The sequence below is a fragment of the Amblyomma mixtum genome, chromosome 8 (assembly GCF_055824585.1).
Source record: "Amblyomma mixtum isolate Tamu chromosome 8, ASM5582458v1, whole genome shotgun sequence".
In the NCBI taxonomy this organism is placed as follows: domain Eukaryota; kingdom Metazoa; phylum Arthropoda; class Arachnida; order Ixodida; family Ixodidae; genus Amblyomma; species Amblyomma mixtum.
This window is the reverse complement of record NC_143019.1, coordinates 86,161,987-86,283,882: the sequence shown is the minus strand read 5'-3', so window position 1 is coordinate 86,283,882 and position 121,896 is coordinate 86,161,987. Positions and strand designations below refer to the sequence as shown.

General features: G+C 47.9%; 5 protein-coding genes, 18 non-coding genes and 1 pseudogene across 23 annotated transcripts; 23 read left to right on the top strand and 1 right to left on the bottom strand.

The window, feature by feature from the left end:
- Window positions 1–2,494: 2,494 nt before the first annotated feature.
- Window positions 2,495–3,197, bottom strand: LOC149333311 (uncharacterized; annotated as a pseudogene).
- A 3,036-nt stretch (window positions 3,198–6,233) lies between these two features.
- On the top strand, window positions 6,234–6,306 carry TRNAR-UCG (transfer RNA arginine (anticodon UCG)). Its single transcript has one exon. It is a non-coding gene; the product is annotated as a tRNA-Arg (tRNA).
- Window positions 6,307–11,374: 5,068 nt separating this feature from the next.
- TRNAR-UCG (transfer RNA arginine (anticodon UCG)) lies at window positions 11,375–11,447 on the top strand. Its single transcript has one exon. It is a non-coding gene; the product is annotated as a tRNA-Arg (tRNA).
- Window positions 11,448–11,669: 222 nt separating this feature from the next.
- On the top strand, window positions 11,670–11,742 carry TRNAR-UCG (transfer RNA arginine (anticodon UCG)). The gene has a single exon. It is a non-coding gene; the product is annotated as a tRNA-Arg (tRNA).
- Window positions 11,743–16,917: 5,175 nt separating this feature from the next.
- On the top strand, window positions 16,918–16,990 carry TRNAR-UCG (transfer RNA arginine (anticodon UCG)). Its single transcript has one exon. It is a non-coding gene; the product is annotated as a tRNA-Arg (tRNA).
- Window positions 16,991–17,212: 222 nt separating this feature from the next.
- TRNAQ-UUG (transfer RNA glutamine (anticodon UUG)) lies at window positions 17,213–17,285 on the top strand. The gene has a single exon. It is a non-coding gene; the product is annotated as a tRNA-Gln (tRNA).
- A 755-nt stretch (window positions 17,286–18,040) lies between these two features.
- On the top strand, window positions 18,041–18,113 carry TRNAR-UCG (transfer RNA arginine (anticodon UCG)). The gene has a single exon. It is a non-coding gene; the product is annotated as a tRNA-Arg (tRNA).
- A 271-nt stretch (window positions 18,114–18,384) lies between these two features.
- Window positions 18,385–32,996, top strand: LOC149333300 (uncharacterized). The gene is made up of 3 exons (XM_089557702.1): window positions 18,385–18,913; window positions 29,719–30,204; window positions 32,926–32,996. Exons 1-3 carry the CDS (start codon window positions 18,385–18,387, stop codon window positions 32,994–32,996), a joined length of 1,086 nt encoding a protein of 361 aa, XP_089413828.1.
- TRNAR-UCG (transfer RNA arginine (anticodon UCG)) lies at window positions 27,530–27,602 on the top strand. The gene has a single exon. It is a non-coding gene; the product is annotated as a tRNA-Arg (tRNA).
- TRNAR-UCG (transfer RNA arginine (anticodon UCG)) lies at window positions 28,253–28,325 on the top strand. Its single transcript has one exon. It is a non-coding gene; the product is annotated as a tRNA-Arg (tRNA).
- TRNAR-UCG (transfer RNA arginine (anticodon UCG)) lies at window positions 28,548–28,620 on the top strand. The gene has a single exon. It is a non-coding gene; the product is annotated as a tRNA-Arg (tRNA).
- On the top strand, window positions 28,843–28,915 carry TRNAR-UCG (transfer RNA arginine (anticodon UCG)). The gene has a single exon. It is a non-coding gene; the product is annotated as a tRNA-Arg (tRNA).
- A 1,558-nt stretch (window positions 32,997–34,554) lies between the features above and the next one.
- On the top strand, window positions 34,555–34,627 carry TRNAR-UCG (transfer RNA arginine (anticodon UCG)). Its single transcript has one exon. It is a non-coding gene; the product is annotated as a tRNA-Arg (tRNA).
- Window positions 34,628–34,752: 125 nt separating this feature from the next.
- On the top strand, window positions 34,753–36,064 carry LOC149333298 (uncharacterized). Its single transcript, XM_089557701.1, has one exon. The coding sequence runs from the start codon at window positions 34,753–34,755 to the stop codon at window positions 35,989–35,991; it is 1,239 nt and encodes a 412-aa protein (XP_089413827.1). The 3' UTR covers window positions 35,992–36,064.
- A 3,677-nt stretch (window positions 36,065–39,741) lies between these two features.
- Window positions 39,742–40,960, top strand: LOC149333297 (uncharacterized). Its single transcript, XM_089556030.1, has one exon. The coding sequence runs from the start codon at window positions 39,742–39,744 to the stop codon at window positions 40,933–40,935; it is 1,194 nt and encodes a 397-aa protein (XP_089412156.1). The 3' UTR covers window positions 40,936–40,960.
- A 3,854-nt stretch (window positions 40,961–44,814) lies between these two features.
- On the top strand, window positions 44,815–44,887 carry TRNAR-UCG (transfer RNA arginine (anticodon UCG)). Its single transcript has one exon. It is a non-coding gene; the product is annotated as a tRNA-Arg (tRNA).
- Window positions 44,888–45,108: 221 nt separating this feature from the next.
- Window positions 45,109–45,181, top strand: TRNAR-UCG (transfer RNA arginine (anticodon UCG)). Its single transcript has one exon. It is a non-coding gene; the product is annotated as a tRNA-Arg (tRNA).
- Window positions 45,182–49,313: 4,132 nt separating this feature from the next.
- Window positions 49,314–51,582, top strand: LOC149333294 (uncharacterized). Its single transcript, XM_089557700.1, has 3 exons — window positions 49,314–50,273; window positions 51,127–51,152; window positions 51,369–51,582. Exons 1-3 carry the CDS (start codon window positions 49,314–49,316, stop codon window positions 51,580–51,582), a joined length of 1,200 nt encoding a protein of 399 aa, XP_089413826.1.
- Window positions 51,583–58,222: 6,640 nt separating this feature from the next.
- On the top strand, window positions 58,223–58,295 carry TRNAR-UCG (transfer RNA arginine (anticodon UCG)). The gene has a single exon. It is a non-coding gene; the product is annotated as a tRNA-Arg (tRNA).
- A 1,111-nt stretch (window positions 58,296–59,406) lies between these two features.
- TRNAR-UCG (transfer RNA arginine (anticodon UCG)) lies at window positions 59,407–59,479 on the top strand. The gene has a single exon. It is a non-coding gene; the product is annotated as a tRNA-Arg (tRNA).
- Window positions 59,480–59,786: 307 nt separating this feature from the next.
- On the top strand, window positions 59,787–59,859 carry TRNAR-UCG (transfer RNA arginine (anticodon UCG)). Its single transcript has one exon. It is a non-coding gene; the product is annotated as a tRNA-Arg (tRNA).
- A 5,176-nt stretch (window positions 59,860–65,035) lies between these two features.
- Window positions 65,036–65,108, top strand: TRNAR-UCG (transfer RNA arginine (anticodon UCG)). Its single transcript has one exon. It is a non-coding gene; the product is annotated as a tRNA-Arg (tRNA).
- Window positions 65,109–65,330: 222 nt separating this feature from the next.
- Window positions 65,331–65,403, top strand: TRNAR-UCG (transfer RNA arginine (anticodon UCG)). Its single transcript has one exon. It is a non-coding gene; the product is annotated as a tRNA-Arg (tRNA).
- A 55,669-nt stretch (window positions 65,404–121,072) lies between these two features.
- Window positions 121,073–121,426, top strand: LOC149333288 (uncharacterized). Its single transcript, XM_089557699.1, has one exon. It carries the CDS (start codon window positions 121,073–121,075, stop codon window positions 121,424–121,426), a length of 354 nt encoding a protein of 117 aa, XP_089413825.1.
- The last annotated feature ends 470 nt before the right edge of the window (window positions 121,427–121,896 follow it).

Here is a 121,896-nt window from a genome sequence, read left to right as displayed (position 1 = left end):
GACCCATAGCACTTACGAACGTTGAATATAAAATTTTTATGAAGGTTTTGGCTCGGAGGTTGCAGACGGTGATCAAGGATATAGTTGGGCCACACCAGACGTGTGGGATAAAAGGGAGGCCAATAATGTCCAATATTCACAAGATGCGAAGTGTGCTTGAGTGTTGTGATGACTCGAATGGTCGGGTGGCCATTCTCCAGGTCGACCTCGAGAAAGCTTTTGACTGTGTCGATCACGAAATTTTGTTTTCTATTTTGGACCATGCGAATGTTGGGTCAGTTATCCGCAAGGGCGTGGCCCTGGCGTACCGAAACTGCACGACGAGATTGACCGTAAATAAGAGTCTGGGGGCCCCCATTAGCGTGCAGCGTTCGGTGCGACAGGGCTGCCCTCTCAGCCCTCTTTTGTTTTGTATATATATTGAGACATTGTGTATTAAAATATTGAACAATGATAACGTAAATGGGTTTAAGTTACAAACAGCCGAGGTGAAGCTGCTGGCGTACGCGGACGATGTTGCAGTTTGTACGGTTGACCATGAGAGTATAACCGAGGCTGTCAAATGTGTCTGTGAGTTCTCTCAGGTTGCCGGAAGCGGGGTGAACTGGGCCAAGTGCTTTGGGCTCTGGTATGGACGATGGCCATCGAAGCCTGAGCACTTTGCAAATGTGTCGTGGGCGAAAACCCCAACCAAGTACTTAGGCATCGAGCTTGATGGTAACCGCCAAAGCGAGCAATATTGGCAAGAGCAGAGGAAAGCGATACGGGAGAAAGTGGAAAGGTTTCAACTTATCGATCTTCGCCAGGGCTACTGTATGTAACCTGTTTTTTATCAGTAAACGTAGGTTTGTTATGCAAGTTTTGCATTGTTCGCGTGTAAACGTTCAGAAGCTACACAGGATTTTCGCTGTGTTTGGGCTGCAGCATGGGAACGCTGCAGCAGAACAAATTTATTCCGTCGGGTAAAAGATGGCGGCTTGGGACTTGGACACCTCTTTTTGCGGCAAGTGGTCAAACGGTTTTTGTTTTTTCGCGACGTTTCTGACCCTTTCTTCGGCACTGTCTGCCAAGTTAGGCTGCGGCGCCTACTGCCGGAGTTTGTTGTCTCCACCGAAGAAGTTACGTGTGGTATCTTCGGCTATTACAGAGAGGTCGTCGCAAGTGTTAGATTTCTTTCAGTGCGTTTTTCTAATGAATATTTGGCCTGTATAAAACGGAAAAAGCTGTACCACAATTTATGCGACACTGTTTTGCCACAACCTTTGTATAGAGCCTTATACAGTGGAGGCCCAAGCTCAGACGTCTTAAAGAGGGTAAAGAAAATGCAGGTGCCGCCAGGAGCTAAGACCTTTTTCTTTAAATTACACACCGGAACGTTGCCAGTAAAGAAATTTTTCGAGGGAAGGGATTTATTTTTACCTTGGAGTTCGCATTGTTTAGTCTGTAAGCAGCCGGAAACAATAGACCATGTTTTTTTACATTGTTGGGAAGGGGTTTATTTTTGGGATGTTTTGCAACAGACTATGAAGAAATATTTCCCCCTAGATTCGCATGGCATTCGATATTTAAGCATTGATAATGACGACGGGGTTCCATTTGATTTACTTATGCTCCTGGGTCTCCACTGTATATGGCGCTCAAGAATGGCAGGCTATCACTGTGACAGGGAAGCACGCCCTGCCCGAATTTATTTCCGAGAGTGTATGGACTGGTTTGTCGCTGTACAAAAAGCGGCTGCGGAACCTCCCGACTGGCTCTCAAGGGTAGAGCCTTTGTTGTCTTTGCGGGAGTTTTAATGTGACGAAGCCAGCCTGACGCTGGCTGAGTATGACTTTCAGTGTGTTCATTGTCTTGTACTATTGCTTTTGTGATTTGTCTGTTCTTTTTTCGTGAAGTGTTGTTTTCCAAAGTCAGGAAATAAAGAAAAAAATGGCTGAGGCTTAGCTAAGGTTAAGCTTAGTCAGATGCGAAGCATATTGATGGCTAGGCTTGGTAATACATGGCTTTCCTTGGTTGAATACTTGGTTAATTTAGTACAACCACTAGAAGCCTTCGTCGTGGGGGAAGACAACGGCATGGCTACAGCGGAACGCCGACTAACCCCGAGACGCGCGTTTGGTGAGCGCCTGGACTGCCACGGAAGCCGCGTCCGCCTGCCCGGTGGAGCGAGCGTTTCACCTACACCCAAGGAGGATATATAAAACTTGCTGGAGTGGAAGCCGCCTATACGCACCTATGCGGGAGAGTGAAGCCTTGGCGGCCATCTTGCCAGTGGCAAAAAGCAGCAGTGCGCAACTGCGCTCGTGCTTCCTCGCGCTGCCTATGAAGTTGCTCGCGTTTACAAAACAATGAAAGCAAGCGGTTGGGGTTGTAAACGTTTATTTTTCATCCATCAGCAGCCAACTGGCATGTAGAAAGCAGTTAACCTGAACAAATATTAAGGAAAAAAAGCTTAATAATTAGACGCACAGTAAAAATAATGGTGAGAGGCAACCTACTGGTGATTGAAGATAATCACCCTTGACAGAACTGGTCTGACTTTATTCTTGATCAATTCCCGATTTCGTTCCTTTGTCATGTGGTGTATCCTCACTTTCACGCACTCTTCAGCGATTTTTTTGCACAAATTGTAGATATGATTGTCAAGCGGATCGAAGTCAAGGATGTGCTCCTCCAGTTTCTGGAACCACTTTTTCTCTGAGGACACACCCAGGACTTCCAAGATAAGGTGTTTTGCCCTTGCCAGCACCGTTGTAATGGCATCACATTCAGCCTGCAGCCGTCGCAGCCCCTTCTCAACTGCTTCACACAGGCCAATGAATGTCTTGCGAAGGCGAAACAAGTCCACCCCGGCTCTTCTGCTTAATTAAAGGCGCAAGCGCATCAGAGTGCAGGGCTGTGATGCACTGATCGCATGTTGTCGTTGCACTAACTTTTCGCACAATGAAGCCTGCTATATATGGCACCACGGCACCGACAAAAGCAGAAAGACTTTCGGGCCAGTCAATGCGATGTGTGTAGTCGTGGTCATCGGGCTGCAGGACTGATGACCTGCGCATGTCAGTGACCGTGCTATTTGCATCTACCATGGCTACAGTAGTGGTTGAATTCAAGATGGAGACGATGTCTTGGGAGCAGTTTCCAGAATTGGAAGACGTCACTTCCGTCTGAACCAACAGACGCTTGTATGCAGCCATGAACTGCGCAGCTGTTGGATTGTTGTTGTGTCCCCCTCGTCCACGTATGGACCCGAAGAAGTTCTCGGCGTGATCTTGACTGAGTTTGTGGGTCAGCAAGTATTTCAGCTGATCCTGGCCGACAAGCTCGTCGAACATTCTTTCGGTGCTTGCCATGCATATCAAAAAGCCAACAAATCCAGTTTTTTTTAGTCCTTCTGTAACTGGACGTCCTGCCGGATTCTCTCAGCCCGTTTATGTACGCCCGGGTCTCCAAAAAGAATTGCTTCCAGCAGGATTCATTCTGCTTACGAAGAGGTGCCTTATAAGACCTTGCTAATGGGTTCCTGGAGTTCATGATGTCGAACAAGTGATCGAAAATTCTAATAAACTTTAATGTTGCGCTGGCACCCTTGAATTGTGGCAGCTTGAGCACTTGTTCGCAGAAGTCCAAGGCATCGGCAACTGAGGCACTGAGTGCTTGTACAGCATATCGGACCTTCATTTTTTGCTTTTCCCACTGAACGTGGACCTTTGTGAGCTTGTTGTCAAGACGCAAACCCTCTCCACGTTGCAAAGCCTCCAATGCTACTACATAAGCCCACTTCACATGCTTTCCTTCAGCGTCGATGAGGTGGCTTACGGTTGCCAATGAGTTGCGGATGAGCTTAATCATATGGCAGGCATCTAAAATAACGTGAACATTTTTAGTGCAATCAGCTGGGTTGACAAAGCTTGTAATAAACCCATCAGAGTCCGGTCGAAGCTGAGCACCTAAGCACTTAGCCATAGTGAAGTTCGATGAGGCACCGTCAAATGTAAGAGAGACAACTTCAGCCTGAACTGATGCAAGCTTCTCAATACATTGTTTGGTCAGCTCCGCCCTCTCCGCTCCAGTTAGTGTGTCAATTAAAAAGTATGCGACTGGCATCTTGAGTCTGATGTTTATACCAACAATCATGAAGACACACACATTTCTGGCTTCGGGGAGACTATCATCATCTAACCCCGTTCCAAAGTCTACGTACCCGACAACTTTGTCTCCAACGAGTTCTACGTGTTTCCTTATGGCCATGTCATCTACGACCAGAGCGCAGTAGAACGGTTCACTCCGTGCTTGTGCAAACTTTTCGAGGAAACAAAATGCCTCACTCGTGAACCCAGGAGCTCCGTGGATTGATCGATACCAATCCCGAAGTGTTCGCTGTGACGGAAGGGCACCATTGAATTTGGATCGGACGTACTCGTATGCGGCTGGAGAATAAAAATGTAATGTCAGCGCGAACGCACGGAGCTCAGGTGGGTACTTGCCCTTTTGTTCGTTGCTTGCCCTGCACAGAAGTTGTTGAATGTCACTTGAAAAGGCAGATGCAAACACGTGCGAGCCTTCCTCGGACAGGAGTTTTCGTTCTCTGATTTCTTTTATGATTTCTTGTGCTGTCTCATTTCTCTTCGCAAGCCTTCGCTTCGTTTGCTGCAACATCTTAATTTTCCTCTTCAACTGTGTTATCTCTTCTTCAGAGGCACTGACTTTGTCCTTGTACCATTGTTTGCTCGGCGAAAACGCAGTTGATGGCTCTCCAACTTCAGGCATTTCGCAGTCTTGATGCTTGCGCTCTGAACGCTTCCTTTTTACCTGAAATGGACACCGCATATTTTTGTTCAGTCTCAAGTAAGATAAAAGTGTAGCTGCGAAAGCAAATGGGTTTCATTTCTTACCATGAACTTAGTGCTTCATAAGACGATTTTACAGAAGGGTGAAGGGCGCTTCCATATTACCACGCAATCACAATAACTTTTTTTCAACAACGAAGCAAAAAAATAGCGCGCACGGCACTCCTTTTTTCCACGAACACAATTTTTCAGCACGATACTAAAGAAAAAAAACCACTAGCGACAAGAAGCTCAGACGTTTCCTTCCATTTCCTTCCATCCACTATCCGACAAGAACCTTCGTCGAATCTCGACTTCGGCAGCCGTATTAATGCCACGAACACTTCTCAGGTGAGAAAGGCGAATAATTCTGCCTAGCGTGTCATGGTTTAACATTCTCCAGTAATACTCACGGGCTTCTGTAGGTGCTGCGGAAAAGCAGGAAACACAGAAGGCACACTTCCCGCGCGCAGCCGCGTCGTCTGTCCGGTGCGGTCAAAGCACTCGGGCGCGAAGTGTACGGAGCACAGGCGATCTCCATCTTTTGCATGCCATCTTTCACGGCGAACGGCCCGCTCCCACAGGCTCCGCAGGTCGGGATCTTTTGGAAACCTGCCAGTAATTTAGGCACTATTATTTGTTGCACACATCTACCACATCAGTTTCCGCCGCTCGACAACGCGCGCGTAGGGCTCAATTGAACACGTTTTCGTGTACTTACAGGTGGAATGTGAGGCCACAACCCTTCTTCAGCCTGTTTGCACATCCGTAGGCAACGCAAGAGGCAACCATTATCAAACCGTTGGTGTTTGCATGCCCGTCGCGTCAGCTTGCACTCAAACAGCGCGCCAAACCAGCAGCGCGAGCCGGCGTCAAGCGCGCTTTCTGCCACTGGCAAGATGGCGGCGGCCGGCTTCACTTGACAAGCGCCCCCTCCACTCCAGCAAGTTTTATATATCCTCCTTGCCTACACCGAGTGTGAACGCGCGTTCGAAATGCGCGGGAGTGTGACGTCACCATACCACGTGATTCATACGGCGTGCAACCGCAGCGACGGCTCAAGTTGGAGCCCCGTCTCTCATCTGTCGTGACGTCATTGTGTCACGTGGTGTGACGTCATGTGTCACGTGATTTGGAGGCGCACAACCACAGCGACAGCGCGAGGTGCGCCCCCGTTTCTCTACTGCCGTGACGTCAGCGTGTCACGTGGTGTGGCATCATCGTGTCACGTGATTTGGAGGCGCACAACCACAGCGACGGCGCGAGGTGGGCCCCCGTTTCTCTACTGCCGTGACGTCATCGTGTCACGTGGTGTGACGTCATGTATCACGTGATTTGGAGGCGCATAACCACGGTGAAGGGCTGAAGTGGTAGCTAAAGTAGTATGCTTCGGATAAAAAAAAAGTCCGCGTGGCGTAATGGATAAGGCGTCTGACTTCGGATCAGAAGTTTGCAGGTTCGAGTCCTGTCGCGGACGTGTTTGTTTTTATTTTTAGACAGTGGTCACGTGGCCTACGGTGATCGAGATGAACAGCGCGCACTTTTCTCGACACAGCGTAGGGACCACTAAGGTCGGGGAGAGCTTTGAACTGGCTGCGTGGGATGAACGGGGCACGCTCGTTCCCGCGTTTTCGTTTCCAATGAAAACTACGAAATTGCGCAGCTTTTATACTTTTGGAAACGAATATAGGGCGAATTCGTCCGCGTGGCCTCATTCTACTTCCGGCCACCGAGCGTGACGGACGCTTGTAGAATGGGCTCCATTGTAGCAGCGATTGCGGCCCGTGCCGGCCGCGGAAACAGGATTGCTGAAACTGCTGATAACGAGTATCAGGTTCTTTTGCCAACTTTGCCTACCGGACGGCTGGTGTTAAATACTGGTTTTCTTCATGGCGATGTGCGACGGCGGCCTTTCAAAGTCGAAGACTTCCGTGATGCCCTGGTCAAGAACGGAACTCTCCCTGACGTGATAGCGGTGGTGGCGTACCAGGTTAACCACGTATGGGCGGTGACCCTCAGCACTCCCGAGGCAACCAAGCGGCTGCTCGCCGTGAAGGAAATGCAAGTGAAAGGGGGCCGGTGCATGATCATCGGCCCTGAGGACCAGCACGTCAAACTACGGCTACATTGGATGCTGCCCGGCGTCGATGACGAGGACATCAGAACGGCATTTGCAGCGTTCGGAAAGATCACCGCAGTGACCCGCGAACGGTGGCGAGTTCAAGGAATGACTGAAAAGGCCTCTACTACAAGGACTGTTTTATTGAAGATGAAGCCAGGCGTAACAGTCGAAGACATTCCTCATCAGCTGAGGGTGGCGGGAGAGCTTGCGCTTGTGTTTGTGCCTGGTAGGCCAATGCAACGTCTGCGCTGTCGCGGCACTGGACACGTACGGCGGGAATGTAAAATTCCTCGCTGTCAGAAATGTAAGCGATTCGGTCATGGTGAGGCTGATTGCATTCGCACCTACGCATCGGCCACGGGAGCTGCAAATGGATGCCGCTGAAGCTGAGGAGGCGGCTAAGTGGGCAGGGGGAGCGGAGAAGGTAGCGGCAGCACCGTCTCCTCACCTGCTTCCGCGGAGGACACCGAGACGCCCAGCGACCGAGGGAAGGAGCCTGAACTTCCAGGCGCCGCGGCGACCGAAACGTCAGGGGACGGCGGATCTGCAGGTGCTTCAAAAACCGAGGAGCCCGTACCTATGTGCAGCGACGAGGGCAGGGATGACGGCGACAGCCGAATGGCGACCGTTAGTGCTCCCGTCAAGCGCCCTCACAATCTGACTCTCAACGAAGGGACCAGCGAGACTAGCACCAGTGCAGAGGAGCCCCCAATGAAAGCTGCGCAGGCCCGGAGGCCTGCATTTAAACCGCGCCCCAACATTTCATCTGAAAGACGAGTCGCCGCAGGTTCACCTTTGCGGCAAGGCCACGGCGACCGACCTGAGGACCCTGGCGTCAAACAAAGCGTCTAGCGATACGCTGGACGTGAGAGGTAATCGCCATGCTCTCGGTCTCTACACCTTTTTGTCGAAATGGCTCCGCTATGTTGTCTGAAAATAGCCACACTTAATGCAAGTGGGTTGGCGGGGAAAAGAAAACAGAGTCAAGTATATCGACTTATAACATACTGTGACATTGACCTGTTGGCTGTACAAGAAACTAAAGTAGACGGGGAGGAAGAGACCGGGAGCATGGTGCAGCGTTTCACGTCTAGGTATTACGCAGTAGTGGCTCATGCAGTTGGAACGTCGGCTGGGTGTGTGCTCTTCGTCAAAAAGCTGCCGGGCCTGGTTGTTCAGGCTTATGCAACTTGCTCTCATGGACGATTTATTGTGCTTGATTATTGTTTCATGAATGTGGAGTGGAGAATAATCTGCCTTTACGCACCTAACAAAGTTGACGAGAGGGCAGCCTTTTTTTGGAAAAGTTGAGTACTTCACTGTCCAAAGGCAAATGATCGTCATGGGTGATTTCAACTGTGTCTTGGCTGCGCGTGACAAAACAAGTGATAGAATATTCAGAGACAGAAGCACCGAAAGATTGTCCGAGTTAGTGGAAAAATGGAATATTGAAGATGTGGCTGACTGTTTAGAGGGTGAGCGGGACGTGAAATTCACGCACTTTCAGCGGACGAGTCACGCACGTCTAGACCGTATTTATATGACGGTATACCTGCTGCCAAAATGCAACAATTACAAGGTTGAACCTGTATCCTTCTCGACTGTTTGGTTCAGTGTAGGATAGGAACAGCAAAACGGGGCACTGCTTTTAATTAGAACTTGTGGAAATTTACTGATAAGCTGTTAAAGTGTGAACGTTTTCGTGACAATATAAAAGAAGAAATTGGCAAAGTAGAGCCAAATTCAAGACAAAAGTTATGGGAGCAGTGGGAACTATGTAAGCAGCAAATTAAAATATACGCAATTGAAAAGGCTAGCTGCTTGAAAAAAGAGGAAAAAATAGAGGAAAATGATTTAAGAGAACTGCTGCAGAAACTAATTGAGCAGGAGAGTAAAGCTCCTGGTAAGTGGATTGATGACGTAAAGAAAATTAAACAAAAGCTTGAAGTTATGGAACAAGAGCGTTATCGCGGTGCTCTGGTGCGTGCGAGAGCCGAAGAGGAGGTTTTCGGTGAAACACCAACAAAACGAGCATTGGGCATGGAAAAAGCACGGGCTGAGCGCAATAGGATTGATAAAATTGAATGGGGAGGTGTCGTAGCAGATGACGAAACGCATATAAAGCAAGCTTTTGCGGAATACTATCAGGCGCTTTTCGCAAAACACGACGTAGACATCGACACATTAGAGGGAAGGTTTCTAGGAACGATGCCAAGATTAGATGACGAACAGAAACAGAGATTAGAGGCACCAATTACTGAATCCGAAGTGCAAACAGCAATAGAAAATTTAAACTCGGGTAAGTCGCCTGGACCAGACGGTTTAAGTGCGGCTTTCTATAAAGCCTTTAAGCAAGACATTTCCCCTTTGCTAACGGTACTCTTTAATGACGCATATGAATTAAAAGCACTACCTCCTTTCTTTGGCGTATCTTGCACTGTGCTAATTCCGAAAACAGAAGATAGTGAAAAGTTAAAGCATGTTACAGCCTATAGGCCGATTTCACTTACGAACGTGGACTACAAGATATTCATGAAGGTGCTAGCAAGGCGGTTACAAAGAGTGATGAATGTGATAGTAGGTTGTCATCGGACGTGCGGCATCAAAGGTCGTTCTATTGTGTCTAATATTCATAAAGCAAGAAGTGTTCTTGAGTGTTGTCATATTACGAACAGTCCTGTTGCTACCCTTCAGTTAGACCTGGAAAAAGCGTTTGATTGCGTGGCACATGAACTTTTGTTTCTAAGTTTGGATTACGTGAATGTCGGGTCAGTCATCAGGAAGGGAGTGGCCATGGCGTACCGAAACTGCACAACGAGACTAATAGTAAATAAGAGTTTGGGGGCCCCCATAAGCGTGAAGCGTTCGGTGCGCCAAGGCTGCCCCGTCAGCCCTCTTTTGTTTGGTGTATACATAGAATCCCTGTGTTTGAGCATAATACAGAATGACGGTATTCAAGGTTTTAAGTTACAAGCGACAGAAATTAAGTTGCTGGCTTATGCGGATGACGTAGCTGTTTTCGCTGCTGATTATGAGAGCATAAGGAAGGCCATTGATTGTGTTCGGCAATTTAGTCAATCGACAGGAAGTCGAGTCAACTGGGCCAAATGTATTGGCTTCTGGCATGGTGAGTGGTCAACTACTCCTGTTAACTTTGCGAATGTGTCCCGGGTGACGACCTCAGTGAAGTATTTAGGTGTCCCACTGGAATGTTATCGAGATAGCGAACCGCATTCGAAAAGGCAGCTGGAAGCCACCCGTGCAAAAACTGACAAGTGGAAAGGGGCTAGGTTATCTACATTTGCCAGAGCTACAGTGTGCAATTTATTCTTCATCAGCAAGTGGTGGTAGGTGATGCAAGTATTGCACTGTTCGCGAGTTAACGTGCAGAAACTGCACCGCATCTTTGCAGTGTTTGTCTGGGCCTCGAGCTGGGAACGATGCAGCCGGACAAATTTGTTCAGAAGTGTAAAATACGGAGGACTAGAGCTAGGCCATCTGTTTTTGCGCCAAATCGTCAGCAGATTTCTATTCTTTCGAGACGCGAGTGACCCGTTCTTGCGCCCAATCTGTCAAGTAAGGCTGGGCCATGCATTACCGGAATGGATTGTTGGAACAGCTAACATTGAAGGTCGTATTTTTGGCTACACCAGAGAAGTGGTTATGAGTGTTAGATTTCTAGCTGCTCGTTTTTCGCAGCAGTACCTCTCTACTGTAAAAAAGAAAACACTCTATCGGGATTTACGAGATGTTGTTCTGCCTGAACCACTGTACAGGGCCATATACCGTGGAGGCCGGGGCGGTAATGTGTTGAAGAGGCTGAAGAAAATGCAGGTACCAGCGGCAGCCAAAAGCTTCTCTTTCAAATTACACACAGAAACTCTGGCCGTGAAAACATTTATGGAGAAAAGGGGAATGTTTCTCCCTTGGGGTACATATTGTCTGATATGCAAGAAGCCAGAGACAATCGATCATGTATTCTTGCACTGCGGGGAAGGCGTCTACTTCTGGGACGTCTTGCAGAGAACGCTTAAGCAAGACCTACCTCTAGATACTTATGGAATAAGGTATCTCCCCCTACAGAACGAAGAGGGAGTGCCTTATGATGCAATACTGCTGCTGGGCCTCCACGCTGTTTGGCGCTCACGAATGGCTGGATACCACTTTGAACCGAATGCGAGGCCTGCGCGAATTTACTTCCGTGAGAGTGCCCACTGGTTTCTTGAAGTACAAAAAACGGCTGTTCACGTTCCTGAGTGGCTCTCGAGGGTAGAGCCCTTGGTGTCCCTAAAGGAGTTTTAACATGACGATGCCAGCAGCGGATGGTTGAGTGTGAGAGTCCCACCCGAAAGGGGTACAATGTAAATTTCCGTTTGTGTTTGTATACTGTGTCGGAGCCCGGCAATAAAGAAAAAAAAAAAACGCCCGCGTGACCTAATGGATAAGGCGTCTGACTTCGGATCAGAAGATTGCAGGTTCGAGTCCTGTCGCGGACGTGTTTGTTTTTATTTTTAGACAGTGGTCAGGTGGCCTACGGTGATCGAGATGAACAGCGCGCACTTTTCTCGACACAGCGTAGGGACCACTAAGGGCGAGGAGAGCATTGAACTGGCCGCGTGGGATGAACGGGGCACGTTCATTCCCTCATTTTCCTTTCCAATGAAAACTACGAAATTGCGCAGCTTTTATACTTTGGGAAGCGAATATAGGGCGAATCCGTCCGCGTGGCCTAATGGATAAGGCGTCTGACTTCGGATCAGAAGATTGCAGGTTCGAGTCCTGTCGCGGACGTGTTTGTTTTTATTTTTAGACAGTGGTCACGTGGCCTGCGGTGATCGAGATGAACAGCGCGCACTTTTCTCGACACAGCGTATGGACCACTCAGGTCGAGAAGAGCTTTGAACTGGCTGCGTGGGATGAACGGGGCACGTTCGTTCCCGCGTTTTCCTTTCCAATGAGGACTACGAAATTGCGCAGCTTTTATACTTTGGGAAGCGAATATAGGGCCAATCTGTCGATTCTGCTTCTGGCCACGCCAGTGAACGGACGCAGGATGCAGGGCTCCGTTGGAGCGGCTTCAGCGGCCGTGTCTGGCCGCGGTAATAGGTCTGCTGAACAAGAAAGTACGTATCAGGTTGTTTTTCCAGGGCTGCCTACAGGGCGTTACGTTTTGAATACAATTTTTTTTTGCACGCGGATATCTCGGCCCGCCCGTATCGGGTGGAAGATTTCCGGGACGCGTTGGCTCAGCATTCTTTGCTCCCGGGCGTTATCGCCCTGGGGCGTATCGCATGAGCGATGTCTGGGCCGTCACATTCAAAGATGCCGAAACAGTGAAGAAGATTGCCAGCATAGGTGAACTTCGTGTGAAAGAACGGCGCTGCCTAGTGATTGACCCTGCGAACCAGGACGTGGGTTTGAAGCTGCACTGACTGCTCTACAACGTGCCTGATGAGGACCTGCGTGTCGCCTTCGCGCCGTACGGAAAAGTCTCTGAAGTGGCCCGAGAGCGCTGGCGAGTACAAGGCGTGTCGGAGAAGGGCTCAACCACCAGACTCATCACACTGAAGTTAAAAGCTGGCGTGAAGCTTGACGACTTGCCGCATCAGCTCAACGTCGGCGGGGAGCTAGCGCTGGTTGTCGTCCCGGGCAGGCCTCCGTTGTGCCTCCGCTCTCGAGGTACAGGCCATATCCGCACAGAGTGTCGGGTCCCTCGGTGCGGTGCCTCCCGACGGTTCGGGCATGAAGACGCCCAGTGTGCTCGCAGTTACGCGAGCATTGCCGGTCCCGGGAACAGTGAAGACTCATCTGAGTTGCTGATGGACGAGGCGGATGCAAAAGAGGCAGCCAGGGCAACTGGCCAAGTTTTAGCTCAAAAGGCACCTTCGCTGACGCCTCTATCGAAAAAGAGTTCGACGACGAGCAGTGCTGTAAAGCCTAGTGGAGATTTGGGTCTTGAACCGAAGCAAGGAAGTGTTGACAAGGCGGAAGACGTAACGAAAGCCGCGGCCGAATCTCCGGAGAATGTGGAGGCCATCAGCACCTATGCCATGGACTTCAACCAGGAAGCTGCCGGTCTTCGAGCCGGGAAACGTTCCCATGATGAGAGCTTCGGAGAGAAGCCGCAGCCTTGTGTGGGTGGTGATGAGCCGCCGCCTGAAACATCGGGGATTCGACGCTCCACGTTGAAGCTCCCGCCGAACATCTCGGCCGAACGCCGGCAGGCGGGGAAACCGCCTCCGTAGCTGTTCAATGAGGTTTCGTGTTTTGTTTTTGTTTTTTCTTTTGTTGTGGTGGGAAGTACCCAGCAGACAGTGTGCCTTGGTCCGGAAAGTCTGGCGAGGGACATTCGTGTGGTTTCCCGACGTCAGCACTCGGATTCCTGGATCAACGACCATGTACACTGCACACTGTGTTAGAAAATGTTGCACAATTTTGTAGAGTGGGCGCTGTACCTCAATGGCATTCTATTCCAAGTGCATGGCGATGAAAATAGATACAGCTCTGCGCGTAGCAACTTTGAACGTCAGAGGCCTTTGTGCAAGGAGGCGCCAATGTCAGCTGAATCGTCTACTTGCTGACAACGCGCTTGATATAGTAGCTGTACAGGAGACGAAAATAGAAAGTGAGGAAGCTACTGATCGTATGGTGTCCCACTTTCGTCCAGTCTTCAATGTTTGTGTTTGTCATTCTGTTGGCACCTCGGGCGGGTGCGTTATTTTTATGCGCAACAATCTAGGCATTATTGTAGAGTCTGTTTTCGCTTGTACCAGTGGACGTCTTCTTGTCGTTGATTTTACTTTTTCTAATGTGTGTTGGTGAGTTATCTGTGTGTATGCACCAAACGTTGAAGCCGAACACCAAGAGTTTTTCAATCGCCTTCAATATTATTTTGTTTGTGGCAGAACCCTGCTGGTGTTGGATGATTTCAACTGTGTTTGTGTAGCGGCGGACCGTATGAAGCGCCTGCCGGTGCGCGAAAAAAGTGCTCAATTATTGAATAGTATTGTACGTGACCATTGTTTAGAAGACATCGGCGAAATGTTTACTTACGGTAATAGCCCTCAATATACACATTTTCAGCGTGACAGCCATGCTAGGTTGGATAGGCTGTATGCGTCTGCGGAACTCGTGCATCTCTGCATGGACTATGATGTTCAGCCTGTTGCATTCAGCGACCACTGCCTCGTAATCGCAACCTTTGGTGAAAAAAAGAAACATACGTCGTTTAACTGGCACTTGTGGAAATTTAATGCTAAGCTGTTGGAAGACAAAGATTTCATAAATGAAACTACAAATGAACTGCACAGCTTACTAGAGACGCAGACTGACAGCTTGGCTGTTCAGTGGGAAGATTTCAAAGAATGGGTGAAACGTAAAGCAATAGAAAAGATTTGTCTTAAAAAGCATAAAGAGAAAGAAAAGCAAACTGAATTGAATGAGCAGTTAAAATTCCTGACCTGCATGGAAAGTTCTGAGCCCGGCCTTTTTTTGAAAGAATTCAGAGGAGTAAAAAGCCAGCTTGAACAAATAGACAGACAGGTACAAAGCAGCCGTCATTCGCTCTAGGTCTGAGAAATTGTGGACTGGTGAAACGCCGACTAAACGGGCTTTGTCCGACGAAAAGCGTTACATTCGCCAGAAAGAAATCGCGCAGATAAGACACGGGGCTGAAGTTTCTAGCGACACGAAAGTTATCCAGAAGGTTATAATGGACCACTTTAGCGGCCTTCTCGGAAATAAGCGGAGATGGATGAAGCATTTCTGGTTCATTTTTTGCCCCTATTGCCAAGGCTTGAGGATGAAGTAAAGGTGCGCCTTGAGATGCCAATTAGTGTCGGAGAAATTGAATCCGCGATAGATGAATTGCAAAGCGGAAAAGCACCTGGCCCAGATGGACTAAGCGCCGATTTCTACATAGAATTCAAATGCATGATAGCTCCGTTTCTGCTCAATGTGCTCTCTGAGGCGTACGAGCGCAAAAAAGTTCCACTATCTTTTACTACATCACACATTGTCCTAATTCCCAAAACAGATGACCCGGAGAAGCGCTTGTTGGTGGGCTCTTATCGGCCGATAAGCCTCACCAACGTAGATTACAAGATATATATGAAAGTTCTAGCAAAAAGATTACAGGGCTTAATCAAAACATTGGTTGGACCACACCAGATTTGTGGCATCAAAGGACGGAGCATCGCGACAAACATACACGTTGCACGTAGCATACTGGAATGCTGTGACGCCCTTGGGGTGCGCATTGCAATGATTCAGTTGGATCTTGCGAAGGCCTTCGATCGGGTTTCACATGACGTTCTTTTTTGCATTCTTGACCATTTGAACGTAGGGCACGTTGTAGCGGAAGGCGTGAGAATGGCTTATGCAAACTGCTGCACGCGAGTAATCGTAAATAGGGAGTTGACAGACCGAATATAAGTTAATTCTTCAGTGAGGCAGGGTTGCCCTCTTTCGCCCCTACTGTTCGCGACTTACATAGAGGCACTCTGCTTGGCCATAATTAACAGTAACCGTATTTTCGGCTTTCAACTGAAGTCATCCCATATGAAAGTCCTCGCCTATGCAGATGATATTGCCATTTTTTGCTCAAACAAGGACAGTGTTACTGAAGTTACCAGCCTAGTCGAAAAGTACTGTCAACAAACTGGCTGCCTGATAAACTAGGACAAGCGCTGTGGGTTTTGGCACGGTAATTGGGATGATGCACCGGAACACTTCTGTCGGTTGCAGTGGTCAAAACTGCCAACGCGGTATCTTGGCGTGCCTCTGAATGTTATCGGGATCCCAATGACTGCTGGAACGATGAAGCGTCAAGGGCGAAGGAGAAGGCCGACTCGTGGCAAGGGAGGCAGCTATCGATGTTTTCGCGCGCCTCTGTCTGTAACATTTTCCTTGTGTCAAAGATACGGTACCTAATGAATGTATTGAGTGCATCCCGAGCCAATATTCAAAGAATTCACCGTGTCTTTGCTATTTTTGTCTGGGCGTCGACATGGGAGCGAACCAGTCGCACCAATTTGTTTATTCCTGTCAAAGGTGGTGGCCTTGGTCTTGTTCATTTGTTTTTACGCCAGGTTGTATCGCGATTTATGTTCCTCCGTGACCAGTCGGACAGTTTTTTGCGGTCTGTTATTCAGCTGCGATTGCAGAGACTGCTCCCTGAAATTGTGGTGTCTTCGAGTGAGAATATGCGTGGTTCCGTCGTGGGGTACATGAGAGAGGTTGTACTCTCGTTCAAGCTTCTACAAGTGCGGTTTTCTCGTTTCAAAGAAAAAGCTGTATAAGGAATTAGTGGATGTAATGATGCTAATTCCTCTTTACCGAAGCCTGCACCGTGGGAGTCCAGGGCAGGATGTTTTAAAAAGAGTTAAAAGCATGCCAGTTAACCCATCTATGAAAACGTTTTTCTACCAGTTACATTCAAATACGCTCCCTGTTAAAACATGGCTGAACGAAAAGGGGATTTTCGTCCCCTGGACAACTAATTGTATCCTATGCAAGAAGCCCGAGACAATAGAACACGTATTCCTGGAGTGTTGGGACCCCATCTTTCACTGGGACGTCCTTCAAAGAACTATCAAGAAAGATCTACCCCTGGACCCCTACGGTATTAGATTTTTGCCCATTCAAAATGAAACAGGAGTGCCCTATGACTTACTCATGCTGCTCAGCCGCCACAGCTTGTGGAAAACCAGAATGCAGGTGCGGCATGCAGATGTAAACGTGTGTTCTGTGCGAGAAAACTTCATTGCAAGTGTCGTGTGCCTGAGAGAAGTATACCGGGCACGAGCTGAACAGCCTGTCTGGCTCTCTGTACTAGATGACTTGGCTGTATTGAAAAGATTTTAATCACCCTTGTATCAGCCGCATTGGGCTGAGGTGCTTTACATTTTTTTGTAATTTTGGTTCTGTGTCAAAATCGGCAATAAAGGAAAAAAAAAGGGCGAATCCGTCCGCGTGGCCTAATGGATAAGGCGTCTGACTTCGGATCAGAAGATTGCAGGTTCGAGTCCTGTCGCGGACGTGTTTATTTTTATTTTTAGACAGTGGTCACATGGCCTGCGGTGATCGAGATGAACAGCGCGCACTTTTCTCGACACAGCGTATGGAACACTCAGGTCGAGAAGAGCTTTGAACTGGCTGCGTGGGATGAACGAGGCACGTCCGTTCCCGCGTTTTCCTTTCCAATGAAGACTACGAAATTGCGCAGCTTTTTTACTTTGGGAAGCGAATATAGGGCGAACCCGTCCGCGTGGCCTAATGGATAAGGCGTCTGACTTTGGATCAGAAGATTGCAGGTTCGAGTCCTGTCGAGGACGTGTTTGTTTTTATTTTAGAAGCGCAGCTCTTTGGCGTCCGTTCCTGGGTTTCGCGTCGTCGTCGGCGTTGTCGTCGGCCTCGTAACCAGCTCCGCCCCCCTTTCATCCCCCCAGTGCTATCGGCGTCAGCGGCATCAGTCAGTCGCTGCTATCTCTTCCCTCCTCCCTTTATCGTGTTGTCCGCTTGCTGCGCACGCTTCTGCCCCCATCGTTTGCCGCTGGGTGTACACGCCGCCCCCCTCCCCCCTCTTCCTGCGAGTCTCCGGTTATCAAAGCGCCGGCTCGAACTTAATTCCTTTCTTCGCTCCTCCTCCAATGCAACCCCTGTGCGGTGGCAATCAGAGAGCCAGATCGGTGGCGGCGGATCTGTATATGTGCAGCGCCCGAGCCGAAATTGCGAATACGTGTGAAAAATAAAAAAAAAAATTCTGTGATAGCGCATACATGTGTTGCTCGATTTCTTTGCCTCAATCTATCGAAAAGGTGAAACAGCTTATTTGCTGCGCTCAAATTTCGCATTAGGAAGTAACGTAATCGTCGGTAATTTTTTAGACAGTGGTCACGTAGCCTGCGGTGATCGAGATGAACAGCGCGCACTTTTCTCGACACAGAGTATGGACTACTCAGGTCGAGAAGAGCTTTGAACTGGCTGCGTGGGATTAACGGGGCACGTTCGTTCCCGCGTTTTCCTTTCCAATGAAGACTACGAAATTGCGCAGCTTTTATACTTTGAGAAGCGAATATAGGGCGAATCCGACCGCGTGGCCTAATGGATAAGGCGTCTGACTTCGGTTCAGAAGATTGCAGGTTCGAGTCCTGTCGCGGACGTGTTTGTTTTTTATTTTTAGACAGTGGTCACGTGGCCTACAGTGATCGAGATAAACAGCGCGCTCTTTTCTCGACACAGCGTAGGGACCACTAAGGTCGAGGAGAGCTTTGAACTGGCCGCGTGGGATGAACGGGGCACGTTCGTTCCCGCGTTTTCCTTTCCAATGAAAACTACGAAATTGCGCAGCTTTTATACTTTGGGAAGCGAATATAGGGCGAATCCGTCCGCGTGGCTATTCCACTTGCGGCTTTCGAGCGATACGGTCGCGGGATGTCTGGCTCGTCACGAGCGGTATCAGCGGCCCAGCCGGGCCGCGGGAACAGGTTTTTTGATGCCTCGGCCGACGAGTGTCAGGTTATTCTACCAAGTTTGCCAACCGGGCGTATCGCGCTGAATACTGTTTTCATGCATGGCGATGTGAGGGCTCGGCCGTACCGAGTCGAAGATTTCAGGGACGCTTTGGTGCAGCTTGGTGTGCTCCAAGATGTGGTTGCGCTGGGGGCGTACCAAATGAATCACGTTTGGGCGGTGACGTTGAAGGACACCGAGACGACACGGAAGCTACTGGCCTTCAACGAGGCGAAGGTAAAGGATCGCCGGTGCCTAATCGTCGACCCGAATAACCAGGCTATCCGTTTGAAGATGCACTGGTTGCTTTATGGCGTGGAAGATGAAGATATACGTGCAGCGCTGTTGCCGTTCGGGAAAGTGACGAACATCACCAGAGAAAGGTGGCGTGCACCAGGCGTAAGTGAAAAGGGCTCGACCACACGCACCGTGTCCCTGAATCTTAAGGCCGGTTTGAAGCTTGACGATATCCCTCATCAGCTAAAGGTAGCAGGTGAGCTTGCTCTTCTCGTCGTGCCTGGGCACGGCGAGACCACTGGGCACATCCGTAAGGATTGCCAGGTGCCACGTTGCACTCTTTGCCGCAGGTACGGTCACGACGAGACGCAGTGCGTCAAGACGTACGCGAATCCAGAATCAGCGACGCAGCTGCAGGCGCAGGTGACACCCTCAACACGTCGGCAGCCTCTGAGGTAGCAGCCATGGAGGACGTCGAGGCAGCGAGCAGCGGTGCTGCATCAAAGCGTGCTCATGAGGACAGTGCGGACGGAACTGAGGCTCCCGAGACAGTGGCCGACGAGGAACCACCCACAAAAGCGGCTTTTCCGACGCGGCGGGCGCCCTTTCGGCCTCGGCCGAACGTGCTCTCAGAGAACCGGGTGGCGGGGGCGCCACCCCCTTCTCAGTCCTGAGGCGGCTGTGGCGGCGTGGTGCCAAGCCACTGCCTCGGCTAAAGGTATGACCATGCTCCCGGGTTTTCTGCCCTAAGCGATGATACGGCTCGAAAGAGCAGTTCGATTCGCGACTATTAATGTTCGAGGGCTGGCTGCCAAATGGAAGCAAAATCAGTTGTTTCGTTTGTTTAGCGAGCAGGAGTTAGACATAGTCGCAGTACAGGAAACAAAAGTTGATGGTGAGGAGGAAGCCGGGAGAATGGTTAGTCAGTTTACAGCGAGGTACAATGCTGTTGTTAGCCACGCTGTCGGAGCGTCAGCAGGATGTGTTCTCTTTGTGCGCCAGTGTCTTGATGCCGTGATTCAGTCCGTCATGACATGTGGGTCGGGTCGTCTTGTGGTTTGCGATGTATCGCTGGGATCTTGTGAATGGCGTGTAATCTGTGGGTACGCGCCAAATAACATGAATGATAGACGCGAGTTTTTTGAAAGCCTTCGCAAATGTTGCAACTGCCAGAGGCTTGTTGTTATGATTGGAGATTTCAAGTTTGTGCTTTCAGCGGATGACAAAACAAGTAGCCGATCGTTCAGTGATGCTAGCACAACTGTTCTTGCTGATCTGATAAATGAGTGTGGTCTGGAATACGTGGCCGAATGCTTGGGGGCTGCACGAACTGTTCAGTTCACACATTTCCAGGCATCTCGTCATGCTCGCTTAGATAGGGCATATGTATCCCTTGACCTTGTACCTTTGTGTCTGGAGTATCAGGCACGCCCAATGTCATTTAGTGATCACTGTTTGGTCACGTACACGATCGGTAATAAGGAAAACAATGGAAAGAAATTCAACTGGCAAATGTGGAAAATAAACTCGAAATTATTGGAGGATGACGGCTTCATGACTGATGAAGAAAGACTTGTTGCGAATATTTATTTATTTATTTATTTATTCATTTTTTAGGCAATACAAGTATTGCCCACGAGGCAAGACAAAAGGAGACTATTGGTCTCCTGACTAGGTCTTGGCCTCGCCGGGCGCAGCAGAGGCAGTAGTACATAGCATATCGCCATAATCATACATCCTAATCACGATCAGATCAGATGATTATATAATTCTACATGCAATATACATATGCACAAGCTGCGAGAAATAAATGGAACTTTGCTTAATAGCGACATGAAGAAACATAGGAATATTTAACAAAAACAAAACAAAGACAAACCAGAACATCAATGACACAATAAGGCACGTGCTCTTTGCCTAAACTGATGTACAGATGTAACATTTTTTGCAGTAGCTATTATATCTGGATAGGAATTGCATAACTTTGAAATTTGATGTTCGATAGTTTGAGTACCATAATTTGTTCTTGGCCTTTCTGTCAGTAAGGTAGTATGGCGCAATGAATAACCGGTATCTCTATCAAGGTACTGACTACAAAACGACGCAGAATTTGTTGTCATCTCTTTATATATATACAGACTCAGTTTCAGGTGATATGAATACATGAAAGACGGTAGATTGTGGCGGATCATAAGCTCAGAAGCACTAGCTTGTCCATTTGCTGGCTGAAATAAACGTGCAGCTTTCCGAATGAGCACACATAGTCTTTCGCGATCAGTTTTTGTGGTAGTTCCCCATACCAACAGACAATAATTTATATGAGATTGAACAAGAGAAAAATACAGTCTCTTCTTGAGCCAAACGGGCAACAGATTACGAAGCCTGTATAGAATGCCAACTGATTTTGCAACCTTGATGCGGACATTATTAACATGATATGACCAACTAAGCTTCCTGTCAAAAGTAACTCCTAAAAACGAAAGATTTTCAACCTGTTCAATCTCAGAAGTTCGAAACGACAGTCGCATAACATGGGATATGGGCTTATTTTTTGCACAAAACAACATAAACTTCGTTTTATTTGTATTTACCTCAAGTTCATTTAGGAAAAGCCATGCGCTAAGTTCCAGTAGCCAAGTATTAGAAATAATTTCAAGTTGTTTAAGATTTTCACCATGAAAGAAAACGTTAGTATCATCGGCATATAAAATTATATCATTGGTTAAAGGAATGTTTACTATATAATTAATGTAAATAATGAAAAGTAAAGGCCCTAGTATAGATCCCTGTGGAACTCCATATTTTATAACACTCATTGCGGATGAAACACCGTGCACTGATGTATACTGCAGTCTCGACTGTAGATAACTACGCATTAGTTGGTGTGCAATACCTCTTATTCCATATAACTCAAGTTTTCGTAATAAAATGTTGTGTTTAATAGAATCAAATGCTTTTCGAAAGTCTAAAAAAATTCCTACAGTAAAAAGCTTGCTCTCTATATTGCTAAGAATTCTATTTTTAACTCGTAGTAATGCGGATTCAGTCGACTTGGCTTTTTGGAACCCATATTGACAGTTCGTAATTACATGCAGTGACGAAAGAAAGCTAGTCAAACGGACATATATAACACGTTCTGCGACTTTCGAAAAAAGCGGAAGAACCGAAATAGGCCTATAATTACTTAGATCATTATATGGTCCTTTTTTGTGAATTACAGCAACCCGAGCGATTTTCATTTTTTCTGGAAAACAACCGGTCTCGAACATACGATTGCAGATGTGTGTTAAAGGTCCTGCTATAAATTCAGCAACTGCTTTGATTGGTGTCACTCTTATTTCATCTTCGCCAGCTGCCGAACTGTTGTTTAAGGAATTAATAATAGAAATAATCTCATCCTCTGACGTGGGTTGGAAGAATAAAGAGTCGCTGATTGTTTGCTTAATATACCGTTCACAGCTGAGTTGTGAAGAAACATGAAAAGTGGAAGTCGATGCCCCCGCGTCTAAGAAGTGGTTATTAAATGCGTCCGCAAGCGCTGCACCTTTATAAGCCTTTCCATTAAGAATCAATTAAGCTGGTAGGCCAGTCGCGTTGCTGGCGGTTAGTTCGCGATATGTTTTCCATATTTTACTGCAGTCATTTTTGCAAGCTTCAAATTTACGAGCATAGAATTCTGATCTCGCCTTCTTTAGGTCACTGCTCAGTTTGTTTCTGATTTGTTTAAATTCCTGTAGTAGTACTGCATCACGTGCACGCAAAAACAATTTAAATAATCTGTCCTTGTGTTTAATGCGCTTGTAAAGTTCGCCAGTCACCCATTCTTTTCGAGCCTTTTTGTGCTTAATCAGAGGTTTATAAGGAAATGCATCATTATAGCATTTTTTCAGTCTAGTAATAAATACATCGTAGGCTTTAGAAGGATCCATAATATCGTATATATCTTCCCACTTCTCCTTCTCAACCATAGACATAAAGGCTTCAACCTTCTGCGTGTTTATGAACCGTATATGAACAGTTTCATGTACAACACTCTGTCGTATTGGAAAAGCCGCAAATATTGGTAAGTGGTCACTAATGCCAGAGCTTAAAACAGCAGATCTAGTGGCATTCGTTGAAAAGGTACTAAAACATAGATCAATTAGTGTACTAGAACTTAGGATTACTCTTGTGGGCGCATCAATTACATTCTCACAACCATTTGCTAGCATACATTCTAATAACTGGGTCTTCGCTTGTGAATTTGAAAGCAAGTCAATATTAAAGTCCCCCACAATTACCGCGTGCCCTTTTGAATTATTTACAAATTCAAAAAGAGAGTCTAAAAAATTAAACAACGCTTGAGGAGCGCCTTGGGGTGGTCGGTAAATGGCAATGACAACAACATTGTACATCGTGATTGCTACCGATTCAAAGTCTTCACAGATATACGTGTAGTTTGAGAGTACATCAAAACGGTGTTGGTTTCGCACATATATAGAAACGCCCCCACCTCTTTTGTTTTCACGATATACAGAGATGTGCCTATAACTCTGAAAGCAGATGGCATCAGAATCATCAACAAACCATGTTTCGGAAAAGGGCATAAGATCAAATGCGTACTGGAGCACAGATAGATATGCCTCGACATCATTTTGTTTGTTTCTTAAGCTCCTGGCATTTAAATGAAATAACGAAAGACATTGCGCTTTGAAGTGGTTGTCTGTGCGCATTAAATTATTGAATGAAGTGGTAGTATGATAAGCCATCTTATCATTAAAAAAATAAACAAAAAAAGTCCCATCAAAAGATTATGCTATCTTGTCAAGGTCATCTTCGGCTGAGATCCGTAAGGCGCGTGTGCCGGTTTGCTTCCGCGCAAATAGCTTGCCCTCGGTCACCCAAACAAACTGATAGCCCTGTTCTTTCGCCTTGTTTTTCGTCAGCCAGTGCAGTCGCCGATTTGTCGCGGTAAGGTTCTCCAGAAACCAAATTCCCGATACTGCGTCTTTCACGTCTTTCCGTTTTCCGAACCATTTGGATCTCATGTTTTTGGTTGCAAACCTGACCAGGACTGCCGGAATTTTCCCTTCTTTATGCGGCAAGCGATGCAGTGCCTCAATGTCATCGTCGGATAGCTGTGGCAGGTCGAGTTTGGTAGCAATCTTATTAAGCTCATCCATCAGGTTTTCGTTGTCGGAAGGTTTCAGTCCATGGATTTCAATGTTGTGTTGACGCATACGCTGCTCTAAATCATTCATTTCTTGTTTCATTGCGCGAATTTCTGCTGTATCCGATGACTGCTCAAGTGTTTCCACCCGTTGGCGCAAGTCGTTGATGTCTTTATCCTGCTTTTCGAGCTTGACGTTCAGATTATCGTATGTATCAGACAGATGCTGAACCGATGTCTCAATACTGTTTACAGTGTCCTGTAAGCTGAGCAGTTGGTTGAGCTTAGACTCCAGCACCTGTATTTGGGACAGCTTTCTGTTTATCTGTGTTAACTGGTCTGTCAGATCACTGGGCTGTTTGGATAAATCACTACTTGTCGCAGTGTCTTTGCAGCTTGCACATTTTAGGGCTTTCTGCGTCACTTTCTTCATCTGCTTAAAAGATTTTGCACTTACACCGCAGCACTTTCCCAAGTGAAATTTTTCACAACACTCTGCGCAGGTCATAAATTCATCACCAATCTGGAGGCTGCATGATGCGCAGGCAATCTCGTCATCTGAAGACATCACAAAACAGTACTAATACAATGCACTAGCAGAACGGAATTACAGCATTTAAGCTACAAGTGGGAGCATAGCAGTGGCGGTGACAATAAGGGACAGAAGCGTGCGTAACGCAAAGGTTCTGTAACCAACCTGAAACGATCGAAGAAACGTTCAGGATACGCCCTGTTGTCTTGCCGCCGCCACTGCTGCAACCCGAATGTGACGGCGATGATCGGTGGTGGTCCTTTTGTAGCTGCCTTGATGATAACCGGGCCACGTGACAAAGAGGATAGCCAGGTCAGCAGCAGGCTTTACGTTGGTCGTCCTGGTGTCGGCTTTAGCGGACAAGAATTTTCCACGGTGAAGCGGCTCTGAAACGATCGAAGAAACGTTCAGGATACGCCCTGTTGTCTTGCCGCCGCCACTGCTGCAACCCGAATATGAATCAGGACAGGGTAACAAAACTTGCAGCGAAGTGTGAGGGTTTTAAACAAGAATTTAAACTAATGGCAGTGGAACGAGGCAGCGCAGTGGCAAGAGAAAAACGAGCTGAAGAAAGTGCATTGCGCGCAAACCTGCAACGCCTAATGCAAGAGTGCAAGAGACCGGGTTTGTTCATCACAGATATTCGAGCGCTCAAACACAATCTTGAGATGTTAGATGCGGAGCGATATCGTGGTGCACTTGTAAGAGCGAGATCTGAACACCTGATAAGGGGAGAAGCGCCTACAAAAAGAGCGTTAAGCACAGAAAAGTGGCACGCTCGTAGAAATCACATTGCAGAAGTGGAATGGAAAGGGCGTGTCACGAGCGACTCGAAGGAAATAGAACAGGCTTTTTTTGAATATTATGCAGAGCTGTTCTCTCGAAGTACAGTAGACGTTGAGCGCTTCAAAGCAGAGTATATGCCCTTACTGCCGCGGCTCGATGAGACGACCAAAGAATTGTTGGAACAGCCTATTACGCTGCAAGAAGTGAACAGTGCAATCGAAAACCTAAATCCCGGGAAGTCGCCGTGGCCAGACGGGATCAGCGCAGCCTTTTACAGAGCGTGTAAAGGACTGCTGTCGCCACTTCTCCAAGTGGTCTCTAACGGAGCGTATGATCTGAAAACGCTGCCTCCATCATTTGCTTCATCCCACACAGTTTTAATTCCAAAGACAGATGACATAAATAAGTTACGTAGTGTCAAATCGTACCGACCAATAAGTCTCACCAATGTTGATTAATAGATTTTGATGAAAGTACTAGCTAAAAGACTACAAACCGTGACAAAGGATATTGTGGGAGACCACCAACCATGTGGAATTAAAAGCAGATCTATTTTCACCAACATTCACGTCGCCCGTAGTATTCTAGAATGTTGCGATGCTGCAGGAGATGGAGTAGCAATGCTCCAGATTGATTTTGAGAAGGCATTCGATAAAGTGCCCCATGATGATGTTCTCTGTGTACTAGACCATGCTAATGTCGGGAACGTTACTAAAGAGGGAGTGGCCATGGCTTACGAGGCCTGCACAACCAGGCTAATAGTAAACAAGTCCGTGGGGGAGAGAATTGCAGTACAGCGCTCAGTACGCCAGGGCTGCCCCCTCTCTCCCCTCCTATTTTGTTTGTTTTTAGAATCGTTTTGTCTGAGCATCATAAATCACGAGCAAATACGAGGTTTCAAACTACAGCAAGCAGTAGTGAAAGTGCTTGCTTATGCAGATGATGTCGCGGTTTTTTGTACTGATTACAACAGCATCAGACAAGTTGTAAAAACTGCAAGAGATTTTTGTGCTGCAAGCGGGAGCTCAGTTAACTGGGCAAAGTGCTTGGGTTTCTGGCATGGCGACTGGTCTGTGACCCCCGGTACTTTCGCCAGTATTAGCTTTGTGACGACCCCCGTCAGTTACCTCGGAGCTCCACTTCGATTCTACCGAGACAGTGACCCATACTGGAGAAGTCAATAGACTGAACTTCAGGAGAAAGTGGGGAAATGGAAAGGTTGGAACTGGTCAATATTTTCTAGAGCAACTACGTGCAACTTATTTTTAATCAGCAAAATTTAGTACGTACTGCAAGTACTACACTGCTCGAGCGTCAATGCTCAGAAGTTGCACCGTGTGTTCGCTGTTTATGTGTGGGGGTCCTCTTGGGAGAGGAAAAGTAGCACAAACCTTTTTCGGCGAGTCAGTTCAGGAGGCCTTGGGCTTGCTCACATTATTCTGCGCCAAATCGTCCATCGTTTTACGTTTCTCAGAGAAACAAAGGACCCGTTTCCCCGTACCGTCTGTCAGTTGCGCTTGGGACGAGCTCTACCGAATCTCGTTGTCTCGACTGACTACATACCAGGAGGCATTTATGGCTTCCTAAAGGAAGTTGTTTTGGCTGGCAGATTTTTGACTGCCCGTTTTTCGTTAGAATATTTGTGTGGTGTCAGTCGGAAAAAGCTGTACAAAGATTTGTGTGATGTTGTGCTTCCTGAGCCATTGTATAGGACGGTGTTTTCTTTCCAAAAAGGGAAAAATGTTTTGAAAAGAGTGAAGAGGATGCCGGTGCCGGCTGGGGCTAAGACGTTCTTTTTTAAGCTCCACACCAGTACGCTAACGGTCAAAAAGTGGATGGACCAGAAAAGACTTTTTGTGCCTTGGGGGGTGCACTGAACCATATGCCGAAAGGACGAAACCATCGAGCATGTGTTTCTGGAGTGCTGGGACGCCATTTTTCTTTGGGATGTTCTCCAGCGGACACTCAAAAAAGAACTCCCCCTGAACCCACATGGCATCCGGTTCCTCCCTGTGGAGAGTGATGATGGCACACCTTTCGATCTTATCATGTTATTTGCCTTGCATAGCATATGGAAAAGCAGAATGTCTGTTGAGAGTGGTGACATTGATGCTCGTTCAGCACGACAGTTCTTTAGGGAAAGTATTACAAGCTATGTAAATGCGCAAGAAGTGCAGAAATGTGTACCTGAATGCCTGGAACGCGTGGAAGTCCTGATAAATCTCAGAGACTTTTATTCGCACAAATTCAGCCGAAGGAGGGCTGAAGAATATTATGATTGTGATATGAAAGCTTGTCCTTCCTTTCTGTGATCTTGTTTGGTGTTTGGATGAACAATCCAGGCAATAAAGAAAAAAAAAACCGTCCGCGTGGCCTAATGGATAAGGCGTCTGACATCGGATCAGAAGATTGCAGGTTCCAGTCCTGTCGCGGACGTGTTTGTTTTTATGCGAAGCATACTACTTTAGCTACCACTTCAGCCCTTCACCGTGGTTATGCGCCTCCAAATCACGTGATAAAGGACGTCACACCACCTGACACGATGACGTCACGACAGTAGAGAAACGGGGGCCCACCTCGCGCCGTCGCTGTGGTTGTGCGCCTCCAAATCACGTGATACATGACGTCACACCACGTGACACGATGACGTCACGACAGTGGAGAAACGGGGGCCCACCTCGCGCCGTCGCTGTGGTTGTGCGCCTCCAAATCACGTGATACATGACGTCACACCACGTGAAACGATGATGTCACGACTGTGGTGACACGGGTGCCCACCTCGCGCCGTCGCTGTGGTTGTGCGCCTCAAAATTACGCGACACGATGACGCTTCGCATTCTCCAGGCTTAACCAAGTTAAGCCTCAGCCATTTTTTATTTTTAGACAGTGGTCACGTGGCCTACGGTGATCGAGATGAACAGCGCGCACTTTTCTGGACACAGCGTAGGGACCACTGAGGTCGAGAAGAGCTTTGAACTGGCTGGGTGGAATGAACGGGGCACGCTCGTTCCCGCGTTTTCCTTTCCAATGAAAACTACGAAATTGCGCAGCTTTTATACTTTTGGAAGCGAATATAGGACGAATTCGTCCGCGTGGCCTAATGGATAAGGCGTCTGACTTCGGATCAGAAGATTGTAGGTTCGAGTCCTGTCGCGGACGTGTTTGTTTTTATTTTTAGACAGTGGTCACGTGGCCTACGGTGATCGAGATGAACAGCGCGCACTTTTCTGGACACAGCGTAGGGACCACTGAGGTCGAGAAGAGCTTTGAACTGGCTGGGTGGAATGAACGGGGCACGCTCGTTCCCGCGTTTTCCTTTCCAATGAAAACTACGAAATTGCGCAGCTTTTATACTTTTGGAAGCGAATATAGGACGAATTCGTCCGCGTGGCCTAATGGATAAGGCGTCTGACTTCGGATCAGAAGATTGTAGGTTCGAGTCCTGTCGCGGACGTGTTTGTTTTTATTTTTAGACAGTGGTCACGTGGCCTACGGTGATCGAGATGAACAGCGCGCACTTTTCTCGACACAGCGTATGGACCACTAAGGTCGAGGAGAGCATTGAACTGGCCGCGTGGGATGAACGGGGCACGTTCGTTCCCGCGTTTTCCTTTCCAATGAAGACTACGAAATTGCGCAGCTTTTATACTTTGGGAAGAGAATATAGGGCGAATCCGTCCGCGTGGCCTAATGGATAAGGCGTCTGACTTCGGATCAGAAGATTGCAGGTTCGAGTCCTGTCGCGGACGAGTTTGTTTTTATTTTTAGACAGTGGTCACGTGGCCTACGGTGATCGAGATGAACAGCGCGCACTTTTCTCGACACAGCGTAGTGACCACTAAGGTCGAGAAGAGCTTTGAACTGGCTGCGTGGGATGAACGGGGCACGTTCGTTCCCGCGTTTTCCTTTCCAATGAAGACTGCGAAATTGCGGAGCTCTTATACTCTGGGAAACGTACGAAGGACGAATCAATCCGCGTGGCCTAATGGATCATTCTACTTCCGGCCACTGGGGTGTACGGTCGCAGGATCATGAGGTCCCACGGAGCGGCGACGGCGGCAATCGATGGCCGCGGAAACAGGTTCAGCGCCGAAGACAAGGATTATGAGATCCTTTTGCCTACCCTGCCCACCGAACGTGTTGTTCTAAACACAGTTTTTTTGCACGGAGATGAGCGTGTGAGACCTTACAGGGTCGAAGACTTCTGGGACGCCCCCGCCAACACTGGTGCGCTCCCCGATGTCGTGGCGTTGGGGGCGTACCAGGTAAACCACGTGTGGGCGGTAACCTTCAGCAGCCCAGAAGCCGCCAAGCAATGCCGCCTTGAAGGAGCTTGAGGTAAGGGGACGCCGGTGCATCGTTTTCGACCCGGAGGATCAGCAGGTAAAGCTGTGCCTGCATTGGATGCTGCACGGCGTCGCTGACGACGACATCCGGACTGCTTTCGCGGCGTTCGGAAATGTGGCCGAGGTGACGCGGGATCGTTGGCGCGTTCAAGGAATGAAAGGGAAGGGATCCACCACGAGAACAGTGCTGCTCAAGTTGAAGCCAGGTATGAAGGTGGACGACCTGCCCCACCAGGTTCGAGTCGCCGGCGAGTTGGCTCTCGTGGTGGTGCCCGGGCGGCCGATGCAGTGCCTGCGTTGGCACGGCGCGGGCCACGTTCGTCGCGACTGCAAGGTTCCCAGGTGCTCCAAGTGCAGGCGCTACGGACATGCGGACGAGGACTGCGTCCGTACCTGCGCGTCTGCGACCGGGCTCGGAGGGAAAGGAGACAGCGGGGAGCTGATGGATGTCGCGGAGGCTGAGGACGCAGCGAGGGGTACCGACGAGTTGGGCAACCTCCCTGTGTCGCTGGACACGTCGACGACTTCAAGCGGCGACGCCTTCCTTGCCAGTGGACCAGGACTCCAGCCACCAACGGGAGACTCGCCTCAGTCAAAGGAGGCGACTTCGGGGGATGCAAAAAGCCTACCAGTACCCATGGACTTTGTAGCGAAGGAGCCTACCGAGGGTCATCGGCAGAACACCGGTGGCCGTGCGACCACTGCGGCTACGCCTGGGAAGCGTCCCCATGCAGACACAAGCCCCGACGGCGACAAGGAGGCGGCGCCCAGCGTAGAGGAACCACCAGCAAAGACGCCTCAAGCAAGGCGGGCTAGTTTTCGGCCGCGCCCTAACCTTGCGAGCAAGAAGCGCGCCGGCGACAAGGCGCCTTCCGAGCTGGGCCAGGTGCACGCTAAGGATGACGCCGGCGGCGGCGGTGGCGTCTAGCCATGTGCTAGACGCGAGAGGTAAGCACCACGCTTTCGGTCTCTTCTTCTTATGTAGAAATGGCTCCTGCATCTCCGCTCAAAGTCGCCTCCCTGAATGTTAGAGGTCTGGCAGGAAAGAGAAAGCAAGGCCAGCTCTTTCGGCTTTTAACGGAGCACGGCATAGATGTACTGGCTGTGCAGGAGACGAAAGTAGACGGCGAAGAAGAGACCAGGAGCATGGTGCAACGTTTCACGTCCTCGTTTTTTGCTGTAGTTAGCCACGCTGTAGGCACATCGGCTGGCTGTGTTCTTTTTCTAAAGAAGTTGCCGGGGCTAGAAGTGCAAGCTCATTACTCTTGTGTGTCGGGCCGGTGTGTCTTCCTTGACTTTCGATTGAATAATGTCGAGTGGCGGATTATTTGTCTGTACGCGCCTAATGAAGCAGAAGAAAGGGCGCAGTTTTTTTATAGCATCGAAGAGCGCCTTCGTAGTGACAGACAGCTGATCGTCCTGGGCGATTTTAATTGTGTTCTTAGTGCGCGAGATACGACAAGCCCTCGACCGTTTAGAGATGCCAGCACACAAGTGTTATCGCGAATGGTTGAGAAATGGAACATGGAAGATGTGGCAGAGTGTCTTGAGGGAGCGCGTGCAGTAAAGCTCACACATTTTCAGGGTTCTAGCCATGCACGGCTGGACCGCATTTATGCATCCGTCGATGTCTTACCTGAATGTTATAGTTACGATGTTGTGCCAGTATCTTTTTCAGACCATTGTTTAGTTAAATGTTGTTTTGGGATATTAAAGAGAGGGAATTCTTTTTCGTGGGAAATGTGGAAAATCAATAATAAACTCCAGCAGGACGAACTGTATACCAGCATAGTAAAAGATGGTTTGGTTTGGTTTATTGGGGTTTAACGTCCCAAAGCAACTTAGGCTATGAGGGACGCCGTAGTGAAGGGCTCTGGAAATTTCGACCACCTGGGGTTCTTTAACGTGCACTGAAATCGCACAGCACACGGGCCTCTAGAATTTCGCCTTCATCGAAATTCAGCCGCCGCGGCCGGGATCGAACCCGCGTCTTTCGGGTCAGCAGCCGAGCGCCGTAGCCACTTAGCCCCCGCGGCGGGGCCATAGTAAAAGATGAAATGGCAAAAATAGGCCCCGGTAAAAATATGCACATATGGCAACAGTGGGAGCTGTGTAAAGAAACTATAAAAATTAAAGCAATAGAGAGGGCTGCCTGTATACGATTTCAAGAAAAACAGAAAGAGACAGAGTTAAAGAAGCTACTCCATAGGCTGCTTCAACAGGAATCTCTAGCGCCGGGGAAATGTACTGAAGATGTAAGGAAAACAAAGCAAAAACTAGAATTGATGGAAGAAGAACGGTATCGGGGAGCGTTAGTGAGGGCAAGGGCAGAAGACATAGCTGCAGGGGAGACGCCATCAATACGAGCGCTAGGGTTGGAAAAAGCAAACGCTGAAAGAAACCACATCGACAAAATAGAATGGGGCGGTGTCTTGTCGGCGGACAACGACCACATAAAAGCAGCTTTCAACGAGCATTACCAAGCGCTCTTCGCTTCCCACGTGGTAGACACTATCACGTTTAAAGATTAATTTCTGGCGGCGATGCCGTGTCTCGGTGATGACATAAAAGAGAGATTAGAAATGGCTATCGCTGAAGCCGAAGTGGAGCATGCAATCGCCAGTTTAAACCCCGGTAAATCGCCGGGACCAGATGGGCTCAGCGCGCGTTTTTACAAAGAATTCAAGCACGAAATTGCCCCTATTTTGAACGTGATCTTTAACGCAGCCTACACAGTAAATGCACTGCCTCCATCATATGGGTCATCCCACGCGGTGCTCATTCCTAAAACGGATCAAATAGATCAATTGCGACTGGTTACAGCCTAAAGACCCATAGCACTTACGAACGTTGAATATAAAATTTTTATGAAGGGTTTGACTCGGAGGTTGCAGACGGTGATCAAGGATATAGTTGGGCCACACCAGACGTGTGGGATAAAAGGGAGGTCAATAATGTCCAATATTCATAAGATGCGAAGTGTGCTTGAGTGTTGTGATGACTCGAATGGTCGGGTGGCCATTCTCCAGGTCGACCTCGAGAAAGCTTTTGACTGCGTCGATCACGAAATTTTGTTTTCTATTTTGGACCATGCGAATGTTGGGTCAGTTATCCGCAAGGGCGTGGCCCTGGCGTACCGAAACTGCACGACGAGATTGATCGTAAATAAGAGTCTGGGGGCCCCCATTAGCGTGCAGCGTTCGGTGCAACAGGGCTGCCCTCTCAGCCCTCTTTTGTTTTGTATATATATTGAGACATTGTGTATTAAAATATTGAACAATGATAACATAAATGGGTTTAAGTTACAAGCAGCCGAGGTGAAGCTGCTGGCGTACGCGGACGATGTTGCAGTTTGTACGCTTGACCATGAGAGTATAACCGAGGCTGTCAAATGTGTCCGTGAGTTGTCTCAGGTTACCGGAAACGGGGTCAACTGAGCCAAGTGCCTTGGGTTCTGGCATGGACGGTGGCCATCGAAGCCTGACCACTTTGCAAATGTGACGTGGGCGAGAACCCCAACCAAGTACTTAGGCGTCGAGCGTGATGGTTACCGCCAAAGCGAGCAATATTGGCAAGAGCATAGGAAAGCGATACGGGAGAAAGCGGAGAAGTGGAAAGGTTTCAACTTATCGATCTTCGCCAGGGCTACTGTATGTAACCTGTTTTTTATCAGTAAACTTAGGTTTGTTATGCAAGTTTTGCATTGTTCGCGTGTAAACGTTCAGAAGCTACACAGGATTTTCGCTGTCTTTGGGCTTCAGATTGGGAACCCTGCAGCAGAACAAATTTATTCCGTCGGGTAAAAGATGGCGGCTTGGGACTTGGACACCTCTTTTTGCGGCAAGTGGTCAAACGGTTTTTGTTTTTTCGCGACGTTTCTTACCCTTTCTTCCGCACTGTCTGCCAAGTTAGGCTGCGGCGCCTACTGCCGGAGTTTGTTGTCTCCACCGAAGAAGTTACGTGTGGTATTTTCGGATATTACAGAGAGGTCGTCGCAAGTGTTAGATTTCTTTCAGTGCGTTTTTCTAATGAATATTTGGCCTGTGTAAAACGGAAAAAGCTGTACCACGATTTATGCGACACTGTTTTGCCACAACCTTTGTATAGAGCCTTATACAGTGGAGGCCCAGGCTCAGACGTCTTAAAGAGGGTAAAGAAAATGCAGGTGCCGCCAGGAGCTAAGACCTTTTTCTTTAAATTACACACCGGAACGTTGCCAGTAAAGAAATTTTTTGAGGAAAAGGATTTATTTTTACCTTGGTGTTCGCATTGTTTAATCTGTACGCAGCCGGAAACAGTAGACCATGTTTTTTTTACATTGTTGGAAGTGGTTTATTTTTGGGATGTTTTGCAACGGACTATGAAGAAAGTTTTCCCCCTAGATTCGCATGCCATTCGATATTTAAGCATTGATAATGACGACGGGGTTCCATTTGATTTAATTATGCTCCTGGGTCTCCACTGTATATGGCGCTCAAGAATGGCAGGCTATCACTGTGACAGGGAAGCACGCCCTGCCCGAATTTATTTCCGAGAGTGTATGGACTGGTTTGTCGCTGTACAAAAAGCGGCTGCGGAACCTCCCGTCTGGCCTTTGTTGTCTTTGCGGGAGTTTTAATGTGACGAAACCAGCCTGACGCTGGCTGAGTATGACTTTCAGTGTGTTCATTGTCTTGTATTATTGCTTTTGTGATTTGTCTGTTCTTTTTCGTGCAGTGTTGTTTTCCAAAGCCAGGAAATAAAGGAAGAAAGCGTGGCCTAATGGATAAGGCGTCTGACTTCGGATCAGAAGATTGCAGGTTCGAGTCCTGTCGCGGACGTGTTTGTTTTTATTTTTAGACAGTGGTCACGTGGCCTACGGTGATCGAGATGGACAACGCGCACTTTTCTGGACACAGCGTAGGGACCACTGAGGTCGAGAAGAGCATTGAACTGGCTGCGTGGGATGAACGGGCCACGTTCGTTCCCGCATTTTCCTTTGCAATGAAGACTACGAAATTGCGCAGCTTTTATACTTTTGGAAGCGAAAATAGGGCGAATCCGTCCGCGTGGCCTAATGGATAAGGCGTCTGACTTCGGATCAGAAGATTGCAGGTTCGAGTCCTGTCGCCGACGTGTTTGTTTTTATTTTTAGACAGTGGTCACGTGGCCTGCGGTGATCGAGATGAACAACGCGCACTTTTCTGGACACAGCATATGGACCACTCAGGTCGAGAAGAGCTTTGAACTGGCTGCGTGGGATGAACGGGATTCTGCTTCCGGCCACGCTAGTGAACGGACGCAGGATGCAGGGCTCCGTAGGAGCGGCTTCAGCGGCCCAGCAGGGCCGCGGTAACAGGATTTTTGATACTGAAGACCCGGAATATCAAGTGTTGCTGCCTCAACTGCCGACAGGCCGTATTGTTTTAAATACGTTGTTTTTGCATGCTGATGTGCGGGCCAGGCCGTATCGCGTGGAGCACTTCCGCGATGCGCTGGCGGGCTTAGGCCTACAGCCCGATGTTATCGCCCTTGGGGCGTATCAGATGAGCCACATTTGGGCAATCACCTTCAAGAGCGACGAAGGCGTCAAGAGGCTCGCAAGCGTCGAGAACATGAATGTGAAGGAGCATCGCTGTATTGTGGTCGACCCAGCCAACCAGGCGGTGCAATTGAAGCTGCATTGGATGCTGTACAACATGCCTGACGACGACATACGGACAGCCCTCTCACCTTACGGAAAGGTGATTGACGTTTGCCGGGAGAAATGGCGTGTTCACGGCGTGCAAGAAAAATCATCGTCAACGCGAGTGGTGTCCTTGGTTCTGCGGACGGGTCTCACCGTGGAAGACCTGCCCCATCAACTTCGTATCGCCGGTGAGCAGACCTTGGTTGTTGTCCCTGGCAGAGCACCGTTGTGCTTGAAATGCCGAAACACCGGTCATGTTCGACGTGACTGCCGCGTCCCGAAATGTACGCTTTGTCGTCGCTACGGCCATGACGAAGCGCAGTGTGAAAGGACGTACGCGTCGGTAACAGGACCGGCGCCCAAGGAAGACGTGGCGGACCTTTTCATGGACGAGGCTGACGTCGCTGAGGCCTCCCGCACGGAGAGTCGGCCGTCGGACACGGCCGTAATGCCGTCTGAGCATAGCGCTGGCCTACCGAACGCGGCTACAGTGCAACTTACTCAGCAGAAAACTGAAGAGGAAAAGCCAAGCGATGAAAATGTGAAGGAGTTGGCCACCGAACCAGCTGCTACCGAGGTGGATGCAGCAAAACACGCACCTGGAAGCGATTTGATGGACGTCGCAGAATCGGGTGTAAGCAACGCGGCGACAAAAAGGTCACGGGACTCAGCCAACAACCAGCACGAGAACCTTGGCAACGAGAGCAACGATGAACCCCCGCCGAAAGCACCGGTGGGCCGTCGGGCGCCCTTCCGTCCGAAACCGAACATTCCGCCGGACAGACGGCCGGCGGCAACACCGCCTCCGTAGGACGTGGCGCCTACTGGGGCGTCCAGGCCAGCGTCGTCAAAAGATGGACGCCTTTTCAGAAGTAGCCGCTGCGTACACCGCAAAGGTACGCGTGGGAATTGTGCTGCCAATTGCTTACTTGTTGCAAAGCGCTAATATCAGTAGTTACCCAGAGGTACTGAGCGAACGGTGTGCTCTATAAGATAAATGGCTCTGAGACTAGAGACAGCATTAAGAGTTGCCACCTTGAATGTTCGTGGCCTTGGAGCACGTAGGCGACAGTATCAACTTAGTCGCCTCTGTATGGAGAAGGAACTCGATGTCATCGCGATACAAGAATCTAAGGTCGAGACTCAAGAGCAGACCGATCGCATGGTGAGGCCTTTTACCGCGCATTATAATGTGTGTGTATGCCATGCTAATGGCATGTCAGGCGGGTGCGCACTGATGATACGGAAGAGTGCTGGCATTATTGAAGAGAGTATGACTGTTTGCCAAACTGGCCGCATGCTTATTGTAGATTTTTCTTTTTCTGAATCCTTGTGGCGGATCATATGCGTTTATGCTCCTAACAATGTGAATGACCGAATGGTATTTTTTGAGTACATTGAGCAGTACTTAAAGTGTGATCGCTTTGTCATAATTCTCGGTGATTTTAACTGTGTGTGTTTTGCGGAGGATCGATTCAGAGGTGCACATGTTCGTGACAAAAGTGCTCTCCTTTTGAGCTCACTAATTGAGGAGCACAACCTAGAAGATGTGGGCCGAGTCTTCACTGGCGGTATGCTTCCGCAGTACACACACAATCAGAGAGAGAGCCGAGCAAGGTTGGACAGAGTGCATATTTCACTAGACTTGATGCCCCTATGTAACAGTTACAGTGTCACACCACTATCATTCACAGATCATAGCTTGGTGAGCTTCGCACTCGGGAAAAAAACTAAGACGACATGATTTAACTGGGACATGTGGAAATTCAATGAAAAGCTTCTTGATGATGAACTGTTCTCAAGCAGAGTTAAGGGAAAATTAACAGAGATGCTGACAATGAAGCATGAAAACTTTCGGACTGCATGGGAGGATTTTAAGAGCCAAGTTAAGCTCATTGCAATCGAAAGAGGAAGCAGCCGGAAGCACGAAGAACTGCAGAAGCAAAAAGAGCTGCAAAGGGAACTGGAATTTCTTTTAAACGTACAAAACTTTGACCACGATCAATTGGCTGAGAACGTGAAGAAAGTGAGACATGAACTAGAAGTTATCGATACAGAGCGATACAAGGCTGCAGTCATACGTTCTCGTAGTGAAAGGTTATGGATGGGTGAGGTGCCAAACAAGCGCGCAATGAGCGATGAAAAACGGCAGGCGTCAAGAAACGAGATCAAGCAGATACGTTTCCAAAATGAAGTGACGTCAGATCCCGCGGTGATCGAGAATGCTTTTGTTGACCATTATCGCGATGTGTTCGGCAATGTCACACGCCTCGAGCCAGGCTTCGACAGCGATTTCATGATCGGAATGCCAAGACTGGATGACGATGTTAAGGACAGCCTAGAAATGCCAATAAGTGTGAGCGAGATCAAAACAGCGATAGAGAAGCTGCCGTCGGGCAAATCGCCAGGGCCGGACGGCCTAGGCGCAGCTTTTTACAAAGCTTTCAGTGAAGAATTGGCGTGCATTTTGCATAAACTTCTGTCAGAAGCGTATGAATTTAAAAAAGTCCCTCCTTCATTCCGGACATCACACACAGTGCTGATTCCAAAAACTGATGATCCGGAAAAGCTCCTTCTTGTAGGCTCATATAGACCGATATCTCTCACCAATACAGACTACAAAATTTTTATGAAAGTCTTAGCTGGACGATTACAAGTGGTAATTAAAGAGCTAGTAGGGCCACATCAGACGTGCGGCATTAGAGAGCGCACAATTTCAACGAACACCCACATCGCAAGAAGTGTACTAGAATGTTGTGATGCCCTTGAGGGTCGAGTGGCCATGTTACAGCTTGACCTTGCGAAGGCCTTTGACCGGGTCTCGCATGAGGTGCTTTTCAGTATACTACAGCACTGTAATGTTGGGAGCATAATTTTAGACGGTGTCAAAATGGCTTATGAAGAATGTTCAATGCAGATTATCATCAACAAGTGCCTTAGTTCAAGGGTGCTAGTCCGCTCCTCTGTGAGGCAAGGATGTCCCTTGTCTCCTCTCCTTTTTGCCATATACCTCGAACCTTTCTGTAGGGCAGTCATCCTTGATGCAAACATACGTGGTTTTAGGCTGCACGCCGCTGAAGTTAAAATGCTGGCTTATGCAGATGACGTTGCAGTCTTCTGCGAGGACAGAGAAAGCGTGCTAGAGGCTGTGCGCATTGCCAGAAATTTCTGTTGCTATACTGGGGCCCAGATTAACTTTGAAAAAAGTGTGGGAATATGGCATGGGAGCTGGAATACGACACCCGCCAATTTCGCGGGTATAGAGTGGACTTCAGTGCCTGCACGGTATCTCGGGGTGCCCCTTCAGCACTATAGGGACTCGACGCAGTTCTGGAGTGAACAAACAGAAGAGTTGAGGGAAAAAGCAAAAGGATGGCAGGGTCGCGGATTATCGGTGTTCGCGCGTGCGGCAGCGTGCAATGTTTTTTTGATTGCCAAAGTGTGGTATATGATGCAAGTGTTGTTCATGCCTCGTATAAATGTGCAAAAGATGCACCGAGTGTTTGCCGTCTTTATCTGGAACTCCACTTGGGAGGAGCGGACCAGCCGTACAAACCTTTTTCGCAAAGTTCGCGATGGTGGACTAGGGCTCTCACACTTGTTTATACGACAGATCGTATCGCGATTCTTCTTCCTGCGAGATGAAAGTAACGATTTTCTCCGTACAGTCATCCAGGCGAGATTGGCGAAAACACTGCCTGAGTTTGTTGTTTCCACATCCAATGTTGCCAGTATAAGAGTGACCGGCTACTACCGAGAAGTAGTTGCTTCCTTTAGAATACTTTGTGCACGTTTTTCTTTGGAGCATTTGTCCTCAGTGACAAAGAAACAACTGTACGCGGACTTAGTTGACAGCATGATGCCCACCCCATTGTATAGGACGGTGTACTCTGGAGGCTCAGGTAAAGATGTACTGAAGCGAGTCAGAAAGATGCCTTTAAGACCGGCGGCCAAAACGTTTTTCTTCCAGTTGCACACAAACACACTCCCCGTTAAAGTATGGCTGGAACAGAAAGGAATATTCGTGCCTTGGACAACCGATTGCTTACTGTGTAAAAAGCCGGAAACAATTGAACATGCCTTCATTGAATGCTGGGACGCAGTCTTCCACTGGGATATTTTGCAGCGCACTCTAAAAAAAGATCTCCCCATAACACCCTATGGAATACGATTTCTGCCAGTTGAAAGCGATCAAGGGATACCTTTTGATATGTTCATGGTCCTGGGCCTCCACAGCTTGTGGAGGACGAGAATGGCTTTTCGGCACGCAGATGCCAATGTGCGATCTACGCGCGATAACCTAATCGAAAGTGTTTCATATATTAGAGAAGTGTATCGTGCACAGAATGAACCCCCTGAGTGGGTTACCATCCTTGATGACTTGGTGTGTCTGAAGAAATTTTGAAATACCCGCATCGCATGCTAACATGCTTATTCAGTATATATGTATGTATTCATTTGTGTGACCTGTCACTGTATTAGCAGGCATAAAGAAAAAAAAAAGTCCGCGTGGCCTAATGGATGGATTCCACTTCCGGCTTTCGAGCGGAGCGGTCGCGGAATGGATAGCTCCCACGGAGCGGTTTTTGCGGCGCAAGCCAGCCGCGGTAACAGGTTTTTTGCTTCTGGTGCTGATGATTATCAAGTTATTCTGCCAAATCTGCCTACCGGTCGCATCGTCGCCAACACCGTTTTTATGCACGGTGATCCAAGGGCCCGTCCGTACCGTGTCGAAGATTACCGGGACACTTTGGCCGAGCTCGGTGCGCTCCCCGACGTTTTAGCGTTGGGGGCGTACCAGATGAACCACGTGTGGGCGGTGACGCTGACAAGCGCCGATGCTGCCCAGAAGCTACTTTCCGCCTCCGATGTCAAGGTAAAAAATTGTCGTTGTTTGCTTATCGACCCAAACAACCGGGAGGTTCGCTTGAAGCTGCATTGGCTGTTGCACGGAGTTACAGATGAAGATGTTCGTGTGGCATTGGCGCCCTATGGGAAGGTGACGGAGGTGACGCGAGAAAAGTGGCGTGCCCTAGGCGTTACGGAGAAAGGTTCGACGACACGCACAGTGGCACTTAAATTGCACGCGGGAGTCAAGATAGACGACATTCCCCACCAGCTGAAGATAGCCGGAGAGTTGACCCTTGCCGTTGTGCCAGGCCGCGCTCCGCTTTGTTTGCGCTGTAAGAGCACTGGGCACATACGTCGAGATTGCCAGGTGCCGCGATGCAGGCGTTGTCGCCGCTTCGGCCACGAGGACGAGCAGTGCCCCAAGACGTACGCCAGCGTCGCGGGACCAGTGGATGCAATTGATTCTTCAGATCACCTCATGGACGAGGCAGACTCGGAAGAAGCAGCAAGGGCGAGCCTCAGTTCGGCCACCGAGAAAGGCTCATCGGACACCGGAAAAGATAAGCACGCTGTCGTCGCAGACGAACCCGTCGCCGAGCTTCGACAAGATTGCCCAGATGATGGGGGTGAGGGAGCGCAGACCAGCAGTGCTGACAGCAGCTTTCTCAACGTACCCGCTGTGACTCACAGCGAACCGGAGCCAATGCAGGGGACCGATACGGACAGTGCCAACTCAAGTGGAAAACGAGCTCACGATGCAGTGGAAAAGGTGTCTGGTCCTGGTGCAGTCGGGACGGATGAACCACCAGCCAAGACGACTCCTGTGCGGCGCCCTCCCTATCGTCCTCGCCCGAATACTTCGGTGGAGCGGAAGAAGGCGGAGACACCGCCTTTGCCGCCTTGAGGGATTCTTTGTGCCAAGGCACTCAGCAACACAGCCCAGTTGTGAGGTAAGCGCCATGCCTCCGGTATTTACTCCGCCTTGAAAAAAAAAAATCGTAATGGATAAGTCAATTCGTGTCGCGACTCTAAACGTTCGTGGGCTTGCCTCTAGGAGGAAACAGAGTCAATTGTACCGATTGTTAAGCGACTTTGACTTGGACTTTTTAGCAGTGCAGGAGACAAAGGTTGAGGGCAATGTGGAAACAGAAGGCATGGTGCACCGATTCCTAGCGCGATACTGCGCTGTTGTGAGCCATGCCGTGGGTACTTCTTCTGGGTGTGTGCTATTTGTGCGAGAGAGCCTTGGTGCAAAAATTGAATCTGTAATAACTTTCCCGTCAGGTCGCCTTATTATATGCGATGTGTCGTTGTTTTCTTCAAAGTGGCGTGTCATTTGTTTGTACGCGCCAACTGTGGCCGAGGAAAGACGTCAATTATTTGAGCAGCTGAAACAATATATTCGCTGTGACAGGCTCCTCATTGTTATTGGTGATTTTAACTGCGTCCTTTCAGCCCATGATAAAACTAGCACCCGCCCATACAAAGACGCTAGCACCACTCTGCTAAGCGAGATAATAAGAGACTGCAATTTGGAAGATGTGGCCGAATGTCTTGGCGGTGGGAGAGCTGCACAGTATACCCATTTTCAGGCATCCAGTCACGCTCGGCTAGATAGAGCTTACGTGAGCGTTGATGTAATACCACTTTGCAGGCAATATCAAGTGAGTGCTGTTTCATTTAGTGATCATTGCTTAGTCAGTTTTGTAATAGGTAGTGCAAAAGAAAGAAAAAACAGTTTCGAGTGGCAGTTGTGGAAATTAAATTCAAAGATACTCAACGACCAACAGTTCATGGCGGCTATAACTAATGAATTTCAAGAAATGAATGCGATGAATAACAAGACAAAGAGCGAAAAATGGGAGATCTTCAAGCAGGCAGTCAAGATGAAAGCATTAGAGCGATCGAGCGCTATATGCAGAGAAAAGCGAGAGGAAGAAAAAGTGATGCGCAGGAACCTGGAAAAATTGATAAGTGAAGAGTGTCGAATGCCCGGCTTTTTCATGGACGATATTCGAGCGCTAAAGCACAAACTAGAGCAGTTTGACGTCGAAAGATACCGTGGTGCTCTGGTCAGAGCAAGGGCTGATAGGCTGATAGCGGGAGAAGCACCTTCAAAGAGAGCGCTGAGCTCAGAGAAGTGGCATGCACGGCGCAACCAGATAACGGAAATTGAACATAATGGAAAAGTTAGCGATACGGCGGAAGACATCGAACGCGCCTTCTACGAGCACTACCGCGCTTTTTTTGCCAATTTTTCAGTCGACATAGATCGTTTCAACAACGATTTCCTGTCATTGATGCCAAGGTTAGAGGACACAACGAGAGATATAATAGAGGCACCTATTTCAGCCGAAGAAGTGCGAAGCGCTATCGAAAGCATGCATCCTGGGAAATCTCCAGGACCAGATGGTCTGACTTCAGCCTTTTACAAATGTTTAAAAGGTGCTCTTTCTCCAGTGTTGGCGGACGTGTACAACGAGGCATTCGATAGAAATGTACTACCCCCTTCTTTCTCGTCTTCCCACACGGTCCTCATACCGAAGTCAGAAGACCCAGTTGTACTGCGCAGAGTGACGTCTTACCGACCCATTTGCCTCACGAATTGTGACTACAAGATAATGATGAAGGTATTGGCTAAGAGGCTGCAGACAGTTATTCACGAGTTAGTGGGGCCGCATCAAACATGCGGAATTAAAGGCCGGACGATTTCAACAAATATACACATAGCGCGAAGTGTACTCGAGTGTTGCGACGCAATGGGTACGCATGTAGCAATGCTCCAAATAGATTTGGAGAAAGCGTTTGATAGGGTGCCTCATGATGTTCTGTTGAGTGTTTTAGATTATGTAAATGTCGGTAGAATTATAAGAGACGGGGTTTCCATGGCGTACCGGGATTGCTCAACGCGGCTAATTATCAACAAGGTGGTGGGAGAGCGCATCCAAGTCCAGCGCTCGGTGCGCCAAGGTTGCCCCTTCTCGCCGCTGTTGTTTTGCTTGTACATTGAACCCCTTTGTTTAAGTGTCATAAAGAGTGATTTTGTACGTGGTTTCAAACTGCAGGAAGCGGAAGTCCGTCTCTTGGCTTACGCAGATGATGTAGCGATGTTCTGCGCTGACACTGAGAGTGTCGCGCATGCTGTCCAATGTGTAAAAAGGTTTTGTACTGTTAGTGGTAGCGCTGTAAACTGGTCTAAGTGCCTGGGATTCTGGCACGGGGATTGGCCGGCGACTCCAGCCACTTTTGGCAACATGACCTTCGTTAGAACTCCAGTCAAATACTTGGGTGTGCCCCTCGACTGTTACAAGGATAATGAATCATACTGGAGGAGAGAAGTGGACAATCTTCGAGATAGAGCAAATAAGTGGAATGGGTGGAATTGGTCGATGTTTGCGAAAGCCACAATTTGTAACATTTTTTTAGTTAGCAAAATTTGGTACACCCTCCAAGTCTTGCATTGCTCAAGGGTAAACATACAAAAATTTCATCGCGTGTTCGCCGTTTTCATTTGGGCATCATCTTGGGAGAGAACAAGCCGCACTAATTTGTTTTTGCGAGGTCGGAATGGAGGACTTGGTTTGGCGCATTTGTTTTTGAGACAAGTGGTCAATTGCTTCTTTTTCTTCAGGGATGTGAACCATCCTTTCTTACGTACTATCTGTCAACTTCGCTTGGGGATGCAGCTGCCTAATATGGTTGTGCCCGTCGGGAGTTTGCCTGGCGGCGTCCATGGCTTTCTGCGTGAAGTCGTGATTTCGTGCAGGTTTCTGTCAACACGTTTTTCACTTGAATATCTGAGCGAAGTCAATGGGAAAAAGCTCTATAAAGATCTCTGCGATGTGGTTCTGCCCGTAGCGCTATATCGGTCTCTTTACAGAGCAGGCCTTGGGAAGAACGTTTTAAAGCGCGTGAAAGCAATGTCAATCCCAGCTGGTGTAAAGTCTTTCTTTTTTAAACTCCATACGGGAGCTCTCACTGTAAAACCGTGGATGGTCGAAAGGGGTTTTTTTGTTCCATGGGGTACACATTGTATAATATGCAGAAAAGAAGAAACAATTGAGCATGTGTTCCTGCAGTGTTGGGATGCTGTGTTCCTCTGGGATGTGCTCCAGCGTACCATCAAAAAAGAGTTTCCACTTGACGCCTATGGAATTCGTTACTTACCAATAGAAAGTGATGACGGAACCCCTTTTGACTTGATTATGTTAATGTGCCTGCATAGTATTTGGAAATGCAGAATGGCGGTTCGGCACGCTGATCCTGATGTAAGACCTGCACGACTGTATTTTAGAGAAAGCATCAGAAACTTTTTTGAGGAGCAAAAGTTGCAGGAATGTGTCCCAGAATGGCTGTCACGTTTGGAACCGTTATTGTCGATGAAGGACTTTTAAGTACGTCCGCACAAGGTGTGCGGTCGTTTTTAACTTAGTGGGTGATTGCGGTTGGTTTTGTACGTATATGTGAATACCGGAAATAAAGAAAAAAAAAAGCGTGGCCTAATGGATAAGGCGTCTGACTTCGGATCAGAAGATTGCAGGTTCGAGTCCTGTCGCGGACGTGTTTGTTTTTATTTTTAGACAGTGGTCACGTGGCCTACGGTGATCGAGATGGACAGCGGGCACTTTTCTCGACACAGCGTAGGGACCAATGAGGTCGAGAAGAGGTTTGAACTGGCTGCGTGGGATGAACGGGCCATGTTCGTTCCCGCGTTTTCCTTTCCAATGAAGACTACGAAATTGCGCAGCTTTTATACTTTGGGACGCGAAAATAGGGCGAATCCGTCCGCGTGGCCTACTGGATGAGGCGTCTGACTTCGGATCAGAGGATTGCAGGTTCGAGTCCTGTCGCGGACGTGTTTGTTTTTATTTTTAGACAGTGGTCACGTGGCCTACGGTGATCGAGATGGACAGCGCGCACTTTTCTCGACACAGCGTAGGGACCACTGAGGTCGAGAAGAGCTTTGAACTGGCTGCGTGGGATGAACGGGCCATGTTCGTTCCCGCGTTTTCCTTTCCATGAAGACTACGAAATTGCGCAGCTTTTATACTTTGGGACGCGAAAATAGGGCGAATCCGTCCGCGTGGCCTAATGGATAAGGCGTCTGACTTCGGATCAGAAGATTGCAGGTTCGAGTCCTGTCGCGGACGAGTTTGTTTTTATTTTTAGACAGTGGTCACGTGGCCTACGGTGATCGAGATGGACAGCGCGCACTTTTCTCGACACAGCGTAGGGACCATTGAGGTCGAGAAGAGCTTTGAACTGGCTGCGTGGGATGAACGGGCCATGTTCGTTCCCGCGTTTTCCTTTCCAATGAAGACTACGAAATTGCGCAGCTTTTATACTTTGGGACGCGAAAATAGGGCGAATCCGTCCATTGAAAGACGGTGTCTTGGGACTTGGACACCTCTTTTTGCGGCAAGTGGTCAACCGGTTTTTGTTTTTTCGTGACGTTTCCGACCCTTTCTTGCGCACTGTCTGCCAAGTTAGGCTGCGGCGCCTACTGCCGGAGTTTGTTGTCTCCACCGAAGAAGTTACGTGTGGTATATTCGGCTATTACAGAGAGGTCGTCGCAAGTGTTAGATTTCTTTCAGTGCGTTTTTCTAATGAATATTTGGCCTGTGTAAAACGGAAAAAGCTGTACCACGATTTATGTGACACTGTTTTGCCACAACATTTGTATAGAGCCTTATACAGTGGAGGCCCAGGCTCAGACGTCTTAAAGAGAGTAAAGAAAATGCAGGTGCCACCAGGCGCTAAGACCTTTTTCTTTAAATTACACACCGGAACGTTGTCAGTAAAGAAATTTTTTGAGGAAAAGGATTTATTTTTACCTTGGTGTTCGCATTGTTTAATCTGTAAGCAGCCGGAAACAGTACACCATGTTTTTTTACATTGTTGGGAAGGGGTTTATTTTTGGGATGTTTTGCAACGGACTATGAAGAAAGTTTTCCCTCTAGATTCGCATGGCATTCGATATTTAAGCATTGATAATGACGACAGGGTTCCATTTGATTTAATTATGCTCCTGGATCTCCACTGTATATGGCGCTCAAGAATGGCAGGCTATCACTGTGAAAGGGAAGGATGCCCTGCCCGAATTTATTTCCGAGACTGTATGGACTGGTTTGTCGCTGTACAAAAAGCGGCTGCGGAACCTCCCGACTGGCTCTCAAGGGTAGAGCCTTTGTTGTCTTTGCGGGAGTTTTAATGTGACGAAGCCAGCCTGACGCTGGCTGAGTATGACTTTCAGTGTGTTCATTGTCTTGTATTATTGCTTTTGTGATTTGTCTGTTCCTTTACGTGCAGTGTTGTTTTCCAAAGCCAGGAAATAAAGAAAAAAAAGCGTGGCCTAATGGATAAGGCGTCTGACTTCGGATCAGAAGATTACAGGTTCGAGTCCTGTCGCGGACGTGTTCGTTTTTATTTTTAGACAGTGGTCACGTGGCCTACGGTGATCGAGATGAACAGCGCGCACTTTTCTCGAAAAAGCGTAGGGACCACTGAGGTCGAGAAGAGCTTTGAACTGGCTGCGTGGGATGAACGGGGCACGTTCGTTCCCGCGTTTTTCTTTCCAATGAAGACTACGAAATTGCGCAGCTTTTATACTTTGGGAAGCGAATACAGGGCGAATCCGTCCGCTTGCCCTGATTCTGCTTCCGGCGGCGCTAGCAAACAGACGCGTTATCATGAGCTCCGTCGGAGCGGTGTCAACGGCCCAGCTGGGCCGCGGTAACAGGTTCTTTGCTGAAGAAAGCCAGGATTATCAAGTTGTTCTACCGCCACTGCCAACAGGTGCGTCTGTTATGAATACTGTTTTTCTTCACGGGGATTTGAAAGCCAGGGTTTACCGGGTGGAAGACTTTGGGGACATGTTGGTTCATCTCGGAGTGCTCCCTGAAGTGATAGCTCTGGGGGCGTTCCAGATGAACCACGTTTGGGCCGTCACTTTTAAAAGTGCCGAAGCTGCTAAGAAGATGGTGCAAACTGGCGAAGTAAAGGTGAAAGAGGAACGGTGCCTTGTTGTCGACCCTGAAAACCAAGAAGTACGTGTCAAGCTTTACTGGGTGCTACATAACCTAGCGGAAGAAGTGCGCTCTGCGCTGGCACCGTACGGAAAGGTGACTGATGTCTACAAGGAACGCTGGCGAGTACAAGGAATTGCAGACAAAGGCTCGTCTACGCGCACGGTTGGCCTGAAGCTCAATCCTGGTGTGACGATAGATCTGCCCCATCAGCTGCGAGTCGCAGGAATCATGGCTCTTCTCGTCGTTCCTGGACGGCCCCCGCTGTGCTTGAGGTGCCATGCTACGGGTCATATTAGGCGTGACTGCCGAGTGCCACGTTGTACCAAGTGTCGGCGATATGGCCATGATGAAAGCACATGCGTGCGTACCTACGCAAACGTGGCAGGCCGGAAAGCAAACGAGGAACTGTCGAGAGAGCATCTAATGGATGAGGCAGACGCGGCAGAAACTACGCCTGAGGCAGATACCTCGCTAACTCTTGGCGAAGGTAGGGCTGCACAGGCGCACGAAGTGGATGCAGCTTGAAATGAGAAAGTGAGTACCAACGCTTCGACCGATACCAAAGAGGCTCTGCTGACGAGTGACCCAATGAACAGAGGCAATACACCGTGTGAAGAGGTCGAGGGAGTGCCTGTACTAACAGACGTGACCATGACTAATGCCAGCAGTCTTGCGTCAAAACGACTGCATGTAGACGACAAAGACGGGCACAAGACCAGCCAGACTGCAACGGATGAGCCGCCGGTGAAGACCACGCCCACTCGAAGGCCAACCCTGAAGCCAGCGCCGAAAATACCGCTCGAGCTATGGGCCGAGCGGAAACCGCCTGTACCACCGGCGACGTGACGTGGCGTCTTTTTTTCCAGCCGGACAGTGGCAACACCGGAACCGACCGGAAAGACAGTGCGTCGAGGCCACAACGGCGAACTCGAAGTGTCAACCAAAATGGCTCGAGCGGGTGCAATATGCTCTAAAAATGTGAGTGTTTGGCTGTCTCCTGATAATCAAAGTGCTACCATGCGATTCGTATGTGGAAATTAAAACGGCAAAGAAATGGCAGTAACTCTCCAAACACCCCTGTATGTAGGCACGCTTAACGTGCGAGGCTTGTCGGCGCGCAGAAAACAATATCAGCTGAGTCGGCTTCTTATGGAAAATGATTTGGATGTAATTGCCATACAGGAAACAAAGGTTGAAAGCGAGGAAGGAACGAACCGCATGGTTGAACCGTTCAGGACGTATTATAATATGTGTGTTACCCATGCAATTGGCACAGCCGGTGGTTGTGCTCTGTTTCTGAAGCATACCAGAGAAATAACTGTTGATAGTGTGTACGGGTGCCCTTCTGGAAGGCTCATTGTATGTGACATAACGCTGCATGCCCAGAAGTATCGTATAGTTGACATATACGCTCCAAATGCAGCAAATGAGCGTAGAGTGTTTTTTGAATGTGTTTAATGCTATCTGAACTGTGACAGGGTCATTATAATGATGGGAGACTTCAACTGTGTATGCAGAGTTGAAGATAGAATGACAGATTTACCGATACGAGACGCGAGCGTATCCGTGCTGAATTCACTAACGGAAGACTACCTATTACAAGATATAGGGTGTTTTCTGGCAAACGGTACAGTGCCTCGCTTTACGCACTACCAGCAAAAGAGTCATGCTAGACTAGATCGAATATATGTTTCGGCCGGTTTGGCATCTCACTGCACAAAATATGACGTCAAAAATGTTTCTTTTAGTGACCATAGCTTGGTTACGTGTGCGCTAGGACCAAGGAAACCAGCCAAGTTCAGCTGGGAGCTGTGGAAATGCAACGCTAAGATCCTCGATGATGAACATTATGTGAAGGAAATAAAAGAAAGAATTGGAGATCTACTAGCGAGTGAACCGCAGTGTTATGTTCAAGCATGGGAAGATTTTAAGCAAAATGCAAAATTAGCAGCCATTGAAAGAGCCAGTGAGCTGCGGAGAATACGGAAAAAAGAAGAAACTGCACTGCAAAGTCAGCTTGACTTTTATTTAAGTGTAGAAGCCATTGATCCGGGTAGGTTTGCGAAATAAATAAAAGAAGTTAAAAGCAAACTAGAAATAATTGATACAGACAGATACAAAGGAGCTGTAGTACCCGCACGGGCGGAAAGGCTATATATGGGTGAAACACCGACTAAACAAGCCCTTTCAGACGAAACACCGCAGTCGTGGCCTAGTCATTCTACTTCCGGCTTTCGAGCGGAGCGGTCGCGGGATGGATAGCTCCCACGGAGCGGTTTTTGCGGCGCAAGCCAGCCGCGGTAACAGGTTTTTTGCTTCTGGTGCTGATGATTATCAAGTTATTCTGCCAAATCTGCCTACCGGTCGCATCGTCGCCAACACCGTTTTTATGCACGGTGATCCAAGGGCCCGTCCGTACCGTGTCGAAGATTACCGGGACACTTTGGCCGAGCTCGGTGCGCTCCCCGACGTTTTAGCGTTGGGGGCGTACCAGATGAACCACGTGTGGGCGGTGACGCTGACAAGCGCCGATGCTGCCCAGAAGCTACTTTCCGCCTCCGATATCAAGGTAAAAAATTGTCGTTGTTTGCTTATCGACCCAAACAACCGGGAGGTTCGCTTGAAGCTGCATTGGCTGTTGCACGGAGTTACAGATGAAGATGTTCGTGTGGCATTGGCGCCCTATGGGAAGGTGACGGAGGTGACGCGAGAAAAGTGGCGTGCCCTAGGCGTTACGGAGAAAGGTTCGACGACACGCACAGTGGCACTAAAATTGCACGCGGGAGTCAAGATAGACGACATTCCCCACCAGCTGAAGATAGCCGGAGAGTTGACCCTTGCCGTTGTGCCAGGCCGCGCTCCGCTTTGTTTGCGCTGTAAGAGCACTGGGCACATACGTCGAGATTGCCAGGTGCCGCGATGCAGGCGTTGTCGCCGCTTCGGCCACGAGGACGACCAGTGCCCCAAGACGTACGCCAGCGTCGCGGGACCAGTGGATGCAATTGATTCTTCAGATCACCTCATGGACGAGGCAGACTCGGAAGAAGCAGCAAGGGCGAGCCTCAGTTCGGCCACCGAGAAAGGCTCATCGGACACCGGAAAAGATAAGCACGCTGTCGTCGCAGACGAACCCGTTGCCGAGCTTCGACAAGATCGCCCAGATGATGGCGGTGAGGGAGCGCAGACCAGCAGTGCTGACAGCAGCCTTCTCAACGTACAGGGTCAATCACACTTAGCGTGAACACGGCTCCGCGTGGCACCGCGCTCCGCGAAGCGCCGCTTGCAGCGCCCGCAGGAAGCGGCGGTGGATTCTCGGGCAGGCGCAGAGCGCGATGGGCGGGGCCACCAGCGCGTCGTCTGCTTCTGCGCGTCGTCTGCTGTCGTGTGGAGTGTCGCCGCGAAGAGCGCTTGCCTGAGGTGCTGACGGGAAATCGTCGACTGTTTCAGACCGATCAAAACGCTCGTTACGCAGCACACACTTTTCCACAATTTGTACTCTTTGCTCCTCTGGAACACAAGACATTACGACGTGGTTCTGTGTTCACAGATTAGCTGCTACTGCATTTAGGGGCTGCAATTTCTGACTGAAAGCTGCCAGTGATAAGTCGATGACTGCCTAAAATTTCTGCAAACTCATCACACAATCTTTCCGCGAGTGCGCCATTCTGCAGCTCATTGCGCTGACTCGCCTGGCTAGCCGCCAGCGGCGCTTGGTCTCGATCAGAGCGATAACCACGACGCCTCTTTCTGCCACATCGAATATTTACCCTTAATAACAACGCCTAGCATTTTTTTTTCGTGCAAGCGCACTACATGCAGCCACCGTGGTTTTCGAAGTGATCTAACCTCACCATCAGTGCCGACTCCCGGCCGAGACAGCGCAATGACTTGAAGAATGCGGCACTCCGCGTTGCGGCTGCCATTCACCAGCAATTTCGCATTCCTACAGTATGAAGTCAGGGCCGTGCAACTGCATTATTACACGCCAAGAGAGTTTTAGTAATGTTGAGCTACCGTTTTAGAGAAGTGTGTGCTGCGTAACGAGCATTTTGATCGTTCTGAAACAGTCGACGATTTCCCGTCAGCACCTCAGGCAAGCGCTCTTCGCGGCGACACTCCACACGACAGCAGACGACGCGCAGAAGCAGACGACGCGCTGGTGGCCCCGCCCATCGCGCTCTCTGCGCCTGCCCGAGAATCCACCGCCGCTTCCTGCGGGCGCTGCAAGCGGCGCTTCGCGGAGCGCGGTGCCACGCGGAGCCGTGTTCACGCTAAGTGTGATTGACCCTGTACCTGCTGTGACTCACAGCGAACCGGAGCCGATGCAGGGGACCGATACGGACAGTGCCAACTCAAGTGGAAAACGAGCTCACGATGCAGTGGAAAAGGTGTCTGGTCCTGGTGCAGTCGGGACGGATGAACCACCAGCCAAGACGACTCCTGTGCGGCGCCCTCCCTATCGTCCTCGCCCGAATACTTCGGTGGAGCGGAAGAAGGCGGAGGCACCGCCTTTGCCGCCTTGAGGGATTCTTTGTGCCAAGGCACTCAGCAACACAGCCCAGTTGTGAGGTAAGCGCCATGCCTCCGGTATTTACTCCGCCTTGGAAAAAAAAAATCGTAATGGATAAGTCAATTCGTGTCACGACTCTAAACGTTCGTGGGCTTGCCTCTAGGAGGAAACAGAGTCAATTGTACCGATTGTTAAGCGACTTTGACTTGGACTTTTTAGCAGTGCAGGAGACAAAGGTTGAGGGCGATGTGGAAACCGAAGGCATGGTGCACCGATTCCTAGCGCGATACTGCGCTGTTGTGAGCCATGCCGTGGGTACTTCTTCTGGGTGTGTGCTATTTGTGCGAGAGAGCCTTGGTCCAAAAATTGAATCTGTAATAACTTTCCCGTCAGGTCGCCTTATTATATGCGATGTGTCGTTGTTTTCTTCAAAGTGGCGTGTCATTTGTTTGTACGCGCCAACTGTGGCCGAGGAAAGACGTCAATTATTTGAGCAGCTGAAACAATATATTCGCTGTGACAGGCTCCTCATTGTTATTGGTGATTTTAACTGCGTCCTTTCAGCCCATGATAAAACTAGCACCCGCCCATACAAAGACGCTAGCACCACTCTGCTAAGCGAGATAATAAGAGACTGCAATTTGGAAGATGTGGCCGAATGTCTTGGCGGTGGGAGAGCTGCACAGTATACCCATTTTCAGGCATCCAGTCACGCTCGGCTAGATAGAGCTTACGTGAGCCTTGATGTAATACCACTTTGCAGGCAATATCAAGTGAGTGCTGTTTCATTTAGTGATCATTGCTTTGTCAGTTTTGTAATAGGTAGTGCAAAAGAAAGAAAAAACAGTTTCGAGTGGCAGTTGTGGAAATTAAATTCAGATACTCAACGACCAACAGTTCATGGCGGCTATAACTAATGAATTTCAAGAAATGAATGCGATGAATAACAAGACAAAGAGCGAAAAATGGGAGATCTTCAAGCAGGCAGTCAAGATGAAAGCATTAGAGCGATCGAGCGCTATATGCAGAGAAAAGCGAGAGGAAGAAAAAGTGATGCGCAGGAACCTGGAAAAATTGATAAGTGAAGAGTGTCGAATGCCCGGCTTTTTCATGGACGATATTCGAGCGCTAAAGCACAAACTAGAGCAGTTTGACGTCGAAAGATACCGTGGTGCTCTGGTCAGAGCAAGGGCTGATAGGCTGATAGCGGGAGAAGCACCTTCAAAGAGAGCGCCGAGCTCAGAGAAGTGGCATGCACGGCGCAACCAGATAACGGAAATTGAACATAATGGAAAAGTTAGCGATACGGCGGAAGACATCGAACGCGCCTTCTACGAGCACTACCGCGCTTTTTTTGCCAATTTTTCAGTCGACATAGATCGTTTCAACAACGATTTCCTGTCATTGATGCCAAGGTTAGAGGACACAACGAGAGATATAATAGAGGCACCTATTTCAGCCGAAGAAGTGCGAAGCGCTATCGAAAGCATGCATCCTGGGAAATCTCCAGGACCAGATGGTCTGACTTCAGCCTTTTACAAATGTTTAAAAGGTGCTCTTTCTCCAGTGTTGGCGGACGTGTACAACGAGGCATTCGATAGAAATGTACTACCCCCTTCTTTCTCGTCTTCCCACACGGTCCTCATACCGAAGTCAGAAGACCCAGTTGTACTGCGCAGAGTGACGTCTTACCGACCCATTTGCCTCACGAATTGTGACTACAAGATAATGATGAAGGTATTGGCTAAGAGGCTGCAGACAGTTATTCACGAGTTAGTGGGGCCGCATCAAACATGCGGAATTAAAGGCCGGACGATTTCAACAAATATACACATAGCGCGAAGTATACTCGAGTGTTGCGACGCAATGGGTACGCATGTAGCAATGCTCCAAATAGATTTGGAGAAAGCGTTTGATAGGGTGCCTCATGATGTTCTGTTGAGTGTTTTAGATTATGTAAATGTCGGTAGAATTATAAGAGACGGGGTTTCCATGGCGTACCGGGATTGCTCAACGCGGCTAATTATCAACAAGGTGGTGGGAGAGCGCATCCAAGTCCAGCGCTCGGTGCGCCAAGGTTGCCCCCTCTCGCCGCTGTTGTTTTGCTTGTACATTGAACCCCTTTGTTTAAGTGTCATAAAGAGTGATTGTGTACGTGGTTTCAAACTGCAGGAAGCGGAAGTCCGTCTCTTGGCTTACGCAGATGATGTAGCGATGTTCTGCGCTGACACTGAGAGTGTCGCGCATGCTGTCCAATGTGTAAAAAGGTTTTGTACTGTTAGTGGTAGCGCTGTAAACTGGTCTAAGTGCCTGGGATTCTGGCACGGGGATTGGCCGACGACTCCAGCCACTTTTGGCAACATGACCTTCGTTAGAACTCCAGTCAAATACTTGGGTGTGCCCCTCGACTGCTACAAGGATAATGAATCGTACTGGAGGAGAGAAGTGGACAATCTTCGAGATAGAACAAATAAGTGGAATGGGTGGAATTGGTCGATGTTTGCGAAAGCCACAATTTGTAACATTTTTTTAGTTAGCAAAATTTGGTACACCCTCCAAGTCTTGCATTGCTCAAGGGTAAACATACAAAAATTTCATCGCGTGTTCGCCGTTTTCATTTGGACATCATCTTGGGAGAGAACAAGCCGCACTAATTTGTTTTTGCGAGTTCGGAATGGAGGACTTGGTTTGGCGCATTTGTTTTTGAGACAAGTGGTCAATCGCTTCTTTTTCTTCAGGGATGTGAACCATCCTTTCTTACGTACTATCTGTCAACTTCGCTTGGGGATGCAGCTGCCTAATATGGTTGTGCCCGTCGGGAGTTTGGCTGGCGGTGTCCATGGCTTTCTGCGTGAAGTCGTGATTTCGTGCAGGTTTCTGTCAACACGTTTTTCACTTGAATATCTGAGCGAAGTCAATGGGAAAAAGCTCTATAAAGATCTCTGCGATGTGGTTCTGCCCGTAGCGCTATATCGGTCTCTTTACAGAGCAGGCCTTGGGAAGAACGTTTTAAAGCGCGTGAAAGCAATGTCAATCCCAGCTGGTGTAAAGTCTTTCTTTTTTAAACTCCATACGGGAACTCTCACTGTAAAACCGTGGATGGTCGAAAGGGGTTTTTTTGTTCCATGGGGTACACATTGTATAATATGCAGAAAAGAAGAAACAATTGAGCATGTGTTCCTGCAGTGTTGGGATGCTGTGTTCCTCTGGGATGTGCTCCAGCGTACCATCAAAAAAGAGTTTCCACTTGACGCCTATGGAATTCGTTACTTACCAATAGAAAGTGATGACGGAACCCCTTTTGACTTGATTATGTTAATGTGCCTGCATAGTATTTGGAAATGCAGAATGGCGGTTCGGCACGCTGATCCTGATGTAAGACCTGCACGACTGTATTTTAGAGAAAGCATCAGAAACTTTTTTGAGGAGCAAAAGTTGCAGGAATGTGTCCCAGAATGGCTGTCACGTTTGGAACCGTTATTGTCGATGAAGGACTTTTAAGTACGTCCGCACAAGGTGTGCGGTCGTTTTTAACTTAGTGGGTGATTGCGGTTTGTTTTGTACGTATATGTGAATACCGGAAATAAAGAAAAAAAAAAGTCGTGGCCTAGTGGTTTGAGCGCCCGTCTCGGCTGCGGGAGGTGGGTGGTTCGAAACCAACCCACCGCCGGGCACCCACCGGTCAAAAGGGTACAAGCGTCCCCCGGCCTGGCGCTCGGCTTCCTTTAGGGGTGTACGTTTGGGAGAAGTGAAAAAAAAAGGGCCACAAATTGGGCTTATGCCGCACGAGGCGGACTTATGGTTGCTTGGCGGGGGAACTCATCACTCATCCGTCAAGGCAACTGTTCGGTCTAAGACCCTTTTCCCAAGCATTTCACCCTAGAAGAGCCGAGCACGAGGCCAGGGGAAATCTTGTACCCATTAAAGAAACCGGTGGGTACCCGGCGGCACTGGGGATCGAACCCAGCACCTCCCGAATGCGAGGCGGATGCTCTACCACAAGGCCACGCTTCGGTTTTTTCAATGCTGACTGCGCTGCTTTTGCTGTGGAGCTGTGCCACTGAGCTCACGTTAGAGCGAACTCACTTCGTCGAGTTCTCGACACTCCGTTGACCCCGTCAACTCTCCACTTTGTGTTCGAAACTTGTTTTGCCCCCGAAAGGGCGCAGCGGGGTTAGCGGAACCTCCTCCAATGCACACCCCTGAAGAAACCGGGCGCCGGGCTAGGGGTGGCTTGTACCCATTTTACCGGTGGGTGTCCGGCGGTGGGTTTCGAACCAACCACCTCCCGCAGCCGAAGCGGACGCCCAGACTACGCGTCGCGCAATGTAATAAAAGCGATAAGATACAGAGATGAAGTTGTGCAAGACCAAGAACTGATACGCCGCGCTTTTGTCGACTATTATCAAGAATTGCTTGGCCACGAACCACAGATACTAGAAGGGTTTGAAAGAGATTTCCTTAGGCTCACGCCAAAGCTTGAAGAAAAGGAAAAAACAAATCTTGAAGTGCCCATTAGCGTTTCAGAAATAGAGTGGGCGATTGATGAATTAAGTGCAGGGAATTCGCCAGGGCCTGATGGCTTTGGCTCAGAATTTTACAAAGCTTTTAAAACGGATATAGCAGTAGTTCTTTATAACGTTTTCAAAGAAGCATACAGAGTTAAGAAATTACCGCCTTCTTTTAGGCAAAGCCACATTGTGTTGATCCCCAAAACAGATGACCAGGCTACGTTGTTGTCAGTGCGATCATATCGACCAATAAGCCTAACGAACACGGAATATAAGGTATTTGCAAGAATTTTAGGCGGAAGGCTTCAAAGTGTTATAGCTGAGCTTGTGGGACCGCACCAGACTTGTGGTATTAAAGGAAGATCCATTCTAACGAGCATACACGTAGCTAGAACCGTCCTAGAGTGCTGCGATGCCTTATGCGGGAAGGTAGCGATGTTGCAACTAGATCTGGAGAAGGCCTTCGATAGAGTTGCGCATAATGTCTTTTCCAGCATTTTAGAACACATTAACGTCGGTACAGTCCTGCTGGAAGGTGTAGAAATGTGTTACGCAGATATTTTTAGCAGTATTATAATTAATAAAACATTAACTGTCAGTTTTCAGATCAAGACCTCTGTCAGGCAAGGATGTCCTTTATCTCCATTGCTGTTCGCGCTCTACCTGGAGCCTTTCTGTTTGAAAATCATATCGTCCAGTGCAATAAAAGGTTTTCAGTTGAGCACAAGTGAGGTTAAACTGCTCTCGTACGCTGACGACATTGCGGTTTTCTGTTCTGACCAAGCAAGTATCAGTAAAGCTGTCAGCGTTGCGACTAATTTTTGCAAAGTGACAGGCAGCGTTATCAATTGAGACAAATCCTTGGGCTTTTGGCATGGAGAGTGGGACACTCCTCCTTCAGTCTTCGAAAACATGCAGTGGACATTCGTTCCAACGAAATATCTAGGAATACCTTTAAACCACTACAAAGACACAAATGACTATTGGAGAAAGGAAGGAGAACTAATAAAGGAAAAATCTACGAAGTTTGGAGGGCGAAACCTTTCTATATTCGCAAGGTCTACTGTGTGCAATATCTTTCTGGTAGCGAAGATCTGGTACGTCCTCCAGGCATTGTGTGCGACGAGAGCAAGCATTCAAAGGCTGCATAGAGTGCTTGCAGTGTATATATGGGGATCAACATGGGAGCGTACGAGCCGTACAAATTTATTTCGCTCAGTGAAGAGCGGCGGACTGGGCTTGGCACACTTGTTTTTAAAACAGGTAGTTTGTAGATTTCTCTTTGTGCGAGACCAAAGGAACGGTTTCCTTCGTACTGTGATCCAAACGCGACTTTGTAACTTGATGCCAGGGTTCACAGTGTCTTCTGCCCAAGTCAGTGGACCGAGCGTGCGAGGCTTCCTACGAGAAGTGGTCTGGTCTTTCCAGTTCCTCGCCGCGCGTTTTTCATTAGAGTATCTGAGCAGCATGGCTCGAAAGCAATTGTAAAAGCTGTTGTTGATGTATGTATGCCAGAACCACTGTATCGCACCTTTTGCTCAGCAGGGGCTGGCAAAGGTGTACTGAAAAGAGTGAAGCGGATGCCAATGCGGCCTACTGCGACAACTTTTTTCTTTCATTTGCACACCGGAACTCTCCCCGTAAAACCATGGCTGGAGCAGAAGGGTATCTTTGTGCCATGGACGATAGACTGCTTACCGTGCAGGCAACCAGAAACTATTGACCATATTTTTCTTGATTGTGAAGATGCAACATTCTTATGGGACATATTGCAGCGCACTTTGAGAAAAGATTTGCCGGTAACGCCATATGACATCCGCTTCCTCCCGACCTCAAACCACGAAGGGGTGCAGTACGATATGATTATGGTACTATGTCTTCAAAGCATACGGAAAACAAGAATGGCAGTGCACCACGCAGACGTAACTCCCCAACCTGCCAGAGAATACTTCAAGGAAAATGTTGTATTTCTTCGTGAGGCTTTCAAAGTGCGGACTGAACCACCAGAGTGGTTGCCTGTGTTAGATGACCTTGTCAATATGAAACGGTTTTAAATGTCCACGCTCGCCGAAAGCTCGCAAGCGTTTTCAACTTGTGAATATTGTGTGTACTTGTGAAAAAGGAAATAAAGAAAAAAAAACCGTCCGCGTGGCCCAATGGATAAGGCGTCTGACTTCGGATAAGAAGATTGCAGGTTCGAGTCCTGTCGCGGACGTGTTTGTTTTTATTTTTAGATAGTGGTCACGGGGCCTGCGCTGATCGAGATGAACAGCGCGCACTTTTCTCGAAACAGCGCAGGGACCACTGAGGTCGAGAAGAGCTTTGAACGGGCCGCGTGGGATGAACGGGGCACGTTCTTTCCCGTGTTTTCCTTTGCAATGAAGACTATGAAATTGCGCAGCTTTTATAGTTTGTTAAGCGAATAGAGGGTGAATACGCTGTTTTCATAATGGCTTGTATATAGTTCATGTACATAGAACATTACATCACTGTAATAAATACCATGTTGAAGAAATAAGGAAGTCCGCGTGGCGCAAGGAGAAATTGGCATTTTACGCACTCGCTTTAAAACTTCATGACCCATGAGCCCAACGTAGACGGAACGATACAGTGGGGGCGGGAAGAGCATGGATATCAAATCCCTATACAGATTTTTGCGCGAAACAGAATATAAGTACTCATTTGAAAACCCAACTGTCAAAAAACGCACGGAGGCATAAACTAACATTTTTCTATAAATTACACACTGAAACTCTATCTGTCAAGACGTGGCTAGATAGGAAAAACATTTTTGTGTCTTCTGTAAACTGTCGCTTGTGCAATGTGCCTGAAACAATTGAACATTGTTTTATAGACTGCAAAGACGCGATTTTGTTTTGGGATGTGTTGCAAAGGACGTTACAGAAAGATTTCCTCCTAAATTCCTACAGTGTGCGCTACCTTGTTGTTTCCCAACCTGACTCGAATCCTTATGATATGATTCTTCTGATTGGCCTTCATAGTCTTTGGAAAACGCGCATGCAAGATCGCAACGTTGAACCTGTTGTTTCGCCCAGAATTCACTTTAGCCGAATGTTGCTGCAGGTAACGGACATTTACAAAAAATCGGACTTTGTACCGGATTGGTTTCCTCTCCTGATGCGCTGTATATCTTTACCGGCCTTTTAGTTATAATATGTTACTATTATGTTTCTGCCACGTAGCGCCTACCTAGGTGCTCTGTAAATAGTTGTTTTTGTGTGTGTATATACACACACACATATGTATATATATGCTTTGTATACAAAACCATGTAAATAAATACCATGAAAGGAAAAAAAAAGGAAGTCCGCGTGGCCTAATGGATAAGGCGTCTGACTTCGGATCAGAAGATTGCAGGTTCGAGTCCTGTCGCGGACGTGTTTGTTTTTATTTTTAGACAGTGGTCACGGGGCCTGCGCTGATCGAGATGAACAGCGCGCACTTTTCTGGACACAGCGCAGGGACCACTGAGGTCGAGAAGAGCTTTGAACGGGCCGCGTGGGATGAACGGGGCACGTTCTTTCCCGTGTTTTCCTTTGCAATGAAGACTACGAAATTGCGCAGCTTTTATACTTTGTGAAGCGATTGGAGGGTGAATACGCTGTTTTCATAATGGCTTGTATATAGTTCATGTATATAGAACATTACATCACTGTAATAAATACCATGTTGAAGAAAAAAAAAAGTCCGCGTGGCCTAATGGATAAGGCGTCTGACTTCGGATCAGAAGATTGCAGGTTCGAGTCCTGTCGCGGACGTGTTTGTTTTTATTTTTAGACAGTGGTCACGGGGCCTCCGCTGATCGAGGTGAACAACGCGAACTTTTCTCGACACAGCGAAGGGACCACTGAGGTCGAGAAGAGCTTTGAATGGGCCGCGTGGGATGAACGGGGCACGTTATTTCATACTGGTGTGGCACCACAGGGACAGGGGTGTGGCAACTCGCCCAATTTTCAACCCTTTTGCACGTTATTTCCAGTGTTTTCCTTTGCAATGAAGACTACAAAATTGCGCACCTTTTATACTTTGTGAAGCGAATGGAGGCTGAATCCGTGCGCGTGGCCTTCATTCTATTTCCGGCCACGCCAGTGAATGGTCGCAGAATCATGAGCTCCGGTGGAGCGGCGATAGCGGCCCTTGGTGGCCGCGGAAACAGGTCCGACATTGAAGCCGATAAGGATTACGAGATTATTTTGCCGACTCTGTCAACAGGACGTGTTGTTCTCAACACGGTGTTTTTGCACGGCGACGTGCGAGCGCGGCCTTACAAGGTCGAAGACTTTCGTGACGCCCAAGCGGGTGCGCTCCCCGATGTAGTGGCGTTGGGGGCGTAACAAATCAACCATGTTTGGGCGGTGACACTCAACAGCGCTGAAGCAACGAAGCGATTGTCGGCTTTCAATGACCTTCCAGTTAAAGGTCGCCGGTGTCTTATATTCGACCCCGAGGACCACGTGCTGTAACTGCGGCTACACTGGATGCTGCACGGCGTCGCCGACGAAGATATCCGGACTGCGTTTGCGGCCTTCGGGAACGTGACGGAGGTAACCCGTGAGCGTTGGCGAGTGCAAGGAGTGAAAGAAAAGGGCTCCACCACAAGGATAGTTCTGCTCAAGCTGAAGCCTGGAATGAAGGCGGACGACCTCCCCCACCAGATAAGAGTCGCCGGCGAGCTTGCCCTTGTGGTCGTGCCTGGGCGGCCCATGCAGTGCTTGCGTTGTCAGGGAAGCGGACATGTCCGACGTGACTGCAAGATACCTCGCTGCTCACGCTGCCGACACTAAAGACATTCGGAAGATGAGTGTGTCCGCACATACGCTGCCGCAACGGTGCCAGCGCTTAGAGAGGAGACACCGGAAGACGTTATGGACGTCGTCGAGGCTGAGGAAGCAGCCAAGGGGACCGATGGTGGGGAAAGCTCTGTGGTGGCCCCCAGCGTGACAACTCCGACGACCACTGAAAAAGAGGCGGGCGAGGGCGTGGACAAGAAACAGGTACTGCCATCCGTTGTTTCGGAGGTGCCTGTGAGCGAGAAAGCGCCCCTTCAAGGGACAAGTGCTCCGGCGGCATCGGCGGATGAGAACACCAATGCGGAGAACGGCGGCCGGTCAACGAGCGCTGGCAGTGCGCCGAAGCGCCCGCACGCCGACGCCGGGGACGGAGCGGATAAGCAGCTCCCTGGCAACGCCGAGGAACCACCAGCGAAAACTGTGCAGGGACGACGACCTTCGTTCAGACCGCAACCTAATGTCGCGACGGGCCGGAGGGCAGCCGAAAAGCCGCTCTCGCAGCACGTCCAGCCCCATAAATACGATGGCGGCGGGACTTCTGGAAGCGTCTAGCGACGTGCTAGGCGCGAAAGGTAAGCACCATGCTCCCAGCGTCCTTCTAAAGTATGAAAATGGCGATGCAACAGTCACTGAGCGTAGCAACGCTTAACGTCCGTGGGTTTGCATCGAAAAGAAAGCAAAGTCAAGTATACCGTATTTTAACGGATCAGGACGTGGACGTGTTGGCGGTTCAGGAAACCAAAATAGAAGGGGAAGAGGACACGGGGAGTATGGTGCAGCGTTTCACGTCGAGGTACGATGTGGCTGTTAGTCACGCGGTTGGCACATCGGCCGGGTGCCTTCTGTTCGTTAAGAAGTTGCCAGGACTGACAGTGCAAGAAGTGATTTCATGTATGCAAGGTCGCTTTATTGTTTGTGACTTCGTTTTTCATAACAGCGAATGGCGCGTTCTTTGTGTTTATGCACCGAATGCGGCTGATGAAAGGTTAAATTTTTTCGTGAGCATCCAGCGAGGTCTAAATAGTGGGCGACAACTCGTCGTTATGGGCGATTTCAATTGTCTTAAGTGCTCGAGATAAGACAAGTAGCCGCGCCTTTAGAGACGCAAGCACGGATGTTTTGTCGCAGCTAGTTGGCGAATTTGCTCTAGATGATGTAGCGGAGTGTTTGGAGGGAGCGCGTAGCGTGAAATACACGCATTTACAAGGTTCTAGTCATGCCCGGCTCGACCGTATTTATTTATCGTTGGATGCGATTCCGAAATGTCAAAATTATGTCGTTATGCCAGTGTCTTTTTCGGATCACTGCCTTGTGAAATGTACAATCGGCCCTAGAAACCAAAGGAAAAAATTTGTGTGGGGACTGTGGAAGCTAAACTCCAAACTCTTAGAAGATGAAGCTTTAGTTGAAATAACTGCAGGGAAGCTTAAAGAGATAGAACAACGGCCTTGCACCACCATTGGAGAGCAGTGGGAATGGTGCAAACAAGAAATTAAGATGAAAGCTATAGAAAGAGGCAGTTGTATTCGACATGACGAAAAGCGAGAAGAAGCTTGTTTAAGGGCGACACTAAATCAGTTAATAGCGCACGAGTGCAGAGAGCCAGGGGTCTATAATGACGATATCAGAAAACTGAAAAAGAAAATTGAGTTATTAGATGCAGATCGATATCGAGGAGCGCTCGTTCGCGCGAGGGCCGAAAGATGCGCAGCAGGCGAGACGCCCACTAAACGGGCTCTCGGTCTCGAGAAAGCGCATGTTCGTCGAAACGACATAGAAGAAATAGAGTGGAACGGCAACCTCGTGACAGATAAAGACGGCATTGCACGTGCGTTTTACGAATACTATCAGCAACTGTTTGCATTTCGCGACATGAACATGGACAGGTTTAAGCGCGTGTTTCTTTCTTCCTTGCCACGACTAGATGCTGACACAACAGAAAGGTTGGAGCTGCCGATTTCCGAACATGAAGTTGAGCGTGCCATTGATAATATTAATCCAGGGAAGTCGCCAGGGCCTGATGGCTTGAGCGCGGCTTTGTATAAAGCATTTAAAAAAGTGTTGTCGCCATTGTTAGCTGCAGTATTTAACGAAGGCTACGATCTTAACTTGTTGCCGCCTTCTTTTGCGTCGTCACATACTGTACTAATCCCTAAAACAGAACAAACTGAGAAATTGAAATTGGTGAGGTCATACAGGCCAATAGCCCTAACAAATGTTGATTACAAGATACTAATGAAAGTACTAGCAGCCAGATTACAGACCGTCATTAAGGAAATTGTTGGGCCTCACCGGACTTGCGGGATCAAGGGAAGGGCCATTGCTACGAACATACATAAGGCGAGATGCGTACTGGAGTGTTGTGATGCAGCATGCGGTAGCGTTGCGGTTCTGCAACTCGACCTTGAAAAAGGGTTTGATTGTGTTTCACATGATGCCTTGTTTGCAGTTCTAGATTACATTAATGTGGGTTCTGTTATCAGCGAGGGCGTAGCCTTGGCGTACCGAAACTGCACTACAAGATTAATTGTCAACAAGGAACTTGGTGCACCCGTGAACGTGCGACGTTCGGTGCGTCGGGGTTGCCCCCTCAGCCCGCTTCTGTTCTACATTTATATTGAAACTTTGTGCTTGTCAATCCTTGAGAATGAATCTGTACAGGGCTTCCAAGTCCACATGACGGAGGTCTAGCTTTTGGCGTATGCTGATGACGTATCCGTCTTCTGTACGAACAGAGAGAGCGTTAGCGTGGCAGTCGAAGCCGTGAAAGATTTCAGCACGACCACTGGAAGTCCGGTGAATTGGGGAAAGTGTGTAGGGTTTTGGCACGGAGAGTGGCCATCGACGCCTTACACGTTTGCCAACGTGACTTGGGCCACAACACCGGTTAAGTACTTGGGTGTGCCTCTAGAATGCTATGAAGACAGTGAGCCATTTTGGCGCGATCAAGCCCAAGAAATCGGTGAGAAGGCTGACAAATGGAGCGGTGTGCCGCTGTCTATCTTTGCACGCGCAACGGTGTGTAATCTGTTTTTTGTTGCCAAGTTGTGGTATGTAATGCAAACGCTTCACTCTTCCAGGTTAAACATTCAGAGGCTGCATCGGGTATTTGCCGCTTTTGTTTGGGCGTCGAATTGGGAACGGTGTAGACGGCATAACTTGTTTCGGGGTGTCAAAGACGGGGGCCTTGGGCTAGCACACTTATTCGCCCGACAGCTGGTAAACAGATTCATTTTCTTCCGCGACGTAAATGATCCATTTCTGCGCACTTTTTGCCAAGTAAGGCTCGTGCGGGCGTTGCCAAATTTTGTTGTTGCCACAGAAAGTATGCCAGGGCGCCCTTTTGGTTTTTTAAGAGAAGTCGTAAACAGCGTCAGAATTTTGACAACTCGTTTTTCGATTCAATATTTGTGTTCTGTCAATAGGAAAAAATTGTATAAGGATGTGTGCGATGACTTTTTCTCCGTTCCTGTGTACAGAGCCTTGTACAACGGCTATCCGGGTCAAGATGTATTGAAGCGGGTCAAAAGGATGCCAGTTTCCCCAGGAGTAAAAACGTTTTTCTTTAAGCTGCATACTGTAACGTTGTCGGTAAAAACATTTCTTGAAGACAGGGTTTTTTTTCTGCCATGGGGGTCGCTTTGTTTAATATGCAAACAGCCTGAGACAACAGATCATGTTTTTCTACACTGTTGGGAGGGGGTTTATTTTTGTTACGTGCTGCAAAGAACCCTTAAAAAAGACTTACCGTTAGATACACATAGCATCAGGTTCCTATCAACAGATAACGAAGACGCCATACCTTTTGATACCGTCATGTTAATCGGTCTGCAAAGCCTCTGGCGGTCCCGGATGGCTGGGTACCATTTAGACCCCGATGCTCGCCCTGCAAGGCTCTACTTTCGTGAAAGTATGCATGCCTTTGTTGAAATGCACGAATTGAAGTGTACAGTTCCAGAATGGCTTCCAAGTTTAGAGCCCTTGATCCATTTGAGGTAATTATAAAACGACAACGTCATCCCACCTAAGGATGGCAGCTTCCTTATTACTATCACTTCCACGTGAACTTTTGGATGTGAGTTCGCTTAATTTTTCCGTGTACGATTTTGTACTGTGTAAGTATCCGGAAATAAAGAAAAAAAAAGTCCGCGTGGCCTAATGGATAAGGCGTCTGACTTCGGATCAGAAGATTGCAGGTTCGAGTCCTGTCGCGGACGTGTTTGTTTTTATTTTTAGACAGTGGTCACGGGGCCTCCGCTGATCGAGATGAACAACGCGCACTTTTCTCGACACAGCGAAGGGACCACTGAGGTCGAGAAGAGCTTTGAACGGGCCGCGTGGAATGAACGGGGCACGTTCTTTCCCGTGTTTTCCTTTGCAATGAAGACTACGAAATTGCGCAGCTTTTATACTTTGTGAAGCGAGTGGAGGGCGAATCCGTCCGCGTGGCCTAATGGATAAGGCGTCTGACTTCGGATCAGAAGATTGCAGGTTCGAGTCCTGTCGTGGACGTGTTTGTTTTTATTTTTAGACAGTGGTCACGGGGCCTGCGCTCATCGAGATAAACGACGCGCACTTTTCTCGACACAGCGCAGGGACCACTGAGGTCGAGAAGAGCTTTGAACTGGCCGCGTGGGATGAACGGGGCACGTTCTTTCCCGTGTTTTCCTTTGCAATGAAGACTACGAAATTGCGCAGCTTTTATACTTTGTGAAGCGAATGGAGGGTGAATCCGTCAGGTATGAGGCGTTCGAGTTTGAAGCCGCGGCCAAACGTACCGGCCGACTCGCGGCAGGCGGGTAAACCGCCTCCTTAGGATTTGTTTTGCTGCTGAGCTTTCTTCGTGGCGTGGGGAGGGGGGGGGGGGGGGGTGAGATATGTGTGTCGCGAATGTAGGTACCACATAATAAGGCGTCCTTTGTTTTCGATATGGCAGCTAACCTACGTGAAGTGCTACGTGTAGCCACTTTAAACGTTAGAGGCCTCGAAGCGAGAAGGCGGCAATGTCAGCTAAGTCGGCTTCTTCTTGAGAACGACCTTCACGTAGCTGCAATCCAGGAAACAAAATTGAAAGCCAAGAAACGACTGAAAGAATGGTGTCTACCTTTCGTACGCACTTTGATGTGTGTGTGTGTACATGTGCAGTTAAGGATAGGAGACCGTGAAAAAACTGCATAAAACGGAGCACAGGTTCTCGCAAAACGCATTGTGAAAAATTGTAGCCTAAAATGCTCCGGCGAACCGACTTGTCAGCTTCATCAAACGAGTTATCCCATTCAACTGCACAAGCTTCCAAAGGAAGGCAGTAGACAAGTGCATATTCGGTGTTCTAACATTGGTTACGAAACTGTTTTAAAGTAAGATCTACCACTTATGTTTAGATATCATTTTTGGGGTAATCTGATGTGTATGGAGCACATGTGAGCTGGAAAATTCTGGAAAGAGAGTGCTGCACTGCCTGGAGTGGTTGAAGGTAGTTTTGCGGTGCAGAATATTGTGCTAAAAGTCCCACACTGTATACATCAATTTTGCATCCTTCATTCGAAATCAATTTTCTTTCTATTTAGAGAAGGTCAACACAATTTAGTGCCACTGAGGAAGATATGTGAACCATGGTACAGGCAACTGTTTCTGCCGGCTGTTCTTTATTAGCAGTCTTGAATTACGGTCAGCAGATTAATTACAAGAAATTTGTGGTCTATTAAAAGCTTTCAAGTACCACCAAGAACATTAGCTTCATCCCACGGGGTCAAATCCCAGTGGTAGCACAGCACCATTCAGCAGACACATTCCCCTGCGTGGTCGGTTCCTTACGCGGTAGCAAGAGCAGCCTAGTGGTGGCGAGCATTGTCCTCTTGGTCCGTTTGGATTACACTGGGGAAAACAAGAACAAAGGTTTATTCATGCTTGATATCCCTGGGAATAGTGGCAATAGAAGACCTCGGTATTACCCTTTGACCCCCTATGCGTATGCGGCATAACCATGAATCCGGGTGAATCAGGGTTCGATGACCCAAAGAAGACCTTGGCTGTAGGCATGTATAGTGAATATTTTATCCTGAATGCGATCATCAGCACCTTCAACTCGATTACGTCCACTAGCTCAAAAGAGTCTTCCTGAATGATCTCGAATGAGGTTTATACTTCGTTATCATTAGCCATGGTCACAATGTCACGGGGAATTAGTTTATTAGCTGCACCTTAACCAGCAATCTTTATACAGAAAACTGAACTTATCTTTTGGTTTCCTGTTTCCTGCTTTGCCTCTTCAATCGTAGCCCGTTATACATTACTAAACTAAGTATAATGCAATGAATGCACTTTTTTTCTGATTTTCCACCTTTTCTTTTTCGTACCCGATGTCAGTATACGCATGAATTTGAACAGATATAACACGTGCTCAAAAAATTATCTTAGGTTTTTCTTATCGCAAAACAAAATGAACACTTGGAAAAAAAATTTGTGAATTTTGTTTCACACGGTACCCAGTGCCTTCAACGCAAGTATGCCACCGCTCCAAAGATGCCTGTTACTGGAAGAAAAAAAAAACTGGGGAGGAATAAGCCTGCAGCCTTACCCTCACTGCTTTTAACACCTCATCGTTCTTGCTAAATCTTATTCTACCGAGCGCCCACTTAAGGCGCCATAAAATGTTATACCGGTAATCTTAGGCGCTAGATTGAATGGTTACGTTCGGTTCAGAACACACTCCAAAACAATTATATTCGTAGTTGCACGAGGTGTTTGTGGCCTTGCGTGATCGACCTGGAAAAGCACACTCGAGCCAAGTAAGCAGCGTCGTTTTCTCCCGATCGCGGGCTTCTGGTGGGTTTAGAGCAGCTGTTTGCAGTGACTGCCAAGGACATGTAATACTCAGAGACTCGTCTTGTAGATACCCAGAAAAGTGTCATTAATGATCTGCCTGTGGGCGGTGTTCGAAACTTCCTTTATGATCACGAGAATTGGCGGCACTCCTTGTAAGCTTCTTTTGCCTTGTACAAGATGTGATATACCGAACATTCACTTGTTGTGTAAGTAGGCTGCGGAGAGCCATTTTCTTCAGAATGATGATGTTGTTACAGCGCCTTACAGGCTTCGATATGACGTCTTTTACATTAAATTCAGTCGTTTTGTACCCAACTAGCAGAGAGTTCGTGGACGTGGAAGTCACTCCAGGGAGGAGGAAGATAAAATATTTATTATAGCACTGTACACATTTCCGAAAGGGAGGTGAAAAGGTCGTTGCACTGGGTGGTAGTCCCTATTCCGGGGTGCCACTGGACGCCGCCGTTGTCCGTGCTCTCTGAACCAGGGCCTGCTGGGCATCCCGGTCCGAGCTGGATAGGGCCACCTCGCAGCCTTCCCTAGTCGGCTGACTTATAACGGTTATATGCGTATTGTACTGGCAGGCCCACACCATGTGGCATATGTAAGCATACTGCCCGCAGAATTTGTCCCTGCCGGTGAATGTCGGGTATGGCGGATTTCAAGACCCAGTTTGGAGCCGGCTAAGATGGCACTCCTCGGTTCTATCGAGACTCTTGGCGGGCTCCGGGAGCACCCTCCTATGAGGCGTAAATGGTTTCTAATATCCGTGCAAGAGATTAGCGGGATTGCTATGACGGCCGCTGCAGAACTTGGGGATTCAGTGGATCCCGTGGGAAGGATTGCTCTGGCAGCCACTTGAGCGGCCTCATTCCCCCCCACCGCGGCCGTCGTGATCTGCTCCGGCGGCGCGCCAAAGCGCGCTTCGATCGCGGAGGCGACGCCTCAACCCTCTGGTGACCGGGCACCCATACTATCTCTTTTTTGCTAATCACCTTATCCGAATTGCTCTCAAATATGGGTGAATGGCGCCATCATACCCAGTAGGTTATTTCGGCAAGCCTGCTGCGACAACGACATTATGTACGCTGCGTCGTAGTGCGTGGCGGAAGTGCAATCCCCACTTCCTCCAAGATTAACGCGTCACTGGTGTTTACCGAGAGCCCGTTCACCTCCTTTCCCCCTTTCACCACCGCAATGGTGCAGATGCCCACCTAGGTTGCACCTGCTGCACCCACGTAGTACAGGCCTCTCTTCTGGCCGCCGTGGTGACACAGTGGTTATGGCACTGGGCTGCTGACCAGAAAGACGTGGGTGCGATCCCGGCCGCGCCGGTCGCATTTCGATGGCGGCGAAATGCTGAGCTCCGTATACTATGCGATGTCAGTGCACGTTAGTGAACCCCAGGTGGTCGTCCCTCATAGCCTCGTAGCTTCCCTATCAGCCTGAGTCGCTTTAGCTAGTTAAACCCCATAAACCAAACCAAATAAAACAATCATCAGGTAGCAAAAGGCTCGCAGAAAATCACCGCAACAAATTTAGCAGCTGTTAAGTTTAGAAATATAGGAGTGGAAGTAAGTTCTTGAAATATGTCAGTTGACATGTTAAAAAGTAATACTTTTACGGGTAATGTTTACCTTGAAACCGAAGGGAGCTGAGAGATTTCTTTTTAGTCGGCTATCGTGTTGTGGACACGACATAATTATCTGTAATGCCCCCTTATTAGCTGCCGTTCATTTTTTTTCAGCATAAAATACAAACGGAAAGTGAATTCCTCTTTAGAGGCTGTCGTAATACAACTTACTAGGCAAGTCCTCAGAACCTAATGCAATAGCCACGTACACTTTTTTAGGTGCCTTCTAAGTGATTCCATGATTGATCGAACTCCTGGGATATATAACATTTTTAATTTCTTTGAATATTTCACAGAACATTGTTACATAGTTCCAATCTGAAGGATGAGACTATGTCAGAGATGGCGACTGTTTGACAACTGCTCCTGGTCTGGCGCAAGCTTTTTGCTCCACGCCACCGTCCACTTCGTCGTCTTCTGGTCTTTTAAAACACACCCAGATTAATCAGTAGGCATGCAGAGGATTTCGTTTTGCGAGAACGCTTATATTTCCGGAGAAAAAAAAGTCGTATGGTTTTAACGTAGCTAAAACGACTACACGTGCGAAAGTATGTGTTTAGCCTGGTTGGCCCACGGTTTTGCTTTGCTAGGTTAAGCTCTGATAGAAGCTAAGCTGATCTCATGTGTCCGCACCGCAGATGGAAGTTCATGAAAACGAAAATGTTGCATGGCACGAAACTGTGTTGCAGTTTAACGCGAGGCGTGATCGGCTGCGGGGAGAGCATAGTGCTTTAGTGCAGTGGCCAGCGAAGCTGATCATCTCGCGCCTCCGCGGATTCGAAACCCAGTCCCGGCAATTTCTATTTTATTTTGCATCGGCTGTTTACGTGGTAGGTTTGGCAAGGTCACCTTCCAGCTCAAGGTTCAGAAAAACTCGCCGAACCGGTTAGACCTCGTCATGTAGTGCGTCCGCTCTAAAAGATCCTGAATGACGTCGTGGCAGAGGCAGCGTTTTCGCGCACAGCGCTACTTCTGTACTTGGCATTGACGTACGACTTAGTATATATAAGCAAATGTAAAGTTTGGATTAGCGAAGTCAGCATTAATGGTGGAAAGTCAGGATGACACCACACTCGCAGTTTTTTTTTTCATGACAAAGATAAGTAGCCATACCGATTATATATTTTATGCTAAGTATAAAAGCGATTAATAGGATTTGCGTCCTAGTGAGGAACAGACTGCTTTTGAAAAAAATTTTCAAAGTGTCATAAGTGCCAAGTGAGGGTATAATGAATTTTTCGCTCGCGATTATGACGCAGAACGCCTTCTAATTTGCAAAGTAGAAAATCTTCTAGGTGCTGAAATCGTGCACCGGCTTTAATTGCTATACAGGAACGCCTCCTTAAAATAAAAAAATAAACTCAGGGGCCACTAAAATAGATCGCAAGTTGGAAGTGCGATAGGAATAAATTTACAATATTTAGGGCAAGCCAGAACTCCGGGTTTCTTCCGTGATGAGGCTTATGCTTGCGTCGCTGCAGGTGGAGAGAAGAAGCATACATGCATTTCCATGGGCCCCACCCGGTTACACTGGCGCCATCGCAGCCTGCTTATTTACATCACAGATCATAGTGGGTTCATAAAAATCTGATTTTTTATTCTTTATCTTGACGAAATGGCCTGTCATGGCAACTGGGGAAAATTTAGACTTGCGGACGCCGCATTTGCTACTTTCGAGCTTTTATTTAGGCACTTCTGTTGATGCCCGAGAAGCTACAGTTCGAACTTTAATAACATGGTTGCAAATAATGTAATACAGCATGCTCTTTAACGAGAAACTAGATTTTTTTTTTGGTTTTTGAAATAGGCTACTGTTCTCACAATGTCAGATTTTGAGCGCCGTTTCTCGTGCTTCTCTTTCTTACATGAAAATGAAAATTGTTAAGTTTATTTGGATTCAAGGAGCGCATTAATTCTGCAAATTTTAAGGAGATTTTACTCATATGCCTGGAGAAAAAAAATTCTTGAAGGTAGCGGCACTCGATATTTTGGGCGGTTTTGAAATTTCTTCTTGGAAACGGTAACTTCCTCCCAGTGGCTAACTAGGATTGGCACAGTCTTTCTCGCTTTTACTTTTAGCACACAAAATACACTCATTATGGATTGCGTACCTCTATTCCTACATTCGTGGAAAGTTCGGAAATTGCGCTGTACATGAAAACGCTGTTTCTGTGACCACGTCGGTCACAGTCTTTTTCCCGAAATAGCGTACTTTAAAAAGAAAATCCACTATTGGCCCCCTAATTAATGTAAGCGTAATATACAAAATACTCAAGGAAATTAAGAAATTTATTATTTAAGGAGCTTGACCTCTCGCAGATTTACCATTCTAAAAAGTAGTGCCACCCCTTCTTCTTGGTTCGAACGGCGTATTCGGTGAACGCCGGAGACAGGAGTCACAAATTCAGACACACAAACAATAACGTCGTTGAGTGCGTTGTTTAACGATCAACGCTTCTATTCTGCCGCTCGGAAGGGCGGAAACTGCTAGAAATGTAGAGGTTTTGACAGTTAGTGAAGAATTTTCTGCCACCGTGCCATCCATGTGTGTTCGGAATAAAGATAAGGCACATATAGGGCGCAGGTAAAGAAAACATGTTCAAAGCGCACATAAAAGACGTGGGAGTGCTAAGTATCATCCGAATTCTGTGTTTACGCAGTTGAACGAGGAAGAAAAGTCATAATACCTTGTTGATAAATAATGATGATACTTGAGGGTGCAACAGAACTTGAGAAGGCATTCTTTGTCTTATACAGTTATATGGTAAAATGCCCTTGGTATTTGATTTGTGCGAAATCTAGTCACGTTCATTAACGTCATACCCTAAATGTCTACGAGGTTCTCATTGAGCATGGGCGTTGACCTCATAGCTTGGAACAAACCAAAACTGCTTGGTTTAGTTTTATGGGGCTTGACGTCCCAAAGCGACTCATGCTATGAAGGACACCGTAGTGGAGGGCTCCGGGCAATTCCGTCCACCTGGGGCTCTTTAACGAGGACTGACATCGCACAGGGAACGGGCCTCCAAAACTTCGTCGCCAACTAAATGCGACCACCGCCGCCGGGATCGAACCCACGTCTTTGGGGTCAGCAGCCGAGCACCATAATCACTGAGCTAACGCGGTGGGTAAACAGAAATGCCTCTACAAATATGCTATCGTGCGAATGATCCCCAAATGAAGAAATTACTCAAATCTGTGGAGAACGGGCTCAGGGTGCTCCTTGCTACCTGTGCAGAGGCATGTTGCGTGACCGCGAACACCACGGGAACTTCGCGGCAAAGTGTGATGTGAAGATTCGTTTCCACGCTCTTACCGGTTTTATGCAAACGTGATGAGCTGCCATCCCAGGACCACCATTTCCTGCTCTGAAGAGTAAACAACCAATTACCAAATTGCATAGCATTACAGCGAAGATGTAGAATAAACCTAATCAAGATGACAAATGCTAGGTCCTCTTCATAGAAAAATAAAATTATTCAATGTTTTTCACAGCTGTGAAGCGGTTTTGTAGCGACTTACGAGAGAAAGTCAGTGAGTGTATTGACTGAATGTACCGCTGCTTACTTCGACGTTCAATCCCTGTTTCTTGCAAACATATCTGGGATATTATCAACAGATTAGAGTTAGCGGTTCTGGGTTATGTAGCGGTCAGAGATTGTTTTTTTTTAATGCGTTAGTATTAGGACCCCTGTGTTTACAAAAACTCCTAGTCGGTATGTACATTTTAGCCTCGGTAGGAAGCTCGCACAACTGAGAAATTCCCCTCGTCATTTTCACAGGACAGGGGGCGGGAGAGGGAACATAAAAAGAGGTTGGGAGGTGACCTGTGGCAGAGAGCCAAGAGGGGGTATTAAGCGCGACATTGTGATTGGCGGAGAGGATAAAGCCACCCGCTGTTCGCGCAGTTTGAACCATTCAGAGGCAGCGGCTACCCCGTCCTAGGGGAACCCTAATGCTAACGCCTACACTGTCGCATTAAGCGCATTGAATGCTTATAATTTTCTACTGTAGTTGCACTCGTAGTGGCCATTCCTCGAATTCAGCGATTGTCTGTTTGTCTGAAGCCTGGTTTATGGTGCTAAATTGCAGTAGGTGGAATGGGCTAGCACTTATATTGGCCATTCCACAAATTTAGCTAATGTGTTTTTTTTTCTGAAGCCAGCTTTATGGCAGGCTACCCACTGGGTTGTGAGACACCTGGCAGGTATATCCATTGTGCCCACCGTGGTAAGTGTAAATTCATTTGCTGATTGTTCGCGAGAGGAGTCTCAGAAACAACAACCTGGGTCTTACAAGCACCACCGGGTGCAGCACCTCTTATCCCAGGGCAATGAAGCACCGCTCAACTGATGCTCCCCTGCGCAAAGTTTTGTACAGGCGCCAGTGTGCTGTGCCTAGCAAGTACACGTTAAAGCACACTAAGTAGCCTGAATTAATGCGTAGCTTTCGACATCTCAAGTTTTCACAGCTGACAGTCAGCTTTCAGGATGATAATCCTACATTCTTACCACCTTCTGTACGCATTGCCTCATGGCCTTGGGCTTATCAGAATGTCCGAAGAACCCATAATAAAGAGGATGTGAAATATTTGATATATTAGGGACCGATAAGATTTTTCGTGGTTGCTGAAAGGTATTTCATAAGGTAAGGACTAACTGTGTTATACCTGCCCTATACTAAAGTGAGCTAATGGCCAGTTCGGTTTTTGCAAAAAAAAAAAAACGAGAATAAATCGCTCTCACGTCTTCAGAAAGTTATTGACAAATACGCAATTATAACCAAACCCCCTGGAATCGTGCATTTTGATATTAAAAGAAATTATTAAATTTACACAAAACAGCAGAACTCATGCAGGTTTTGTTAATGAAAGCAGACATAAGGCAGAGGTAAACGCTCTGGGTAAAACCACTAGAGGCAACACAGCTCTAATAACCCTCCATTAAAAGAGGGTGCAAGGCCGGGCAGCACAGTCTCTCGAGTACTATTTACTAGATGTTTACAAAAGGAAACTCAGGGGAGAGATTGCAGGGCATTATTGAAGACCGAATTAGAGCTTTGAAAATGATGAGCGTGAGTAGTATTGTAATGAAAATCGTGACATTCATTAGACTCAGAAGGCTCTACATTTTGCGTCACGCAGCGAACAAACGAATGGTAAGGTTATGGACCGTTGTAGGAGGGAGGTAGCGCAAATCCGTCCACTGAGAGTGAAATAGCGAGCAGAATGATAATGGAGTGCAGTGAATCTGGCAGGTATTCTCATGTCACGAATAGCAGCATGCCAGTATTCGTCAAGAGGGAAGGTTATAACTATTCCATCTTACCAGAAATCCCGTATGGGACGAACCTTGGAGGTTAATCAAAGGTTACAAATGATCCTGAAGACAGGACAGCGAGCTATGTAAATGGAGATGAGGGGTGTAGCTTTATAAGATAAGAAGATAGTAATGTGGCTCAAGGAAGAAACGCGTGTTGAAGCCTTTCAGCCATCCTTGCCGTCATCCACCGCGCTGGTCTTCAGCTGAACTCGAAGAAATGTACCTTCGGCCGCCGTCAGCTCAAGGTCCTTGGCCACTTGGTCGATTCTGCTGGGATCCAACCCGACCCCGACAAAGTCCGCGCCGTGCGTTCATTTCCTACTCCGCGCTCCTCCGGTGATGTGCGCAGCTTCCTCGGCCTATGTTCCTATTTCCGCCGGTTCATCAAGGACTTTGCGGAAATAGCCCGACCTCTTACCACGCTCCTCAAGAAGGACATCCCGTTCTCTTGGGGACCCCCCCAAGCTGAGGCCTTCAGAGCCCTTATCAGTGCCCTCACTGCTCCGCCTGTGTTGGCGCACTTTGATCCTTCAGCCCCTACGGAACTTCGCACCGATGCGAGCGGCCATGGCATTGGTGCCCTACTTGCTCAGCGGCAACGCAACAAGCTTTGCGTTATTGCGTACGCCAGCCGTCTCCTTTCTGTGTCAGAGCGCAACTATTCTATCACCGAGCGGGAATGCCTCGCCCTGGTTTGGGATATTGCAAAATTCCACCCTTACTTGTTTGGGCACCCTTTCTCTGTTATCACAGATCACCACGCCTTATGCTGGCTTTCTTCGCTCAAAGACCTTACTGGCCGGCTGGGGCGCTGGGCTCTTCGCCTTCAGGAGTACACATTTTGTGACGTCCACAAGTCCGGCCGCTTGCACCAGGACGCGGATTGCTTGTCCCGTTACCCTGTCGATGCGCCCTCCTCCAACGAATGCGAGGCTGATGCCTGCGTCTTATCCATCTCGGCCTTCCGCAACATTTTACAAGAACAGCGCTTGGATTCTTCGCTACGTTCCCTCATCGACCGCCTCACTGCCAACCGCTGTGATGCGTCCCTCGCCCCGTTTGTGCTCCATGAGAACGTCCTCTACCGGCGCAATATGCGGCCTGACGGCGCTGACCTCTTGCTCGTGATCCCGCAACACCTGCGAAGCAGCATCCTTGAGCAGCTTCATGACGTTCCCATGGCCAGTCATCTTGGAGTGTCCCGCACCTACGACAGCGTGCGCCGGCGCTTCTTTTGGCCCGGTCTATACCGTTCTGTCCGCCGTTATGTGGCCGGTTGCGAGCTGTGCCAACGACGGAAGACGCCCTCGGTTCTCCCTCCCGGACACCTTCAGCCGATTCCAATCCCCGTATACCCGTTTTCCCGTGTCGGCCTCGACCTGCTCGGCCCTTTTCCGGTCTCTGCTATGGGAAACAAATGGATATATGTCGCAACGAACTACTCCACGCGCTACGCTATTACTCGAGCGATCCCAACCAGCTGCGCAATTGATGTCGCTGACTTTCTCCTGCACGACGTCATACACCACCACGGTGCTCCCCGTCACCTGCTCACCGATCGCGGCCGCTGCTTTCTTTCCAAAGTGGTCGTCGAACTCCTCCGCTCCTGCTCCGTCCGTCATCAGTTCGCCACGGCCTACCATCCACAGACGAACGGCCTCACTGAACGTCTGAACCGTACCCTCACCAACATGATTTCCAAGTACGTCTCCGACCATCACCGCGACTGGGATATTAGCCTCCCATTTGTTACATTCGCCTACAATTCTACGCGTCACGATACAGCCGGTTTCTCCACTTTTTACCTCCTTTTTGGCCGCGATCTTTTGCTGCCCTTCGACAGTGTACTGCCCGCCACCGCTTCCACGAGTCCTTACGCTCGGGACACCATCGCTCGCGCCGACGCTGCCCGTCTTGTCGCCCGCCAGCGGCTGTCGGCCTCCGAAGTCAATCAGAAGCGACGTCATGACTGTCGCCGTCGTGAAGTCACCTACTCTCTTGGCTCCCTTGTGTTACTCTGGGTCCCTTCCCGCCGTGTGGGCTTTTGTGAAAAACTGCTCCCCCGATATACAGGCCCTTATGGGGTCGTACGTCCGGTGACCGCGGTGACGTACGAGATCACGCCGCTACATCCGCCATCCCCGGCCGCTGCACCCCGCACCGACATCGTCCATGTGTCCCGCCTCAAACCTTACAACTCGCCGTCTAGCTGGCCTGTGTAGTGCGCACCGGGACGGTGCTTTTGCCGCGAGGGGGGGGGGGGGGGGGGGGGTCATGCTACGGGCGCTGGGAGGACGACGAAGTGGTTTCTAACGAAGACGACGCTGAGGTGCGCGCTTGTGTGCTGAGAGACTGCACCAAGCCGTCGGTCCCTTGCGTAGCAGGTTACCTCTGCTGTTTCTACTGCTGCTTCTAGCCGCCACGTATCAATATCGTAGATGATACGAAAAAGTCTAAATGCTCGTTGACAAAGCATGTAATAAATGATAGATTATCGGTGTTCTGTTACGATAACAGATTGCGATAAAAGCGAATGCGGAGGTGGCAGGCGTAAGATGGGTGTCTGGCGTGTGGTTGAAACATGAAGATTGAAGGTATAAGCTAGCGCACCTCCCGTGGATAGGTATAGCAGGGTGTTCGTACGAGAGCCTTTTTCATGCAGGTACTAAGTTATACCACCGGGGATGATGATCAAATACCATAAAAAGCACTTAAGCAAAATCATCTCTGTGGAACGCGGAGGTGTTTGGAGAACCCACAGAAAGCACGGAAATTAGAAGGAGTCTCAAGCTTTCAGTATGTCCGTGTCCGTGGACAATTTAAGCGTTGAAAGGAATAGCAGTTCAGATTAAAACGATTCTGCCCGTGAATTCCGTGAATTCCGTGAATTCTTCTTCCCGTAAAGATGACGCCACTGAAGAGCGTCAAATGCATACACATCAAGGAAGACTAAGAAGTACGTCCAGTAAGATAGGTCTCCGCAGGAATGCATTCTGGCAGCGCGTCCTTTCAAGAGAATCCCTCTAACTTTATAGCCGAAGAGCATTCTGCCCACTATATTTTGTGTTTTCAGCTTTTCTTTCTTGGCCACGTCGCATGTAATCCACAAAACATTATGCTCTCATTTGTGAGAAAATGGCTGATGGTTTTAGATCCTTGCCCAGCTAAGGGCGACTGCTGAGGTTCCCGAACGTCCTATAAAGTTTCTAACTTTAGCCATTTATAAATCTTATTTCTTCTCTGAATGCGAGGTTGAAGGAACCAAGTTTTCAAGCTTTCTACACCACAACACTTTTTCACATATTTGTATAATTGTGCAGAAAATAACGTTCCTTTATCTTGAGATTGGCGCATAATAGCTTAAGCTGCGTATGCGCCATAAACTCAACACAACGCAATACGTTATTCGATGCGATCACATCTAATTTCTGGCTATGAGATGAACTAGAGCGATGGTACTTGTTTAAACTGCACTTAATTGCTCGGGCATCCAGTTCCCAGTGATTTTCAGCATATGACAGATTCCAATAGACTGCGGAGGAGCATTGTGACGGTTTTACATTTCCAAAAGAAAATTTGTATCCGAGGAAACAATGCCGTGCACAGGCATCCTTGTTGGAGGGCTTATACTCACTCGACAGTATATAGCAGCACTGCCGCAGAAAAGTGCGCATAGAACAGCAATTTTTTGAAGGAAGAACACATGACAACAAGAAATGTCACTCTCACCACTTTACCTTTGGCCCTAATTATATATATGCAAAAGAAAATGTATGCGCAAAAAGTTGGATGCATTTCAGAGACATGCTGACAAAAATAAATCATTAACACTTGAGCCATCGAGAAAACACCGAACAACATGTTGCGATACAAGGCCATATTACTTTTGCAAGCAATAATGAATACGAATGAATACGGAATAATGAATACCGCGAAATGCAACCATTTACCTCTTAAATACGGGTGTCGAATTTTGAGAACAACGATTGTGAGAAACTCTGGAAATGGCCTTCCTCAATGAAGTACTTTTTTGTAATAAAATTTAAAATGTACTAGGTTCCTGGGATTTTGCTGATGTAAGCATCTCGATTTCTAATGATGCCGGCCTTGCAATTTCATTGCTGACGTATACTGTACACTAAATGTATGGCTGAAGGAGCCGTCATATTTGAGTCCGGTATTTTGACTCATAATTTTTAGAAACTGCTAGAATATTTCAAACTTAATCTGGTGAACACCAATTAGTTCGCGGTTCTAAACGGAGATAAAAATTATATTGCTAAGCTTGTAAAAGAACAGGCGGCGCGAAGGAGAGCGGTTTAGTAATTTCTAACGACCATCTGCGTTCGAGATGGGTTCTGTTCGTTGCGAGGCAGACCTACAGGAGGCGAGAGAGTCGCTCCGCTAGTGTGGTTCGGGAGCAAGAGGCGATGAAAAGTACATTCGCGGCGACCGTTCGCTTCCAGGTTCGCACAGAGTTTTCTGCCAAACTCAACGTGCCCTCTGCAGTTTATGAGTGACATACTGCCAAAATATGCCGCTTTTGCGCAGAAAACCTTTGCATTGGCAATAGCGAAGTTCGGATTGCACGTAAACAGGGGACTCGCACGCAACCTCATAACCTCTGTTTTGTGATTTGCTCACATGGCTTTGCATCAGATTGCCTCTTACGGCACTCACAGGCCTGATGTTATGCAGTTGCTAATAACATTTTTGCTTTTTCTTCGTCTTTTCACCAGTGTGCCCAATAGGGATGTCTCCTACATGCAGATGTTGGCAAGTTGCAACATCTCGAGTTACTGAGAATCCGCTAGGGCACCCCCGCAGAAGGAGGATGGCGAGCAGCGCTTCGCCACGGATCCGATCATCTACATTTAGCGTGCATGTCTGTGCCATGTCCAGGGAAAAGGGGATTAGAGTAGACGGGCAAGTCGTGCTAGTTGTGTGAGTTATGAGAACGTGTGTGCCTGCTCCCTCGAGAAACATCGGATGGGGTCGCCATTTGCCCTGCAAATGAGGCCTGCCGACACGTTGAGCTGACTGTCGAGCGTTTGCAACCTTTTTAGGCCGGTCGGCGGAGGCAACACACCACATTGGCCCCAGCTTCCTGTAGACGGCACCTCCGGCCTCACCCGGCCAGGGGAAATATGAAGTTGCCTTTTCCTGTCTTCCGCTCCATTTTTCACTTTCTATCTTCTTTCTCATAACTTTCCCGCCTCCTGCTCCCTTCTCGATTTTTTTACACTTTTCATGGTCTGCTGGGGTTACGTCATATTTGGTTGTAGCTGGGAGGTACAGCTGGCGTGGGCCGTACCGCTCGTTTCTTTAGCAACAAGACGACGTTTCCACGCTTCCATGTAGTGCACAGTCAAGACCCCGAAAAACGAGCTCGGGTTGTGCCACTATTCCTAACCTCGAGAGGCGTAACCGACGCAATAAAGCAACGTTAGAAGATCAATAAGTGGTCTACCGGAGATCATCTGGAAATTCTATAAAATATCAATATGAGAAGCTCTCAGATATCGCATCATTCGGAGGAATTCTTTTAACAATCACCTCACACACATCACTCAACACTGTTCGTGGAGCGATCTCTCAATACGACCTGAGATAAGTAAGTGAGGATGAACTAGTGCAAGGACTCAAGCTCCAAAGTGTCACTGATGTCTGAAGAATAAAAATATGAGGAGGTAACAATAAAATATCAAAGAAGCACTTTGTCGTCACCTTTCCATATAGCATACTTCCCGACTGCGGGGCGGTAGGTGGCACGAAGCTCAAACTGCGACGATACCGGTCGGACCCTGGTTGACGCTACAAATGGCCGAGATACGGCCATGGCTTGCAGAGCTGCCGGGGCCAATAAACATGCGTCAAAAGTTCTTCCTACGTTCATCCTGCTAAAAACTGTTAAGTTGAACTACACCTTTGTGTCAGCTGTGAGGCAACTCTTCCAGTCTACGCCAGGTCCTGCCCAACCTGGGAAATGGGAAGAAATAATTACACTAAAACACACAGGGAACGTCAGTTTCAGGGAAGCGCGAAAACGACTTTCTTTGGCTCAAAATTTTAGTTACGCAGAGCTTGACATCACAGCGGTCTACGGCGCCTGCCCAGGCCAGCGCCCCCTCTGGATGCAAATGGCGCTTTGCCATCAGCCGCAAATCAGGCCTTGTGGGGCCACACGTCAGCAGGACTCAATGCCTCACCTCACGCAGCGAGGTCTGAATCTCAGTTACCCGTGCGTTCTCTATGATCCCCCAGGGCCCCTGAGCAGGCGAGGAACACAACTCCTTCCTCGCCCCTCTGGAGCGGCGGCAAAGCTCTCTCGATTGCAAAAGAAGGGATAAAGTCCCAATAACAGGTCCAACATTCCCACCGACCTAGTCTTTTAACTTTATCTTACAAACCATGACATTTCTAGTTCACTGGAACTGCCATGGATTTTAAAGGACTACACTGACTTAACAAATATTTTAAATTCATTCTAAACGGTAGCAGTATCTCCAGGAAACTAACCTAGCACCACAAAAAAAAACATTCATGAAAAGTATCAAGTCGCTTGTTGTGATCGAGACTACAGAAGCAGGCTCTCTGGCGGTGCTGCTATTGTGGACCAGGGTAGTACTGCAACTCGGAAAATTGACCTAAACACCTGATATTGTGACGAAGACGAAACTGGCAGTGGCGCGGGACGGAGCGCCCGCGCTTGGCCAGCGGCCATTAAATCATCTCATAGCCATTGTTCACCACGCCTCTTTCTTCGGCTGGCCGCCGCGTTACATTTGGTGTGAGGTGCTGGGGTCCCTTCATCGCCATCCTGGTCACGGAGCTTCGGCGTCTTGGGCCTGCCGTGGACGTCGGCCGTGATTACCTTGTAAGCGCCGCACGGCCGTGCCCCAGCCCGCCCGACCTGAACAGACCTCGTCGCTCACCCCAGCCCCGTTCCCCGCCCGGACCACACGACACGACGACCCAAGACCCGACGGACCCAAGACCCCACCGACCCAAGACCCCACCGACCCAAGACCCCACCGACCCAAGACCCCACCGACCCAAGACCCCCCCGACCCATGACCCCACCGACCCAAGACCCCACCGACCCAAGACCCCACCGACCCCAGATCCCACCGACCCAAGGCCGCACCGACCCAAGACCCCACCGACCCAAGACCCCACCGACCCAAGACCCCACCGACCCAAGACCCCACTGACCCAAGACCCAAACGTGAAGACACCGCCCCCTGCCCCCGCCGTTCGGTGCGTCCAGAGACCTCGGCCGTCAGCTCCTGGCACCCTACGGCGCGGATGCTTCGTGGACCGGGACTCATTCTCTCATATTTCTCATCGTGGCGGCCAGCACTGCACCACCTTCAACATATAGTTCGATCCTTCACTCAAGACCATCGCCATTTCTCCGTCTGTTCGTCACCGATCGGGACGATCGCTCGGAGGCCCCGGGTAGTGTGACGAAGACGAAACTGGCAGTGGCGCGGGACGGAGCGCCCGCGCTTGGCCAGCGGCCATTAAATCATCTCATAGCCATCGTTCACCACGCCTATTTCTTCGGCTGGCCGCCGCGTTACAATATGAGGCAGTTTCGGACACCGTCCTTCATTATAAAACCGTCACAATATGTTATGTACTATCGGGGAGAAAAGTGGTAGACTCCACGCGGCGGGAGCCGGAGCAACTGAAAACTGCTGTATTTTGGCGAGCTGAAGCACGAAAAATTGAAACGAGCCAAGCGACATGCCTGCTAATAATAAAAGTCACGCACTGGCTCTCTCAATCCCAGATGCCGCCTGTAGATGGCGTTGCAACGCAGTTTTCCGTTGCTCCGGCTCCCGCCACGTGTAGTGTGCCACTTTTGTCCCCGTTAGTACATTGAGCCTCACCTAACGATCAGACTTCACGATTTACCAACGTCTTTACTACAAGCAACGGAACAATACGTGTAGATTTTACTGCTCACTCCTTTTCTGGGGGGAAGTAAAGAAATGGATGTCAGAAGATGGAATCTAGAAGATTTTATTCTCCTCAAGCAATGTCTGCCTCCTGAACATGGGTAAACACACTTAGTGCTCTACAAGTAGTAGAAAAATGAGCTGCTTAGATTTATCTTTTTGTTCGCAAGTGTTTCTATACATTATAAATGCTCTTATCTATGTAGAAACAAAGGAACCTTCACTAGCTGACAGAAGAACCATGCTTACATGCGCGTACATTCTGAAAATTCATTCGTTACCGAAACACATTTCTTACCCAATAGTTACAAAATGCCCCTCTAGAACGCTGTTTAACAACATACCCCATGCCATCGAACCACTGCTGCTTCGTTTTGAAAAGCAATGCCTGAAATTTAGCACATTGAATCCACTCTGAAATTACATAGAGACCTCACCTATTGCCACCTTGGTAGAACTTCTTTGCTGTATGTGACATCACATTAGCACACAATGGTAAAAGATAAACCCCTCACAAACACATTATACAAGAGGTGTTAGCAGTGGACTAGAAATATAGTGATCATAAAGCATTTTATAGGGATAGTTGCAAAACAACGCTTTATGCTAACTATGCTGTAGTTGAAGACAAACGCTAAAAAATAATAATGTTCCCTAAGTGCGCGCCAGCTTTCACAGCTAACGTTACGGCGTATCCCTAGCTGTCGAAAAAATACCGAAGAACAATATTGAAAACAGTATTATTTATACGGACTCCCTGAGCGTAGTTACATCATTAAATCTCAAAAGTGCAACAAAGCCTTTAATAGGAGACATAGTCCACAGGCTAGTAGCTGCCAAAACACAAGCGCTTAAAATTAAATTCTGCTGTGTATCATGTCACGTAGGAATCTGCGGTAACTAGAGACCTGAAGCGTGTGCCGCAGCTGCCTGTAATGCTAAAATACTCACAGTGAAATTCCGCGGAACGGTACTCTAAAATTTGTACAAAAAATTAAGACAAAAACGACCGGGAGCAAGACAAAATGAAGTAAATGAGAAGTTACGCCTAGTAAAGCCAGTTATAGAAGAATGGAAAACATGCAGTCAATAAGATCGTTTCATTGAAGCAATTTTATGTCGCCTTCGTATAGCACAAACGCACGTAACACATAACTTCATCCTTGGAAAGAAAGACAAACCTACATACGCGCACTGCGGAGAGATGGTTTATGAGTTATGTGGGTTTAACGTTCCAAAGCGACTCAGGCTAACTGAGGAGAGATGGTGACCACAAACTACATATTAATATTCTGTACAAAGTTTCATGTACTCATAAAAAATTGTTTCCCAGAATTTTATGAAGAGCACATCCTATTACATTGTTACTTACTCCTAGGAGGAATTTCAGTAGTCAAAACCTCTTCTGTTGTTTCGTTACTAAAAGATGCAAGCGTCCTAATTCTGCTATAGAATTACGTACAAAATAATCTTTAAACTTCCTCAAACCAAAGAGATATATTAAAACTTCCTTTGGCGCATGATGGGCTTAGCTGTGTACGTGCCATAAAACCCAACACAACGCAACCAAACGCAACCGATTACTTCATATTTAGCTGCCACTCTCTCGCGCTCTGCATTGCATGTGGTCATCTTCATCAACGTCAATCAGTGCGCAGTGAGTCCAGACGCACCGCTATCGCAGTGCAGTGCCATCGTAAGATGCTTTAGCAGCCCGTAAATTTTGTAGTGGCTACAACTAAGCGTCACCGATTTCACCCATCTTTGCCTGAAGCCGTACCTTCAAACCTTAGTCTTGAACCGAAACAGAAATGAAACGCGATGTGCAAGGCAAGCCGCGTCTTCGCTTTTGATGAGGTAAGCTAAGTAGGCTGAAATATTTTTCTTCCTTCGCGAATCCCCACTTTCCAATGGGCATCAGCAATTAGAGAACGCTTTTAGATCTCCGAAGGAATGCCCCCGGAAAAAATGTTGTCAAGAATGGAAGCTTCTTTAAATGTCTGGTATATACTTGATAATATGCAGCTCTAGTTGAGCTGTCAAATTCGAACATAAGAGAGCCCTCATTATGAAGAGATTACCTGGCAGAGCAAACAATAACATCCGGCCGCTGTGGAGGAGGTCTTTTGAAGTAAAAAAAATATTAATTGAAGTGATTGCTCACAACACGGCCTTTAGCGCTGCTCCTTAATAGTCTTCTACACATGTGCGGAAAAAATGTACAAAAGTTGGTGATAGCGCAGCGAAGGCCGCTTCCTCTGTTATGATTAACACCTATCTGAAACAATCCGAGGAAGAGCAAACAAGTGAATCATAAGCTTGCCGGAATTTAAAAATCTGCAAACCTTGATGCGGTCTGGTTTGTGGGGTTTAATGCCCCAAAGTAACTCAAGCTATCGGGGGACGCAGTACTTGAAGGCTTCGGACAATTTCGGCCCTATGGGGTTTTATTAACGGGCACTGACTTCGCGCAGTACACGGGCCTCTAGCATTTCGCCGCAGGGAAATTCCAAGGATAAGCCAATAAGAATTTCTGTAGAGGCGCCATCATTGCTGTGCTGTGATCGTGGCAGAGTTTTCTAATTGTGAGGATGTGTGAGATTGCAGGTCTTATTTTAAACAAACACAAAGGTATAAACGATAAACGAGGCGGCTTTTATCGGAAAGGAAACCAATTTCAACATGGGCTTGCAAAAAAAGGAAAGAAAACAGAGAGCAACGCGGCGACACATGAAAAAAAAAAAACACACGGGGGAGTCTTAGGTCTCGGTCTTCATAACACCCTAAGTGAGATTATTGAAGCGGTAACCGTCTCGCAGTACGAACGACTAACGGCCACAGCAACTGGCAGATACATTCTGTCCACACTCGGCATAACATACGAACGACAAGGCGGACCAACAACTGACCTTCCCAAACATATACGCCAGCTTCTGGTCATTCCTCCACTACCTCGGAACATGCACCCCGATTTCCACGCTGAACGTCGTGCAGAGAGAGCCAAATCATTAGGCAAACGCTTCCTTAATGATACCTCTGTGGTATATGTTGATGCAGCAGATTCTTCGGCTGACAAGATGGTAGCTGTGGTCACCACGGAATGTGGTACATTCATAACTGGCGGCACTATACGCACTCAGCACACACATGTTGGAGAAGAAACAGCCATTGCTCTAGCCATTGCGGGATCCTCGGCAGAAACCATTGTCAGCGACTCAAAATTGGCAATACGTAACTACACGTTTGGAAGAATCTCTCCACAGGCAGCACGGATTCTGCTAAATTATCAGCCCACGCGGCGCATTCGCCTAATCTGGACGCCTCCTCATGCCTCCCTTGCTGGTAATGAGGCGGCTCATAACCTAGCTCGAGAACTATCCCGCCGAGCTGGGTCGTGCAGTCCACCCGCCCTATACTCCGGCAAGGACAGGTTGTTTTCTTACAGAGAAATCCTGCAGCACTACAGGCTTGCAAGACTCAGATTTCCCCCAGCAGATAAAACGCTTTCCAAGCAACAGGCCAAAGCCTGGCGTAAACTTCAAACTAAAACCTATTCAAATCCCCAATTGTGTAGCTTCTATTCGGATGGACTCTACTCAGACAAATGCAAAAATTGTGATGCCAAAGCCGATCTAAATCATATGATCTGGAACAGCCCGCAGTCCCTACCCGCGAGTCGCTTCATTACTGACTCTGATCATTGGGAGGCTCTATTGCTCAGCCCCGACCCGGGGACACAGATCAAGCTCCTCCAGCTGGCTGAAGACGCCGCCGCTGCCCAAGGGATAGCGGCCGCCGTTTAAGCGGGGGGCGACTTCGTGTCGCTCCTCTATATCCGCTGGAAATAAAGTTCCACCACCACCACCACCACACGGGGGAACAGAACAAAATCCAGGAAAAAAGAAAGTCAAAGAGGAAAGTCACACTACTTGTCTCTCAATCAAGCGTCGAGCGAGGAGGACTGGCTGGGTGTCGGGCAGTCAAGGAGTCTCTTGACGTTCCAGTGGCGATGCACTGTTGCCGGCGTTTCTCCGTTGGCCTTCAACGCTACCGCAGCGTCAGCGTCCGTGGGCTCCCGGCACGGTTCCCAGGTCTGGTATCTCGGAAAGGTCACGTAGGCGCCAGAGGCGGCCTGTGTGGAGCAGCTGACGGATGGAAGGAGAAGAGTGGCGCCTGGGCCTGGTGGTTGAGGCCCTTGACGATGGATGTCCAGGTCTGGTGGCCCAGACGTCTGCGGCTCGATGCCCAAGCCCGGAACTCGGGAAGCCAGCAGAACTCGTTCACGTCCATCGCCCACCGCGCTCCTCTCTTCTCCGCCACGTAATCCTTTTCTACCTGTCCCGGCGTTCCCCTCCGCACGCGCTCCTCGTGGTTTTTCTTCTTCTCCTCACGAACGACTCTGGGTGGCGCTATCTCCTTACACTAATTGCCCTTGTCAGGTGAGGTGTTTTTGACGTCCCGAGCCCCTCCACCAGTCCCGATTTTCTCGAGGCGGAAACGCCTACTGCGGCGGTTTCTGCGCAGAAGGCGGCCGCAAGGAGGTCGCGTTAATTTACTTTACAAAATACAACACGGCTACGCGCTCGTGTGCTTTGATATACAAAGGCTTTTTTTTTTCATTTATTTCCCTCCAAGTTGGCCGCATAGTGCGGCTCTTTGGATCGGAGGTTTCAGAAAATGCTGTTGCTTAACTACATTTAAGTAATAAAACGATTAGGCAAAATATAAGGAAGGTATGCTTTGCCTGATAAAAGCATTTGGACCTTTTATTCTTTTTAGTTTTCCTTCTAGCCTTCAGCGAATAATGTTCAGCTTCAAACGTCTGTTAAACATAATGCTAGGGAAATACCTTTTTAGCTTTACCAAGCGCACGGAGCTTGCAGCTTAGCGCAAGGCAGAGGCAACCGGTAAATAAAGCAGCGACAGACAAGGTGCATCAGAATCAGTTTTAAGTTTATTCTATGTAGTAAGTTGCTCAGAGTCCGGTTTGCATGAAGAGCCATGAAAAAATGGCTGAGGCTTAGCTAAGGTTAAGCCTAGTCAGATGCGAAGCATATTGATGGCTAGGCTTGGCGCTGAAGCTTTCGCTTCTCGTTCAAATCAACCCTGCTTCTTGGCGGCATCCCAACACCTGGCTGCCTCGTAAGCGCCCGGAGAGCGAGGCAAACTCAGCTTTATACCGCTTCTGTAGCGTCACGTGGTCAGCTGCCGCGCCTCTGATGTGGAGCCTCCACCGCCGCGGCCGACCGCGCGAGCCGGCAGCCCATCTCTCCTCTGCTGTGACGTCATGTTGTCACGTGGTGTCACGTGGTCACGCTAAAGGTCAATGGTAGCTCCACCGCCGCGCTCGACGGGCTTTAGTGTAGCTCTAGTAATATGCTTCGCATAAAAAAAAATTGCAGGGCTACTTATGGAAGTGATCGCTACACCGACACCATGGCTTCATTCTAATGCTTTAGTTTTAATGAAGCCAGCAGCGCCGGAAGTGGAGCTTATAAAAATTGGAGAAATCTGTGTTGCCGGATCCGTTTAAACCCTTTCAAATACAGCGGGCTATATCAAATACACTAAAATTTCAGAACAAACAACTTAGAAAACCATATCACAGCATTCTTAATATTGGCTATTCCATTAGAGTATCGACGACGGAGCACCTAGTAGGTGTTGGTTGGTTTATTGGGGTTTAACGTCCCAAAGCGACTCAGGCTATGGGAGACACCGTAGTGGAGCCTGAATTTCGACCTAGTATGTGTATTGGAAATCAATTTGGATTCGGGATCTTGTGTCGCAGTCTGACATTCACTGTCCTAGGGTATTGGGTATATCTTTAGAAGGTGCTCTTTTCAAGTATCGGCCCAGCCCTGTTATACAGTCTCGATGTCGTTATGATGCCGAGCGTTCATTGCGCTAACCTCTTCTGGGTACTAACGCAGTTAACATGTCCTCGCTGGCGGGGCTTGTGGAATATAAACCAGATGTGTAAAATGTTCTGTGTCATTTGTTATTTTCGGGCACAAATTTGGCCTGATGCAGCGTGTGCGGACTAATGCCAGAAAATTGCCGACCGCGGTTGCGAGGCCACTGACCCCTTAGAATGAGCGGCGCAAATGATTAATGTAAAATATAGATTTCGAACAAATTACGAACTAAGTTGCGCGACACTCATATTAAAAACAGATTTCCGAGCAACTGATGTTCATTCAGCTTATCTTCTAAGCACTAAGCAGTGACCGTAGGGGGTGCCATATCTATTGCAGATATTGAGGACGCATGCACAGTTTCAACGCTGATGTTGTGAAAGCTTTGTGTATTGCTTCCAACGACCATCTGAAGGGCGTTTTGTGCGCAAACATGGACTAGCGACTTCTAGAGACCACTCCGAAGGATACGCCAATGATGGCTGCATGAACATTGCGTACACTCTCTAGGAAAAAATATCTTGGTGCAGCTTTCATGCATAATTCTGCGTACATATCACCACCGCTGTACTCCACAGTGATTAATGCAATGTAAATGAAATGCTTGCATGGAAATTATGATGGAGACTTGCGTCAAATATAAGTTATTATGCAGCAAGGAAACACTCCCAGCTGCGGCCTTTATGTTTTAGGGTCTTGTCAAGGCCGCAGTTTTCCTAAGGCTCTGTCCACGCAGTTATGGTTGCTTTCTTATTAGGTTCAAAAGTTCATAGCGAAAGTGAGTTCAGCTACAAGTAAAATGCGCTCTCGCTCTCAATCATCATAGCTGCTTAGCAAAAACCGTTATTTCCGGCCTCGCTTCTTCTGCACATCTGTAGTCAACAGTGTGCGATGCAGAGAATCGTGCTCTCTGCTAGCCATCCGCGCCATAGGAAAGAAATGACTAGATAAAAGAACGTCCTTTCATCACATTTATCACATAGCTTAAGTGAACTCTTGCCTGAGCAAACCTGCCTAAGCCAACTAGGCTCAATTTTTTCCAGTCGTCGCCTAGACTAACACAATGAGCTCGAAGCACAGAGGGCCAGCATCTCCTTAATGCGAATCCGAGAAAGCGCTGTTAGGGAAATGATTAGGTTGCAGAAATAGATTCAGTGCATAAAGCAATCTCGCGGGATCTTCTAGCGAATCCGGAGACGAGTACGAAGATGACGTGTGCGCACCAGCTACGCGCAGATGGCCTTTAGCAGAGGTTTGTGTTGTGTTACGGGGCTTGAGAAATTGCATGAAAGACCAGCTCTTTACGGCCCTACCCTCTGAAACGAAGCAAATTTTGTATGAGCGGTTAGAAACCTGCGCAAATTTTTTTTCACTCATCTTGAAATGTTTACCTAACAAGAAAATTACATCATGCGTTCTCGTGAACATGTAAGGTAGGAAGTCAATAACGAAGTATTCTTAATAAAGAAATGATGTACACGCCCACGTATATCATTACGCTCTTGCTCATACATGTATCCATCTCTTGTGGCTCTAGTTAATTAAAGTGACTCACATGCTTTGCGAGCGCTCCTTCTCATCTCAGATATTTTAATACTACTCAGTTGCCAACACAAACAAACAACTAAGAAAACTTGCGCAGAACGCATAATTTAAGAGCACCGGGAGTGCGCAATTTGTTACTTGCTCATTACGTCGCGTTACATAATATATCGTACAGAACAAGCCGCCCACGAAGCCCACAAAAGTTCTTATTGGGTACATTTTCACGCGGTGAAGCTCCGCGTGGATGTCGAAGATCACGGCATTTGCCACCTGCACTTGAAAAATGTCAAGAAAACTAAAGCATAAATGCGATAGCAGTCATCCACGACAATTAGAGAGCCATTTATAAACGAGTTCTCGAAATGCGTCCGTCTTTCTGCGCAGTCGCCTTTGGCGCGATAGTCTTGGAAAATAGAAAAGCAACCATCGCTTAGCTATAATCACGCTGCTATTATTTCGGCTTTCGGCTTCGTTCTCTGCCTCGTTCGACCAGTAGCAGGGTGGGCGAAGAAAAGGTATTTCATGAAATGTCCTGAGCAGTTTGCTCGGAATGGCTGCACGAGTTGAGGCCATTCATTGCTCACTCTCCAGCTCAAACTTAGACCACTCGCTTTCACTTAACATAGCAAGGGGCGCATTACCGTGGCCGTCAGACGAAGTTATGGCGTCGAATTACAGGTCAGTGAATCGTTCATAAGAAATAATAACCCAAATGCAAACACGTAATTTGCAGCAATGCCCTTCAAAACTGTCACTGGCCGTCGTAAGCGCTCAAAGTTCGTGTATATGCCTTGTTGGTGCAGACATGAAGAAAAAAGGAAGCTCGTCTGTTACGGGTTGAAGACGTTTCTACATTTTTGTGTAAAAATCAATTTTCCGTCACGTGCACTACACTTTAGTAAGATAATGGGCCACATACATAGTTTGTTTCTGTTTAGCAACATGTAAATCAGTGGCCTTCGTACGCAGAATTTATACACCGCCTTCAAGGAACCGACAAGGGCAAGTAAGGAAAAAGAAGTATATTGACCGCAATATGGCTTTGGGGTATTGGGTGAGTAAGAGGTTGGTGAGGGATCAGTTTCCGTCATTCCTTGGCCCAAGAGTCCGTTGGCCTCAGTTGCATATGGATTTTTTTTTCGCAGTAGACCATCACAGACTGAAAGGTGGTTCGCACCTGGATGATCTTGAGACTCTGTAAGCAGAGACGGTAGGGTCGGACCTTTCATTGGTTCCTCTGTGAACGTGGTGAAGTCAGCAAAAGCCAGTGACACGCTGACGCCACGCAGTAACAGAAAATATCGATGCGCCACTCCGTTTCAGGAAGGGCCAGGTCAGAAAGGAAATCGGCGTCAGCCTACCTTTGAACGCATTTGTATACGGCGTAGACATTAGTGTAGCCAGAGAGCCCATGATCTATGCTTTGAGAGTGATGTCTCAAACAGTGAATGCGACTCGCGTGGATTCGGCTGACACCACGACGATTTCGTGATCTTCACTTTCGACATTGAGTGGCCGCTGAAATGCGTTATATAGAGTGGTAACGGCCCTGTGAATAGTTTGTCTAGGAAATATGTGGGCACACATTCATAATCTGAATAGTTTTCCTAGTGATGGCGCAAAATGCTGCGATGATATAAGCGCAATATGTTGAAGGAATATAAAGGTAGGATGGTATAAAGGCAATATGATGTAGGGAAATTATAGTGCAGATAACAAGACCACCGACGAAGGAATATATTGGCGAGAGTTTTGCTGAGTGAGACTCTAGTAATCGTTATAACTTCATTCTGGAAACGCATAGGTCTTAAACGCAGACATCGCCTTCCTCTTTTTGCGTCCATCTCTGTATTTTACAAGATGAGGATGTGCCCCCCATCGTGAGCTGTAGATCAGAAGAGTGAACTGATGGGCTAGTTGCTTTTCAGCCATTATATTAATCTTAATTAACGCAAAACACACACCAGACCTAAGAACGCGACACACACGACAAAACATGGGCGCTACTCAAATCTGAATTATTCAAGAAAATATCAAAGCATATAATTTCTTTATTTTGTCTGGTATCTGCGTTGCGCTAAATGGAGAGAATGTAATGCGCTGTAGTGACCATCAGACGCCGACCATCTAATCTATTATATTAAATGTCAAGGAAGCAAATGGTTAGGAAGAAAAACCTCACCGGCTAAGTGGTGAGAGTGAAAATTGGAGAGTCCAATATCTTGGTCAAGAAAAAGCATTTCGCTTTAACTTAGCAGTACGGCTATTTTCACCTGATTACCTATATAAACAAGGGGTGCACCACATTGGTATGGGCTACGGTAGCTATGCATGTAAGTCACTATTAAGCTCTCGCATTAGAGTGAGAAGGCGATCAAGACACAGATCATCAAATTGTTGAATGACATCACTCTCTAGTGTTCGTCTGGCTCTCCCGGTCACGTGCAGGACACCCTGCAACGTTGCCTAGATCTCATCGACTCCTTTCTCACCACCGCTGGCCTCTCTCCTGCCCCTAAAAAATCCGAGCTCCTCCTTCTCAACCATTCTTCAAACCAGCGCTCACACAACCACTTCGTCTCTGCATCTTTCTGGCTCGCCCATTCCTGTCGTCACTCAGTGCAATGTTCTTGACTTTACTTTGCATGCAGCCAAGAACGTGCAAGCCCTCCACCACGCTGTCACCACCTGCCACTCTGTAACTCACCTCCTACGGCGCGTGGACACTCGGCGCTCAGGTCTCCACGAGGCTCATGCGTGCCCAATTGCCCACGCGCTGGCCCTCAACAAGGTCTTGTACTTTGCACCCTACGTTTCCTTCAATCAAACTCAACTTAACGCTCTCGAGACTGCCCTTGTGGGCCTCTACAAGGCAGCTCTCAACCTCCCTATCACTACCTCTACTGCAAAGATCTTTGCCACAGGCCTCTTCCATCCTCTCCGTTCTCTGCTCTCTCTCCATCGTGACTCGCGGCTTTCCCGACTTTCCCTTACCCGCCAGGGTCAGTGGTTACTGACTCAAGCGGGTATCTCGCCCTTTCCCATCGCCCCATTTACCTCTCCTATTCCCACCCCGGCTCCCAATCTTCGTATCCTCAACCTCCCGACCAACATGTCCCCCGTCCTGCTCGCCGGCCGTCGTCATGCGGCCGTGCAGCACCATTCCCTTCTCTTTGATACCCAGGGTGTTGCCTACACGGATGTCTCCTTCGTGGCTCCTCGAGGTTCCTGCCGCTACGCCCTGTACCACACCCACCTCCCCGCTCCTGAAACTCACACCAGCGGGCCGTTTCTACATCCTCCGGATGCACTGCCGCTCGACGTCCTCGCCATTGCGCATGCCCTCCAGTCATTTGCCCTCCTTACCTCTCTTCAAGAGTACACAGTCTATTCAGACTCACAAGCCGCTATACACCACATGCAGAAACGCACCCTAACCCCTTCTCTTCAACAGGAGGTCGAACGAGCGGTCTCCGCAATGCAGCCTTCCATCGTTTTTCTCCGCTGGGTCCCTGGCAATTCAGGGATTGACGGAAATAAGCTGGCCCATCAGCTCGCCCGCGACACACTTTTCAGGGCACCGTTGATCCCCTGGCCCAAACCCTCGGAGGACGGTGGGAGACTCACCCTTCGCCGCACCATAAAAGAGGTCTATCTACCTGGAGCTCCGCCTCGACAAATGCCTTTACCCTCCCCCTCATCCATCACTCACGGTGCCTGAGGCTCGCCTTCTTCGGCACATTCAAATGAATGTAGTCATCACCCCGTCTCGCCTCTTTATCGCCATCGATCGGGCTCTTCCTGCCCCAACGGCCCCTGTATCTATGCGGACCTGGCCCATTGCCTCTGCTATTGCCCGGCTGCTCAGCAGTCGGGTTCCAACCCCCCCCCCCCCCCTTCTTTATCCATCACCACCTGGCTCGACTGGCTTGGCGCTGAAGGGGAGAAAGAACGGCGACTTCTGGTCGCCCAGGCGGTCAACATGCTTGGGCTGTAAACAAGCATAATTTTGTTCTTGTCTCCTTGTTTATTCATATATCTTATGTATATTGTATTGTGTATTGGTCTCATGACATTGAATGCGTTTATGTTAGCTCAATAATTTTACTTTTCCTGACGCCTGTACATTGTTTAATATGTTGTGTACTGTTTGTGTTATGTCATGTTGAACAGTATAGCGTCAGACCAAGTGCCTTCTATGAATTTGGTGAAATGGAGTGGCCGAAACCATTACGCGGCACTAGCCTCCCATTTCTTGTTCATTTAAATTAAAAAATATCTTAGACAGGATTTATCCAGCTCTTTGCAACGAACGTAGCTTTAAAACACCCGAGAGATGATTGGGTGTAGAAAAATACATGTATTCCCTTCGAAACAAGACGTGCAGGAACAATTTGACGCCGTTTTATATATCAGCCGAGATAATCAGCACGCTAATACCACTTCCAGTGGGAGCGAGGAAGTGCATATTCCGTGCGTAACGAAGGAAGTGCAGAAAGTATAACAATTATTTGAAGTGTCAGTTAGGTTATCTGTCGTCGGCAAGACATTATCGCTCTGTAATAAGGGAGTAATTACTCATTGACATCCACCCAAGCGCAGCCATACGGATACAAATTAAAGCTATACAGCTTTGCCAGAAACGTCGCAGTTAAAGAAAAAATTGGCAGAGGCTTAGCGTTGTTAAGCCCGGAAGTTTGCGAAACCAAATTACGAGCAACTTTAGCGACTAAAGTAGTGAAATGCGAAAGCCTGAGTGCTGCACGGAAAGCCAGAATTACGCACAAAGCTCGTAGAGTTGTTCAGAAATCTGTCTCCGATGATAGCCGTGATTGTATTACGCATTCAATAGATACGAAAGCCTGACCAGAACACTGAACCTTATCAGCGGTAGTCAATGGAAAGGGTAGTGAATGCAGAGTCCTTTCTTACCAGCTACCAAGAAACGGCACAGATCGACGCAGTATCCGCTGGAGTCACCTGTACAAAGCTTGAAGTGCTATTGAGGTGACCCCTAAACCACAGAGTTGGTAAGGCGCCTTTCCTTTCCTCCAAATGAACGCAGTCTACAACGCTGCCTATGTCAGAGCGCATCAATGAATGCCGGAAGAGAGAGAGAAAACTTTATTTACAGAGGAATTCGGGGCACGCCCCAGGGTCCCAGCACGACCCCACTGCACTCAAGTGTTTATGTTCCGAAGGTCCATAACACTGGCAGCACGGCCGGTGGCGGTGGTCTGCACGGCCGGGTCCTCCGAGCGCAGCAGGGTCTCCCAGTCCTCCCAGGTCTTGAGGTTCTCTAGGTCCCGCGGATTAGCTTAAAGTGCAATTGAGGTGTCCGCTAAACCACAGAGTGGGTAAGGCGCCTTTCCTTTCCTCCAAATCAACGCAGTCTACAACACTTTGGCAGAGCGCATCAATGAACGCCGGAATTAGCTTAAAGTGCTATTGAGGTGTCCACTAAACCACAGAGTTGGTAAGGCACCTTTCCTTTCCTCCAAATCAACGCAGTCTACAACGCTGTATATGTCAGAGCGCATCAATGAACGCCGGAATTTGCTTAATTAAAGTGTTATTGAGGTGTCCACTAAACCACAGAGTGGGTAAGGCGTCTTTTCTTTAATCCAAATCAACGCAGTCTGCAACGCAGTCTGCAACGCTGTCTATGTGAGAGCGCATCAATGAACGCCGGAATTAGCTTAAAGTGCAATTGAGGTGTCCATTAAACCACAGAGTTGGTAAGGCGCCTTTCCTTTCCTCCAAATCAACGCAGTGTACAACGCTGTCTATGTCAGAGCGCAATGAACGCCCGAATTAGCTTGAAGTGCTATTGAGGTGTCCGCTAAACCACAGAGTGGGTAAGGCGCCTTTCCTTTCCTCCAAATCAATGCAGTCTACAACGCAGTCTATGTCAGAGCGCATCAATGAACGCCCCAATTAGCTTGAAGTGCTACTGATGTGTCCACTAAACCACAGAGTTGGTAAGGCGCCTTTCCTTTCCTCCAAATCAACGGAGTCTACAACGCTGTCTATGTCAGAGCGCATCAATGAACGCCCGAATTAGCTTGAAGTCCTACTGATGTGTCCACTAAACCACAGAGTTGGTAAGGCGCCTTTCCTTTCCTCCAAATCAATGCAGTCTACAACGCAGTCTATGTCAGAGCGCATCAATGAACGCCCGAATTAGCTTGAAGTGCTACTGATGTGTCCACTAAACCACAGAGTTGGTAAGGCGCCTTTCCTTGCCTCCAAATCAACGGAGTCTACAACGCAGTCTATGTCAGAGCGCATCAATGAACGCCCGAATTAGCTTAAAGTGCTATTGAAGTGTCCGCTAAACCACAGAGTGGGTAAGGCGCCTTTCCTTTCCTCCAAATCAATGCAGTCTACAACGCTGTCTATGTCAGAGCGCATCAATGAACGCCCGAATTAGCTTGAAGTCCTACTGATGTGTCCACTAAACCACAGAGTTGGTAAGGCGCCTTTCCTTTCCTCGAAATGAACGCAGTCTACAGCGCTGTCTATGTCAGAGCGCATCAATGAACGCCCGAATTAGCTTGAAGTGCTACTGAGGTGTCCACTAAACCACAGAGTTGGTAAGACGTCTTGGATGGATGGATGGATGGGAACAACTTTATTACACACAAAAAAAAATTACCGACGATTACGTTACTTCCTAATGAGAAATTTGAGCGCAGCAAATAAGCTGTTTCACCTTTTCGATAGATTGAGGCAAAGAAATCGAGCAACACATGTATGCGCTATCACAGAATTTTTTTTTATTTTTCACACGTATTCCTTTAACAAAGACTCCACTAACAGTTCTTGACAGTCATGAAGGAAGCTTTGTGGTCGGAGAAATAGACTGATATATGTTCGACTTGGTACGCCAATGCTTGATTCTCAAAGACGAGATCTATACAAGTGCCTCGCGAGGTTGTCACAGCCGTGGGACGCGTTACGAGCGAGAGGAACGGGATGTTCTCCCGCATAAGTGTTAGGAAATTGCTGTTTGTCTTTATGTCAACATTAAAGTCCCCCACTACTAACATCGGTGTGGATCGATGGACGGTTAATGCGAGTTGCAGGAAGTGCACGACGTCTTTCGTGAGTGCGGTAGGGGCGAAGTAGGCAGCTACTACCAGCAAGCCGTTGGGCAAGTTTGCGGCGCACAGTTCGCCAACTTCATGTGACGTGCCAAACATTTCGACTGGTATTGCAGAGAGACCTGTGCGCAAGTAGATAGCGACTCCCGGCGCTCTGTTGTGGTCTCTGCGAGCACCACAGCAGTATAGGAAATCTATGATTTCGAGAGGCTCTTCGGGATCCATCCAGGTTTCAGCAAAGCAAAGTACAGAGGAATGGCGCAGAATGTGATCGTGGTGTACGTCCTTGGCATGTGCGGCAAGGGAGCGTACGTTAAGAATGTGGTTGTGAATGATGAATCAAGTGCTGCCAGCGAATGACGCGTCCATTGGCTGTCTGCGTGTGTTACTGATGTGTGGTTAACATGTTAAGCTTCGCCTGTAAGAGTGGAACGCGACAGCGTCTTGCAACGCTGCCAGGGAGTCCACAGAACGCCATCGCCAATTCGGCTGTACGCCTTGCTGGACGATAAATTTATTTTTTGAGGAAAGGAAATGTATCTCTCTCGCATATCTGGGTGGACACCTGCACCTCGCCGTTAGGGAAAGGGGGAAGATGGGAGTGAACGAAGACGCCGTATTAGCTAGACGCGCCTTTGTTCATTCCAAACCATTCAGTTGGCATTACGGAGTGGCTAGCGTGCTCGTATCGCACTCCGGAGACCCTGGTTCGATTCCCCAACTCAACCAATTTCGTTCTCGGTTTTATTGATTTATGCGGTCTAACTAGAAAGGTTAATTAGGCTATTTCATATTTATATTATTGTATTTCTGTCCATCGTGTTCTGTCATTAACCTGTCAATTGTTGGAACTGTCTAGGATGTTCGACACAACGTATATGAAACGAGCAACGTCTTACTGAGTGGAGAAGTGCGTGGTGGTGGAGGGAACGCGGCTTCGTACTTATCTGTTTTTTTTTAGCAGCGTCTGCTTCCGCGGACGCTGTTGTCGCTGCGGCGCGCGTCTTTCTTTTCTTTTCTTCTGACCTTTTCATTCTCCTCTATATTAATTAGGCTAATTGATTAATTAAGCAATTAACTAAACTCAGTCCAACTTAGTTGCAGCATCACTATACGATCCCTTTGATTGGTTGCATGGTTACTAGCCAAAGTACAATTGGCCCCATTTGAAATTCGCGCACTGTGACGTCACGAGCATTTCGACAAAATTGAAAAGCGTGACATTGGGGGCGGAGCTGGTTACGAGGCCGACGCCGACGCGAAACCCAGGAACGGACGCCAAAGAGCTGCGCTCTAAAAAATCTTCCAGGGTAGTCCCCTACTGGTCCAGGAGTCCACGGGCTAGTGCTTCGCGTAAAGCCCGATCCACTAGCCATTTCTGGCCGGCGGGCTGAGCGGTCCGTAAAGCAGCCTCCCAGGAAGAATGAGTGGGATTGGGGATGGGGGATACTGCCTTTGGGGAAGGACATTCCCAAAGGTAGTGGAAAAGTGTGGATCTGGGCACGCCACAGGTGGTACAATCAGGATGAAAGGTGGGATGAAAGCATGAGAGGCGGTGGGGTGAAATAAAGCAGCCTGTCTGTAATTGCCGCCATGTGGCGCTGGATAAGGGCGACAAGGTACTGTGGGGTGGTGGCAGTGTCATGCGGCGGAATTTGTAAAATGTGGTAATTTGGTGATATGTAGACAGGACCGAAGGGGCTTCTTGCGCAGGGTTGGGTGCCTGATCCTCCGGGGTCCGGGAGGAGAGTTCTCGGGCCAGCGCATGAACGCGCTCATTACCGGGGATCGAGGCATGCCCAGGGACCCACGACAGAGTAACCGTTCGGTCGAGAGAGGTGTCCGTGGTAAGAATACGGTGTGTTGCCGGAGTCGCCACGCCCTTTAGGTAGTGGCGGTACGCGGCCTGTGAATCTGTGCAAATTTCTGTTATGTTTTTGTCAATGATGGAATGAGCCAGAGCAAGTGCGATGGCGGCTCCTTCCGCCTCTGCAGGCGAATTAGTTCGAATAGTGGCGGCGGCCCCCGCTGTGCCGTCTTCATAGGCTGCGACTGCCGTGAAATATCCTGGTTTAGAATTTTGTGCCGCGTCGACATAAAGGATATCGGAGCGGTTGCTGTATGTTTTCGTGTAATAGCTCGCTCGTGCCTGCCGCCTACCGTGATGGAGACTAGCACTCATATTGCGCGGTAGGGGCTTCTGATATATGTGATCCTGCGTGCGCAGAGAAATCATGTAAGGTGTAGGACTTGTTGGGGTGGGAATTGGTGGATTGAGACGTAGCTGTCGCAGTAGGCATTGTCCTGTTTCCGTGCGACTCAGGCGGACTAATTGGTTGGTGCGTTGAGCCTCTATTAATTCGATCACTGTATTGTGGGTACCAGTGGCCAGGAGACGTTTCGTGCTAACCGTCCGTGGAAGACGTAAGGCAGAGGTGACAGCCGTGCGTATTAGGATGTCTGCCTGTTGTGTTTGCCGCTGAGTGAGTATGTGGTATGGAAGGTGGTATGTAATGCGGCTAATGATTAGTGCATTTGTCATATTGAGGGTTTCGCGTTCAGACAGCCCATGATTGCGTGCTGCCACCCGCCTGATAAGTGCAGCGACCTGTTTGGTTTGTCTCTGCAAGAGCTGAAGAGTGGCGGTTGCATCGAGTGTGTTGTTAATTACAAGGCCGAGAATCTTCACCTGAGGCACAATGGGCACTGGATTCCCGTACATGTGCAGTTCAATCGGGGGGTCACTGGGGAGGGGTTTCAGCTGCAGGAGTTCCGATTTATTTGGAGAGCAACGGAGGCCTGTGTTTGCTAAATGAGTGGTGGTGATGTCTATGGCAGATTGCAGGATATCCTGGGCTGTTCCAAGGGATCCTCCCGTTGTCCAGAGGGTTATATCATCTGCGTATATGGCTGTGTGGAGCCCTGGGACAGCAGCAAGGGCCTTTGCCAGTGGCGCTAGGGCAATGTTAAAGAGTAAAGGTGATAGAACCGCCCCTTGTGGGGTTCCCCGGTTAGGCAGGGGGAAAGGCTGGGAGGCAATATCCCCAAGGTGGAGGTCTGCCGTGCGCCCCTGAAGGAAGGCCCGAATATATTGCCATATGCGGGTGCCACACCCCGTGGTGGCTAATGTTGTGAGGATATGGTCATGGCTTATTCTGTCGAAAGCCTTATGGATATCCAGGGCCAGTATGGCTCGCGTAGAGGCTGTACGACGCTTAGTGCAAAAGAGGGACTCTTTAAGCGCGAGAAGTACGTCTTGCGCCGAGATATTCGGGCGGAAGCCGAATTGAACGTTTGATGGAAAGCTTGTTGTTTCTAGGAATGGTTGCAGCCGATTGGGAATGACATGCTCGAAGAGCTTGCCGACACAGCTCGTTAAGGAGATGGGGCGCAAATTTTGAAGAGTGAGGGCTTTGCCCGGTTTGGGTATAAATCGCATGCTGGCATGGGTCCAGGCTGATGGGAGCGTCCCAGCTTGCCAGTGGTTATTAAAGAGCTCCGTGAGTTCCTGGAGGGAGACATCGTCCAGATTGAGTAGTGCCTTGTACGTTATGCCATCCGGCCCCGGCGCCGTAGAGCGGCGAATACTAAAGAGTGCACGGCGGACTTCGTTTAAGCTGATGTCGGCTTCAAGTTCCGGGTTAGGTGGAGGTAGATTGGGTGGATCTGCCGACTGAAGAGATGTGGGTATATAAGTGTCCCGTAGTTGGCCAATTACATCGGTGCCCTTTTGGAGCTCTAGTTGTATTAGACGTTGTGTGTTTACTTGTGTCTGAGATTTAGTGGTTGTTGGATCCAAGAGAGCGCGTAGGAGGGACCACGTGCGTTTAGTGCTTAATGTACCCTTCAGGTCGTTACAAAAGGTTGCCCAGTTTGCGCGGGCTAGCGTGTTCGCGTATTCTTCTGCCTCGCGAGTGAGAGCGGCTATGCGGAGTCTCAATTTACGATTGTGTCGCTGGTGACGCCACCGCTTGAGAAGTCCCTGTCGGGCCTCCCATAGATGAGCCGGATGCGGATCAACCTGCGGTGCCTTTCCTTTCCTCCAAATAAACGCAGTCTACAACGCTGTCTATGTAAGAGCGCATCAATGAACGCCCGAATTAGCTTAAAGTTCTATTGAGGTGTCCGCTAAACCACAGAGTGGGTAAGGCGCCTTTCCTTTCCTCCAAATCAATGCAGTCTACAACGCTGTCTATGTCAGAGCGCATCAATGAACGCCCGAATTAGCTTGAAGTGCTACTGATGTGTCCACTAAACCACAGAGTTGGTAAGGCGCCTTTCCTTTCCTCCAAATGAACGCAGTCTACAGCGCTGTCTATGTCAGAGCGCATCAATGAACGCCCAAATTAGCTTGAAGTGCTACTGAGGTGTCCACTAAACCACAGAGTTGGTAAGGCGCCTTTCCTTTCCTCCAAATGAACGCAGTCTACAGCGCTGTCTATGTCAGAGCGCATCAATGAACGCCCAAATTAGCTTGAAGTGCTACTGAGGTGTCCACTAAACCACAGAGTTGGTAAGGCACCTTTCCTTTCCTCCAAATGAACGCAGTCTACAGCGCTGTCTATGTCAGAGCGCATCAATGAACGCCCAAATTAGCTTGAAGTGCTACTGAGGTGTCCACTAAACCACAGAGTTGGTAAGGCGCCTTTCCTTTCCTCCAAATGAACGCAGTCTACAGCGCTGTCTATGTCAGAGCGCATCAATGAACGCCCAAATTAGCTTGAAGTGCTACTGAGGTGTCCACTAAACCACAGAGTTGGTAAGGCGCCTTTCCTTTCCTCCAAATGAACGCAGTCTACAGCGCTGTCTATGTCAGAGCGCATCAATGAACGCCCAAATTAGCTTGAAGTGCTACTGAGGTGTCCACTAAACCACAGAGTTGGTAAGGCGCCTTTCCTTTCCTCCAAATGAACGCAGTCTACAGCGCTGTCTATGTCAGAGCGCATCAATGAACGCCCAAATTAGCTTGAAGTGCTACTGAGGTGTCCACTAAACCACATAGTTGGTAAGGCGCCTTTCCTTTCCTCCAAATGAACGCAGTCTACAGCGCTGTCTATGTCAGAGCGCATCAATGAACGCCCAAATTAGCTTGAAGTGCTATTGAGGTGTCCACTAAACCACAGAGTTGGTAAGGCGCCTTTCCTTTCCTCCAAATGAACGCAGTCTACAGCGCTGTCTATGTCAGAGCGCATCAATGAACGCCCAAATTAGCTTGAAGTGCTACTGAGGTGTCCACTAAACCACAGAGTTGGTAAGGCGCCTTTCCTTTCCTCCAAATGAACGCAGTCTACAGCGCTGTCTATGTCAGAGCGCATCAATGAACGCCCAAATTAGCTTGAAGTGCTACTGAGGTGTCCACTAAACCACAGAGTTGGTAAGGCGCCTTTCCTTTCCTCCAGATCAACGCAGTCTACAACGCTGTCTATGTCAGAGCGCATCAATGAACGCCCGAATTAGCTTAAAGTTCTATTGAGGTGTCCGCTAAACCACAGAGTGGGTAAGGCGTCCTTCCTTTCCTCCAAATCAACGCAGTCTACAACGCTGTCTATGTCAGAGCGCATCAATGAACGCAGGAATTATCTTAAAGTGCATTTGAGGTGTCCATTAAACCAGAGAGTTGGTAAGGCGCCTTTCCTTTCCTCCAAATCAACGCAGTCTACCACGCTCCCTATGTCAGAGGCCATCAATGAACGCCGGAATTAGCTTAAAGTGTTATTGACGTGTCCACTAAACCATAGAGTTGGTAAGACGCCTTTCCTTTCCACGAAATGAACGCAGGCCCCTCTCTTACTGCCTGGGATCTGCGGCGCTCCGTGGCTACCGCTGGGACCGCGCCGACGAACCGACTTGTTAGCTCAGATTTCACCTCGTTATGACATCAAAGACGCGTGACTACCGCCGGGACCACCGCCGGGACCACGCTGAAGGCTCAAAACCTAGCGTAGTATTGCTTTCGCAATAAAATTTGACCTGGTACGAGGTCCCCGGACAAGGAGCTTTTCTTTGAGCTGTTTGGCTGCGCTAGGGTGGATTGTAATGAGTAATTACTCCCTTATTACGAATCTCCTCCACCTTGGGGGATTCCCCTAAACATTTGACCATTATTGCTGTGTATGCGGCATTTAGAAGGATATTGTTTCTTGTCTTTTAAGCACTTAATGCCCGGTCATAGGGCACTGGCGAGTGACATTGACTGCGAGAAAGCCATCTTCTTAACTTCCGATGTAGAGGTGTTGTTGAAATTAGTGCTAGAGGGTGCTAAGCGCAAGGTTAAATTTGTAACTTTTGCCGCCCACCTGTTGCGGTCATAGGATGAACAGGCAGCACTCCATTCTGGCTATAAAAAAAGTACAAGATAGCAACATCTCGGATAGCTCCTTATGACAACTCGTGCTTTGTCGTTTGTGGACGAGGATCTGATAAGACAAATTGTCGCTTGTTTCGCAAAGAAAACTAAATTATCCGCGATTCATTATTTCTTGGTAAGGTTTTGTATTTAAGCGGCTATTTCCCGTTTAAGATTCGTAGGCTGCGTTTCCAATAACGAGTTTACAATTTTCAAAACTTCAGCCATTTCACAGATCGCGGAGGTGCGCATATGTCACTCTGGGCTTATGAATTATAAACCTATTTGGTGCTGCTCGATTTAACCAAAATAATTAATAAATAATCTGTTCAGTCGTACAAAGTACACTAGATTCGTATTTAAAAGTTACAGTAGCTCGTAAAGAACGAATAAATAATTGTGAAGGTTAAGACTGAGAAATAAGAATTTTTTCCATCACATAAATCTTCTTGAAGGCCACTGTTGAATAAAGTCAATTTTATGCAATTTCCGTCTGAAAAGCCACCACTGACATCAGCGAATAATTACTCTGCGCATAAAGGTTGCTGATTTCGTCCATTGCTTTTCAAGTTCGGCGAATGCAGACTCTCACAGAGCCACCTTTATTGCCAGGGATATATAATTTTAAGTCCGCCTCAGCTGCCTTCAGACCAGTCTTCGCCACCGACAATGAAGTCTTCGTCAGCATGTTTGTTGTTAATGCCCCTTGTCTTTGCACTGGTCTTTGTTGCTGTCAAGTAAGTGGAGCTTCTTTGAAAAATGCATGCCTTTTTTTTTGGTATAATCTCTTCTAGAACAAAACGTACCGGCGTGTTCGTTTCTTCTACATGTGCCAAAAAAACCAGTGACAAAAAAAGGGGGCGGGTTAGATGCTAAGTATTTAGTGCAAATAATTTTGTTTTTAAAAGCGTGGTTCTATGAAAAGTGCATAGGGGCCTATTAGTCAGCTGAACATTTTGCCAATATATTTGGCGTAGTGATGAGGCTTTTTCCACAAGACTTTCTGCTCACTGTTGCGGCCTCTTTCATCATCATCATCATCATTTATTTTCCTTAAGGACCCTTAGGTGGGGCATTACATAAGGGGGGAGCAAAAAAACGAAATCACAAACAATATGAAGATTTTAAATATAACAGTGAAGAAGGCAAAACAATTGTTAAAAGAGCAATGCAAAATAAAAAATAAAAAAGGGAACAATCACAGGTACTCTGTGGCCATCACACTATATCAAGAGGAGGAAAATAAGAACACTGATTAGCAGACAAGGGTTCAACAATGTAACACGTGCAGAGGTGGTACTCAAAAGTGCCGGGCATTACACTGAAAGTGCGCTAAGGAAAAAGATAAGATAAAAGCAGGGTTTTGAATTTATTTGGGTCGCACTCAGTTACAACTGCCTCAGGCAGCTCATTCCACTGTTCAATGGCGAATGGCAGGAACGATTTTTGAAAAGCATTGATGGAACCATGTAAACGCTGTAGGCTCAGGCTGTTAAAAAGACGACGAGATGCTCTGTTGGGAGGGAGTAGAAGTGTGCAGTACAATTGAGAAAAACATTAGTATAACTTGTGGAAAAGGCAGAGTTGGGAAATTGTACGGCGAAAAGAAGTGGCGGTATGTCATGCGTGTCAAGCGCATGTCATGTTGCGGTATGTCAAGCGAAAAGACAGTGGCGGTATGTTTGGTATCAATTTCAGTCTATTGCGAACCATCTTGAGGAAAACTGTGGTATAACTTGTGGAAAAGGCATAGTTGGGAAATTGTACGGCGAAAAGAAGTGGCGGTATGTCAAGCGTGTCAAGCGTATGTCAAGTGCCGGTATGTCAAGCGAAAAGACAGTGGCGGTTTGTTTGGTATCAGTTTCAGTCTATTGCGAACCATCGTGGGTGGATCTACGTCTACATTTTCTCAGAAGTACATTCTAACTACATATCGTCGTATTGAAGGTGATTCTAAACAAACACTTTCGCTATCTGCAAAATAACTGATTCGCTATTTAGTATACATTTGTGTCAGGTTGACCTCAACACAACATAGTCACTGAGTCCGACAAGCAGCGGTGTCGCAGTGGCAATGGCTACGGCGTCGAAAGTCCTTGGTTGAAGGGCTTGCCCGTGCGGCCATGCTTGAAAAGAAAAAATGTATTAGTGTGCGTTAATCAAATCCTCAGTTGCTGTAGTTGCTCTGGAAGCCTTCAGTGTGACGTTCGGAACTTAAAGCCGCACGCACATGCGCGCGCCAGGCAAGCACCAGAAAGCAAGAGGGCAACGTCCAACTAGCTTTCCTGGTATCAAGTTCCAGCCAATATATAAACATCTTCAAGGGACTGCACAATGTTAGAAATTTAACATCGCTTCCATGAGCATGGTATAGGCATTTTTTTTCTATCTTTCCTTCTTAACACATCGCTCCAGGTCATTCAAATCAGATCGCAAACAGCGAGTTGGCGTGTAACCTCTGTATAATACTATCTAACCGCCGCGGTGGCTCAGTGGTTATGGTGCTCGGCTGCTGACCCGAAAGACGTGGGTTCGATCCCGGCCGCGGCGGTTTAATTTCTTTGGAGGAGAAATTATAGAGGCCCGTGTACTGTGCGATGTCAGTGCACGTTAAAGAACCCCAGGTGGTCGAAATTTCCGGAGCCCTCCACTACGGCGTCTCTCATAGCCTTAGTCGCTTTGGGACGTTAAACCCCATAAACCAAACCAAACCATAATACTATCTCTCAAAAGTATTCTATATGTCTAGCAGTCGAAGAGCTGCAACATGAATTTCCGTTGAAGAACTTTATTGCTCATGATATCTGGATTGCATTTAAAAAAGACATAATGTACTGGCAGATTGAAATGTAGGTATTAGTTGTAACTTCTTTGCAGTCACAGCACGCTTCCGAGTGGTCGTCCTACACGACTTTTAGCGCCCACTCCAGGTCTGGGGAGTATATTGTTACGCGGCGGCCAGCTGAAGAATGGGACGTGGTGAACCATGGCTATGAGACGATTTAATGGCCGCTGGCCTAGCGCGGGCGCTCCGTCCCGCGCCACTGCCAGCTTCGTCTTCGTCACACTACCCGGGGCCTCCGAGCGATCGTCCCGATCGGTGACGAACAGACGACGAAGTGGCGATGGTCTTGAGTGAAGGATCGAACAATATGTAGAAGATGGTGCAGTGCTGGCCGCCACGATGAGAAAGATGAGAGAATAAGTCCTGGTCCACGAAGCATCCGGGCCGTAGGGTGCCAGGAGCTGACGGCCGAGGTCTCTGGAAGCACCGAACGGCAGGGGCAGGGGGGCGGTGTCTTCATGTTTGGGTCTTGGGTCGGTGGGGGTCGGTGGGGTCTTGGGTCGGTGGGGTCTTGGGTCCGTCGGGTCTTGGGTCGTCGTGTCGTGTGGTCTGGGCGGGGGACGGGGCTGAGGTGAGCGTCGAGGTCGGTTCAGGTCGGGCGGGCTGGGGCACGGCCGTGCGGCGCTGACCAGGTAATCACAGCCCACGGCCACGGCAGGCCCAGGACGCCGAAGCTCCATGACCAGGATGGCGATGAAGGGACCCCAGCACCTCGCACCAAATGTTACGCGGCGGCCAGCTGAAGAATGGGACGTGGTGAACCATGGCTATGAGATGATTTAATGGCCGCTGGCCTAGCGCGGGCGCTCCGTCCCGCGCCACTGCCAGCTTCGTCTTCGTCACAATATATATATATAGCTAAGCAAGCGGTTTTGTCAAACGCGAAGGAGCTTAAAGGATCCAAGATAAGCATATCGGAAGATTTTTCTGCGACCGTTAGAATGAAAAGGAAGCGGTTGTTAGAATAGCAAGGAGGTTATAAAAGAAACTGACAAAATGCATTTTAAGTACGATACCATGTACCTAAACGGTGTCAAGTATATATTTGATGAATCGCTTGACTAGGTATTTCCTGCTCATTGACAAAAGTCGGCAAATCGGTCTCTTCTTTCGTTCTTGATTGTGAACTGTAGGAGCATTAAGAATAAAACAGATGAATTCGCTGCCCTCCTTGACATGACTCGGCCCTCTGTGGTGCTCGGATCCGAATCCTGGCTTGATGAAACTGTTAGCGATACAGAAATTTTGCCCGAAAATTATGTTTGCTACCGGAAAGACTGAAACTGTCGTGGAGGAGGTGTCTTCATACTAATTGATGAAGCGATTAGCTCTAGGGTACATGAAATTGAAGTTGGCCGAAGTGAGGCCATCTGGGCTATTCTTAGACTTCAAAATGGCAAAACTGTTTCTTTGTGTTCATTTTACCGCCCGCCGAGTGATCCGGGAAATGCTTTGCATGAGCTGAATGATGCAATTGAGGCTGTGCAAACGGACTACATGGTAATAGGAGGTGACTTCAATCTCCCAGAAGTTGGCTGGGGGGATCAAGCTCCTTCATCGACAGTACAGAGCGCGTCAACTAACGCAATCATTGAAATTTGCTGCTCTTATGCTCTGACTCAGTTAGTCCATCAGCCTACGCGTGAAGCTAATATTTTAGATCTGATATTCACGAACGCTCCCACGGCTCCAAGACCTCCAGTTATACTCTCTGGTATTAGTGACCATGATGTTGTTTACTGTGAGATAAATCTGCACTACGCAAAAGTTGCTAATTGTCCTCGGCGACGCATTTACAGCTATCAGAAAGCCCGTACAAACGATATAGCACTTTCCTTAGATGCGTATTACGACGTCTTCGAAACTTTAGCGGAAACCAAAAATGTGCAAACCTGGTGGAACATATTCAAAAATAAACTTATGGAGTTGCGCGATCAATATGTGCCATCATGGATAATGACGCCTTGACGCAGTAGATTAAAGCCTTGGTGTAATCGGGAGGTGCGCAGGATCGCCAGAAAAAGGGCGACTACTTATGCTGCGTATAAGAAATCGCCTTCGTTCAGCTTGGGCCAAAAACTGAAGCAAATAACTAAGGACATGAAACGCGTCTCGAAAATAGAAAAAAGATAAGTTCTTTGAGTCTTTTCCTTCAAGGATGCAGAGGCGCCCAAAGCAACTTTGGCAACTTATAAAATTGAACGCCAAAGATGCAGTATCAGTTGCACCGCTCGAAGATAACGGCAATTCGATCCATATCGACCATGTAAAAGCAAAACTTTTCAACGAGTACTTTAGCTCTGTGTTTGCTGGTCGCCTTAGCAGCCATGCCTATAACGCGCAAACAACCGATGTGGGCGCAGAACACATGGAATACTTTGATTTTGATTTGCGAGGAATTCAAACATTGTTAGAAAAATTGAATGCTTCAAAAGCCACGGGCCAGATGGCTTACCGGCTGCATTACTTTCTTCGTTCGCGGACCCAGTATCAAAATACTTGTTTGTTATTTATACAAAATCGCTTCAAGAAAGTGCTTTGCCAGATGACTGGAAATTTGTTCACGTCGTGCCCTTGCACAAGTTGGGGCCCCGCAGTATCGTTTCAAATTACCGTCCAATCTCGCTAACGAGTATTAGCTGCAAGGTACTTGAACATATCTTCTTTACTAACATAATAAATCATTTGAACGCTTTTTCGTTGCTATCCCCCCAGCAACATGGTTTCCGTAGTGGATTTTCTTGTGTCACGCAATTGAGCGAATTTACATATGATCTGGCTGGTGCCTTGGACAACGAATTCACTATTGACTGTTTATATTTGGATTTCAGAAAAGCCTTCGACTTAGTCCCCCATTCTTTACTGCTTGAGAAACTATTGTGGTACAACATAAATTGTTCAGTTAGTGCCTGGATTAAAGAATATTTACATTTGAGACGTCAGAGAGTAGTGTTAAATGGAGCGCAGTCTGATCAGGTAGACGTATCGTCTGGTGTACCTCAGGGGTCGGTTCTGGGGCCACTCCTCTTTTTAATCTATATGAATGACATATGTTGCGGTATTTCTTGAAAAATGCGTCTGTTTGCAGACGACTGCGTTCTATACAGGGTCATCCATACTTCCAACGATTGCAGTGCCTTACAGAATGATTTGTCCTTGATTACTAACTGGTGCAATACTTGGCGCATGGATATTAACGTGAAAAAATCTGTGTACATTTGTTTTAGTAGGAAAAAAAAATCTCATGACTTTTCATACAGTATTAACGCGGAAACATTGTCAAAAGTGTTCAAACATAAATATCTTGGTATTTTCTTTACTGCAAATTTATCCTGGCGTGACAACATAGATTACATTACTAGCAAGGCTTCCAGAGTGCTGGGTTTTCTTCGCAGAAATGCGAAGAATTTACCGCCTAATGCCAAAGAGCTCCTCTATAAAACTAACATTAGACCAGTACTTGAATATGCTTGTTGTGTCTGGGACCCTTGGCTGCTGGTAGATATTCACAAGATTGAAAGGATCCAGAACTTGGCCGTGCGATTTGCTAATGCCAACTACTCCAGAAATTTTAGCGTCTCCGCTGCAAAGAATGACCTTGGATGGGAATCACTCCAGCAGCGAAGGAAACTTCTTAGACTAAAATTTCTCCAGAGTGTCTTTCACAATAAGACTGGTATTAAAAGGGAGCATTATTTGCGACATCCCGATTATGTCTCACCTCGTCTTGATCATGCCTTTAAAATTAAAGAGATCAGATGTAAAAGAACTTCTTCAAGACGTTCTTCCCCCAAACAATTCGAGAATGGAATAAACTCGCACATGATATTGCTACCATTACCTCCCCTGATGTTTTTTTTTTCCTCACTGCGAAATATGCATTGTAATTAAGCCCTTGTTTCTTCAATGATTGTAAAAGTGTTACCTGTCTGCTTGTTTGATTGTAAATTCAGTTGCTTGCCTATCTTCTTTTTATCTGCATTTCCTGCTTTTTCGATTGTGTTTGAGTCGTCTTCCCCCCCACTGTAATGCCTCACGGCGCTGTGGGTACTGTAGTAAATAAATAAATAAATAAATAAATGTGTGTGTGTGTGTGTGTGTGTGTGTGTGTGTGTGTGTGTGTGTGTGTGTGTGTGTGTGTGTGTGTGTGTGTGTGTGTGTGTGTGTGTGTGTGTGTGTGTGTGTGTGTGTGTGTGTGTGTGTGTGTGTGTGTGTGTGTGTGTGTGTGCGCGTGCGCGCGCGCGCTTTCCTGAGAATAAAATAATCAGTGTGCGCTCGCGTCGTCTCTCCCATTTCTACTTTTTTCTGCGCTGCTTAAGCATGGATACTGCCCTGCTTCGGGCTGAGTGCTCTGGGCTTATCCAATAGGACGTTACCAGCAGGGTAGAATGGTTTGAAAACAGAACAGAACAGAAGAGAGACGACGCGAGCGCTGACTAACAACTGTTTATTTTTTTTCTCGGAATATACAAAGGCGCAGGACACAGTGAACAACCAAAAAAAAAGCAAAGAACAAAGGCTAAAGCCTAAAAAAACATTCTACGCTTGCGCAGCACAGTTGAGTGGTGACATCTTTTTCAACGAAGTTAGAACACCATCTTTGGTGGTACTCGGCACTCCCCTATCTTCTGGACCGCAAACAGTTGCCAAGGAAGTCTAACTCCTCATCTAACAAATTGATAGATTGTGAATAAACCTAAAGCCTAAAAAAACATTCTACGCTTGCGCAGCACAGTTGAGTGGTGACATCTTTTTCAACGAAGTTAGAACACCATCTTTGGTGGTACTCGGCACTCCCCTATCTTCTGGACCGCAAACAGTTGCCAAGGAAGTCTAACTCCTCATCTAACAAATTGATAGATTGTGAATAAACACACTCATCTACTTCCTTTCTGAACAAGTAGGCCTCGACCAGTTCCTTAGAAATTGGATTAGGGTGATTAAACCGTACACTTCCCTTATCTAAGTGCACTCTCTGCAATGCAGAGCCAAGCTGGACGACCCCCCTTCTTTTTTTTTTTCGCTGATCAGCGATGTTCGAACAAACACTCATTAATACATCGGTTGCCTGTTTGACCGAAGTATAATGAGCGTTTTTGCCGCAAGAAAGAGGCAAAGAACGCGGAACCGAGTAAACCGAGAATAAAATAACCAGGTGTTGGCGCTCGTGTCGTCTCCCCGTCTCGCTTTTGTCATATTTTCTGCGTTGCTTAAGCATGAACCTATACCAACAAGCCCAGTTTTCCGTTCTCTTGAATGACAGTATCCTCCGCGTAATAAAATATTTGTGAGTTCTAGGGCAGCTTTGCATGCTAATTTTTTTATGTTCCTTTCGGCCCTTGAGGCGTTAGTTGACACAACAACACTAATATTCTGCTCGCACTTGAGTAACGGACGAAGGTACTATTAATATTAATAGGATAGTTCCTCGAGGATCCTTCTTGCTATCGACATCGTTGTTCATGCCATCGTGCTGTGCGGTCTAAGGAAGAAGAAGCAGCAGCATGGTAGACATGCAGTGAAGAAGACGAAGTATTGCAAATTTGCAAATTTATATCTCACTTACCATTTCTTCTTCTCTCCCGCTTAGAGTTTTAATGTTTTGTGAAACACTGATCCAATCTCAAAATCGCGTCGCAAATAATATTGAATGCGTAGGAGATGCGCTGCGACACATTCTTGACATGCGATTTTGACATCACCAGGGCTAAGCGGTTGCGAGCGATGGCCATTGAGTGAAGATAGGTAATCTTTTTATAGGAAGTTCCGCTAGTCTTCCTGATGATGCACTGATACTGACGTGTTCCTTGGACTGCTGAGATGAATATTCTTCGTGGAAAATAAATCAATTACTAAAATTAGGTTTTTGATGAAATGTGAAACTGAAATTTTCGCTATCGCAGAAAGTAAACATTGAGACCTAGCCTGGAAATGACAGTGCGGATGTCTTTGCTCAAGCAAAGGAACAGTGAGAATAAATGAACGCCTGACCATTCGCTTTTATTCTCTTTTCTCTACTACTCACGCTTTCTTGTGAGCAACAGCAGTGAGCTGCAAGAAGCGACCAGGGAATTCTCACTGGAACTTGCGCACTGACGGTCGGAGCAGGTGTGGCGCATCGACGCTGGGAGCAATGCAGTGTGTTGGTCGGCTTTTTCTTGATACCGTATGTTCAGTACGCTCATAAGTAGCTTCCGCCTTTTCCCCTGCCGAGAGATCTTCGCGCCGCATAAGCCTATGCTTGAGAGGGAATTTCTTGTCGCCTGTACAGAGCAGCATTTGGTCAAGTTTGCAGGCACGACAGATTATCTCCCTGTTCATGAATTCTAATACAGAGCTGGTTTGAAAACAGATGCAAGCCTGATCCATTGTGCCTCGCGCAAGCTGAGAACTTAGATGCGCTGGGTTCTGCGCGGAGAATTACTGAAGCGCTTCATGAAGTTCGATACAAATTTACAGATTTGAGGACAGCCTTCATTTTGTTCTCAGTTGCCTTCCAAAAAGGCTGTGCGATTTTTTAACGTGTGTTGTTGAGGTGACATATTATCACCTGGAACACACGCATGTCAGCGACAATAACGAGGAGTGATGATACGAAAATCAAGGTAAACAGGAGAGAGCGGTGCCTGCTAAGTCTCCACAACGCTATGCTACCGGCGAGACGCTATGCGAGAGGCACGGCGAAATGCCATGCCAAGCCGCTATGCACTTAGTGCTACATAGTCGAGAAGCAGCACCCGAAGAGACAGACAGTCCATCGAGGCAGCTGGGATGGGAAGAGAGACGGATAGATTGAGAGAGGTGCACGCACTGTCATGCGCATGTGCCGAGCCGAAGAAGCCGAGGGAGGGTGATCTGGCGTGATAACGATACAGCAGTGCCTTTGTCGCAACTGCAAGGTCAATCTACTCCTAACAAACCAAAAAAAATCTTCTGCAGAGTTGTCGACACTGCAAAATAAGAATTTTTTTGCGTTCACTGTTTTGGTTTGAAATGCGGTAACCAAAGCGGTCTCTCTAGCCTTTTACACCCAATAGGCCAGATGTCCGATTTTGATACTATAATTGTTAATAGATTAATACTTGTGTAACGAGCTTTAAAATTTTACTGTGTGGTTATGGGGCCTCAGACAGGCTAAAAACCCAGAGTGAGAAATCTGCAATGAAAACAAGAAATCCAGGGCCGAAAGGGTAATAATGGCGATGAAACAAAGCTCTGGAACCACATGTTTTATTACCTTCATATCTCTCTCTAAATTATATATATGAGAGCGTGGTATGATTTTGGATATAAATTGTTAGAAGCGTTTTTGTATAGGGCGGGTGATCCGATAGCCCCCTAAAATTTAATAAGCAGTCCTTTAGGACCGTTTCAAACGCCTGTTGAAGGTGAAGGAAGAATCTATTACAATTTTGTTGTGGGGAAGTTAGGCGTTCAGAAATTCTTTCTTCGACCAGTTGTGCTGTCCTGTGACCTGTAGACAAACAATGCTAATTTTCGAAAATCAATTTTTTTGCAAAATCCGGACTACTGTCTAACACACTTTTCTCACTATTACACGCAACAGTCGTCAATGCATTACTCCGTTCACAATTATAAAATAATATCTTACGTCCTTACCCGCGGACTGCCCTCATTACCAATGTTTCAATTTCACCTGAAATGGATTTAACTTTTTGAAAATTAACCATTATGTCGGAGCTTCTAACAAGCTCATTACCCATCATTGTCACTAGGAACATCGCATCTGCGGGTATGTCGTGATCGAGGCATAGATGTATATAATTAATATAGAGTTCAAGTTGTGTTTTATAGGACCGACCCATGTGGAAGCCCTCTCGGTTCGGAGTAAAAAATTTTGAGCCGACAGAAAATGGGCCGTAGGCGAACAGGCATAGCACAAGAAAAGTTGAAGAAACTCGTCCGGGGGCTGCCTCTCCTTTCGCAGCAGAAAGTTCTGCGATTGTCCTAAGTCTCTGTTCCTAAATAAGTGCCGTATCACCGGAAGAAATCGAGATCAGAGAAGCCGAAAGATCATTGAAGCAGAAAAACTGCGATGACTTGGAAGTAACTGCTAAGGAGCACAGGCAATCGGGCCAATATTGCAAATGGATGGTTTCACTGTGGCCCTTTGTAGGACTGCCCTTTGCCAATATCCTTTCAATATTGGGTCGATTATCTCTGCAGCTTGTAACCATTTCGTTATTAACAAAAAAGCCTGCCTTTCTTTGTGTGACTCAATAGTCTTTCACTTGTATTCTGACTGCTCTTGTCCGTCCTGTGCTTGAGGGTGTGTATAAATTGCGTGCGGTTTTCAATGAATAAGTCCGTTGAGAAGCAGCGCTTGTCCTTGTGTGTCTTACCCTGTGTCCGTGTAGAATGCAGGGTTTACGAGAATGGTAATGTCAAATTTTGCATTGAAATAAGCTCGAGCTTTTATTGTGTCCTAATCAATTTTTTCCTAATTTGCAGAGCTGGATTTGCAGGTCCTGGATTTGCACCTCACCAGCGTTGCCTCAGAGAGGTAAAAGCACCAACAGCTTCCACCGTGTCGTATTGTGCTTCTGGCTTCCTATAACGCTGCTCGGTATTATAACACTGGGAGGCCATGTGACGGACTCCTTGGTGAGTTCTACAACTCAGCGGTCGCATTTCGTTATAGGCGAAATGCTAGAGGCTTGTGTTCTATGCAATGTTAACTGAAAAGCCCTAGGTAGTCGAAATTTGCGAAATCACCACTGCGGCGTCTCTCATAGGCCGAGTGGCTTTGGGATGTTAAATCCCATAAAATCAGAATCAACATTATTGACGTCATCATTCGTCCGTTTCTCCTGCTCTTCGCAATGCTTCGTTGCAGTGATGTTGAAGCTGTGGCTGTGCTGTTGAGGTGGATGAGCCAAGAGGTAGGAAAGGTGGCTTGAACTACAAAAGCGGTTTGACGTCCCCGCATTTTAAGGTTTATAGCTGAGTTACTTCTTGTTTATGCGGTTCTGGTTCTCTTTGCGTAAGTGACAATGGCTTCTCCATTCTGTGATTGTGGCTTACGTAAATACTATGAAAAACCTTCTTTTAAAATGAAGAAATTTAGATTGTAGTGGGCACATGCTTAAAACGATCCACGTAATTTTGAAAAGATCCTCCCTGTGCCACGCGAAGTTATAGACGCAAAGGAAAGTCAGCGAGGCAAAATAATCTTTATGCATATAAAGCGACAAGGAAGGCTAGAATATAAGAAAGTTGATTTTGGTGCTCTGCCGATCTGAAATGCTGAAACTTGCGTGAGAATTACTCAGTCCTTCATAAATTTTTTGCCTCGATTATTAAAGTTTGAGGAGCGCGGTTTTCGCAAGTAAGCAGCGGGTGACATGCCCGATTTCTTTAGAACTGCCAATGACTGGCCGTTACGCTAACGGAATAACACCTAAATCAAAGGCGACAATGTTTCGAAGCTCAGCTGGATGCTTAGAAGATGGTAGGCAAACCAAGCAAAGGTATAAGGTGTGTTTTGTTAAATGTGGGACGTTTTTCTCTTCTTTCTCTTGTCATGGGCAGTACATGATTTCTTAGCTGCTATGTTATTACACTGGTGGCTTGATTTTGCGTTTGGTACGAAAAATATAAAAAACATGTGTAATGATGTTTGTGGGGTTCTAACGTCCCAAAGAGACACAGGCTAGGAGGCATAGTGAAGGGCTCAGGAAATTTCAATAACATGGGGTGCTTTAACGTGCGCTGACATCGGCTATTACAGGGCCTCAAGCATTTTGATTCCATGGAAATGCGACCGCCGCGGTCGGGATCGCACCCACGTGTTCAGGGTGAGCAGCGGAGCACCATAACCACTGAGCCACCGCGGCGGCTATAATGATGTTTGGTTTGGGCCATTAGTGACACGTGCCACGGATTTCGTACAAACTACCCAACACTTGGTGTGCGTGTCAGAATGAAGCGTTAAACGAGTCTACGGGTCAAATGCCTTCACAGGGAAACCCAAAATGTCTACAACTCTCTTTACCACGTCGTAATGTTGCGCACAGTAGTAGACGCCTTTCTATGAATGCACATATCTGAATTGCTACCTTAAACACAGCTGTAGCATTCAGTCATGGCAGCATAACGAATGTTAACATCCCCAATGCAACTGGACCATCAAAGAGGTGCTACATTGTCATATGTTTGCTTCGTCGAGAACACTTTTCTTGTAGTGGCGCCAGAACAGATTCCGGAGGAGTCCATAGCAGCAGAGGCACAAGCAAACATGCTTAATATTGACACTCAGCACTTTTGAGATATCTGGTTGTCGCTGAGGAGACGTTTATGTGTATAGCTTTGGGGAAAGAACGACAAAACAGTTTTTCTGTGTGAAATGATTACATCAGAATGTCTTTCTTTTGTGGTTATTATAGACTATTCTCCAAAAAATAAGCCAGAGAAAATGTTCATTTTTCGGCAGATTCATCTGCATAGCGAATGAATGCTTTGGAATCAGAGTTACACTTATCAATGGTCTGCTTTTTAGTAAAAGAATTTTGACTAATATTATACACAGGTCTTTCTGGGTAAAAAATTACCCATAAACTGTTAGTATCAATAAAAATGGTTTTATAGATAGCTCGCGTAATTTAACAGACAATGAGGGATAAAATCGAACATTTCCAAAGCAACTCTGGAAGGAGCTGTAAAGGGGAGCTCAGAAAGCAAGTATTAAATATGCCTCAAAATACATGGAAAGTATAGGGTGTACTTTATGTCATTAGGCCATTGTAAGTGAATGGAACTGTGTACTTTATTTTCTGGCCCACTGATTTTTCACTGTATGCCAGATCATCATAATGAATCGTGTGGGGTATTGGGCTAATTAGTGTTCTTTTCTTAAAGTGATGGCTGTATGGGACTTTTTCGTAGAAAAGCCTTTGTTAGTATTCTCGGCGTCGTGATATAACAAATATAATTATTTAAGGGGCGTTCACTTAATTTGACGCGACTATAGATGCCAGCTTTGAGGGTTTGTAGTTGTGTGGGGGGATTCATGGCCATGTTTGACGCAGTCTATATGTATATATCAGCCCACATATATTACGCCACATGACTCATCGGTTGCTTCAGCAAAACATCACGGGACCATTCTTATATACAAAATACAAACTGCAGTCGTATCGCCTGTACGACTCGATCGCGTGATATTGCAACTACACGAAGGCGCATTTACTAGGACCATTTCCTGCCCGGTGCGTCTGGCTCTCTTGCAGGGCCAGAAATGTGATCATAAAGTATAGGAAGGAAGAATGAGGACGTCTCTAAAAACATCTTGCCCGTGAGACCACTTGGTGCTCGGGTCCACGGTTTTTCTGAAATTCGGTTATGCTAAGTGTGTAACAGAAATAGGTTGCTACCAAAACATCTTCGTTCATTCAAAACTAAAAAAAAAACTTGGTTCGACTACACATCAGCTATTGAAAACCTGATGTGTCCTTTCCCAAAGCCCTCTCCAGCCCACGGCATAGAGTTCAAGTTGCATTGTATTAATCCAAGTTAGCGGGAACAGTGAAGCACGTGGCCTCGCTCGCGTACTGTTAGCGTTTTGCAAGGGGATCACGAGACACAAGCGTGTATGCGCAGTACCTGTCTGTATGAATTAGTCACAGGTAACGGGAATAGTGCGAGCTCTCGGGTTCTCTTAACCGCGATTACTACAGTGTCGCAGAACTGGCGAGAGCTAAACGCGGATAAAAATGACGATCATGGAGTCCTACGACAAAGTTGTGCCGATGGTCCAAAATGAAGACCAAGGCGCTAGTAAAGTTCTATTCTTCGCATAGCTCAAAGAGAATGTTATGGTCAGTGGAGAGGTCCTCTGCGGTTCTATGGAGTCCGCGCGGTCCTCTGCTGCGCTGCTCGTAACGAAAGGTTAAAAAATTATCATAGGACTGACGCCATCCGCACCTTAAGCCTCTTAAGTTTCTATCTTAAAGACGTGGGTTGTTCAGCTGAAAAGAAAACCTATTAATAAGGCTGGCAATACAAGGCTGGGCGGGGGAGCTGTCGAATTTTTGAGCCTTAAAAATCATCTGATTCATATGCGTCTGTCCTATTTTGTTTCCTGCGAGAGTAGGCCGCCTGAAATGGGCAAGGACGTGGTGGTGCGGTAGCGGCTAATCGAAGCGTTTGTTGCCATCGACATGTGAGCAGAAGACTACTGTGCTTTGCCGATAGCAACTCGGAGATAATAGTCGAGGGCAACGAACCAAGGTATTGAAATAAAAGTTACATCCTAAGCGAATAGTATTGTCGCACAATAGAAAAAGCAGAGTGAGTGAGCTAACAAAAGCGAATAAATTGCTTCCTGACCAAATTCGACAAGAGAAAATCGACATGAGCAGGGTACAGAAGACCAAAAGGCATAATCGCTGATCTTTAGGGTAAAAGAGCGGGTTTTATAATGAAGTGAGCGTAGAAGGGGACGCCGAAGAAATAATGGAGCAGATTAGGTTAGGCATTGAGGGCAAGGCAAAGGCAGATGGAGCTGGCATGCAGAATAGGGTTCACTGAGAGGAGTGGTAAAGGCCCTTGTCGAATAGTGGATGCGGCAGTGTTGATTACGATAATCATTGAGCGCATTGCCTTCGACGTGGAAAGAGGTGTTAATAAGTTCTTGCAAACTATGCATAAAAGGTACTTACAAACCACTGCTCTTGGTGTCCAGTGAAAAATAAACGTCAATTTTGATTTTTATTTCAGTGCAACCCAAATGGGCCTCGGGGGCAGTGCCTTCCAGGCTGTTCTTGTTTCCGTATACGGCTGCAGCCTCAGAGGGGGATGTGTCTATTGCGTGGCGTTATGCTACCACTAGGGTTTGACCCCCTATGGGTGGGTTGAAATCGTAAACTTCTCGCCTAGGATAAGAATAAAGAAGTCATAAAAGATGTTGTTTTTCATTGTCATCGTCATCAGCCTCACTACGCCCACTGCAAGGCAGAGGCCTCTCTCAGGTCTCTCCAATTAACCCTGTCCTTTGCGAGCTGCTGCCTCCGTATCCCCGCAAACTTTCACCCGCGTACCTAACTTTCTGCCCCACCCTGGTACGCTTGCCGCCTCAAAGAATCTACTCCGTTACCTTCAAGGACCACCGGTTATTTTGCCTTCGGATTGCATGCCCTGCCAAAGCACATTTCTTCCTCTTCATTTGGACTAGGCTGTCATTAACCCGCGTTTGTTCCCTCACCTACTCCGGCCGCTTCCGATCTCTTAACGTTATGCCTATCATTTTTCTCTCCATATCTCGCTGCGTTATTGTTAACTTAAGCTGTACCCTCTTCGTTAGCCTCCACGTTTCTGTGCCATAGGTGAGTACCGGTAAGATACAGCTAATATCACTTAACCTATTAGGGTTTAAAGTGCGCAGTGTTCTGCAACTTTATCGGCACAGGTTTGAAAAATTCTCCCGCCACAACCGTTGGCTCGTTTGTGGTGAAACCGCGCACAAAGCTTCCTTATTGTTGTCCGCTTTAAGGCATACTAAGTATAAAAGTGGTACTTACCAGGTTTGGTCACGCGAGATGCGAAACCAGAAGCACCCGTGTTGAGATCAAGCCGTCGTCATCGAATTTTTGCCGAAATGTACTGGTGGCGCCATCTGGCATCGCTGAAGGAAAGCGCCGAGGCGAGCGCTGCAGCGAGCGTGGCGGCTTGATTTGAATGCGTCGTTCGGGCCATGTCGTCTGCTTAAGCGCGTGAAATATTTTTCGGCCAACGCATTTTGAAAACTATCGTAAACAAATTAAATGACTTGACGGTGATTTACCAATAAAAGATATGTTGTCCATTGTCTCCTCGTATTTCTGCCGTCTGCTTTCGCGGCTCTATTCAGAGAAACAGAAGAGTTCGGTTTGCATTCTGGTTTGTGGTGCTGGATTTTAGTATTCTTCCCTGCTTTCTCAGTCGTGCTTGCTTCGTTCTGCTGTGGAGTGTAGAGCTGCATTATGCCGACATACACTACCAAGGAGAAGGCGCAGGCAGTAGTGTGGCTGATACAGTCGGACTCCATGAGCTACGTCCGCCAGCAGTTCAAACTGAAGTTTCGTCGTCGACCACCGTCTAGATACGTAGTTTCTAAATGGCGGCGCAGGTTCGAAGAAACCGGGTCGGTCTTGAGGCAAGTGAGAAGTGACAAACTCAAGAGGCACAACGGTATTGGCGATGCACTTGAGGGGGCGTTTGAAAGTGATCCCCATATGACCTCCACTCGTGCTGGGCTGATGTTTGGAGTCCATTCGTCGACCGTGAGCCGGGCTCTAAGAAAGAGGGGATGGCGGCCTTATAGGGTGCAGGTGCACCAAAATCTAAGCCCGGCAGATAAGATCATGAGAGTAGCGTTCTGCCAGTCTGAGCAGCAGCGGATCAATGCGGACTGTGGACACCTCGACTTCTTGGTTTTCAGCGACGAAGCGGTTTTTCATGTTGACGGACGCGTGAACAGGCAAAACACTCGTTTTTGGGCAAAGGAGAACCCTCGTTTCATCCACACAAGGGCGGTGAACTCCCCACGCATCGTTGTGTGGTGTGGAATTTGGCGTGAGGGAGTGATCGGCCCGTTTTTTTTTTCAGAAACAGTAACAGCTGAGTCCTATAAAAGCATTTTGAAAGATGAATTCCTGCCGGAGCTGGTTGAATGCCATATGCAGCAAGAGATTTGCAGGTTCCAGCAAGATGGTGCCCCTGCCCACTACGCTGCCAAAGTGCGTAAGTGGCTAGACGAGCAGTTTCCAGGTCGGTGGATGGGGCGAGGATCCCCCAATATGCCGTGGCCACCACGCTCGCCAGACTTGTCGCCTTGCGATTTCTTCGTGTGGGGCTACATCAAGTCAAGGGTGTACCGCGCTGGAAGCATCGGCAGTGTCAAAGAACTGAAAAAGCGCATCTCAGAAGAGTTCACCACAATCACTGACGAGATGCGTGCTGCCGTCTTTGAGGAATACGCCCAGAGGCTGCAGCGGTGTATCGACGCTGCCGGCGGTCACTTCGAGGACTGAAATAACTGAGCACTTTATAGCACGAACTTCTGCCTGCTAATAGCTCGACAAAGTGTCTTTTTTTTCTCGTTTCACACCTTATACCGCCACTGACTTATCATTGTTTTCCTGTTCAAACGCCGGCATATTCCCCTTGCGACTACAGAGCATGCATGCCGAGAAAAGGCAATGTTCTCGTTCTGCTACAGTGCTCGAGAAGACTAACGCATGCTGTTTACTTTTATTGCGTAAGTCGTCATAGATAACCCTGGAAACGGTCTATGGTTTACATTGTCGGCATTGTAAACCACTATAAAAGCGATACCTGAGACGACATGGCCCGAACGACGCATTCAAATCAAGCCGCCACGCTCGCTGCAGCGCTCGCCTCGGCGCTTTCCTTCAGCGATGCCAGATGGCGCCACCAGTACATTTCGGCAAAAATTCGATGACGACGGCTTGATCTCAACACGGGTGCTTCTGGTTTCGCA

What these genes read in the sequence shown, in the direction of transcription:
- LOC149333300 (XM_089557702.1), top strand. Translation starts at nt 18,385, where the DNA reads ATGTCTGGCTCGTCACGAGCGGTATCAGCGGCCCAGCCGGGCCGCGGG. An exon ending in GTCCCTGAATCTTAAGGCCG is followed by an intron (nt 18,914 to 29,718) that starts GTTTGAAGCTTG and finishes AGTTGAAGCCAG; the next exon opens with GTATGAAGGTGGACGACCTG. An exon ending in TCGGCAGAACACCGGTGGCC is followed by an intron (nt 30,205 to 32,925) that starts GTGCGACCACTG and finishes GAGTTGTCTCAG; the next exon opens with GTTACCGGAAACGGGGTCAA.
- LOC149333298 (XM_089557701.1), top strand. Translation starts at nt 34,753, where the DNA reads ATGAACGGGATTCTGCTTCCGGCCACGCTAGTGAACGGACGCAGGATG.
- LOC149333297 (XM_089556030.1), top strand. Translation starts at nt 39,742, where the DNA reads ATGGATAGCTCCCACGGAGCGGTTTTTGCGGCGCAAGCCAGCCGCGGT.
- LOC149333294 (XM_089557700.1), top strand. Translation starts at nt 49,314, where the DNA reads ATGGATAGCTCCCACGGAGCGGTTTTTGCGGCGCAAGCCAGCCGCGGT. An exon ending in CTGACAGCAGCCTTCTCAAC is followed by an intron (nt 50,274 to 51,126) that starts GTACAGGGTCAA and finishes GTTCTGAAACAG; the next exon opens with TCGACGATTTCCCGTCAGCA. An exon ending in ATTTCCCGTCAGCACCTCAG is followed by an intron (nt 51,153 to 51,368) that starts GCAAGCGCTCTT and finishes TGTGACTCACAG; the next exon opens with CGAACCGGAGCCGATGCAGG.
- LOC149333288 (XM_089557699.1), top strand. Translation starts at nt 121,073, where the DNA reads ATGCAGCAAGAGATTTGCAGGTTCCAGCAAGATGGTGCCCCTGCCCAC.